Raw genomic sequence first — 106565 nt, 5'->3', positions numbered from 1 at the left:
TGACCGAGCCCCCATCCCTGTTCCCGGAGCTCCTCTAACCAGATACCATTTTGTAGATTTTATGCGTGTTCTATTTCCTGTCTCCTCTGTGTCATGGCAACATCCCTTCCTGTCAGCTGCTTGACAGGTCAACTTGGGACTGGTCCATTTCCTGTCCTCTGTATATAGATGTGTTCTCTGTACCTGGAAGCCCATTGGACGACATTCATGGGACGTTTTATTGCTGTCTGTGATTGGGTGATTGTGTTTGATCTATGACGGGTCAGTGTGTGTATCGTGTCCACCTGGAGGGAGGGGGGGTCAGTGTGTGTATTGTGTCCACCTGGAGGGGGGTCAGCATCTCTTCTACCGAGAGTGTCTTCACCAGACAGTGGACGCTCGCTCCACGATCTTAGCAGGAACATTTTTGCACCAAAGTCAACGATGCGCAGCTTCCTCCTTCGTCGCTTGGCCAGGAGGACTTTTGAGTTCAGTGACGACGTCTCTTTTGCATGATTAAATGTTGTCTTTTGATTGGCCTGTGTGCCCGGTACAGCATGACCATACTGTGAACTCCTACCGGCGTGTTTGGAAACGTGTAGGAATGTTCTCCCTGGGGAGAGGATCCTCTTTGACATGAACAAGCATGGACGTTCATCCCTGTGTTTTACCTGGACAGAGTGCTGATGAGGGGGTCTGGATGATCCGCCGACCGGCAGCCTATCGGTGGTCAGGCTGGTTCCCATGGCACCCCCTGGAGGTCAGGGTGGTTACTGTGCCACCCCCTCCACAACAGGGTGGTTACCATGACACCCCCTCCAGGTCAGGGTGGTGATTGGTTACCATGACACCCTCTTTGAAACAAGATAGACCCAATGCTAGCTATAACCCAGCTAGATAGACTTCTCAGTCGTGTAACTTATTGTGATGCTGTTGTCTTCAGTATGTGTTGAATGCTCTTTCTTTGAATGCTCTGCTACTGTTCATCCGTGTCTGAGTTTAGACTCGGTTCTAACAGATTTATTAATGTTCACTGTGAATAACTCCTCACTCCTGACTCTTTCTCACCCCTCCTGACTGCCTACTCACCCCTCTTGACTCCACCCTCCAGTCTTCCCCCACTCACCCCTCCCAATCCCCCCTCCTGACCCCTCTCACACCTCAGACTCTCCCTCAACTCCCCCCTCCTGACACCCCCCTCCCCCCTTCTGACCCGCTTCTCCCGACTCCCCACTTCTGACTCTCCACTCAACCCTGCTGGCTACTGCGAGGTGTCAACCTTGGTATTACCATGGTAGCCCTGGTGTCATGGTAACCCTGGAGTCATGGTAACCCCTTGTCATGGTAACCCTGTGTCATGGTAACCCTGGAGTCATGGTAACCCTGGTGTCATGGTAACCCGGGAGTTATGGTAACCCTGGTGTCATGGTAACCCTGGAATCTTGGTAACCATGGTGACAGCAGCAGGCCCGGTGCTGCTCACCTGGACCCAGCGCAGTCCAGCAGGCCCCTTCTGACATTTTGTACATTAAACAGGAAGATGCATTATACTGTGTCAACAATGGGTTTGCTTTGTTATCAAAGATAGATTTTTTATTTGAAATGCAGAAGTTGATGTTTTTGGAAGAAAACGAAATAAAATGTCATCTGTTGCTCAGGTTCTGTTGTTCTCTGGGGGCCATATTTATTGTAGCCTAAGGTTAAACTTTGGTGTCCCTATTTATTAAGGTAATCCTTAGTTACTGGAACAGCTTCCCGTTTGAGGGTGCAGAGAAGCCATCAGGATTTAATTGTATCACAGTCCAATTTATTTCAGCAGTTTCACACCATTAATGATACAAACTTACCATAATATCACCTAAGGACCATACTGTAAGGCAGTATTTACTCTTAACTAATATATATCAACCATCACATAATAATCAACCCATAGCAACCACACAAGCCGAGTTATGCAGAGGTATGCATCAGTGCCCAGCCAATCACACAAGCTGGGTAAGGTCAGCTGTCTGATCCCCACCAATCTACTTGACTTTCCTAGCTGGCATCTCATTGGATAGCACAGGCTCCACCAGGCAGGTAGTCCTGGACATAGGTGGCTACAGCCTTGGAGAGGTAAGTCATGCTCCCAAAGCGGCCACTGGGGGCGCTGTCGTACAACAGTCTGCAGATGCCGTTGGACTGGTCCCTCTCCAAGAGAGACTCCTCTGCTCCTAGGTCCTTCTTCTCAGTGTGTGTTTGTATTGGAGGGTGATGGGGAATGGGGGGGGGGGGGTAATCATTGCTTCAATAAGAGGTTTCCAGTTGATCAAATCATTAAATGTGATATGTTCACACTTCCTACCTGTTCCTGGTAGAACATGTCACTTGCCATGTAGACAATCTTCTCCACGTGGATGATGCTGCCGATGGTCTCCACCTCCAGCTCTGCCAGCAGGGTCAGAACCAAGATGGCCTCCACCAAGAGCTGCCGGTACTCCGGCTGAGGGACCCGGTTCAGAACCGTCTCCACGTGGACCGCAAACTTGATCTCCCCCGGGGTCATCTACGGGTCAACAAGGAAGAGGGAGAAAGAAGGAGAAGATGAAGAGGGGAACAGGGAGGGGAGGAGATGAGGAGGGTGTTGAGGCAGTAGGAGAAGACAAGGAGAAGAGTGGGTCAAGATTTTTTTTAAAGTTTGTAGAGACACAACCCTGAGCTCCAAGTTCAAGTTTACTGTCAAATGCACATAACCGTTATTTGCAATGAAATGCTTTTTAGGCTTCCGCAACCATAGAAACACATGTAGTAGAACACAATGTTGATCATGGGTGAAGGAGATGTTGTGGCCTACCTCACTTGTGGTGGAGGAGGACAGAACCCATCCTTCAATGGACAGACCATGACACTAAAGAAGAAAACCACTATCACTGGAGCTATGGACAACAGTTTTTAAGAACCTATAATAACGCTGAAAGATCAATGAATACATACAAAATATGGTATGAGGTATAGTCATCGAAGGGTTTATAAAATGATTAGACCAACTACATCTATATTCCTATATAACCCCTATACCCCTATATCTGTATCTAGACCATCTGTACCTACATCTAGAAGACCTATATCTATGTCTATACCACCTATATCTAGACCACCTCATCTAGGCCACTTCATCATAACCACTTACATGTACTGCATATCTGGACCCCCTATATCTAGACCAACTATATCTAGGCTACCTATATTTGGAGCTTGTACCTTCTGCAGAATCTTCCAGACCTTCTGGTAGAAGCCCACAGGAACCCTGTTGATGGCCCCGTCAAGGCGCCTCCTCCTCAGCCACTGGCCTTGCCGGCCGTCCTTTGACGGTTTAACAGACGGGCCCTGGAACGACTCGATGGAGGGCTGTCTGTAGCGCTGAGGAGCACATACACACATACACTCACAAACACACTAAACACTTACCCTAAAAGACAAACAAACAAAACCTGCATTGTCTGATATGGGACGGGGGACTCACCCCTGACTCAATGTGTTCTATGTCCAGAGAGTGCACGGATAAGGACTGGAAGAGGAGAACAGGTGAGTGTTAGGGTGAGAGTTGAGTGGATCCAGGGCTAAGGAGAGTAGATTCAGAATTATGGTGAGAGTGAGGGTGGATTCCGGGTTAGGGTGAGTGGACCAGGGTTATGGTGGAATCAGGGTAAGAGTAGATTCAGGGTTAGGGGGAGGGTGGATTCAGAGTAAAGGTGAGTGGATTCAACCAGGACTAGCCTAATGTCCAAACCAACTACCATCTGTCAGCAGTGTGTCCTACCAGGCGTATGTCACTGCTGTGCTTGATAGTGCTTGTCCTGTCGGCTGGTCTCTCTGTCTTGGAGGCCTCAGACTCTTGAATGGCCACTGAGTTGGCACCAGTAGAACGTACTAGAAAACACAGAGCCAATCAACCACAGAGAGGCACATGGTGGTGTCTGTAGTGGTGATCATGGTGTCTGTTGTGGTGATCATGGTGTGTGTAATAGTGATCATGGTGTGTATATTGGTGATCATTGAGTGTGTATTGTTGATCATGGAGGGTGTATTGGTGATCATGGAGTGTGTATTGGTGATCATGGAGTGTGTATTGGTGATCATGGAGGGTGTATTGGTGATCATGGAGTGTGTATTGGTGATCATGGAGGGTGTATTGGTGATCATGGAGTGTGTATTGGTGATCATGGAGGGTGTATTGGTGATCATGGAGGGTGTACCGCTCTTCTGGACTCCAAACTCCTTCCCAGAGAGGATGAGCTGCAGCAGGTTCTTCAGCTCTGAGGGACTCATGTTCATCAGGCTCTCTGTTGCCTCCTCACCTGCGGCACAGACACACAAACATGTACACACACACACACGCACACACACACACACAGTTACACGTAAGTAAGAAACAAATATGTGCAAATGTAGCCTGGACCAAAATCCTGGTTAACAAATAAATATTGTATATCGTTTAAAATGTATAGAAATGTGTAGTTGTGTTACTTATAACTAAGCTAGATAAATGCAAAAGAATACAAGGTCATGGCCAGTTGGCCAATGAGAATAAAATAGGAAGTCCCGCCTCTGCTGACTCAATAGAAGCAGGAAAAACAGCAGAGAAGATACAAGTGCAAATCGCGGAGAAGAGCAGTGCAATTCAATGAACGTGCGAATACAAAAAAAAGAAACAGGGCTCTCAAGTCTCACACATTCGCCATTTGTCACGCTCTCATGCAACACCTTGTATTTCTCACGCATTTCAACCATTTCTCCCACTGAAAAGTAAGGGCTAACTTTTCCCGCTATATACAATGAATGGACAAGGCGCAGGCATACTGAGAGGATAGTTATACAGAGTTAAATGCCAATCAGAAAACAGCACCAGCCCCTGGACTGACCCATCCCCAGGTACTGACCTGGGCAGCTCAGTAGTTGGGTCAATACTTGAGCATGTGAACAGGTGGGTACCTGAGCAGTTGAGAGACTGGGCCAGCTCGGTAGCCATGACCTGGATGATGAGTCCTATCCGGAGCCGGAACATCTCAGAGAACAGGCCTGGCTGGGTCCGGATGATCATGGCCAGGAACACCATGATCTCCTGCAAACGCACACAGGTGTGGAGGGTGAGGGTGTGGAGGATGTGGAGAGTGAGGGTTTGGTGTCTACCTTGGGGAGCAAGGTGAGGAAGGTGAGGGTGTGAAGGGTGCGTCGTCTACCTGGGTGAGAACAGCGATGGTGAGGTTGTTCTCGCTGGCCGTGTCAATCAGCTTGGCCAGCTGGTCCGGAGGTATGGGGCTGAAACCAACACAGGAGGATATTGAGTGTGTTCTGGTCTGTTCCGGGCGGAGTGTGTGTGTGTGAGTCTGGGTGTGTTGGTATGTGTGTGTGTGTGAGTATATATGTGTGTTTGTGTGTGTGTCAGAGCTGGTAGAACTCACGCAGAGATGGTTTTCTCTCGTGGTTCTGGAGGTAGACCCACGGTCAGGTGCTTCTGGTGAGCCAGCAGGTCAGAACAGGCCTGGCATGACAACAACAATAAATAAATGAATATATTTTTTATAAACAAAATACATTTACATCTAAAGATGGTCAATGCACACTAATAAAGTGTGTGTGTGTGAGCGAGTGAGTGTCTGTGAGTGTGTGCGTGTGACTGTGTGTGTGTGCGCATTTGTGTGTGTGTGTGTACCTCGTCCAGCTCCTCCACCTTCATGCGCAGCATCCCAGACACCATGCGGATGAGGCCCCAGTGCTTCAGTGCTCCCGCCTGGCTGTATAGCTGACTCAGCAAATGCCTCACTGTGGAGCCCTTACCATGCAGCCTGGTGTCCCAGTCCATACCCCTGATACACACACACACACCACGCACACAGACACCATACACAAACACACACACACCATACACACACACCATGCACACGCCATACACACACACCATACATACCAACTAGGTGAGTTGTGCGCCATCTGGATTGGTCCATGTATGTGTGTGTGTGGTGTGTGTGTATGTGTGTGTAGGCATGTGTGGTGTGTGTGTGTGTGTAAATACTTGTCCTTGTAGAAGATGTAGAGTATGTCGGCCTGGTCCTGCAGGTTCTGGCAGGTTCTCAACATCTGGACCAGAGCCTGGTGGTCCACACCCCCGGACACGTCCCTGGGCAGGGAGATGGAGGCCTGGACGCTGGAGCGCTTGAGCACACATGCAACTTTATTAACACAACGCTGGGGCACACACAGACAGATGTGTGTACAGACAGGCGAACAAACATATGAACAGACAGACAGCAATGCAGACTGACAGGTGTACGATACCTGAGAGTCCAGCAGGTGCAGGCTGGGCTGGGGGCCACGAAAGAGCTTGGTGGGCAGGTACATCTGCACATCTTGGGGTCAGAGGTCACACAGAGAGACAGCTCAGCTGCAGATGGAGCTAGTCTTACAGAGCTTCAGATATGGGTGCACAGACAGTTACTGATAGAGTTACAGAGCTACAGACAGAGAAAAAGAGTTACAGATGCAGTTACACACGGTTACAGAGCTAAAGAAAGAGCTGCATATATAGTTACAGAAAGAACCACAGACATAGCAGCACATTGTTAAAGACAAAGCTACAGACAGAGTTACAGACAGAGCAGGACAGTCATAGACAGAGCTACAAAACAGAGTATTATAGGGTTACAAAGTCACGTATATAGTTACAGACATAGTTACAGGCAGCTACATACATAGTTCCAGAGCTAGAGACAGAGCTACAGACGGCGCAGTACAGGTCCAGAGCTACAGACAGATCAGTACAGTTGCAGAGCTCGAGCAGCACAGGCAGACATCCAGACAGGAGGGGCCCCTACTGTGGATGTCGAGCTGGCGGGCCTTGTGCACCAGGGACACCATCTCCAGGGTCTTGTTGGCGGCGGCGCGGAAGCGGTTCAGGCCTCCCTCGTACTTGCTGATCTTCTGGGTTTCCTCTGGTACGGCCAGCAGCTGGTCCAGGTACTGGGCCAGGTCATCCACCTCTGGGACAAAGAGGCATTGTGACACACACACACGCACAGACCCACGCACACACTCATGCTACATACATGACACACGTGCTCACACACATACTCTTACACACAAATGCAGTCAGACCCACACACACACACACACTCACACACAGGTGCTCACCACAGTCCATGAACGTGAGGTGGGCACAGCTGGATGTACACAGGACCTGTGACATCTTGCCTGTCTGGACCCTGCAGGACAGCAACAACACAAACACAGTAAAGACACCTATACAGTATATGTCTACCTGGCTCTCTCTACACACCGACACATACAGTGCCCTCCAAAAGTATTGGAACAGTGAGGCCAATTCCTTTATTTTTGCTGTAGACTGAAAACATTTGGGCTTGACATCAAACGATGAATGTGAAACCAGAGATCAACGTTTCAGCTTTTATTTCCAGGTATTTACATCAGGATCTGATGCACAAATTAGAAAATATCACCTTTTTGTTCGAACCCACCCATTTGTCACGTGAGCAAAAGTATTGGAACATATGACTGACAGGTGTGTTTTGTTGCCCAGGTGTGTCCTATTACATACATTATTCAATCAATAAATACCACTGAATGTCTACACTCAGGTTCAGATTGGGTAAGATAGGTTTTGTCTATGCAGACTGTATTCAGAGGTGAAAACAACATGAAAACCGGAGCGCTGTCTTTGGGTGAAAAACAAGCAATTGTGAGTCTTAGAGAAGATGGAAAATCAATCAGAGCCATTGCAGAAACATTGGCCATAGCCAGTACAACCATTTGGAATGTCCTGAAGAAGAAGAAAACTACTGGTGTACTAAGTAACAGACGTCGAACAGGTAGACCAAGGAAAACATCAGCAGTTGATGACAGAAACATTGTGAGAGCTGTAAAGAAAGACCCTAAAACAACTGTTAGTGAGATCAGCAACAACCTCCAGATGGCAGGAGTGAAGGTATCACTATCTACTGTTCGCAGAAGACTTCATGAACAAAAGTACAAGGGCTACACCAGAAGATGCAAACCACTCATTAGCAAGAAGAATAGGAAGGCCAGGCTGGAATTTGCCAAAAAGTACAGAGATGAACCTCAAAAATTCTGGGACAAAGTTTTATGGACTGATGAGACAAAGATTAACTTTTACCAAAGTGATGGAAAGGCTAAAGTTTGGAGAAAGAAAGGAACTGCTCATGATCCCAAACACACAAGCTCATCTGTGAAACACGGTGGAGGTAATGTCATGGCTTGGGCTTGCATGGCTTCTTCTAGGACGGGCTCATTAATCTTCATTGAGGATGTAACACATGATGGCAGCAGCAAAATGAACTCGGAAGTCTACAGAAACATTTTGTCTGCCAATCTAAGGAAAGATGCAACCAAACTGATTGGCAGAGCCTTCATCATGCAGCAAGATAACGACCCAAAACACACTGCCAAAACAACAAAGGAGTTCATCAGGGGCAAGAAATGGAAGGTATTAGACTGGCCAAGTCAATCTCCAGACTTAAACCCTATAGAGCATGCATTTTACCTGCTTAAGAGGAGACTGAAGGGAGGAACCCCACAAAACAAACAACAACTGAAAGAGGCTGCAGTGAAAGCCTGGGAAAGCATCAAAAAGGAAGAATGCAAAAGTTTGGTGACGTCAATGGGTCACAGACTTGCTGCAGTTATTGAAAGCAAAGGATTTGCAACTAAATATTAAGTCTTATTCACTTAAATATGTTTTAAGTATATCTGTTCCAATACTTTTGCTCACATGACAAATGGGTGGATTCAAACAAAATGTGATATTTTCTTAGTTGTGCATCAGATCCTGATGTAAATACCTGGAAATAAAAGCTGAAACGTTGATCTCTGGTCTCACGTTCATTATTTGATGTCAAGCCCAAATGTTTTCAGTCTACAGCAAAAATAAAGGAATTCGCCTCACTGTTCCAATACTTTTGGAGGGCACTGTACATTATAAGTGGTTCTTCTCTATGTAGTGGTTATACACATTCTGTGTACATATTTATGAGTACCTGGCTCCTCCATAGTATCCGTCCTGCAGCTTCTTTAGGGTGGCCAGGACAGCAGGGTCCACTTCTTTCTCGTCGTCAGCTGAAGGAGCATTCCATAGTGATTACTAGGCTCTTACTGAGCATGCTCTGTGAGAGGAGGGACTGAGCATGCTCTGTGAGAGGAGGGACTGAGCATGCTCTGTGAGAAGGGGGAAGGGTCTTACTGAGCATGCTCCATAGGAGGAGCAAAAGTCTCACTGAGCATGCTCTGTGAGAAGGGGGAAGGACCTTACTGAGCATGCTCTGTAAGAAGGGGGAAGGACCTTACTGAGCATGCTCTGTGAGAAGGGGGAAGGACCTTACTGAGCATGCTCTGTGAGAAGGGGGAAGGACCTTACTGAGCATGCTCTGTGAGAAGGACCTTACTGAGCATGCTCTGTGAGACAGGGAAAAGACTCACTGAGCATGCTCTGTAAAACGGGGAAGGACACGGTGGGCCTGCCGGTCATCCTCCAGCGGGAGCAGAGGTAGGACAGGTCCGTGCGCAACATCTCCACGATCATGTTGTTGTCCATTGCCAGGTAGAACTTCTGGTGGTCAAAGAACTACGCACACACAAACACATTCAGGGGTCTGTAGTGTGTGTAGTATGCGTGTAGTGTATAGGGTGTATAGTGTGTCTCTAGTGTGTGTTCACTGGGATTCAGCACATACCTGTGGTGTGAAGGAGAACACTGTGTCTCTGATGAGGTAGAACTTGGAGGTTCCTAGCACCCCGATACGACGATATGGTCTCCCGGTCAACCCCAACCGCTGGTTGCGACCTGCAGCATCATAACACATAGCTTCTATGGCAACTACCGGCCTGACCTTGCCCACACAGCTAATATGGCAACCTGCTTGGCTGTGCTTGATGTACAGGCTCTGGATGTCGCCCACATGTTACACACCTAGCCGGGCATAGATGTGACTCAGCACTCTGGAGGGCTGAACTCTGATTGGGTGGATGTCCTCCAGCGTCTCAGAATCAATGCCGTGGTGTTGAAGCAGCTGCTTGATCTCCTCTGTCTCTGCTAGGATTATCACTACACACATACACACACACACACACGTGAACGCACACACACGCACACACACACATTCACACACATACCAACACATAAACACACGCACCACACACACCAGCCAGGTTACTGAGTCACCACACCAGGTGAACTGTTGTCCTCCCCTGTTGGTCAGCCGTGGTGCTGCCTACCTTGCACCACGACATCAGGCTTGGGGATGGTGGAGAAGCGGCGATTAAGCGGGTCGATTTCCCCCGGAGCCAGGAAGCCCTGGTGGAGAAGAATAGGACCGCTTATCATCACCATAACAATAATGATTATATTTTCAATGAGTTGATGTTTTTATTCAAGGTGATGTACAGACAGTCCGTGCAGTACCCACCTCGTCCAACAGGGAGCCCAGCACGTAGAGAGACTGAGCCCACTTCAGAGGACACTGGCCCTGGGCAACTCGCTCCACAGAGTGTGGCTTCACATACTCCTCATCCACCTGCAGGGAACAGGGTCAGGGTTGGGGTCAGGGGTCAGGATCAGAATCAGGGTCAGGGTGTGTGACCTTGTCAGGGGTCAGGGTCAGAGTTGGGTTCGGGGTTAGGGTTGGGGTCAGGGTCAAGGTGTGTGATCTTGTCAGGGGTCAGGGTCAGAGTTGGGTTCGGGGTTAGGGTTGGGTTCAGGGTGTGTGACCTTGTCAGGGGGTCAAGGGTCAGAGTTGGGTTCAGGGTTAGGGTTGGGGTCAGGGTCAAGGTGTGTGACCATGTCAAGGGTCAGAGTTGGGTTCGGGGTTAGGGTTGGGGTCAGGGTCAAGGTGTGTGACCATGTCAGGGGTCAAGGGTCAAGGGTCAGTGAGTGTGACCTTGTCAGGAGGGACGCTGTAGAGCTCCGGCACTAGACGGATCCCGTCCTTCTGTTTAATCATGATAGCCTCTAACGCCTCTCGGTACTCCTGCACCTGGAGAGACACGGGAGAAGTCACACACACACATACACACACAAACATACACACACACATTGATTCACACGTACACACTGACACCCACACACCCACATGCACACGCCCACAGGCACACACACACCTACCTGCTCAGGGCACTTGGTGAAGATGCCGTCAAGGATGAGGTAGGTCCAGAACAGAGGCCATTCACACTCTATGTTCTCAAACAGCTTCAGCTCTGATGACTCATAGTAGAGACGGGTGGAGTCCTGTGGAGGCGGGGGGGGGGGGGGGGGGGGGGGGGGGGGGGGGGGGTAGGTTGTTTTGTATAACATACAGTAATAGGGGTGGGGGGTACGTATGTATATGTAGGTTTTTCTATATATTTGCCAATCAACCAGAACTATGCTCCTTGGTCTGATGGACAAGCAGTAAACTGGACAGGGGTTACTATTTGCTTCTGGTCCTGCCTATTGACAATGAGCTGTACCGCCATCAGAGTTGCTGGAAAGTCTCTTCATTCTGGTGCCTTGAGAGGCTTTACTGTGTGTTAGGCCACCTCAAAGCACCTGGTCAAAGAGCAAGAGCAGCCTGAGCCCGTCTTGGATAATCGTCATGGCTTAGTTGGTCAAAGTGCCTGTTTAGTAAACAGATGATCCTGAGTTCAAATCTCAGCATTGCCTTTGTTTTGGGCAAGTGTCGTCTTAATTTTGCATTCCGTGTGCTAAAAAAAGAGAGCTCTAACTGCTTCCTCGACATGAGACACACCATGAACTCATTTCGCCCGAACAGGGACTTGAACCCTGGACCCTCAGATTAAAAGTCTGATGCTCTACCGACTGAGCTATCCGGGCTCATGCTACAAAGACTTTCTCAAAGAAATCTGTGGAAGGTAGACAAAGGTTGTGTACCACAAGTCAAGCCGACTAATTTGAACACACATAGCTCACACAGGGACTTGAACCCTGGACTTTCGGATCAAAAACTTGGTTTGTTTTCTCAAAGTAAGGCATGCAACAGAAACAAAATTGGCGTATGTCATCCTAATATGCTGGAATTGTGGTGATTTTACTCTATGGGATCAATCAGAGATTAATTACAGTTCAATAAGAATGTTCAAAGATGACACATATAAAAATTGTATAACTTTGCATTAAGTTACGTAAATTAATTACAAAGCAAACACTACAAAACGATGGTACCTAGAGAGAGAGAGAGCGAGAGAGAGAGAGAGAGCAGTTAGCGACGAGGTTTGAAAAGCCCAAACAAGGATTTGAACCTTGGATCCCCAGATTAAAAGTCTGATGATGTCAGGGTTGAAGACGTAAACGTCACACTGATAAAGCATTGGGGGCTTTGTGGGCGCAATGGATAGTGCATTGGACTTCTAGGCAGGAAGAAAAAAATAAACATTCAAAGGTTGTGGGTTTGGGTTCCATCAGAGTCACCAGGGAAGAAGAGAACAATATTTGCTTCTGGTGTGGATCCTGGCTGTGTGACAATGAGCTGAACCACAATCAGAGTTGAAGAAGCTGGAAAAGCTCTTCATTCTGGCACCTTGAGAGGCTTTGTCGCATGTTGGGCATAACTTTCTAAGGTGTCTTTCAAAGACCCACCTCAAAGCACCTACTCAAAGAGATAAGAAGAGTGTGAGCCCACCTTCTAACATCATATAAGGTGCCGTGGCTTAGTTGGTTAAAGCGCCTGTCTAGTAAACAGGAGATCCTGAGTTCAAATCTCTGCGGTGCCTTTTATTGGGGCGCAGGTGACGGCTTAATTTTGAGTTGTGTGTCAGTTTAAAGCTCACAACTATTGCGCAAGTCCACGTTAAAGGATTACGTTAGGTTGCATTGTTCGTGCCCCTCCATTAGGAAAAACATGTCTTTTTTTCAGAGAACACTGATTGTGTTGTGGATGCGTTAACTGTTTTACCGAACTCACAAAATCAAGCTTTATTGCTTCCTCAAAGTGAGGAATGCATTCAGCTCACTTCGCCCGAACAGTGACTTGAACCCTGGACCCTCAGATTAAAAGTCTGATGCTCTACCGACTGAGCTATCCGGGCTACTGCATCCAATGTATTTTCAAAGAGATTTGTACAAGGTAGACAAAGGTTGGGTATCACAAATCACACTGAGTGCTTTGAACACACATAGCTCACACAGGGGCTTGAATGCTTGACCCTCAGATTAAAAACTCTGTTTTCTAAAAGTAAGGCATGCCACAGAGACAAAGTTGGCCTATGTCATCCCACGCTGCAATATATATAGTATTACCAAAATATCCTGGAATTGTGGTGATTTTACTCTATGGGATCAATCAGAGTTTAATTACAGTTGAATAAGAATGTTTAAAGATAACAAATGGGTCAGACTGTGTGGGTCAGACCATGTGACTCACCTCTTTGGGCGTTTTGTGTCCGTCTCGCAGAAAACGGCAACATCCATACCTCCCCTGACAGACAGACAGACAGACAGACAGGAGGTGAATGGAGACAGATATCTCCAGAGTTGTAACAGCGTGGCTCTTCCACCCCCCCAGCCCAGTGACAGAGCAGGCCCACCTGCAACTTGGAGATGATCTCCTCCTTGGTGAGGGTGACAATGCCGAGGTCTTCCACAGCGAAGGCAGGGTAGGAGATGATGGACAGCACGCCGGCGTCGACCTCCTTGGATGTGGAGGCGCGGGGCAACATGGAGCTGAGGATGGACTGGAGGGAGGGGTCTGTGTGAGCGGGTGTGCCCTTGTGTGTGTGTCTGTGTGTCTGTGTGTGTGTGTCTGTGTGTCTGTGTGTGTGTGTACCTGGCAGTGCTGTATGTCGTCCGCTAGGGCGTGGACCACTGACTCCGGACCCCCTTTCGCTCCAAACAGGTTCAGACCATCCAGGGCCTCCAGTGCGGCCTGAACACACAAACACACATACACACACAACCATATTTAAAGACTGTATATACCGTCACACATACACATGTGTATGTCGCACACTCATGTATAAAACTTTAAACAGCTGTTGGCTGGCCTAACTTGGCTCTGCTTTTGGCTAGTTTACCTTGGCCATGCCGATGGAGCTGACGTTGATCTCAGGAATGCCCTGGTTGGTTTTGTCGCCTCGCTCCCACATGCCAAAGTCCTGTGAAAATAACATTAACAAAACTAAAACAACGACTGTGACCAAAACAATAGCAAGTTTTCTTTGAGGGTTTATGGGATCCATGCTACAGTATCACTTTATGTATGACGTGAGTTACTCACTGCTACTTTATAAGCTGCCTCGATGTAAAACATGAGGTTCTGGATGATGTCCACCTCATCACGAGTATACACAATATGGAGTCCTGCAAACACAAGTACAAAACACACACTGAGGAGGAGAGGCGTGGAGAAGACTAGAAAAAATGAGAGAAGAGCAGTGAACAAAAGAGAGGGGAGAGGGGAGGAACAGAGAAGAGCAAAGAGCATAGGAGAGAGGAGAAGAGAGGAAAAGGGAGGAGAAGGGAGGAGAAGAAAACGGAGGAGAAGAGAAGAGAGGAAAAGGGAGGAGAAGGGGGAAGAAAAGAAGGGAGGAGAGGAGAAGAGAGGAGAAGGGAGGAGAAGGGAGGAGAAGAGAACGGAGGAGAAGAGAAGAGAGGAAAAGCGAGGAAAAGGGAGGAGAAGGGAGGAGAAGAGGACGGAGGAGAAGAGAAGGGAGGAAAAGGGAGGAGAAGGGAGGAGAGGAGAAGGGAGGAGAATTGAAGGGAGGAGATGGGAGGAGAGAGAGGGTTGTACCTGAGGCGGTCATCTGAGCCAGGAAGAGCAGGAAGATGGAGGTGGCGTCGACCTGCAGGTGTCCCCAGTCGTCGTCCCCCACCACTGAAGCGCAGGTCTGGGAGCTGAACTTGGCGTGCAGGCAGTCCCCCACGCTCTTACTGTACTTGAACTTCTCCACCTTCTCAATCTGAACAGGATGAACCTCTCGTCAGCCCAGTGCTGTCTATATGTCTATGTATCTATGTACCTATATGTATCTATCATTTTATCTATCTGGCTGTTGGTAAGGTAAGGTTCCTCTATGGTCATGCAAAAATGATTAACAATGCGTTCCTCCAAGGCCATATTTGACTTGCAATCCCTCCCTGCGACACAAGAATGACAGGAAGTGATGTCATACCTGTCTCATCATACACTGCAGCAGACTTCTCATCAGCTTGACCACATTCTGGAGAGAGGAGGAGGGAGAGAGGGAGGGGAGAGGATAACTAACTTATACAGATGCACTATAGAGCATACTGACTGGTTGCATCACAGTGTGGTATGGGAGCTGCACAGACAGGGACCGCAAGGCCCTACGTAGTGTGGTCAGGTCTTCTGAGTTCATCATCGGCAGGAAGCTCCCAGCCCTACAGGACACCTACCACACACACACACAATGCCTCAGGAAAGCTGGCAGGAACCTAAGAGACTGTTACCACCCATCCTTCAGTCTTTTTAGCCCGTTGTCTTCTGGCAGGCGATACTGCATCATTCGGTCTCGCACACGCTGACTGGACAACAGTTTCTTTCCAAGGGCCATCAGGCTTCTGAATGGACATTGATATGGACAGTGATAGACTTCTCAGTAGTCACTTTACACGCTGTCACTTTCAGCTACTGGTTGCACTAACAGCAATATTGCACTGTACTTCACTTGTCTTAGGTTAGTGTAGGTTATTAAGGTTAGTATAGGTTATTTTTGTGAATTAGAGGTTTAATATACTGTATTTAATATTGTATGTTATGTGTATATTAGGAGGTTTACTATATTTGAGCTTATTATAGATGTAATCTATGTTCTGTGTACTTATATGTTATATTATGCCAGGTTTCTTTGCGTCGTCTTGTCCTAAGAAAGTCAGTGCCCAGTCTGACCCTGTGTTGTTCTGTGCATCTGACAATAAAAGACTTGAACTTGAACTAGGATGGATTGAGAGAGGGAGGGATATATAGAAAGGAAAGGGGTACAGAGAGAGAGAGAGCAACAGAAGAAAAAGAGGTAATGAATATGAATGGATGGGGCATAGTACACAGACAGCAGGTATGACCCATAACCTTCTCTCTTCCATATGTCATTTGGATCAGTGAAACCTGATCTACGTTACCCCATGGCATTTATACCCACATACACACACACATACACACAGATACACCCACACATATTAACTAGTTAGCTCGTTAACTAAACATGACACTCATCAACAGATGTCAGATGTAAAAAATGGCAACAGAAACACCCCTTACCTGCTCCAGCCCCAAACATTTACCTGCTCCAGCCCCCAGGGTTAGGGGACCTGCTCTAACCCCCCAGCCCCCAGGGTTAGGGTACCTGCTCCAGCCCCCCAGCCCCCAGGGTTAGGGGACCCGCTCTAACCCCCCAGCCCCCAGGGTTAGGGTACCTGCTCCAGCCCCCCAGCCCCCAGGGTTAGGGGACCCGCTCTAACCCCCCAGCCCACAGGGTTAGGGTACCTGCTCTAACCCCCCAGCCCCCAGGGTTAGGGTACCTGCTCCAGCCCCCCAGCCCCCAGGGTTAGGGTACCTGCTCTAACCCCCCAGCCCCCAGGGTTAGGGTACCTGCTCCAGCCCCCCAGCCCCCAGGGTTAGGTACCTGCTCTAACCCCCCAGGGTTAGGGTACCTGCTCCAGCCCCCCAGCCCCCAGGGTTAGGGTCCCTGCTCTAACCCCCCAGGGTTAGGGTACCTGCTCTAACCCCCCAGCCCCCAGGGTTAGGGTACCTGCTCCAGCCCCCAGGGTTAGGGTACCTGCTCCAGCCCCCCAGGGTTAGGGGACCCGCTCTAACCCCCCAGCCCCCAGGGTTAGGGTACCTGCTCCAGCCCCCAGGGTTAGAGTACCTGCTCCAGCCCCCAGGGTTAGGGTACCTGCTCTAACCCCCCAGCCCCCAGGGTTAGGGTACCTGCTCCAGCCGCCAGGGTTAGAGTACCTGCTCCAGCTCGTAGGCCTTTGCCTTGTCCTCGTCCCGGTCAGCAGTCTTCCTGTAGGCCAGGCTGAGCCCCCAGACAGACAGGATGCTGTAGACGTTGTCCCTCACCCACGCATGGGGTGAATCCGCTGTCTTCGGCAACAGCCCCGTCACTGGGTCCTGCCCAATAGCAACAACAATACTTAGCAGGCCTCTGCAGGTTATCTTTGAGGTCCACGCACCACTGCACTCACGATATCCTTTGGTGTTGCACTTATGATGCAACATTGTTTTTGCTGGATTGTACAGTTTAATGATGTAGTTGAGATGTTAATGTGGGACTGAAGTTGTGGCATTGTGTTTGGTAGCTGAGATGTGGTTACTTTGCAATGTGGCAAGTAAATACAGATTGTTCCTTGACTCTGACCTATGAAATAATGTTAAAACAATATTAAGATTATTAGATTATAATAAGAATAACTTGCGGTACTTTTTGCAGTACTTTTTATATGCACTAACTGTATGTTGCTTTGCATAAAAGTGCATGGCAAATGAATGAAACGTAAAGTAAAGTAAAATGTAACAGCAAAAACAACATCAGAAACATGTTGGCAGGTAGGCTGAAAGGGTTAGGACATCTCTCTGATTTTCCCTCTTCCTGTCTCTTCCTTCCTCTCATTTCTCTCTCAGTTTCTCTCTCTTTTATCTCTCTTCCTACCTCATCTCTCTTTTTCTGTCTTAATACCTCATCTCTGTCTCTCTCTCACCCTTTTCAATCTCTTCCTCATTTCTTTCTTCCTGTCCCCACTCCTTTACTCTCTCATATTTCTCTTTTTCAACCTATCTCTCATCTCTCTTTCTCACCTCTCTGTCTCTCTCTCTCACCTGGTGACACAGGATAGTCTTCTGTACCATGCGGGCATAGTTGTCCAACTTCACCCCAGAGTTGCTGCGACTCCTCATGTCTGCTAGTTGTCTTTAACGGTCTTCAGACTGACTGACTGCTACTCCAATCGTCTTCAGACTGCCTCTGCTCCAGTCTTGGACTCTGCTCAGACGGCTTGTGCTGCAGCCAGAACATGAGACCCGGCAAATGTCAGGGTGGAGGAAGGAACATCCCCAGGGTATCTGTTTACAGGGTTAGAGAGCCGGGGGGCTCGGGGGATGGGGGGGCAACAGGCTTCTACTTCCCCCTAAAAAACTGCAGGGTTCTGCTGGCATTGGAGATACAGAGTGCTACGCTTTTCCATCCCTGAGTCTTTGCCAGAAAGCTGCAAGTTCAGGTAAAAAGTAACTATTCAGCCCCTGCTTTGGATTGTATCTGACTGACGATAAATTGCATTTATAAATCCTAGTGTTTCAATATTTTTATTAAACAACATCTATCAACTGAGATGACTGGCCAGACCACCAGTCACAACGTGCACAACGTGGTTAGAATAACAGAGCTCCGATTGTCAGATGGTGCGACGCTCTGAGATTGACTTATACTGTCTGCATGCAGTTATGGGACAACAACTGCGAGGATTTTGACAAGCAAAACCATCAATAACGGCAACATAAGCATTTTGGGATGCCATTCGCGTTATCTTTGCTTAACGCTAGCTACTCGTCTTAGTCATCAAGTTAGATAACGGTAAGCTTAGATTTGATGACGTTACTGTAAAAATACAAAATACTGTCACTACTGACTCAGGCACGCAGCGATAGCTCATATTAATTCAGCCGGTTATAGCGACTGGACAGTAGTCTAAACCTTTCAGAATAATAATCCGTTATGTTTGACAACGCTTGCCCATTCTTTCCCCATACCGAGCATCTGACTATTATTAGCCAGTGTGACGGAGAGTCTCATACAGCGATTGAGATGCATCATGTCAATATCATATAATGTCAAATTAGGCCTTACAGCTTTAAATTAGTCATATCTTGACCTCGGAGGTACACGATGATAGCAGACATTATTTTGCGTACGCCAGTAGAGTATAGAGACCGCTCTTATCTCTAGCGAAGCTGTTAACTGCAGTCTTTGGACCCTGCGTTAATTTCCGTGTGGCTGCAGGTTGTCTGAATGGACAACTCGAGCTACTGCACCGAGAGCTTGAACAGTGCGTTGAGCGGCACGAAGAGCGGCAGCAGCGACGACGATATGGTGGAGATAACCGGAGCCACGCTGGACTTTTCCGTCACCGAAGACGTTCAGTCTCTCGACAGGGACGGTAGGGACGCCGACCACGGAACTGGGTCTTGAGTAGTGGGTGGGCAAGGGCTGGACTGGAGAACTGGGGTTAGAGAACTGGGGCTGGAGGCTGGAGAGTTGGGTCTGGAGAACAGGAGTGAGGTTGGGGATAGAGGAGGTGGTATGTCAGCTGGTAACCAAGTCTGTGAAGGACTATTGTTTTTGTTGGCTCTACCAGGATACAGCGTTTCCATCAATGTTTTACTGAGCTTATGGGCGTTCCTGCTTTTTCCTGTCTGAATGAGGCCAGCATGATTAGACACCATGAGTTTATAACAACAATACGATATGAACTTACCTGATGTCTGTGTCATATCTGCACTTCCTCCTCCATCCCACTCTTCCTTCCCCTGACCTCCTCTCTATCTATCTCTCTCTCTGCCTGCCCGTCCCTCTCTCTCCCTTTTCCCTGCCCATGCCTCTCCCTATGTCTCTCCCCCTGCCCATCCCTCTCTCTCTCTTTGCCTCTCTCTCTCTCCCTCCCTCTGCCCATCCCTCTCTCTCTCTCTTTGCCTCTCTTTCTCTCTCCCCCTGCACATGCCTCTCTCTCTTTTCCTCCACCCATGCCCCCCCCCCCCCCCCCCCCCCCCAGGAGATGGTGTAGAGGGGGTCCCTAGGCTGCTGGAGCTGCTGGAAGAGCCTGTCCCAGGCCTGGGGACGTACGAGGACTTCAACACCATCGACTGGGTCAGAGAGAAGACCAAGGATCGGGACCGACACCGAGAGGTGACCCCTGACCTCTAACCCCTCACCCCTAACCTTGAGCCCAACTTCAGCTCTATTGCTGAGTAATAACATCATCCAGTAACTGTGTGTGTGTGTGTGTATGCGCAGATTGCCAGTAAGAGTAAGGAGTCTACATGGGCGCTGGTGAAGAGTGTGTGTGATGCTTTCTCTGGATGGCTGCTTATGCTGCTCATAGGACTCATGTCAGGTAGGATACACACACATTAACAAACACACACGCTCAAACGCACACACTAACACGCTTAGACACACTTGGCACATCTGAAGAGAGAGCTGCTGATTGGCTGAGGGGCGTGTCTGTCTGCAGGGGCGCTGGCGGGAGGGATCGACATCTCGGCTCATTGGATGACAGACCTGAAGGAGGGCGTGTGTTTGAGTGGGTTCTGGTTCAACAGAGAGCACTGCTGCTGGGGCTCCAACCACACCACCTTCCAGGACCGGGAACAGTGCCCCCAGTGGACCTCCTGGGCACAGCTGCTCACAGGCTCCTCGGAGGTGGGTTCACACACACATGCATACACACATGCATACACACACGCATACACTCGCTAGCGCACGCACACATATACACACTTTGACAACCCCAGAGATTCAAACCGGGGAGACACATATAGTACAGGAGACATCTGAATAAAAAAAAAAACTATTCTCCTCAGGGTGTCTTGCTCCAGCCGGGTCGGCCGCTCAGGCCTGGATCGTTATCGTCCTTAAGTATTCGCGCCCATGATCAGCTCTGGGTAGTGAACGACATGGTGTGTGTGGGATTGTGTGTGTGTGTGTTTGTGTTCCAGGGTGCAGCAGCCTACATAGTGAACTACCTGCTGTATGTAAGCTGGGCTCTGCTCTTCTCCTTCCTGGCCGTCACCCTGGTCCGAGCCTTCGCCCCCTACGCCTGCGGATCTGGCATACCTGAGGTACACACACGTATGGACACTCGCACACATGTATATACACACAAGCACACACATACATGCACACTGAAACACACATACACACATGCGCGCACACACACACATGCTAAAGGTCCAGCTGTGTGTGTGTGTGTGCAGATCAAGACCATTCTTAGCGGCTTCATTATCCGGGGCTACCTGGGGAAGTGGACCCTGGTGGTGAAGACGGTGACCCTGGTGCTGGCCGTGTCCTCTGGGCTGAGCCTGGGCAAGGAGGGGCCCCTGGTCCACGTGGCCTGCTGCTGCGGGAACATCCTCTGCCACCTGTTCACCAAGTACCGCAAGAACGAGGCCAAGAGACGAGAGGTGAGGAGGGGGGAGGGAGGGGAGGGAGGGAGGGCGGGGAGGGTGGAGGAGAGGGGGCTGAGGATGAGGGAGGGAAGACAAGAAGTAAAAAGAAAAAAAAGGCTGATGGGTAACTATTCCCTGTCTGTGTGTGTGTGTGTAGGTGCTGTCTGCGGCAGCTGCTGTGGGAGTGTCTGTAGCGTTTGGAGCACCAATAGGAGGAGTTCTCTTCAGCCTGGAGGAGGTGAGACGTCGGAAGTGAGATTACAGCTAGTTACTAGTGGTCAACTAGTCACAACAGCTGTGAGCTGATCTCTGTCCACTTCCTGTCAGGTGAGTTACTACTTCCCCCTGAAGACTCTGTGGCGGTCGTTCTTCGCCGCGCTGGTGGCGGCGTTCACGCTGCGCAGCATCAACCCGTTCGGGGACAGCCGCCTGGTGCTGTTCTACGTGGAGTTCCACACCCCCTGGCACCTGCTGGAGCTCATCCCCTTCGTGCTGCTGGGGGTGTTCGGGGGCATCTGGGGGGCACTGTTCATCCGGGCCAACATCGCCTGGTGCCGGCGCCGCAAGACCACCTGGCTAGGCCGCTATCCTGTCCTGGAGGTGAATGCCTCATTGCCTGGCTTACTGACAGGTTGACTGCTTTACTGACTGGTTTGACTGGCTGGTTTACTGACTGCCTCACTGGCTGTCTTGTTTACTGGCTAGTTTACATTTAGCAGGCGCTCTTATCCAGAGCGACTTACAGTAAATGCAGGGACATTCCCCAAGGCAAGTTGGGTGAAGTGCCTTGCCCAAGGACACAACGTCATTTTGCACAGCCAGGAATCGAACCAGCAACCTTCTGATTGGTAGCCCGATTCCCTAACCGCTCAGCCATCTTACTTGCTGCTTTACTGCCCGGGTCATGCTCTGACCAGGAGGTGACTGATTGACTGGCTGGCTAGTTTACTGACTGACTGGTTGACTGACTAAGTGATTGACTGTTGTATAAACCAAGTGAGAGAGGATGACTCGTTGACTGTCTGGTTTCTTCTGGAGTTCTTCTGTTTAACTTTCTGTTTCAAGTTCCCGGATGATGATTTTATAAATTCCTGTTCCTGGTTTATAGAGGAAGACTGCTTAACTTCCTATTCAACGTTTCTAGAGAATGACTGTTTGACCTCCTGTTGCAGGTGCTGGTGGTGACGGCAGTGACAGGGCTGGTAGCGTTCCCTAACCCCTACACGCGTGGCTCCACCAGCGAGCTGATCTCCGAGCTCTTCAATGACTGCGGCCTGCTCGACTCCTCCCAGCTCTGTAACTACGACAACGTCAACGTGACGCGTGTCAGCAACAGGCTTCCTGATAGGCCGGCCGGGAGGGGGGTGTACACTGCCATGTGGCAGCTGGCTCTGGCACTGGTCTTTAAGATGCTCATCACCGTGGTTACCTTCGGCATGAAGGTATGCCCACGCGCACTTACATGCTACCATCAGGTGTGTATGGTGATTAACGGTGTGGTATGTGTATATGTGTGTGTGGTGTGTGTGTATGTATATGTGTGTTTGTATGGTATGTGTGTACGGTCTGTGTGTGTTCCAGGTGCCTTCGGGTCTATTCATCCCCAGCATGGCAGTGGGCGCCATCGCGGGGCGGTTGCTAGGCATTGGCATGGAGCAGCTGGCGTTGTACCACCATGATTGGCTGGTGTTCCAAGGCTGGTGCTCCCCCGGAGCCGACTGTATCACACCAGGCCTGTACGCTATGGTGGGGGCCGCTTCTTGTTTGGGTGAGTCTAGACGGGGGGCTGTGTGTGTGTTTGTGTACTTGGGTGTAACTTCTTGTCTGGTATAACTTCCTGTCTGGAGTGACTTCCTGTCTGGAGGGACTTCCTGTCTGGTGTGACTTCCTGTCTGGAATAACTTCCTGTCTGGTGTAACTTCCTGTCTGGAGTGACTTCCTGTCTGGTGTGACTTCCTGTCTGGTGAGACTTCCTGTCTGGTGTGACTTCCTGTCCTGTCTGGTGTGACTCCCTGCGCCCCAGGCGGCGTGACCAGGATGACCGTGTCTCTGGTGGTCATCATGTTCGAGCTGACGGGCGGCCTGGAGTACATCGTGCCCCTCATGGCCGCCGCCATGACCAGCAAGTGGGTGGCGGACGCCCTGGGCAAGGAGGGCATCTACGAGGCGCATATCCGCCTCAACGGCTACCCCTTCCTGGAGCCCAAGGAGGAGTTCAGCCACAAGACCCTGGCCATGGACGTGATGCGGCCGCGCCAAGGCGACCCGCCGCTGTCCGTGCTCACGCAGGACGGCATGAGCGTGCAGGAGGCGGAGGAGCTGGTGGCCAGCACGGCCTACAGCGGCTTCCCCGTGGTCGTGTCCCGCGAGTCCCAGCGGCTGGTTGGCTTCGTGCTGCGCAGGGACCTGGTCATTTCTATAGGTGTGGGCCGGGGGGGGGGGGGGGGGCGTGCATACTCTCGTAGACATAACTAGTTATACACCACACACAGTCATACACAGTTAAACGCACACACCTACACACACTGTTCTACACATGCACACACAACACTTACACTGTTATACACACAAACACATACACACACACAGCCAGGTAACCGTAGGGCCTCTCCCTCTCTCCCCCCGCCCAGATAGCGCCCGGCAGCGTCAGGAGGGCGTGGTCAGCTCGTCGCGCATCTTCTTCACGGAGCACCCGCCCCCCCAGCCCCCCGGGAGCCCCCCCCCGCTGAAGCTGCGCAGCATCCTGGACCTGGGCCCCCTCACTCTCACCGACCACACCGCCATGGACATCGTGGTGGACATCTTCAGGAAGCTGGGCTTGAGACAGTGCCTCATCACTCACAACGGGTACGCACGTGTGTGTTGTGTAAAGTGTGTGTGCGTAAAGTGTGTGTGTTTGTAAAGTGTGTATGTTGTGTAAAGTCTGTGGTTGTTTTGCAGGCGTCTGCTGGGCATCATCACGAAGAAGGACATCCTAAAACACCTGGCATCCATGGCCAACAGAGACCCAGACTCCATTCTCTTCAACTGACCCTCCAGACAGCACTGTGGAGCACAGGACTCCATCCTCTTCGACTGACCCTCCAGACAGCACTGTGGAGCACAGAGACCCAGAACTGCCTAGATATGCTTTCTGGCTCTGCCTGTATTAAACAGTATTCTGGTTGGTTGGCTGGCTCTGTAAACAGTATTCTGTTTGGCTGGCTTGCTCTGTTAACTCTGGTTGGTTGGCTGTGCTGATTTAGCATGCAGGTCAGAACCAGCAAAGATGGGAGAAGAAGGATCATCATAATTATCTTCATCATCGATATCATCTATGTCTTATATCGTCTCCACCTTCTAAATCACCTTAGCCTGAGAGATCTGTTCAGAGATGAATAATGCTTCTCAGTCAATAAAAACCAGACACTCCATCCTGTGTTCACGAAGCACGCTGCTGTCCTCCAGAGGGGTGGTGCTTAAGGGCAACAGGCAGCTCTCCTGCTAGGCTCCACCCCTCCAGGGGGAGTCACCTCTGGGGTGGGCTTGTTTTGGACTAGGCTGGTTGACAGCTACAGCAGGCACTCCCCAGGAACTACCACTCCCTAACCTGGGAACCCATCTGTGTTTTATGTGTTCATTAACTGCAATTAACACTAATCTAAGATTATAAACTATGTAATATATAACTAATGCATTCCTGTCATTTGAACTTTGCTAGGAATAAATCAGACAGAGAGCAAGATGGCACAGTAGGTGACACATGAGGAAATCAAGAAATTGGTTCAAACAAACAAGTCCAAACATGAATGAGCAGCACTGCAACTGAACGCACTGTTGCATTTCTGTGAAGAGCTAACGTCTCGTACCAATATATTTTATTCAGTCCAACCATACGTCATACGTCCAGCTCAGACGCTGTGGCAAGCCATCAAATGAATAACCAATCAATCACCTTTGTGAATAATTCAGTTAAAACCCTGCTGATACAAAACATACAAAACTGAACTACAAGTCCCAGATACAAAACATACAAAAATTAACTACAAGTCCCAGATACAAGACATACAAAACTGAACTACAAGTGCCAGATACAAAAACTACAAAATGTAACTAAAAGTCCCAGATAAAAGCATGTTTGTTGGCTAAGTGAGGAATTGCCTCCATGATTGACGTTCTTTATCAGTGGGGCACAGTAACAAAGCTCCTCTATGGGGTCAGGGGTCATAGCGGGATGCCCCGAAGTAGCTGGCAGCGTCTTCAGGGTGGTGCAGCACGGCGGGGGACGACACGGAGACGAGCAGCTGGTCTCCGGCGCGCAGGGAGAACAGCGCCCCCTGGTGGAGGGAGTGGACGGCAGGCTCAGGATCGGGGGCCCAGCGGCGCGTGGCCACGCCCTTCAGCAGGAGGATGGGCTTCGCGTACCACGTCTTCCTACTCACGCACAGCACCAGCTGGTGGCTGGGCTCCGGCGCCCCCTGGTGGCCCAGGGAGGCGTAGTGCAGGGTCAGCTGGGCATAGACGTGGTAACGACCCGAGCGCGCCACACGGAGACGGCCCCCGGACACGCTCATGTTGTACAGGTGAGACACCATGCTGTGATTGGACCAGGACAGGACCGGGTAGCGGCAGGACTGGTGGAGGTCTCTGTGGGGGGAGGACGAGACGGGCCCTGGGGAGAGATGGGACGGGGAAGGGGTGAACAGGACACGGGGGTGTGGGGGGAGGTAACTGGGACCTGGGGTAAATGGGGAGGTAACTAGGGCCTAAAGAAGAGGAGAGGTAAGTAGGACCTGGGGGAGAGGGGGGAGGTAAGCAAGACCTGGGGGAGAGGGGGAGGTAAGCAGGACCTGGGGGAGACGGGGGAGGCAAAGCAGGACCTGGGGTAGAGGGGGAGGTAAGCAGGACCTGGGGTAGAGGGGGAGGGTAAGCAGGACCTGGGGGAGAGGGGGAGGTAAGTAGGACCTGGGGTAGAGGGGGAGGTAAGCAGGACCTGGGGGAGAGGGGGAGGTAAGCAGGACCTGGGGGAGAGGGGGAGGTAAGCAGGACCTGGGGGAGAGGGGGAGGTAAGCAGGACCTGGGGTAGAGGGGGAGGTAAGCAGGACCTGGGGGAGAGGGAGGAGGTAAGCAGGACCTGGGGTAGAGGGGGAGGTAAGCAGGACCTGGGGTAGAGGGGGAGGTAAGCAGGACCTGGGGGAGAGGGGGAGGTAAGCAGGACCTGGGGGAGAGATACCTACCCTGTAGCCCGCTGTCTCGGAGAGTGAGGTGGGCGGAGGGCTGCAGGCTGCGTGTGGTCCCTCTGGTGGGGAGAGACTCTGAAGAGAGACCAGAGAGTGTTAGAGGGAGGGATGAAGGGGATGGATTGGAGGGGTAGAGGTATAGAGAGGTGGAAGGAGGGATGGATCGAAAGAGAGATGGATGAAGGGATGAATAGAGGGATGGATGGAGAGGAACTGGATGGAGAGTTACAGAGTTAATGGATGGATAGTGGAATAGATGATGAAAGAGGGATGGATGGATGTACATATGGAAGGATGGATGGAGGGATGAAGAGATGCATGGAAGGATGGATGGTCCAGGTGTGAATGTTACCTGAAAGCATGTGCTCAGAGACGATTTTTTCCGTCACCTGGAAAATAAACGGCATCTTATGGAGGTGATGCTATAATTATATACTGTTTATTACAATATACATGAAGTTGGACATTACTTAAGTTGGCAGACGAGAAGATCACAACTCCCATCTGCCATTGTGTCTACGTAACTTATCACCATAACAATGACATACCTGATACTCATCAGCTAATCCAACATATAACTCAGTCTAGGCAGTAGCCTCCTATGAATACAAACTTGCTATTTCCAGCCACTTATGTGTCTCTACTACTGCATCCTCCTCCTCCCCCATCTCCTCTTCTATTCTCGACCTCCCATCCTGCTATCCAGGGCACCTCGAGGGGGGATCGTCCGAGCCAGGTCGACACCCAAGGACTCCACGTCCAGCATTTCCTGCCTGGATCCCTCTCACTTAATCGTTTAATTGAATCATCCTTGTTTGTCCTTTAAGTCCTTTGACCAGAGTCTGCAGCCTCAGGACCAGATAATAGAATGACTTGGGAGGACGCTTAGTCACAATGCTTTTATAACTCTTACTGTTTATCCTATCTCCCCTCCCCTCCATGTCCCCCACCCCCTCACCCCCTTCACGTGTGTTCCCCTCCACGTAATACCATCCTCCCCTCCGCCCCTCATCCTCCCATGCCCTCTTACCCTGCAGCACTCCTCTCACTCCCTCCTTCTCCCCTCCACCCTTCATCCGCTCACTCCTTCATCCCCCTTCCCCTCCACCCCTCATCCTGTCACTCCTTCATCCCCCCTTCCCCTTCCCCTCCACCCCTCATCCTGTCACTCCTTAATCCCCCCTTCCCCTCCACCCCTCATCCTCTCACTCCTTAATCCCCCCTTCCCCTCCACCCCTCATCCTCTCACTCCTACGTCCCCTCCACCCCTCATCCTCTCACTCCTACGTCCCCTCCACCCCTCATCCTGTCACTCCTTCATCCCTTCTTCCCCTCCACCCCTCATCCTCTCACCCCTACGTCCCCTCCCCCCCTCATCCTCTCACTCCATCCTCCCCTTAAAGATCAGCTGACCAGAGCGTGACTCAGTCTTTCCTGGCAGGACACCTCGATCAGCTTTACACGCTTAATCTGGATGTTAGACAGAGAGAATATGTATGTGTGTGTGTGTCTACACGTGTGTGTCTGTGTGTGTGTGTGTGCATGTGTGTGTGTGACAGAAAGGAGCATGGGAAGGAGTGAGGAGGGTAGGAGAGAGTCCATGGAGAGGAAGTGGTGTATTGCTGGGGAAGCTAGTTTGTGTGTTTAGGGCTTGGTGTTTAGGATTCCTAAAGTTATTAGACATGAGTCAAACCAGACTTCCTGGAGGAATTGAGTGGCTGGCTCTGATTGGCTTCATCAGGATTATACGATTAAAATATCTCAGAGACATAAATCAAGTTCAGGCATGGCTTGTGGACTACTCTGAAGGCATAGATCATATTAAGGCAGAGCAAGTGAAGTACCTTATCTTGTGATGCAGATTGTTCAGGCAGACCTAGTGGAGTACTACTACCTTGGAGATTACATGAGGCAGGGCTAATGTAGTACCTACTGTAGAGACATAGATCCTATTCAGGAACGACTACCTTGGAGATGTAGGTTCTTAGGCTATGGGCCAGGCTGAAGCAGGACACTCCCTGCTGGGTCAGCACCTCAGGCTGCTCCTTGGCCTTGTGCAGGTGCTGGTTCTGGGTCTGGTTCTGGGTCTGGTCATGGGCACGGTGCTGGCTCTGGTACTGGTACTGGGCATGGTGCTGGTTCTGCAGTGCTCCCAAGAGCCTCAGACACTCAACCTCCTCTAGAGCCTGGCACTGCAGCTGCAAAGAGAGAGAGAGAAAGAGTGAGAGAGAGAGAGAGAGAGAGAGAGAGAGAGAGAGAGAGAGAGAGAGAGAGAGAGAGAGAGAGACAGACAGACAGACAGACAGACAGAGAAAGAGATATGAAGAGAGATGTGAGGAGAGATGTACAAGTAAAACATACAGGACCGAGAGATACAGGACAGAGATAAAGGTGAGAGAGACAGGAGAGAGATGCAAGAGACATACAGGAGGATGTTGGTGCATTATCAGAATAGCAGGCTCTGTAGCAATACTGAGACAATAAACCACACTGTTTTATGGGGGTGGGGGGAGTTAGAGAGAGGGGTGACAGGGAGAAATAAAGGGGGTGAGAAACAGACAAAGCTGGAAAGAGTAATTGTGTGTAAGAAAGAGAGAGGATTGAGAGATCAACAGTGTGATGTAATTGCTACACTAATTAACTGCTCTCGATTTTACCGTCTTGAAATCTTCCATCACCATAACAATACTCAATAAATGCACGTGGACACATTGACAAATGTTAGGCACGCATATGAGTCATGGAGACGATTCTAGACATGCAAGACAACTAGGCTAAAGGTTAAGAATTGTACTCGTCTAACTCATCTGGTGCACGGTTAATGGCGAACACATCTCGGTGCGTCTTAGCACGCATATGTAAATGACGTTTCGGATAGCCTACATCGATTAAAATGCAAGTTCTACTGCTGGTTGTTGGGGTGATAATTAGGCTACTTTCACCTGCGCGTCATGTTACCTCAAACAAGCATTCCGATGGTGGTTACCTGTAACACAAGCAAAACGGAAACGGTCAGGGCCACTCGCATCTTGTCAGTCGCGTCCAGCGGATTAGACGAGGCCGTCAAGGAAGACGTGTGTTTATCGGTAATGGGGATGTTTCCTTCTGAGCTAGAGCAGTTCTGGGTGTAGCCTCGATCATGCTGGAACAGATATTCCCCAGTGGCGCGGGAGGCTGGCCCACTGTAGTCTATAGCTGTATCATAATAGGTTAATTAACTGGTAGGTTACAGTACTATGAGAAACGTATAGTTAGTTAGTTAGATGGTTAGTTAAATCCGTCCAAACGACTCTCCACAACTTTACCATAGTGCAAAAGACACACAGATGAAATGCCATGTATTTGTGTTGGTGTTGTTATTGTGGATCTTTAAGGGACGGATCTATAGACATTTTCACCTGGGCTGGCAAAGGGGTGGCATGGAGGCGGGGAGGAACGGTGTGTCTCGATGCCACTATAAATTATTATAAGATTGAAGTTTAAATAATGCCAATAATAATGATATTTTGAATGAAATATACGATGATGTAAAAGTATATATTTTAGCATGGGTAGATTGGGGTGGTAAGTATTTTTGTTGCTCACCCCTTGGATCCGTCAGTGCTTGGAACAGGTGCGCATGGCTTGACAGATGTGACCAGATGGTGAGGTGATTCGTCCCAGTTGATCCCATTCGCATGGTGCAACACTGCGAAAGTTGGCATGCCATGGATACGCCACAAATATACCCACATTCCTTAAGACACCACGAGAATCCACAGAGGATATAGCTGCAGACCACGGCGCCTCCCAACGGTTATCTAGCGCCATGGCAGGAAACATTGATTTATTTGATCAAATTCAAGGTTACTCATCTTTGTATGGAATACCCCCCAGGTGTCATTGTTACGTGACGTCATCCTCATCTCCCTCGAAACCATGCGGGAGATCTTCACAGAACTTTCTCACGTACACCCAGACACACCTCACACGCATACACACACCCTATATACACACACAATACACACTCACCATATACAGGCACACAAACACACCATTTCCATACACGCACACACACACCATATACACACATACTACATTTACATTTAAATGTATTCATTTAGCAGACGCTTTTATCCAAAGCAACTTCCAAGAGAGAGCTTCACAAAGTGCATAGGTCACTGATAATAACAACAAGATAGCCCCACAGCATTGCGGGTAGTCAAAAACAAGAAGTACATATTGTGAACAACCAAAAAATAGTGCTAAAGGGAAGAAACCATAAGAGCATGTAGTTAAACAAGTTAAAAATTACACAACATTAATCTCTAAGTCAGGGGTGTCAAACATACGGCCCGCGGGCCGGAACCGGCCCCCAAGGAGGTTCGATCAGGCCCGCAGGATAATTTGAAAGTGGAAAAAATGCATAAAAGACATGGAATTAATATTTTTAAATCGCTGTAATTCATGGATTATCCGCTAAGGGGCGCACTCTTTCCATCAGAGTAGAAGACAAGCCGCATCACTGAGACAGACTGAAAACAGCAGACGGTATCAATTAATACCTTGGTCTCTACTAGGGATGGGCGAACGATGCCTTGTGAAGCTTTGGTGGTTTCTTCCGGATTGTGCCGGCCCAAAGAGCCGAACTATCGGCGCTTTGAAAATGAACAGCGTCATCTAGCAGCCGTTTAAACTGGCTGAATGAGGCGTAGTGGTTGTCTCCGACGGTAGACTACCCTACGTTATTCAATATTTAATTAAGGCTACATGTGTTCATTTTGATCTGATATTAGTGCTCACACATTAAAATGTTGTGATACATCCGTAGGCCTTTAGAATTATGTCATTTTCTCACAGTAAAAGTTAAAGAATATCGTACGAGATTCACTGGACTGGGGCGCGAACTTGGGATCCCAGATTCGCATTAACAATATGTAACCGTACAACGCTTTAACCAACTACACCACCGAAGAGATCATTACTTGTTAAAGCGGTTGGACGGACTTTATACGATATGGTCTTTATATCAATTAAACTAGATAACACAGAAGAAAGACATGATATTTTGGTTATTTATAGCAGAGTATGGTATAATTTTAATGGTCCGGCCCACTTGACATCTCCCTAGGCCGTATGTGGCCCACGATGCGAAATGAGTTTGACACCCCTGCTCTAAGTGCAGGTGTACCTGTAGGAAAGCAATAAAAATAGGATTAACTAGAAAAAGAATACAACAGTTTAAATCAGCTACCACTAACCAACAAGAGCAACAGTCTAAGCAAGAGTCATTGTGAACCTTGAGGAAACTAGCGTTGGGTTCATCAAACCATTCCTAAGTACCATTGTACTCCCGGAACAAGTGTGTCTTGAGCCTTCTCTTGAAGGTGGAGAGACAGTCCGTGTCTCTGATGGAGGTGGGGAGTTGATTCCACCACTGGGGTGCCAGGCAGGAGAAGAGCTTGTGCTGGGACCGGGCGGTCTTGAGAGGTGGGACCACCAGGCGGTTGTCTGAAGAAGACCGTAGGTGGCGGGTGGGGGTGTAAGGCTGCAGGAGAGACTTGATGTAGTCGGGCGCAGTCCCGTTCACTGCTCGGAAGGTCAGTACCAGGGTCTTGAATCTGATGCGGGCCGTTATGGGTAGCCAGTGGAGGGAGATGAGGAGCGGGGTAACGTGGGAGCGTCTGGGTAGATTGTAGACTACACACATACACATACTACACACATACACATACTACACACATACACCCACACACTCTGGCAGACAATGACAGAGGCTTTTATTCGGCCACTCGTTCCCACAGATTTCTTTACACAGTACTCTCCTCCCTCCCTCCCTCCCTCCCTCCCTCCCTCCCTCCCTCCCTCCCTCCCTCCCTCCCTCCCTCCCTCCCTCCCTCCCTCCCTCCCTCCCTCACCCCTCACCACTTCCTCACCCCTACTTCTCTCATCCCTCTCTCCCTCACCACTCCCTCACTCCTCCCCCTTCACCCCTCTCACTCTCTAATCCCTCTCCTCTCCCCCTCCCTAATCCCTCCCTCTTCTCCCCCTCACACCCTCACACCCTCCCTCACTCCTCCCTTCCTAACCCCTAACCAATTCCTCACCCCTACTTCTCTCACTCCTCTCTCCCTCACCACTCCCTCCCTCCCTAACCCCTCACCCCCACCTCATCCTGTAAACCAAACCAACCTCAGAAGGTTACAGGTCAGTTCCACTCTTGCACGCATGACAGATAAATCACGCACATAATGTGTGTCCTTGTGTGGGTGCGCGTGAGCGTGCGTGTCACGGAAACGAAGGGTGGTGATGGTTGTGCCTGCGTGCGCCCTCCATACGCATGCGCCGTAGTGTCATCGCTGCAGAGCGCTCGCGTAGGCTGCCAGTGATACACACATGCAGAGAGTCCTCGGAGAAGCGGCGGCACCGTCCTCCATTCCCTCCGCCGCGAGCATGCAGCGATACTCATAGCAGCACGCCGACGCGTTCCGACTTGCTCCGCCGCTGATGGGTGATTAGCTGGACTAGCCACGCAGAGGACCGTCCCTACTCGCGGGAGGACTAAGCAGAGGTGAGGCTTCCATCCTTATTGTCACACGCTGGTCGCTGGTCATTTAATTATAAAAACTATAAAACGATGCGTTTGGGAGTAATGCTTGTGGTGCGTTTATGTAATTCCGAAGGCTTGATGAGAAACAGAGAGGCAGAGAGACAGACACATAGAGGGAGAGAGAGAGAGCCTATCAACGTTATCAGGGCATGTCATTATCAGTAGCCTAGATGATCAATATGGGTATCAGGAAACAACACGTCCAAGCCCGCGGGTCAAACGGTGTTCTCTTTTAGCAATTAAATCATGACTTGACCTCGTTGTTTCTGTATTTGACTAGGCAAATTGACACACACGCGCGCACACCTGTTCGCTCTGATTTTACAAATAACGTGCACGTCTTCGGTGGGGACTTGCCTCTAGAATCAATGACGTAATCCGTTATTCCACTATCTCCGGTCCGAATGAACGCATCCCGTGGCGTCATCCTTCTATACCCACATCCCCGTCATGCGGTGCATGCACCTGGATGCACACGTGTGTGATTGTGTGCATGCATAGTGTGTGTGTGCGTGCAAAGTGAGAGGACACAAATCGTGATCAAAGACTTCACAGTGGAGCCGTTACCATGGTTTCCACTCTTTAATCAGCTGTACAGCATTACTGTGGAGAAAGACTGCTGAAGAAAGGAGAGAAGAGGAGGAGACTAGGACAGGAAGAAAGGAAAGGAGAAGACTGGAAGAAGAATAAGAGAGGAGAGAAGAGGTAGAGGAGAGTAAATGAAAGGAGGAGAGATGAGAGGAAAGCTGGAGGAGCAGAGAAGAGAGGAGGGGAAGAGAGGAGGGGAAGAGAAGAGGAGAAGAGAGGAGAAGAAGACAGTGGGAGAAGAGAGGAGGAGAAGATAGGAGGGGAAGAGAGGAGGAGAAGAGAGGACGGGAAGAGAAGAGGGGAAGAGAGGCAGGGAAGAGAGGAGGAGAAGAGAGGAGGAGAAGAGAGGAGGAGGAGATAGGAGGGGAAGAGAGGAGGAAAAGAGAGGATGAGCAGAGAGGAGAAGAGAGGAGGAGAAGAGAGGAGGGGAAGATAGGAGGGGAAGAGAGGAGGAGAAGAGAGGACGGGAGAGAAGAGGAGGGGAAGAGAAGAGGATAGGAGAGAAGGCTGAAGAGGAGAGGGGATGAGGAAAACCATCCATGGCAGCATGTAGCCTGGAGGGAGAAAAGGAGCGAGATAGAGAGACAGTTAGAAGAGAGCGTATGAGCATTCATCTTACAGAGAGTAAAAGAGAGTATGAGGAGTGTGTGTGTGTGAGTGTGTGTGTGTGTGTGTGAGTGAGTGAGCGTTCATCCCCAGACAGAGGGATCTCTGAGAGACTATGAGACTGCAGCAGAGATGGGGGGGCAGCCATCTTGGTTGCTCCTCGGATCACAACAGACTTCATAGCCGAGCAGAGTAGAGTACGCACCAGCGTGTATGTGTGTGTTTGGTGTGTGAGTGTGTCTGTGTGTTTGTGCATGTGTGTGTGTGTGCCGTGTGTGTGTGTGTGTGTGCTGTGTGTGTGTGTGTCCGTGGATGGAGTCCCCGGGGGGGTGTTGACTGCTGTTGTCATGATGCTACGGTGTGCCAGTTAGCTGGCAATCTGACAGCTGTGCCCGGCCACACACCCTGCCCCCGGACACACACACACACGTACACACACACACACACACACACACTCACACACACGCCCCCGGATATGGCCTGGCCCACTTCCCCCTCCACCCTCCTCCAGAGTAAACTAGCCCTAACCCTTGTAGTCTAGCTGTCTCTCCTCGACTCTCCTTCACTCCACTGAGCTGGTCGTTGTAGAAAGCAGACATACTATATCCTGCTAAGCTCCACAACTTTCATCAATCTCCTTTCACCCACTGCATGTACACATTGTTTGATTATTTTTAGTTGTTAGGGTGAATTGTTCAAAATTATAATTTTTCCATATATTGGCAATAAGTGTAGGTTTAGATTCATTACAATAGGTTTAAATTCATTACAATAGGTTTAGATTCATTACAATAGGTTTAGATTCATTACAATAGGTTTAGATTCATTACAATAGGTTTAGATTCATTACAATAGGTTTAGATAGGCCGCTAGGGATTGTCAAGAGAAGCAGGACCAAATCATTTCAGTGTGCCTGTACTTGTTACACATGGGTTATGTACTTGAAACTCTGTTTCCATTCCTCTCCTCCACTCTTCCTCCTCTTCTCCACCTTTCCTCGTCTCCTCCCCTCTCTCCTCCTCCCCTCCATGGTTCCCCCTCTTCTTCACCTCACCTCTCCTCCTCTCTTCCTCCTCTCCTCATCTCCCCCACCTTTCCTCTTCCTCCTCTCGTTGTACTGGGCAGCAGAGCATGATGTAAAGCCTCGAAAGGTTGTCATGGTGATGCCCTCCGACTAGAGCACTGATATAGTATAGCTACTCGCTAGACGTACACACACTCGCCTACGCACGAACACACACACACACAGAAGCTGTCATGCATGCACACACACGTCTCAAATGTAGGAGCAGTGTGATCTGACTCAGCTGTTTGATCCTGCGGAGTCTGAAATAGTAAAGAGGAGGGGAGAAGGGACGAGAGGAGGAGAGGGTAGAGGAGAGAGACAGGAGAAAGAGACCGGAGAGAGAGGAGATAGAGAGCAGAGAGGAGAAGAAAGAGAGAGCAGAGAGGTGAGAAAGATGAGAGGACGGAGAGAACAGTGAGGGGAGGAGAGAGAGAGGAGATAGAGAGAGCAGAGGAGGGAGCATAAAGGAGAGAGAGAGGCCAGCAGAGCAGTATTCATGGTTGCTAGGAGACAGTAGAGGCTCGTGGAGTTTCGCAAAGACCAGGGTGGTGGGGGGGGGGGGGGGTTTCCATGGTCACTACATGTACTGTGACACAGGCCCACACGGCATGCATACACACACACATGTATTTGCACACACCTGCATGTGCACACACCACACACTCACACATGAATGCACACACACACACACACACACACACCCAAACACGTGCCGAGGCACATGCGCCGCACACACACACTTGCACCTCCCCCCTCCCGGACACCTATATACACTCACATCTCGAACCCCTAACCCTAACACACACACAATACACACTACACTCTCTAACCTTCCCCTGCTCCCCCCCCCCCCCCCCCCCAGGCACCATGCCCCTTGTCCAGCGCAGCATCGAGCCCAGGCACCTGTGCCGCGGCGCCCTGCCCGATGGCGTCACCAGTGAACTGGAGTGTGTGACCAATAGCACGCTGGCAGCCATCATCAAACAGCTGGGCGGGCTCAGTAAGTCATCTTCTGATTGGTCGCTGTAATAATTCGGCCTCAATAAGTCAGCTACCGATTGTCAAGCTCCCAATTATCTTGGTGTGTGTTTAACTATAGCGCGTTTTTGTGTGTGTGTGTGTGTGTGTGCGTGCAGGCAGGCATGCGGAGGACATCTTTGGAGAGCTGTTCACAGAGGCTAATAGCTTCTACCTCAGGATGAGCGGCCTGCAGGAGAGAGTGGACCTGCTGGCTGTGAAGGTCACCCAGCTGGACTCCACCGTGGAGGAGGGTGAGGAGAGGGGGGGGGGGATTGAACGACGGGAGGGGGGGAGGGGGGAGACGGGGAGAGAGGTGGGGTAGGCTGGGAGGAGGAGGTTGAAGGAGGGGTAGAGGGTTTGAGGGGAAGGAGGGGGAGGCCGGGGGGAGGGGGTTGGAGGACAGGAAGCGGGGAGGGCGAGGAGGAGGAAGGAGGGAGGAGGGCAAGCCTGGGGGCGTGCTGGGAGAGGAAGGGTGCGAGCGAGACAAGGTGTGTTTGATGAGAGCGTATGTGTGTGCCTACCCCAGTGTCTCTCCAGGACATCAACATGAGGAAGGCGTTTAGGAGCAGTACCATCCAAGACCAGCAGGTGGTGTCACGCTCCTCCATCCTCAACCCCGTCATGGACATGTACCAACGCTGTGACAAGCCCCCACCCCTCAACATCCTCAGTCCCTATAGGTCAGTACGCAACATGCTCGGCCCCTATAGGTCAGTCATCACACTCTTACTCTTCTGCTTAGGATTGAATCATTTATTAAGAATGAATAGAATAAAAAGAATGAATAAAGGAGAATGAATCAATCTCCTTTCCTCCACAGGGATGATAAGAAGGATGGTCTGAAGTTCTACACAGACCCGTCCTACTTCTTCAACCTGTGGAAGGAGAAGATGCTGCAGGCCACCGAGAACAAGAGGAAGGAGAAGAGGAGGCAGAAGGTTTGTCTGTCGGTATGTCTGCCTATCTGTAGGTCTGCTTGTCTGTTTGACTGTTTGCCTGTCTGTCTGTCTTGTCTGTCTGCCAGCCTCCCTTACTCCATCTCCCCATCCTCCCTCCCTCCCCCTCCCTCCATCACTTCCTTCCATCTTTTCCCCTCTTGCACAGATGGTTCTCTGGCCATGTTACCATGGTGACATCACAGCCCCCCCATTGGACTGTACATGGAGCAATTCAGATTTACACTCTGCTCTGTGTGTGTGTGTGTGCATACACGTGTTTGTGATATGTATGTATGTGTGTGTGGTTTGTGTTTGGCGTACACGTGTGTGTGTGGTGTGTGCGTGTGTGGTATGTGTGTGGTGTGTGTGTGCGTGTGTGGTGTGTGGTGTGCGTGTGTGTGTGCGCGTGTGGTATATGTGTGGTGTGTGGTGTGCGTGTGTGGTGTGTTGTGTGTGGTGTGTGTGTGCGTGTTTGTGTGCGTGTGTGGTATGTGTGTGGTGTGTGTGTGCGTGTGTGGTATGTGTGTGGTGTGTGTGTGCGTGTGTGCGTGTTTGTGTGCGTGTGTGGTATGTGTGTGGTGTGTGTGTGCGTGTGTGGTATGTGTGTGGTGTGTGTGTGCGTGTGTGGTATGTGTGTGGTGTGTGTGTGCGTGTGTGGTATGTGTGTGTGGTATGTGTGTGCGTGTGTGGTACGTGTGTGGGATGTGTGTGGTGTGTGTGTGTGTGTCAGGAGCAAAAGCAGGTGGAGGACCCCAGCAGGGAGGTGAAGAAAGTCCGTAAGGCTCGTAACCGCCGACAAGAGTGGAACATGATGGCGTACGACAAGGAGTTCCGCCCGGACACACGCCTCACACCCTCACCCTACCACGGCATGTCCTCAGAAGGATCACTGTCCCCAGACAGGTACACACACACACACAGCAGACACTTCATTAGACATACAAAAACACATACCATATACATACACTACATACACACCATACACATAGATCACACACCTCACAACCCCCACACACACACACACACAAAGGAATACGTCAACCTGCTGTCAGCTGCTGCAGATCTCTAGATTAGACTACTTATTAGAAACTCAATATGGATTTATTATCGTTATTATTTATTATTATGTTATGGCAGGACTGGGTACTGGTTAGATCACCGGTATAGATACGGTCTAATGTGATGCGTTACGGTTTGTGAAAAGAGAAAGGAATTTCAAATGACCACCACAACCCTAACTCTACTGACGATGTTTACTAGTGTATGACCCCACCCCCTTCCCTCCCATCCAATCTCATCCCAGGTCGGGGCTTTCAGACGAGATGTCCTACCCCACTTCCCCCAGCCTCCCCAACCAGGAAGCAGCTGCCCCTGATGGGATGGATCATCTGACCAATGCCAACCAGACCCAATCTCTGGACCGCGCCTACCGCCCCCCTGCCTCTGCCGTCGCCGCGGCCACCGCTCGTCAGCACTCCCTGGGGCGCACCCAGCCGCACCCGCATCACGGAGCCCCGCCCGCCGACTCCGCCCTGAACGGACCACGCCCTTCAACAACTAAGGACGCCAGGTGTGAACACACACGCAGGCACGCGCTTAGTCCGACATACGCGTTCGGTCTTATTAGGTTGGTAGGTAGTGAGGTAGATAGGATGATGTAACTGTCTCTTCTACTTCTCTTCCCAGCGGCCACCAGACTGAGCACTTCATCCCACCCGCCCCCCCTCCGCCCCCCCCTCTCATCCCCTCCGCCCAGACAGCCTTCGACAGCACCTCCGCCCCCTCCTCCTTGCCCCCCTCCCTTGCTCCCTCCCTCGCTGCCCTCTCCCGCCCCTACAGCCCCTCCCCACCTCCCCCCCTGCCAGCCAACTACGTCCCCTCCCCGTCCCACCCGGCCGGCGGCCCCCCTGCCGCCCCACCCCCGCCTCCCCCGGGGCCCCCCAGCCACGTCCTGTCCCCTGCACGGGGCCTACACCTCCCGTCTGGGGAGCCCAGGAAGGGGGCGGTGCCCGCCACGCCCATGACGGATGCACGCAGCGACCTGCTGTCTGCCATACGGAGAGGTACGCTATTCGATGCCGTGCGATGCTATGCTACCTACGCTACACAACATGACTCTATGCCGTGCCTCTTTACACGCTGCCAAACTATGCTATCCTACATTACACACTGCTATGCTGTGCTACACACCATTACACACTGCTATGATACGCTATGCTAACCCATGCTACAGAACTTTGCACCTTACTATGCTATGCTACCCTATGCCACACAATGTTACAAACTGCTACGCACCACATTGCTCCACAATCCATCCCACTCTATCCCCTCATGAATCCCTCATGAATGTGTGTGTTTGTGTGCACTGTGTGTGTACTCTGTGTGTGTGTGTGTGTGTGTGTGTGAGCAGGCATCCAGCTGAGGAAGGTGCAGGAGCAGAGGGAGCAGGAGGCTAAGAAGGAGCCAGTAGGAAACGACGTGGCCACCATCCTATCACGTCGCATCGCTGTGGAGTACAGCGAATCGGACGAGGACTCGGAGCCTGAGGAGAACGAGTGGTCCGACTGAGGAATTTAGGGTGGGGGAGCCGGGGGAGCAGGGGTGGGTGCTGCTATTCCAATACCTGGACACACACACACACATTAACACACACTCACCAAACATACTTTCACTACATACATGCATGCACATACAGGCAAACAAGCACACACGTACACAATCATCACAGGCATTTGTCTCAGTTTCTAGGGAGATACATAGGTTAATGAATACAGTCCAGATATATCCTAGACCCCGAGGGAGAGAGGGAGAGAGGGAGGGAGTGTGAGAGGGAAGGAGGGAGGGATGGAAGGAGTGTGATGGAGATACATGGGGGGACAACCTCCAAACGTAAGCAATCTTGTAAGTGCACATCACATGTGACTACATACATCTGTTCAGTGATTGCTTTATATATAAATATATGATAGTCTATTATATAACTAACGGTCTTGTGTCTATAATATTGTGGTTTTAGTTCAGTGAGTGATTTAGTCATCGTTGGGGGACTGGCCACACCCAGATGGGCTAGGCCTAAGGGGAGGGGCTTCATACAAGGGGAGGGGCTAACCCCAAGGGGGAGGGGGCAACATTTGAGACGCTGTTGACACCAAGAGAAATGGACCCTTTATAGCTCTACAGATTTACAGATCCACACCTCGACAGATGTACAGCTCTACACCTCTCCAGCTCTACTGCTGTGTCCCTGGGCTGTTACTCACTGAGAAGGACTGACAGCAGGATCTGTTTCATCCTTCTCATCACCACCACTTTCACACTTTCAAGTGTTGTGTTTGAAAAACCCTTCTCAAGAAAAAAGTAATATTACTGTATTATTTGTAAAAAAAACAAAAAAACGAAAGAAAAACAGAAACATACGTGGTCGTGAAAGAAAGAGTTGTTGACCTTTTTAGCTTCTATTCTCATACTGTGCGTGGGTGTGTGTATGGGCGTGTGTGTCAGAGTTGTGTAAGAGTTCACAAGAGAATTTAAATGCCTCGCTATATTTTTCATTAAATCAGGATAGGGGCTGGCGGGGGGTAGAATGGCAGGAAGAGGGGTCGGTGGGAAGGATGTGGAGTAGGAAGACGGGAGGAGAGGTAGGTGGGGAGGAGTGGTGTAGGAGGGGAGGAGGCAAGGGTAGAAGGGCAGGAGGGGTTAGGAGGGTAGGACGGGGGGGGGGGGGGGCAGGGAGAGGGAAGGAAAAGGACAGGGAATGATGGGGCAGGAGAGCAGAGTGACGGATCTCTACATCACAGTGTCAGCGCAGATGTCTTTGGGTTTAGAACAACTCCTGTGTTTAATATCCATTGTTGTGTAGATTTGGGTAACACTGCTTGTACAACGAGTTTGTTTATCTTGTTCTCCAGTCCTGTTGATGATGCATGTAACTAATAAACCCCAGAAGCTGTCTAATGAGGTTTCATCCTGCTGTCTCTAAACTTGTGTGTAGGGGACAGAGAAAGGTCGGAGTAGAGCGAGTATGCTCGTGTGTGTGTGTTTGATGTGTGCATGAGTGTGTGTGTGTTGACCAGGAGAGAGGCGGGAGGGGAGCGTGTGTGTATTTGTGTGTCTGCCAGGAGAAAGGTGGGAGGGGAGCTGAGTTATAACAGATGGAGGAATAGAAATATATGGTATAAGGGAATGTTTTTCCATTAACTCACACATGCACACACACACATGTCACACTTGAGCTTGTTTCTTTTGCACACATTTCTCCCACTGTTCTTTCCTACCACCTCCATCTGTTCCATAACATATGTGCCAGGACCTCACAGGGGTGGGGCAGCGGCCAATGGCAGAGCCCCTCTGTAGGACACTGACCAATGGCAGAGTTCCACACACTAACCCCTCACACATTGTCTGAATCCAAACACCATTGACAGTAAAATAGTCCTGGATTCATTTTTACATTTATTAGTGAATTGTTTTAATAGCCTAAATTCTAATAGTGTGTATTTGTTTACTGAGACACTCAGCTTGTGTTCCTGCAGAATCACTTTGACCAGAAGCAGATGTGATTTACCTGGAGACCCTAAGTCTAACCCTGGAACATTCTGAAACCTCTAAATGTGGTAGAATGGGTCTCTTAGTTACTAAGCACTAGGTTAGAGCAGCTGTGATCCCCGAGGCACATTCACTGTCAGTAGAAAAGTACACAGACGCCACACTTGTTTTGTGTCATTTATGAAAACATCATTCTTCGAATACATTTCTAAACCAGCTGAACAAGACCTTAAGACAACATTTGTGATCGTTATGCTTTAAACAGGAACAGAAATAAAACAGTACATGTGTAGAATCCATCAGTTGAGTGATTTTCTATATCTATATATAAAAATATATCTCTGTATCAACCTGCTGAGAGTTGTGAGAACCCTGTGACGACTCTTCCTCAGTCATGCAGAGGAGGAGCTGTGAGGACCGGCCGCTCACGCTCCATAGCTGTGGCTTTGGCGGTGAGGGCTGTGTGTGTGTGTGTGTGTGTGGTGTGTGTGGATTGCGTGTGTATGAGTGTGCGTGTGTATGCTTCCAGAGCACGGGTCCCCTCTCACCTGGACTCGGACGGTATCATCGTTCAAGATTATCCAGATTATTCAGATTAAGTAGATAATCCAGATGATCCCAGACACGATTGTTGATACCACAGACCCTAACCCGGCTGAAGCTACATGTTAGTTTGGGGTTCAGAACATTCAGCAGGCCATGCCTGGAGATGATATCAGACGTGGTTATTGCCAGAGTGCAGATACAAGGCAGACATTCTGGAGAGCAAGGGAAGATCCTGGAGACAGGAACACATATATTTGCATATTATAATCACGTGTTACTATGTACAACCATAAGGATACAACCCTGAGGGTTACATAGATATGAACCCCAGGATCACATAGAAGAGAGGGAAGCTGCTCAGTAGAATAACAATGTGTTCATTTAGCTTTCATCCAAAGAGGCGAACGTGGGGGGGATTCGAACCTGTGCCCTCCTGTCACATACTCCAACTACTTAGCTGGACCAACCCAGGTCGAGTGTGACGTTTGGAGTTAGATGTGGACTTATTGTATGTTATGTCTTATCATGATGCCTGCTAATCTGTCCTTCCTTTTCATGTTGTACTTGAGATCCCGTACCTCTGTCTGGCAAGAGACTGCACCCACAAAACTGTTTGATGTTGCAATTAGGATAGGACATGGCTTTTGCTGCACTGTACTATGTATTGTAGTTCAGGTGTTAATGTTGGCACTCTGACGTAGAAATATTATTCAATACTTGTTGTATTATTATGTGTGATTTTCTACTGTACTTTCCTATTACTATAGGAATGCGTTGTATGCGTTGATCAAAGCATCTGCTGAGTGAATGAAGTCATTCAAAAAATGAATTAATTAATTTGAATGTAAATGAGGAAATTGTAACTTTTTTTAAGCATGTGTGTGACGGATTGTATGATAAATGAATGAAAGGTAATGTAAGGTAGCATAATATAGCATTGTGTGGCTTTTCATTGAGATGCTGTGACGCCTCTGCCAGTGTGTGTCTTGTCGCTAACGAGCCTCCTCCATGCAAAATGCATCACTCTGTCACTCAGGGAGCAGCTGGGCGTGTTGAGCTGGAGCTGGGCTTGTTTCTGTCTAGGAATGATCTAACACAAACACTGTTACATTATGTATGGCACACGGCCGGCACTTGTCCCATTACTGGTGCTTCATCTATTTCAGCACCTCGGACAGCGACATCTACCAGCACCTGCTCTGCGCCTCTGTCCCCTGCTGAAACGTCATAAAGAATAATGAGAATGTGTTTATTTCGCTTTTATCCAAGGCAATGTACAGGGGGGATTCGAACCTGCAACTCCTTGATCTACAGTCATTTGCTCTATAACTTTGCTACACCCTGCACCCCCACCCTATAGGTGACGCTCCGTAAGCACGTAAGACAGGGAACCCTGACGGGTGACGACACACAGGCCTCATCTAGCACTGCCACCTGGCTGGAGCACTGAGGCTTATTCAACCGTTGATAACTTGACTTGCCTACCTATCTACCTACCTACCTACCTACTTCTCATCCTGCCCTAACATACCCGCCTAACCCACCCTCCTGCCTTACCCTTTCCTCCTACCCACCCTCCCGACCTTATAAACTCTTCTTCTCTGTCCTCCTACCAGCGGCGTAACAAGGACTTGGCGGGCCCGAGTGCAGATCTCACCAACGGGCCCCTTACCGACCTATCGTCAGGCGAAATTATTGAGTTTTCAGTTTAGCGATGCGCAAGGAAATTTAGGCTACTCATGATGTACAATTAAGGGTAACGACTGCTCCTTCTATGTGAAGATAGATTACGGTTTTTTAAAAGTGAACGGCTCTGACTCGCGAGTCTTTGGCTCTAGATTATGCTTGCTACAACACGGAATGAGCATAATGGAACAGTCAGTCATGAGCCGACGTATCTGCGACGTTTGAAATAGAGCACAGAGATGAGAAGAAAATCTGATCATTTACCGAGGCTTATCCGACGTTATGAATGACGTTTCGATCTGTCATGTGTGCTATCTGGGTACTAGTAAAAAAAAACAGTCACTTCGATGGTGAATATTTAATTTTATGTTAGTTAGATATGCTAGTTTACATTTAGTCTATCTAGCTTTAGCTATTTTCCGACTACATCCTGCACAGTTTACTATATCTAACCTGGCCGCTGCCTGGTAGCCTAGGCCTATATATGCATTTTTATGACTTTTAATAGCCATGTCAACTGCATATACCAGACAGTAAACGTTATGTAATTATTAGCCTACCCTGGTGGCTGAGTTTCACACTCATTGCTGTTGCCGGGCTGGGGGTCAGACGTAGCGTCCTCTTCAACACGCTTCGCCACAATCCAAATGAGGATAGTTTTGACAGCTTTGCCATCCTTACATCTTGCTCTTTTCGTTCCTGCCGCTTTCTGGAGCCACTTTTATGTTAAAGGGCATGGCATGGGGTAGCCTAATTCGCTTCAAAACGCTAATGCAACACAACTGTAGTATCCCAACAACAACTGTCTGTGGTATTCCAACAACTGGATGGGAACAATCCTGTGTGGGTGGGCGGGAATCTTTGACAACAATATTACCCAGACACCTTGCTATTTTTCGAGGGCAATATTACTTAATAAAAACGACATTTGTTTTATTCAGCAAAAGGCAAATGAGGAAAAATTAATTATTTGCTGTTGTTAACACTGACTGTTTTTAAAATGTTTATTGGGCAGGTGATAGCTCATAATTCTGAATAACTGACACCATAATTGAGAAATGTTTGCGAATTGATAAGACTAGATCATATGTGATCTTCAATTGGCGGTATTACAGCGGTGAAAGGGGCCAGGTCAGATTGCCTTAAGAGGCCCGGTCAGGTTGTCTCACTTTTACGGTGAGATCGAGGACGGGCCCCCTTTCGCCACGGGCCCTAGGGCAGCTGCACTCCTTGCACTCCCTATAGTTACGCCACTGCCTCCTACTCGCCCTCCTGCCCAACTATCCTCACCCATCACGCTCCTACCCCACCCTACCCTCATACCCACCCTTCTGCCTTACCACGTGTGTGGGGCGAGTTGTTGAGGTGGTGGGGATAGCGCTCCTTTATGGCCTGAATAGAGAACTCTATCCTCCTACAGCTCTACAGGCTTCGAAATAAAGAAAAATGCAACATCATTGGCGACATCATCTGACTCATCCACAGACAATGTCATCATTGCAGGTCCCACAGTCACTAATCCCTCCATTCAGCTATGTCCCACAGTGGAGCCCCATGTGGACTAGACACAGGAAGACAGGCTGGGCCACAGAGAGAAGCTGGAGGAGGAGCAAAGTCTTGTCTGGGGATCCCGCTGGTCCTGGTGGTCTAGACATGTGTGGAATCCACATATGTGGAATCCTGGTGGTCTAGACATGTGTGGAATCCTGGTGGTCTAGACGTGTGTGGAATCCTGGTGGTCTAGACATGTGTGGGGTCCTGGTGGTCTAGACATTTCTGGAGTCCTGGTGGTCTTGGTAGTCTACACATGTCTGGCGGTCCTGGTGGTCTAGACGTGTGGAATCCTGGTGGACTAGACATGTGTGGGGTCCTGGTGGTCTCAACATGGCTGGGGTCCTGGTGGTCCTGGCGGTCTAGACGTCGCTGGGCGTGCGGGGCCGCATGGAGAAGCGGGAAGAGGAGCACCCGCAGCATGCCAGCCTCAGACCCTTCTGGATGTCCGGGTTGCGGAAGGCGTAGACGACGGGGTTGATGATGGAGTGGCAGATGGCGGGCAGAGCCGCCAGGTAGGTGTAGACAGGCGGGTAGCGCGTGTCGGCCACCAGGGAGTACAACGCTAGCGGCACCCAGCATGCCGCAAACACGCCCAGGATCGCCGACAGAGTGGACACGCCCTTGGTGGTGGACGAGGCGTGCGCCGCGCTCATGAACTGCTGCTGCACGGCGATCTGCTGCGCGTGGCGGAAGGCGATCCTGCAGATCTGGAGGTACAGCTGCAGGATCAGAGCCAGGACCAGCAGGAACGCCACCGCCAGCGCTGCCGCGTGGTTCTTATCCACCGGCCTGAACACGCTGCAGGCGCTGGCGTCCTCCAGGCAGTTCCAACCCAGGACCGGGAGCGAGCCCAGCGTCAGGCTCGTCAGCCAGATGAGCACCAGCACAGCGTAGGTGAAGATGACCGTGCGCTCGGTGTGGTAGGTCAACGCGTTGTACAGAGACAGGTACCGGTCCACGGTGATGGCCAGGATGCTGAGCACCGAGGCGGAGAAGGCAGTGATGAGCAGGCCGGCCGCCAGCAGCGTGACCAGGTCCGAGTCCAGCATGTAGGTGATGGTGAAGTTGAGGATGAGGCCCAGGCCGGCCAACGTGTCAGCCAGAGCCAGGCTCAGGATCAGCAGGAACATGGGGGCGCGCAGGCTGGGCGTGGACACCACCAGGGCCAACACCAGGGCGTTTTCACAGGACATCAGGGTGCCGGTCACGCACAGGACCACGTCCCAGGGGTTGACGGTTAACGGCACTGGGAGCAGCTCGGTGGACGGGGAGGAGTTGCGCCCCTCTGGTCCGTCCCAGCTGGAGATGGAGGTGTTGGAGAGCTGGTTACTCATAGCTGCAGCAGCGCCTGAATCATCCCTAGGGGGGGGGGGAGGGAGGGAGGGGGAGGAGGAGGGAGTAAGGGAGTAAGGGAGGAAGGGAGGAAGGGAGGAAGGGGGGAGAATGGGAAGGGGGAGGCAGAGGGGGGCAACGAAGGTGGGGGGCAGAGCGAGGGGGTGGGGGGGGAGATGAGGAAGGCAGAGAAATGGGGTTGGGAGATGGGACAGAGGGGGGGGGAGGCAGAAAGGGGGCAGAAAGGGGGGTTGGGGTGGGACAGCATGAGAGGTGTCTGTGGGTGGAGGATACAATAATATAGACACAGATGAATGCAATAATACAGTCCCCCAAACAATCTATATTTCATCACACCTGTCTAGCTCATGCTGCACGAGAAACATGACGACAATAAGCTCACAAGAACGGACACTTTACAGGGTGGGATAGTAACGTCCTCCGACCCTTTCAGGAGAGGGTTAAATTCAAATGCAAGCCCCTCCACGGGGACTACATGACATCACAGAGCTGGCAGAAAAGGAATTTATAGAAGGAGTAAAAATGGCCATGAATGGCACGTCTTTGAGCTAAATTTAGATATCAGTTATTTCAAGTCATGTGATGCATAAACACAATACATGAGCAGCCACACCACGAATACCCCCATCCTTCTTCTATTAGAATATTCCCCGCTGTTTCCCCTAGGTTAGAAAGGACTTCTAAGGTCAAAAACCAAATGATGCCATATTAGCTAAGAATAAAGGTGAACCAATGTCTCTTCATCTCGAGCGTTAATCTCTGTTCTACGCACACGGACACACGGATAGAAACACGGATAGAAAAACTGATAGCCAACCTGAGAAGCGGTGCATGCCTCCATCTCGAGCCTCCTTCTCACCGGCTCTGTGCGGCTCCGGTAAGGTTCCGGCGCGCGCATTCCTTGACAGCTGCTCGGAAAGAAGATGGAGACGCAGGGCGCAAGGGTGGGGGCGCGACTAGAAACACCCCCCAATGTGTAGGTGATCTCTCCTTCAGTTATTTTTTGTCGTTAATAGAACGGCTCTTCGCTTCGGCGGGTGTCCGGGAGGAGACGCGGAGACTTGGCTGACAAAGCGCGGAAGATGTTGGCGGTGGACTGCGCGAGGCTCCCGGCTGTTACACCCCCATTGGCCGTGTGGGATGATTCTCCGGCTGACGTCAAGAGTTCGCCCCCTGTTCTTCCCGCGGTGAATCAGAGTGGAGAACGTGACACAGCAGACGAAACGCTACGCGCCACATTCCGGTCCGGTTAGACCGGGACCGGTTCTAATAGAGATTCACCGGGGAGTGCAGCCGTGTCTCGAGATGATAGTACCGTTTCTTTCCGATTGCTTCAGCACCATTTTTAAAACAGGGCTCACTTTGTCAAAACTCAACACACGATTCACACAACACAAGTAGAAGACCACCTCCAATCTTTTGCAAAATTAAACACTTTAAAAAAACGATATAATCATGTATAAAAAACAATTTCTGTAAACGTATGCCACACTCATGGTTCATAAAGTGGACTCCGTTTGAACTAGTTAAACAATGTTATGCAAAATTTAAAACACTTTGATACAAACTATTCTTTTTTAATGATATAACATGCTTGATTTAGTCAGAGATATTGTTACAGTTGAGTACCTAAAAGTACATGAATATGTTGACCAAACACAACAGACAAGACCAGTACTGAACACTGCTGAAAATATTTACTGTATTTCTCCACGTTGTCTACATAAAGGTTGTATTTTGTGCAGAAAATCTGAACATATTTCAAATTGAATACTGTATAGTAGGCTACATATTATAAACACAGCAAATACATTTGTGAAGACAAATGAAAGTATTCAGCAAATGAAATACAGTACATTGTTTCAATGATGGACTGCCGTGACTGTGTACAAAAAAGTACTGATGTAATGCAAATGGTAGGCTACATGTTACTGAACTGTTCTGTAGACAGTAGAGAATAGTAGTTTTCACCTATGCTCTTGTTGAAATGTCCAAATGACTGTTGCAACAGTATATCTGGTGAGGTTGGGCTGAACTCTCGGTCCAGCGTCTCTCAATGTTTCCCCAGGGTTCACAACATGGGTCAACCAATGTTCAATGTTGTTAGAAATTCATTAGATACTGTAAATTCGGCCCTATTCTTCCACGGCCTCCAGGTCTACCTCTCCCTCTCCCTACCTCTCTTCCTCCATGGGCTCCCCCTCTCATCCTCACTCTCCCTCTTCCTCTTCCTGCAACATTGCCTTCCATTATGGATGAGGACAGGTACACTGATCTGTTGGCTTTTTATAGTGCTTAACTGATTGTTATGTTTACAATTATGCACTTTAGTATGGGGCGCCGTTTGTAAAAGATCCATTAATCCTGCTCAGTTTTTGCACATTTAGCACAAATAAATGCAGCAGAATTTTCAACTGTCACTTTTTTAAACATGAAGAGGGAAATCCATCTAAATAAATGAGAACTTATCCAGAGCAATTTTCTGCAGTACGCAAAATAATTTATTTATTTTATAAAACTTTTAAATGTTAAATGTTAATTGTTAAATGTTAAATCTAAATCTAAATGTTAAATCTAAATCTGAAATGTTGAATCCAAATGTTAAATCAGTCGCCGAATGTAAAGCTAAATATTTAGAAAAGAGCCAATAGCTGAGCTTCTGGCAGTATCAGTACACACAGCCCCGCCCATACCTGGATCAGTGGGTGCAACATGGGTGACAGGACTCAAACATGGCCAGTTCTTTCCAGTTTGGAGAGATGGAACACCCCGTTATGGCAGGTGTGAGGGCAGCACTCCAAGTCAATTGACACCATACATGCCAGAAACTAAAGGCTGTGTTGCATCCCCTTATTTGTATGTCCCCAAAACGTTGTCACACTGGTTTCAAGACCTGGAGGCATGCCAATATAATTGTACAGTGGTATTATGTATTTCACCATAATAAACTAATGTTTTGGCTCTATATGACATCATGTTAGAAAATCAATGTCTCAGAATTATATTTATTTATCATGTAACCAAGAGTCTTCTGAATCCAAAACTATGAGGCACTGCACTGTAGGCCAAAGTACGACCCTTTCAGAGGCCATGATATTAACATAGGACCAGACAGACTTCACCCCTGTAGACCTTGAAGGGGTCTTTATCGCCATAACCGTCATTCAAAATGTGGGCTCTTGTTTGAGGTCTCCACACCAGTGCCTACAGGCACTTCCAGCTCTGCCACCACTGTCACATCACTGAGATCAGTAAGTAAAGTTGTGTTAAGTAGCTAGAAAATGTGTGTTACTCTGAGTGAAATGAGCCAACACAGTATTCTACACAGGTAATCCCGTTTGTACATTTTTTTTAAATTATGTATGCTATACAAAAAAATTCTTTATGGTTAAAAGAACATGACATTGTCAAACCCCCCCCCCCATTTAATTTGTTCTTGAGCCGAGTCTGGATTAGGTAATGGTAACTTCCTCCAAAGTGCCTTAAGAAGTTAAAATTAAAACAATTTACTGTAAGAGATTTAATGGCAAAGAGTCATCTTGCAAAGGAGTGTCAGGTTTAGCATTTTGTGTGTGAGGTTTTCAGTTTTGTGTATGCAGTTTTGAAGAAAGCCGTTATTGTTTAGAGAAACGGGTTTTAACAATTGTGAAAAACTGTAAATAGCCTAATTTGAGTCGATTTACAGTGGTGGGTATAATTTGAACCTTTACTGTAGAAATGATAACAGGTATGTAACAATCTGCTGTAATGTACACATGTTCTAATGTACACATAATAGCTGCTTCAGCAGAATACCAGTAAACTATACAAATACATATATTTTAGCACCCATGCATCCATTGACTGCAGTGCATTGCATGATTGGTCCCAGTCTAGTGGATTGCTGTATCATACTGTGCAACAGTACAGTGACTGTAAGAGAAAAAATTCGGACTATACTGTACAAAATAGTGTATATTACTGTATGGTACAGTTCATGGCACACACACACTGAAATTAAAAACTGAGTCAAAGGCCAAAAATGTGCGTATGATTTTGCAGATTTGATGTCTAGTTTCGGTGTATGAGTGTTAGGTTTCAGGTATGGTGTGACAAGGATTTTGTTTTTAAGCAGTTGAAAAAAACTGTAACCTGTGCTCAAATTCAAACACTGCTTTCAGATCATAAGCACAACCAATCAATATATAAACACTATGGAGCAATCATTAGACACAACAAAAAAAATTGAGAACACAGCATCCAGGGCACATAGTTACATGTAAAGAATAATGTGTTTATGAATACACAGTAAATTCATTTACTGTAGCAATAAAATAAAATTGATTTTGGAGTGTGAAACACTGGATTTTGGTGATTCAACACCCATTGACACTTCCCTGTTGTATGACTATGTTTAGCCTGTGTTCTGCACCTCTCTTTCGCCAACCGTCACTGGAGGAGAGGATCCCTCTCTGAATTGCTCCTCCAAAGGTTGATTAAATCTTTTTCTCCTCTAGTGAGTTTTTCTGAAGAAGTGAATGAGAATGTGTTTAGAGTTTTGCCAAAAGAGTGTCTGATTTGACAAATGGGTTCAGGCCACTGAACATTTGATTCAGAGAATGGGGTTTAGTGTTTTAGCAATTGTGAAAAACTAAAGATAGGCTACATATTAATTCTAACCCTCTACCTGTATCCCCTATCTATCAAACACATGCAGACAGATAAAGACAGGCAGGCAGACAGAAAAACAGACAGTTCGAGTGGAGTAGATCAAAGGGAAATGTAAGACAATACCATAATACTCAATCTTTCTAACACCAGTGTTGAATATGTGAGTGTTGTATGTGTATGTTTGTGTGTGTTTGTGTGGGGGTGTTCTCAGTGACTTATCTACCCCTCCCCATACCACACACACAAACACTCTCTCTCTCTCTCTCTCTCTCTCTCTCTCTCTCTCTCTCTCTTTCTCTCTTTCTCTGTATCCATCCCACACATATATACTTCCTTCATCTCATACAAACACTCCATCCCACACACACAGAAGGATGCCTGGGATAGGCTGGGAAGGAGACTAGGGGAGAGGCTGGGGGTAGGCTGAGGACAAAGATAGAGAGAGAGGCTAGGGGAGAAAGAGGCTGAGGGAAGATGTAGGAGAATGGCTGCACCTACAGTGCATTCAGATGCTGCCGTTCCACAGTCAGCCACCAGAGGGCAGTGTGGGCTAGTAGGACTGGGGACACACTGCTGCTCTCCTCTCTTCTGGAGAACACACCCCTGGTTCCAGCTGAAGGGGAGGGTACTTGTGGAGGACGAGGAAGCAAGGGGGAAGGAGGATGAAGGGATAAAGAGGATGGAGGAGAAGAAGGAGGTGGGTGAAGGAGGAGGTGCAGGAATGCTTCGCTCCACACACGTCAACCTGTACCCCCCATCACATACACACTGTTCACACACATTCTCTAGCACACAACACATTTAGTCATATTAATAATCACATGACACATTCTTCTCTACACCACAAGTTTGTAAAATTAATAACATTATTACACATTGTTCACCACTGTGGTTTTCTGATACCTCATAGAAAAACTTGCCACGTAAAATATATAGTTAGGTTTATTGTTTTTGGAGACTGTAGTTTTCAAGTACAAGTACTGTATGGAAGACTTTAAATGCTTGACCTCGTGTTAGTAACTGTCTCTCATATTCCTTGGTGAAAAAGAGTAAGATAAAAAAAACTGTGCAAATGCAGGATATTACGGAAGTTAGTGAAACCCGATACATCACGTTAGCTTACCCTTATGTGCTGGGTTAACGGCTAATCATACTGCATCAGAAGGGCCATTAATATCACGAGTGTCTGAGTAGTTGTGGTTACGTGATGTGAAGCTGTTTTTTGCCCTCACACTGACCTTCCGACAAAGGATGAGGATTAACTATCAGGCTGCGTCTCAATTCTTCACTCCCGGGGCTCAAGATGGGAACGATCTCAATCCAAACTGCGGAACGAGACTCTATCTTAACTGAGTCATGTTTATCAGTCACGTCATTCACTCAGAGACGCTTTGAAGAACTGTACAATCACCACACAGCCTGTCTTCTCCAGGGACTGATTTTATTACAATCTGTTTGAACACTGGGAGGAAATACAGAAATACAGACCTCAAACTGGAACTCAGACAGAATTAGCAGTCTTGTGAAAGTGTGAAAAGAGGACTATGATCATGATCTAAGTACACCAGTGTATTCACCAGAAAAGCTATCAGAAAGCAGTTTGCCTACAATTAGAAGTACTGGAATGTTTTAACTGCCCAGCTCAAGCATGCATTTACATGGAAATACATGCTTGTATCAAACATGTGTTTACCCACATACAAGTAGATTAGTATTTCTATTTGTTTTACTGATTGTATCTCTTAAGCATTCTGTTGAGCTCTATGTACACCTTTGATGTTAAGGATTGGGGTTAGAACAAACAATAACAATACATTCATTTAGCATAAACTTGTTCAACGTGACTTCCAAGGGGGGAAAGGGTGAACCTGTGACCTCTTGATCTTCAGTCAAATGCTCTGCACTGAGCTCTACCGACCCCAAACCTAAATATGTATTGGGGCTGGGGTGATGAATGAGAGGAGGGTGAGGAGAGAGAGGAAGGAGAGGAGGGAGAGGAGGGTGATGAAGGTGAGGAGGGGAGGAAGGAGAGGAGGGAGAAGAGGGAAAGGAGGGAAAGGAAGGAGAGGAAGGAGAGGGGGGAGAGGAGAGTGAGAAGGGAAAGGAGGGAGAGGAAGGAGAGGAGGGTGAGGAAGTAAAGCTCACTGATTAAGTGGTATAGACTGGGACTCATTAATCCTCAGAGTCTATGTTTAGACCAGCAGAATGTCCTTAGAGGAGATCTTTCTAATCATAACGGTGAGATTAAACCCCTGCTGTGCCCACTGTGATATGCTGAACCACCTATCTCTCAAGAACTTCAAGGAAGATTGGCTGGGGGGGAGAGGAGGAGGGTGGAGGATCACCGAGGATGTGTTAAGTGAGGTGTTCAAGTGTTCCAATGCCCTTGTGTTCCAGTGTTCCTGGGGAGGTGTTCCAGTGTTGCACTGTTCCAGTGTTCTTAGTGAAGTTCCATGTTTCCTGGTGAGGTGTCCCAGTGTTCCTCATGAGATATTCCAGTGTTGCAGTGTTCCAATGTTCCTAGTGAGGTGTTCCAGGGTTCCAGTGTTTCTAGTGAGGTGTTTCAGGGTTCCAGTGTTCCTAGTGAGGTGTTCCAGTGTTTCCAGACAGGTGTTTCAGAGTTCCAGTGTTCCCAGTGAGGTATTCCAGGGTTTCAGTATATTTCAGATGTGTTCCAAGGTTCAAGTGTTCTAATGTTCCAATGTCAATGGTGGTGTATCATGATGTTGTCCTCCTCGCCTCCAGTAGGCAGCTCAGTAACATGGCGCACAGTGGAGAGCCTCCTCACGGCCTTCCGAAGGAGCTGCTTAAAGTCCCGCGGCATCCTGAAACACAGCAAGAAGGATGACGGGAGTCAGTCAGGAAGTTGCAGTCCTCTCGCCCTGCTAGTACTCCCCCCATCTCTGCTGTCACCTTCACCAGCATTTCAACCAGACACATCGACACATGAACAGACACAGAAGCACAGAGGGGCAGCAGACAGACCATTTAGGCTTTATGGAGTGGATAAACAGGTCTCATCCCCAAGAAGTGAGACAAGTGTTGTCACCAGGAAGTGAGACAGGTGTTGTCACCAGGAAGTGAGACACACGTGGTCGCCAGGAAGTAAGACAGATATTTTCACCAGGAAGTGGACAGGTGTTAAGACAAGTGTTGAGACTGGTATTGTCACCAGGAAGTGAGACTTGTGTGGTCAGGAAGTGAGATGTGTTGTCACCAGGGATGAGACAGGTGTTGTCACCATGAAGGGAGACAGGTGTTGTTTTCAGGTAGTGAGATGTGTTGTCACCAGGGGTGAGACAGGTGCTGTCACCATGAAGGGAGACAGGTGTTGTTTTCAGGTAGTGAGACAGGTTTTGTATTCAGGAAGTGAGACAGGTAGAACAATCCTGGGCTTCATCTGATCTCGCTGGTGAGGGCAAGTGTGGTAAAGATATGTTAGGGCACATCAGGTAAGAGATGTGTTAGGGCAGGGCTGGTAACAGATGTGGTAGGGCAGGGCAGATAACAAGTGTGGTAGAGTAGGGCAGGGCAGGTACCAGGCGTGGTAGAGTAGGACAGGGCAGGTAACAGGTGCGGTAGAGTAGGACAGGGCAGGTAACAGGCGTGGTAGGTCAAGGCAGGTAACAGGTGTGGTAGAGCAGGGCATGTAACAGGTGTGGTAGGGCAGGGTAGGTAACAGGTGTAGTCAAGCAGGGCAGGTAACAGGTGTGGTAGGGCAGGGCAAGTAACAGGTCGTTCAGGGCAGGTAACAGGTGTGGTAGGGCAGGGCATGTAACAGGTGTGGTAGGGCAGGGCATGTAACAGGTGTGGTAGGGCAGGGCATGTAACAGGTGTGGTAGGGCAGGGCAAGTAACAGGTGTGGTAGGGCAGGGCATGTAACAGGTGTGGTAGGGCAGGGCATGTAACAGGTGTGGTAGGGCAGGGCAGGTAACAGGTGTGGTAGGGCAGGGCATGTAACAGGTGTGGTAGGGCAGGGCATGTAACAGGTGTGGTAGGGCAGGGCATGTAACAGGTGTGGTAGGGCAGGGCATGTAACAGGTGTGGTAGGGCAGGGCAGGTAACAAGTGTGGTAGGGCAGGGCAGGTAACAGGTGTGGTAGGGCAGGGCATGTAACAGGTGTGGTAGGGCAGGGCAGGTAACAGGTGTGGTAGGGCAGGGCAGGTAACAAGTGCAGCCTGCAGAGATTCATCTGCTCCCCCTGGCCAGCTGCTCGGCTTTCTTCTTCTTGTGACGCATTATCTCCTCCATCTGCAGCCCATGAGCTTGTGCTCTGTAGAGACACGAGAAACACCAGGAGACACTAGGGGCGATACCAGCAGTGATACTCCAGGGGAGATTACAGTAGAGATACAGGTGGAGATGACAGGAGGAGATAACAGGATAGCTACCAGGGGAAATACCGTATTTTTAGGAAAACCAGAATGGGAGCTTTGTGTTTGTAAATGTGAGTATAAACCGCACTGGAATATATGCCGTACTTGATATGGGAATGCACGAGTATAGGCGATCTTACAGCATGCCTTTGCAACACACTTCGAAAATAAAAGTAAGTGCGTAATGTATGTTTTCTGTTGCCCAGGAATCAGGGTGGCTGCTGGTTTTTCAAAGAGGGGAATCTTATTTTCGGCCTACATCATAAATGTTTTGCATTCATTTGGCTAGTTCACTGGCTAGTTCACCCCTACGACACTAGCCTAGCCTACTGTATGAATGATTGAATGAACAAACAATTTAACTATATTAAACTTGGAGGAGGAAATGTCGGAATTAGGTTAAACTGAAACAAGGAATGTGGTGTATAATTGTATTAAATGTATGATGAAAATTGGCTAGCAATTTCATCAAGCAATTCCTAGAAATAGGTTGCAGCAGTTTGTCTTTTGAGTACACTGGCAAAATCCGCGAAACGACTGAGCTTGAAGAACTTCGGCAACTTTTTATAGTACACAATCGCTGTCAATCAAAAGGAGATGCAGTCTTTCGACAGACCCTCCAATCATCACGCGGAAGCCCAGAGTCCAGGCCAGCCCACTCCTCCATTCACCCCCAGAGACACCGAGCGTCCGTGGGCGGGACATAATCGCAGCATTTACCTAATGACCGTATGGTTTCGAAGCACTGAAAAAAAACTGTTCAAAGCAGCCCCATTGAAGTCCATGTACGCCAGGCTTCAATAGGGAAAGGCACTGTGACGCCACGGGAATGTATGAGAAGGAAATCGAGTCAGTCAACCTGCTATAGGTTGCTGATTCTATACGAATTTGTCTTTGAGATGAACATGTTTCTAACGCATTTAAAATGTTAACAAAACAGTAAATATTCGACGATTAGTTTTTTTACATTTTAGGGCAGAGGTGGCCGGGTGGGAAACCCTGGTCCTCGAGAGGCACTGTCCTGCATGTTTTAGATGTTTACCTGCTCCAGCACACAAATAAATGGTAATTACCAGGCTTCCACAGAGCTGATAACAACCCATGCATTCCCCTGTTTTAGGGGAAGCCGAGTTTCCCTTGCAGTCTTAAAGAAATCGCCACTGCCGGAAATGAACTAATATTTACCTTTAAATGCGTGAGTTCAAAATATATCCGATGCTCCCCAAAGCATAAATAATTTTTCCGAAACAGTAGCTAGCTAGCTTTAGTTAGCTTCCGGGCTAGGTTAGCTAGCATAATACCCGTAGCCATTGGCGATTTTACACTCTTTTTAGGGGTGCTCAAGCACACCTAAATTCCATCTCAGCACCCCTAAAAATAATTTAAAAAAAATTGTAATCTTTTTTTACTATTATGAATTATTATTACCGTATTTCTTCAATTAAACGCTGCAGCGTTCATTACACAATTAATTATCTTAAATAAGTTTTAGTGCTCTAACGTGTTAAAACAATGTTTTTTTTTTTTTGACACATCATCATCGTTGAATTTAATGCTGGTATAGTTCATTAAGAATTACTTTGCATAATAATAGATACATGTATTAATTGTTATCCAGTAAAATTCCAGGTTAAACATTTTTGCAAGGCACTGTATCCATGTCACATTCTTATTGGGGGCTGATCCCCCCCTAAAGGTCTGATCCTAGAATCGCCTCTGCTCGTAGCAATGCTACTACCATGCTAGTGTTACATGTTAGCCTTCTCATTAGTAAATTTTGAAGCGTGTTTTGTCATAAAAACGTTCAATAAGCCGCTTCATATAAGCCTCACCACTCAAGAAAAATGTAAAATCGGGGTGTAGACCGCGGATTTATTTCAGAAAAATACGGTACACAAGTACACCAGGGGATATACCAGTAGCAGGCATTGCTCTTACCCAGACTTGACCTCTGGAGGGATGGGCAGAGGCTTGGTGAAGCTGTCCTTGCCAATCAGCCAGTAGGTGTCTCCCAGTTCCTTGACCTGAAACACACAGTGGAGAACATGCTACACACACCTCGCTAAACACAGTGGAGAACATGCTACACACATAGGTGACCAGAAGCATGACCCTGAAAAGCAGGGGGGGGGCGTTGAAATTAAGAGTCTTAATTACTTTAGTAAGTCAACATTTGTCATTTGAATACAAATTCAAGACTTCAATGCAAGTGCACTGATTTTCTGTTGTCTGTGGTGAGACAAGTTTAGTCAAAAGAGAAATAAGAAAATAAGACCGTACCATTCCCCAAATTATTTCAATTGTAATATACATAAAAATATATAATTTGGTCAGCTCAGCAGCGGTTGTTTTATCATCCGCTGTGGTGTTCGGAGAAAAAAACGATGTAAGGAAGAGTGCCCGGCAGAACTTGCCCGGCAGAACTTGAGCCGTTGCGTAGCGCAGGCATGCCGCTCTAAAGCCCCTTTCCCCTTACTAATCACGTCTACATCAATGTGACAGAGCTTACAGAAGGCATGATATTGATCTTTGCTGCTCTTAGTGGCAAAGGGGAGTTCTGAACTCCACGTAGATTTGAAGGAGGTTTCAAATCTTTTTGGCATTTGAAAGCCTACGCGAGTGGTAAATTGCGACGGTGGGCAGGAAGGTTTAAAAAGGAGGACAAAAGGACGAAAAGGAGGACACGCAACAGCGGTCCGGACAAAGGGCTGGAAAACTGGACTGTCCGGACAAAATCTGGATGTCTGGTCACCCTATACACACAACTCCCTAAACACAGGGAGAGGCAAAGGAAGGTAGAGAGGGAGAGAGTCCGAAAGAGGGGGAGGGAGATTTGGGTCTGTTCAGACCTTCAGTTCGGGGCTTCCTCTCGGCTGGACCTTGTAGCCCTCCTTCAGCTGCAGCAGGATCTTCACTGTGCTGTGGCTGACATGGATACGATACGCTGGGGACAGACACCCACCCACCCACCCTCACACACACACACACACACACATACAAACACACACATTCAAACACACACAATCACATGGACCACACAAGCACACACACATAGACACAGTCTCATTCTCACCACACACACACGCACATACAATGAATGTCAACATGAGCCAAGAGCAGAGAGAGCAGACCGGTAATGACTGAGCAGGTGATGACTCACGCATTCCAGTGGACTCCATCTTGGAGGCGGTGGTGACGGTGTCTCCAAATAGACAATAGCGGGGCATGGTGAGACCCACCACTCCTGCAACACATGGACCTGCACACACATAGTAGGGTCAAGGCCAAGGTCAGGGGTCAGGGCTAGGGTCAAGGCAAGGGTTAGGGTCAGGTCCAGGTCCAGGGGTCAGGGGTCAGAATTCCGGGGTCAAGGAACAGGGTTGTACCTGAGTGTAAGCCTATGCGCATGCGCACGGGGACGTCGGGCATATGCCTCATCTTGAAGGACCCCACAGAGCTCAGAATGTCCAGTGCCATGTTGGAAATCTCAGCCGCGTGACGGTCGCCATTAGCAACTGGAAGCCCTGACGCCACCATGTAGGCATCACCTATGGTCTCCACCTGGGGACATGACATATATAACACAGACAACGACATGAAACACATTCATGACACATGTATAACACATACAACAAACACAACACATGCATGACACGTTCACCAGACATAGAAATACTGTACAGATACATACACATACATGACACATCCACCAAACATTTATGTTTGACTTATATGACATACACATGACGTATACATGACACATACACAACAAGTACTGGACACATTCACAACAAATACATGATACATACACTCTCGGTGTTACCTTGTAGACATCATGGTCTCCTATAACAGCATCAAACAATGTGTAGAGGTCATTGAGCAGGTCCACCACCTCGATGGGCTCGCTATTGGCCGAGATGGTGGTGAAGCCCACGATGTCACTGAAGTACAGCGTGACTCTGTCAAAGTGCTCCGGCTGCACCACACTGCCTGTCTTCAGGGCCTCAGCCACCGAGCTGAACACACGCAAAACACACACAAAAACTAAATTAAGGAAAACACACATTATAGAAGTTGCACTATGTGTTTGTATATGTGTCCGTCTGTCATTGTGTTGTGCGTGCATGCGTGTGCCTGCCTGTGTGTGTCACACGGGCTCTGATGTGCAACTGTTGTGCTGCAAAGGGTGTTGTGCCACGCAGGGTGGCGACATTCGGACATGGACTCTGATGTGCAAACGCCGCGCCGCAAAGTGCGCTGAGAGTACCAACTATGGCGTGAACGCCATCAGGATTGACGTTCCAATGGACGTCGCCAAGCTTCTCCTGGGATTCAACAAGATTAGTGCCTGTGCAACACTACCTGAACGATGCCACAGAAGAAGTCCCATCAAAGCGCAATTCTAAATGCAACCCGACCCAGATCACGCAGACTCAGCCTCGTGACCCCCGCAGCTGTGTTCACGGAAACCAATCTCATAACAAGTTCAAAATGTAGCTTGTTCATAAGATCCATGTTGACCTTACTCCAACCAAGTCATACGATCCGTATTGACCTTACTCCAACTAATTCATTGTCAAAGATATTTTGACGGGTGCGTGTTCACTAATGTTGACGATTGGCTCCACACTTGGACCCAATGCATTCCTTTTGTTCCTAATATCAAATATCAAACGTACGTTTCCTTGATGCCCGAAAAAAGCCAATATCAGGGTGGTGCCCCGCCTACTAAAAACTGGATTATAAAGGAAGTATTGCTATTGTTCAACGAGCAAACCCCGCCACACTTGCCAGGGATTCGCCATACAATCCTTAAGGGTTTGTGTGGGCGAGGAGGTTTACATGCGGAAGTTCCACCAAATGCTCTGTGTTTTCTGCGCTGCCAGAGCCCGGATAGCTCAGTCGGCAGAGCATCAGACTTTTAATCTGAGGGTCCAGGGTTCAAGTCCCTGTTCGGGCGGCGTGTGTTCACACCTTGTCCGGTGGGTCCACCTCTGTCTCTCTTAAATACCTCACTTTGAGGAAGCAATGAAAGCTTTTAATCTGAGGGTCCGGCGTTCAAGCCCCTGCGTGAGCTTTGTGTGTAAAACTACACAGAGTGACTTGTGGCACGCAGCAATCCTTGTCTCCGTTGCGCGCCTTACTTTGAGACAAAGGACGCAAAAAGCCAGCCGTTACCAAGCTTTTGACTGAACCTAAAGTTCCCTGACCGGGAATCGAACCCGGGCCGCGGCGGTGAAAGCGCCGAATCCTAGCCACTAGACCCCCAGGGAGAGGCTTCAAAGCCCACTGCTTCAGCAAAGCCCACTGCTTCAGCAAAGCCCACTGCTTCAGCAAAGCCCACTGCTTCAGCAAAGCCTTTCTTCTTTCGGATCTGAACTGGAGAGAGAATGGGGGATGGCACGCCTTCCTGGCCAAAAAAACCCTCTATCTCGTTCACCCTTCGATAGCTCAGTTGGTAGAGCGGAGGACTGTAGGTCAAACACGGTTGGAAATCCTTAGGTCGCTGGTTCAAATCTGGCTCGAAGGAGGGATGTTTTGGGGTCAAATATTGCCTATCTGACGGCCAGGCCACCGTACCAGCTGGTAGACCCCCCCCCCCACCCCCCCCCCCCCCCCATTTTAAAAGAGGTCAAAAACAGGTTTCCCTGACCGGGAATCGAACCCGGGCCGCGGCGGTGAGAGCGCCGAATCCTAGCCACTAGACCACCAGGGAGAGCTCTGCTTCCACTGCTCACTCTGCTGACTTTCAAAGATGAGGGCCAAGTTGCAAGGCGAAGCTTACAAATGAACCTTCCACCAGGGAGAGCTTGGCTTCCTCTTGCGCCAAAAAAAGGCACCGCTGAGATTTGAACTCAGGATCTCCTGTTTACTAGACAGGCGCTTTGACCAACTAAGCCACGGCGCCTTGCTTGGCGCCGCGTGACGGGCTCAGGCTGCCTTTTTTTCTCTTGGGGTAGGTGCTTCAAGGTTATGCCCAGCATGCAGCAAAGCCTCTCAAGGCACCAGCGTGAAGAGATTTTCCCGCTCCTTCGACTCTGATGGCTCATTGTCACACAGGCGGGACCCACGACAGAGGCAAACAAGAAAACAGTCGTCCCTGGGTGGGCTCGAACCACCATCCTTTCGGTTAACAGCCGAACGCGCTAACCAATTGCGCCAAAGCTGGGGAACAATCGCCTGTTTGAGGGGGGAAGAAGGGGGAGAAGGGAGGGGGAAGAAAAAAGGAGGAAAAAGGGAGAAAAAAGGAGGAAAAAGGGAGAAGAAGAGGAAAAAGAGAGAAAAGGGGAAAGTTGAAAGTCCCCATTCATAGTTTAAACATGTTTAACCCGTTACGTTTTAAGACAATTCGAAAAAACACCCGAAATTATGAATTTTACAGTGTTTGGGGAAGACGTAGAATGGAACCGAAGGTCCGCGGTTCGCGTCCCACCTACGGCACCTTTGACTATTTCTAATAAACACACACACTTGAGTCTCCAAGTGTGTATGTTATCAAAATGTAACAATATAAGATAGATGGAGATACGTTGCTAATTTAGTGTAATTTCAAAACCATTTGTATCCACTAGTGCATTATTTATATTTTACAGGGTTATCTATTGTACACTATTTGCCTTTATTTGTATTCACTCCACACAGGAGTACTGTTTTTGGTTAGTTTTAATTAGATCTATCTCTCTATCCATCCATCTATCTATCTCTCAAACTGTGTGGCTTCTGAGCTTTGTGTGCTCTTATCTGAAGCTCTGTCTTTTTGGTTTCTGCACTTACCATATCAACACTTGCATGATCCATATATTAAATATTTTAAAACAATGTGCGCAAGCAAGCGTAAAGTTAGTCACTTTTTGCTGCTCTTACTTCTTGCAGACTTGCCGTATTTGGTTAGAAAGAGTAGTGATTGGGAAATAACGACGGACTGACCAACAAATAGTTGATAAATAGAAACATTTATCCACAATTGTAAAAATATAAATATGAACAACAACAACTAATTTAAACTATATATATATATATATATATATATACAGGCAAATGATATGCTAAATTACAATATTTACACAATGAAAACTATATACACAATGGAAATCTAAGCATAAACTATATCTAAACAATGAAAACGATATACACACGGGAAATCTAAGCATTAACTATATCTAAACAATGAAAACTATATACAAAGGCCCAAAGAATTATTTATTTTTTTGCTCCTCTAGCCACTGCTCTCTGGACAGAGTCTCTGCAGAGGGGCAGTAAACAGTCCCCTTATACTGGCTGTGGCCAGTCTCTGCCGTTCTGTTCTGGCCACACCTCCAGCATTTGTTGGCCTCCACTCTCCTCTGGTGGGCACGGGGAGCTGGACCAGGAGCAGGACGAAGCTGGGGAAGGTGGGTGGTGCAGGAAGAGGGTGGGACAAAACGCAGGGCTTGGGGGACCATCAATGGAGAGGGGGCAGAGGGTGCCCTCATACCAGGGGCTCGGGAGACAAACACCACAGTGGGGACGGCAGCAGGGCGAGGGGCAATGATGGTAGGGCGGGGCATGATAGGGATGGGAGTGGGGGCTCCAAGGGCGGCTGAAGGGCCAGGGAAGAGCTGCCTCTGGGCTGCCAGCCTGGGTCGGACCGCTGGAGGTGGTGCTGTGGCTGCATATGTTGCCCGCCTCTTGGTCTTTGCCTGCCCTGCTGTGCTCTGCGGCAGGTGGTAGGTGTGGGATGCTCCCTGGGGTTGAGGTGGAGCAACAGCAGGGCGGACGTTGGCAGGCGGGAGAGGCTCGGTAGCCACAGACAGAGGACCTGGCAAGTTTATGCCCTGCTGCAGCACAGCCAGATCCTGCCTCTTCACCCTCCGGTTGTACCACTGGGAGAGGGTCGACTGGTTCACCTCCACCAGCTGCAGGGTGGTGCCCTGCATGATGGCCCCATTGCCCAGGATGAGCTGCCGGACCTTGCGGTAGTCCTGCAGGATCAGAGTCCACCTGGACATGCTGCTCTTCCCCTGCTTCCTGGGACTCTTATGGATGTCCGAGAGCCGGACAAAGATGGCCTCCACAAGGCGGCAGCAGTCTGGCCACTGAGCAGGCGAACCAGTGGACCCCAGGACACACCTCTCCACACTCTCCACACCTGGCGTGAACTCCACCTTTTTTTTGTGGCGGAACCTTCCCTTTATCAGCCTGTCCAGATGCCGCGCAGCAAACACGACCCTCTGCTTGTCGTAATCCAGCAGGTCTTGCCACAGCCCCACAATGTTGCTGACCTAAGAAGGAAAGAAAACATATATTTTATATGTTTATATATTATAAATATATAAACAAATATCTGTTGTACAATGAATGTCTTGCTGACCTGCTGGTTATCGAGGGTCATGTTGGTCTGATGCCTCAGCTCCACTAAGCACTCTGCCAGTCTATCCACCCGATCCATGCCTGGCATGCCATGCTCGTCCACAGCCTGAAACATTGAACAATTTCACATTAGCGCTGAACACCTCATGGCAAAGGTATGTTATATTGACTGCTGCTGCTGTGTGTTTTATTTGTTTGCTGTCAATTACTGTGTGTTGTTCCTAATAATGAATTGCGCTTGTATTCAGACACTTTCCTAACTACTGAACTTGTTAGTTTCTATGAATGACAGTTAATTACTAGTAGAAAGTTAACATACCAGCTGTTCTTCAGGCACCTGTGAGGAGGCACCTGGGACACAAGGCTGGGTTATGGGGGGAGGCAGGGTGGTAGCTACAGGCATGGGGGTGACAGGCAGAGTGGTGGTGGTGACAGGTAGGATGGAGGTGGTTAGAGACAAGGTGGTGGAAGGCAGGGTGGAGGAGGTGAGTGGCAGGGTGTTAGAAGGCAGGGTGGAGGAGGTGAGGGGCACGGTGGGGACCACAGGCAGGGTGGTGGAAGGCAGGGTGGAGGAGGTGAGGGGCAGGGTGGGGACCACAGGCAGGGTGGTGGAAGGCAGGGCGGAAGACGGGAGGTCTTCCGAAACACTACCAATAGTGAGGTCCTGTTCGTCATCCTCAAACCCTTCATCCGCCTGTTCCTCCTCTGTGGCGTGGTCCTCCAGCAGTTGGTCTGTCTCCTCAGAGTCGGGGTCCATGTCCTGCAAGGGCTGCCCTGTCTGCCTAAGCAGGTAGTTCACCCCAAGCAACTCTCCTGAACATGAACAACAATGCAATGCTAATGAGTATTAAAAAACAGATATGGAACTTACCATGATGCATAAATACTGAGCTCTCAACAACATCATTATTTCTATTCATATTTGCCCTGAGACTTACCGGTGTACTTTCTCGGCGGGATGAAGGAGGGGACATACTTCCTTCCAAACACCTTCAGGCTGTTGCTGTTGACGGACTCCAGCACGTCCCCCGCGTACGTCAACAGCGCCATGCGCTTGGTGGTGATGGAGGCCGCTGCCCGGTTCTGGTTCCACCTGTTCAGGCCTTCCAGGAGGTACAGCTGGAAGTTGAGCAGGTTTGCACTCGTTCCTAAAAAAAAAGAGAGAACGTGAACAATGATTAATAAGGCTATTTGAATATAATTTCATTATTAAGAATAATGTTTAGATGAAGATCTACACCAACCTGGAATAAACCTGTTCAGGTGGCAGTGGAAGGACTCCAAGGAGGTGGAGCCTCTTGCACACCTGTATGTGGTCAGCTGGATCCCCTCCCTGGTGGAACTGCCTGTCTCAGTGTACAGGAGTACACCTGGCACATCCTGGATGCACTTCACGTGCCTCTTCTGGGTGCGCCAGATGTGCTCCATCTTAGGCTGGTCCAGCAGCGGAACCCCGAGCAGGTCTCTCCCCTTCTCCCCCATCAGCTCCTGCAGCAGCTGCTCAATGCGGAGGACCGTGGCGTCCACTCCACGTGTCCTCCGCCTGCAGAACTGGGACAGCTCAGCCTTGGTGATGGCCTTGTCCACCATGTCACTGGTGATGAGGGGCACACCCTCCCTTTTGAGCTGCTCCCTCTTCACCCTTCGCAGTAGGGCTACGTCTGCTGCGTCCCACTCGAACAGGCACACAGACAGGCGGCTCATGAAGAGGGGGTACAGGGCATGGGCATCGGTGGTGCATCCCACGGCCAGCCGTCGCATAAAATGCCAGATGTCCAGCCTTATTTTCAGGTCAGGCCACCCACCAAACCTGGCCTGAAGCTTGGTCTCCCCCTCCTCTGAGCAGCAGCCACAGTCCACATAGAGCAGGACCGGGGGAGCTGCACCTGCCTGGGTGTACCTCTCAATGAGGCCAGAGACCATCGGGTCCAGCCCCGGTCCCTCCTGGGCAGTCAGGACACTGATGAGGACCTGGCCGATCTCATTCCCCACCGAGGTCACCCAGAATGCAGTGCCCTTTGCTGCACCAGCCAGCTTCTTTGTCATCTGAAATGACAAAATTCACACAAAAAACTTCATGAGAGGTTTCAAAAGAAAGTCTGTTAAATAAACACAGAAGTGTATTTATTTATTCATGTATTACTGCAGTCTAATCAAAGGCATGGATGTGTGTGTGTATGTGTGCTTGTAAGAATACAAATCATTGAGGTTTCATGTTTTCATTGTGTTGTACATAATTTACACTATGGATTTTCTTCATCCTATTACCTTTTTGGTGGAGTCCATCTTCAAAATGTTACCAAAGGTTGACGTGATGGACGCCTTTATATGGTCCATCCGGCTGATGATGTCCCTGCCGTACACCGACAGCACCCACCGGCTGGTTGGGACATCGAGGGGCTGTGGAGGTTCCTGGCAGGTCACTGGGAAGAGGCTGGGCTGGTCAACGAAGGCCGCACACTCCCCCAAGTAGTCGGCCAGGCGGTCCAACCACTCCTCCCCATGGTTCTCCCGCAGCTGCTTCACCAGGCACGCCGGGCTATTGCCGAGGGTCCGTTCCCGCAACATGCGGATGACCCGTATGTCACAAGCATACCTTGAAGAAAAGACAGATAAGTTTCAAGAACTTGTTCAATTATGTAAGGACCTGCAGCAGGCATTATCAGAAAATGATTGTAGATTTTTAACTCACAAGCGTGTCAGGATCATCCTGAACTTCCTCCTGTGAGGCAGGTCCAGCTGGTCCAGGACAGCCTGACTGGTTGCCAGATGGGTCAGGCGACACACAGTGCACCTGAGTGTCTCCGTCACCATCAGGTAGTAGCGGTCCACGTCCAGGACCTTACGCACCCTCTTGTGCACACCATACCCCGTCAGCTGCTTCCCACAGGTTTGGCAGACTACCCTCACTTTCCACAAGTGATAGGGCATCCATACCAAGAGCCTGTGGGCAAAAAAGCGGTCCGGTGTTGGAGCCTGGTGGTATATCAGGGCAGAGGCTGGTGGCTCATACCAGAGCTTCAAGTTCAAACGCAGCTTGCCAGACTGAAAAAGGGTGGACGCAATCCACCGTTGGTCCTGAACTGGGATCGTCTCCTTCATTCTGACAGGAAGCCAGAAGTCAGGAGTTGGACCAGGAGCAGGGCCAGGAGCAGCAAGCTCATCCTCATCATGCACATCCTGTTACAAAACAAGAGAAATAAATATATTTATAAAAACAGAATAGCCCAATCATATGAGAACAACCTCATCTTATAAAACTAAAACAGTTCCAAGAACACAACACTTACAGCAGCCATTGCAGGGCTGGTGCTGGTCTCTGAGACAACAGTGCTGAGGCTGGAAGCTGTGCTGGGCCTCACAGAGGTCATCGCAGGGCTGGAGCGAGAAGTTGTCCTCATGGAGGCTTTGTAGGGGGTGGATGGGGGCTTTGAGAGCGGTGATTCCGTCCTCACAAAAGCCACGGCAGGGCTTGATGGTGTTCTGGGCCTCACAGAGGCCATAGGGGAACCGAAGCCAGGTGGGGGGGTCCTCACAGAGGCCGTAGGGGAACCAAAGCCAGGTGGGGTGGTCCTCACAGAGGCTGTAGGGGAACCAAAGCCAGGTGGGGTGGTCCTCACAGAGGCCATGGGTGAGCTGGCAGTGGCCTGGGTGTCTCCTGTCATGGTGGGTGGACTGGACAGAGGCTGGGAGAAGGATGGGGGGAAGCATTTGTAAAAAGTAGAAATCAATGGACTCAAATCAAGCTCTTAAGATGTAGGTTTGCTCATATTAACCTATAAATATGTATTATATTATATTTACATATAATCATATTTACCTTTGCTTTCCTAACCACATTCACATTTGGCTTTGCAGCAGCGCCATGTGAGCCTCCAAATCGTGGTTTAGAAAACTGTGGTGACAATTAGAGCATTTATCAAAGGAATACATTGTAAACCTGAAATGCTCTTCCATTTTGCCATCATCATATGTAATCAGTGGTTGTCCATATTTGAAAGCTTGTATGACAATAATATTGAAATACTCACCATGGACAAATTCAGTGTGGGCCGTGCTGGGACATGGGCTGAGGCAGAGGCTGAGGCCATTCCCAGTGGAGGAGGGGCAGAGGCAGAGGCTGAGGTAGAGGCTGTTCCCAGTGGGGGAGGGGCAGCACAGGTAGAGGTCTCTGCCACAGTTTGCCCAGTGGTTGGCTGTATTAAGGACAGAGAGATCCATGTCAGACATCACATTACTGAGCACATCACATAGTGATTCTTTTAGTGTTTTGGTGTCAAGAAGTCTCATTCACATTACCTTTGGGTTGTGAAAGCCACAAGCACACTGCTGTGTCCCACCAAACAGCATTCTTTGACCCCCTGACTGTAACGGGCACTTCTCAATCTGTTCCAAATAAAACAAACACTTTTTTAACGAAAACAACCCAATAGAAATGGAGCGTTTTGACATATCTTCTATTGGTGACTAAACATGACATTGACACTGAAGTTGCTGTTCATTATGTTTATCAAGGTCCCATACTGTGACTGGTATTTCTGGCAATTCAGTCATCTTTTATAGGCCATCAGAATTTTTTTTCTGTGATCTTTTGCTCATTTTATATACCTTTTGAAAGAGGTCATACCACCTCTTCTGTCTTGGGGCTGGCCTGTTGCCTGCATCAGCAGGCCAAACCCCAGAGCTGGCAAACCTCCTCAAACGGGACATCCATTCCCCATCCCCCATTCCTTTGTGGCTCTTTGAACTCGACATCTAATAGGTAAAAGGAGCGATTTTTACACTAGTACAATAACATGTATTTATTGTTATAATTAGCTTTTTAACATTTCAAATATTTAGCTGGCTACTATTTCCAGAAGAATATGTTTGTACTTGTTCTGGGTCACTTTATTACCACAAGTGAAAAAGTTATATTTATTTCGTTTTGTCCCCAGTGACATATATTATATATAACAGGTTAAATATTGCTTTTGCTAGTCGGAATAACATCTGTCGCTACAGTAACCTATTAGTAATCCCTTATAAAAGTAGCTAGCTAAATGACAGCAATACTACCTGAGGAAATCTACTAACTAGCCTACATGACAAACTCTGAAATGACAAACTCTAATATTCGTGATATTACTTGTCATTGACCCGATGAATGCTAACATGTATTGAAATGTCAAACGGAAAATTATTTTGATTAGCTATGTATGTATTTACCTTTGCGGTGCGCGGTACTACAGACAACTTGAAAGAGCGTATCCTTCAATGAATGAACTGACGCGACTACTGTCACTCATCTCACAACTTCGGCGGGGGTCAACCTCGGCGGGGGTCTCTGGGGTCGTGGACGCCGTTGCTACGGCTCAGCTCGGCGTGACGTAATTGGAGATGTACGTGTTCCGATTGGCGCAATCGGACTGACGCAATTGGACAGTGAGAATCCGATTGGCCCTCGAACCTTGAACCGAGGTAGCTAATTGGTCGCGATAGCCAGTCGAATGTGCTCCGGGTGCCGCTACAGAGACCCTGTCTCCACGGCACCAGGACTGAAAAATGGAAGGAGGAAGCGCTGGGGAGACGTGTGCCTTTGAACGGCTTTTCTTTGCCCTGCCTTGCCTGGAAGTGGTGGCATGACTGCCTTTGAGGAAGCAATCAGAGCTTGATTTTGCCAGCTCTGTAAAAGAGTGGGCTCTCCCTGCGTCCGCAAGAACAGACAGTCTTTCCCCAATGGAGGGCCACACATAATGTCCGCTGACCCCGACGTGATTTGAACACGCAACCTTCTGATCTGGAGTCAGACGCGCTACCGTTGCGCCACGAGGCCTATGTGCATGCAGGGTGGCAACATTCGGACGTGGACTCTGATGTGCAAACGCCGCGCCGCAAAGTGCGCTGAGAGTACCAACTATGGCGTGAACGCCATCAGGATTGACGTTCCAATGGACGTCGCCAAGCTTCTCCTGGGATTCAACAAGATTAGTGCCTGTGCAACACTACCTGAACGATGCCACAGAAGAAGTCCCATCAAAGCGCAATTCTAAATGCAACCCGACCCAGATCACGCAGACTCAGCCTCGTGACCCCCGCAGCTGTGTTCACGGAAACCAATCTCATAACAAGTTCAAAATGTAGCTTGTTCATAAGATCCATGTTGACCTTACTCCAACCAAGTCATACGATCCGTATTGACCTTACTCCAACTAATTCATTGTCAAAGATTTTTTGACGGGTGCGTGTTCACTAATGTTGACGATTGGCTCCACACTTGGACCCAATGCATTCCTTTTGTTCCTAATATCAAATATCAAACGTACGTTTCCTTGATGCCCGAAAAAAGCCAATATCAGGGTGGTGCCCCGCCTACTAAAAACTGGATTATAAAGGAAGTATTGCTATTGTTCAACGAGCAAACCCCGCCACACTTGCCAGGGATTCGCCATACAATCCTTAAGGGTTTGTGTGGGCGAGGAGGTTTACATGCGGAAGTTCCACCAAATGCTCTGTGTTTTCTGCGCTGCCAGAGCCCGGATAGCTCAGTCGGCAGAGCATCAGACTTTTAATCTGAGGGTCCAGGGTTCAAGTCCCTGTTCGGGCGGCGTGTGTTCACACCTTGTCCGGTGGGTCCACCTCTGTCTCTCTTAAATACCTCACTTTGAGGAAGCAATGAAAGCTTTTAATCTGAGGGTCCGGCGTTCAAGCCCCTGCGTGAGCTTTGTGTGTAAAACTACACAGAGTGACTTGTGGCACGCAGCAATCCTTGTCTCCGTTGCGCGCCTTACTTTGAGACAAAGGACGCAAAAAGCCAGCCGTTACCAAGCTTTTGACTGAACCTAAAGTTCCCTGACCGGGAATCGAACCCGGGCCGCGGCGGTGAAAGCGCCGAATCCTAGCCACTAGACCCCCAGGGAGAGGCTTCAAAGCCCACTGCTTCAGCAAAGCCCACTGCTTCAGCAAAGCCCACTGCTTCAGCAAAGCCCACTGCTTCAGCAAAGCCTTTCTTCTTTCGGATCTGAACTGGAGAGAGAATGGGGGATGGCACGCCTTCCTGGCCAAAAAAACCCTCTATCTCGTTCACCCTTCGATAGCTCAGTTGGTAGAGCGGAGGACTGTAGGTCAAACACGGTTGGAAATCCTTAGGTCGCTGGTTCAAATCCGGCTCGAAGGAGGGATGTTTTGGGGTCAAATATTGCCTATCTGACGGCCAGGCCACCGTACCAGCTGGTAGACCCCCCCCACCCCCCCCCCCCCCCCCATTTTAAAAGAGGTCAAAAACAGGTTTCCCTGACCGGGAATCGAACCCGGGCCGCGGCGGTGAGAGCGCCGAATCCTAGCCACTAGACCACCAGGGAGAGCTCTGCTTCCACTGCTCACTCTGCTGACTTTCAAAGATGAGGGCCAAGTTGCAAGGCGAAGCTTACAAATGAACCTTCCACCAGGGAGAGCTTGGCTTCCTCTTGCGCCAAAAAAAGGCACCGCTGAGATTTGAACTCAGGATCTCCTGTTTACTAGACAGGCGCTTTGACCAACTAAGCCACGGCGCCTTGCTTGGCGCCGCGTGACGGGCTCAGGCTGCCTTTTTTTCTCTTGGGGTAGGTGCTTCAAGGTTATGCCCAGCATGCAGCAAAGCCTCTCAAGGCACCAGCGTGAAGAGATTTTCCCGCTCCTTCGACTCTGATGGCTCATTGTCACACAGGCGGGACCCACGACAGAGGCAAACAAGAAAACAGTCGTCCCTGGGTGGGCTCGAACCACCATCCTTTCGGTTAACAGCCGAACGCGCTAACCAATTGCGCCACAGAGACCCTGTCTCCACGGCACCAGGACTGAAAAATGGAAGGAGGAAGCGCTGGGGAGACGTGTGCCTTTGAACGGCTTTTCTTTGCCCTGCCTTGCCTGGAAGTGGTGGCATGACTGCCTTTGAGGAAGCAATCAGAGCTTGATTTTGCCAGCTCTGTAAAAGAGTGGGCTCTCCCTGCGTCCGCAAGAACAGACAGTCTTTCCCCAATGGAGGGCCACACATAATGTCCGCTGACCCCGACGTGATTTGAACACGCAACCTTCTGATCTGGAGTCAGACGCGCTACCGTTGCGCCACGAGGCCTATGTGCATGCAGGGTGGCAACATTCGGACGTGGACTCTGATGTGCAAACGCCGCGCCGCAAAGTGCGCTGAGAGTACCAACTATGGCGTGAACGCCATCAGGATTGACGTTCCAATGGACGTCGCCAAGCTTCTCCTGGGATTCAACAAGATTAGTGCCTGTGCAACACTACCTGAACGATGCCACAGAAGAAGTCCCATCAAAGCGCAATTCTAAAGTCAACCCGACCCAGATCACGCAGACTCAGCCTCGTGACCCCCGCAGCTGTGTTCACGGAAACCAATCTCATAACAAGTTCAAAATGTAGCTTGTTCATAAGATCCATGTTGACCTTACTCCAACCAAGTCATACGATCCGTATTGACCTTACTCCAACTAATTCATTGTCAAAGATTTTTTGACGGGTGCGTGTTCACTAATGTTGACGATTGGCTCCACACTTGGACCCAATGCATTCCTTTTGTTCCTAATATCAAATATCAAACGTACGTTTCCTTGATGCCCGAAAAAAGCCAATATCAGGGTGGTGCCCCGCCTACTAAAAACTGGATTATAAAGGAAGTATTGCTATTGTTCAACGAGCAAACCCCGCCACACTTGCCAGGGATTCGCCATACAATCCTTAAGGGTTTGTGTGGGCGAGGAGGTTTACATGCGGAAGTTCCACCAAATGCTCTGTGTTTTCTGTGCTGCCAGAGCCCGGATAGCTCAGTCGGCAGAGCATCAGACTTTTAATCTGAGGATCTTTGGTTCAAGTCCCTGTTCGGGCGGCTTGTGTTCAGTCCTTGTCCGGTGGATCCACCTCTGTCTCTCTTAAATACCTCACTTTGAGGAAGCAATGAAAGCTTTTAATCTGAGGGTCCGGCGTCCAAGTCCCTGCGTGAGCTTTGTGTGTAAAACTACACAGAGTGACTTGTGGCACGCAGCAATCCTTGTCTCCGTTGCGCCCCTTACTTTGAGTCAAAGGACGCAAAAAGATTCAACAAGATTAGTGCCTGTTTAACACTACCTGAAGGATTCCACAGAAGAAGTCCCCAAAACGCAATTCTAATTGCAACCTAACTGAGATCACGCAGACCCAGTCTCGTGACCCCTGCAGCGCAGCCGCACTTTGACTTCAGATTCTTCAAATGGGCCTCAGACGTGAACCGCCCTCAACCTCCTTGATCAATCCTGATCAAACGCTACTATGGCTAATGCTCTTTTCACCCTGACAGGGCATTGGCGTGAGCCATGTTTATGATTTGTAAGGATGTCATCATTGACTGTACACTTTCTGTCTCTCTTTAAGTTTCACCATTCCATTCTGTTCTTTGAAACCATATTCATCATTCCATCACATTCATATGAAATTGATCTGAAACCTGTGCCAAAAAAATTCTCACAGTGATCCATGTCTTACTTTGAGACACAAGTCCAATGTGTTATCCATTGCACCACAGAGACCTGGTCTTTACCAAAATAGGACAGAAAAATTGAAGGAATTGCCGCGAGATGGAATCTAACACAATGCTTTTTGTGTTTGTGTTTGTTTGAGACTCACGGAGGCAGCATCTGTGTGAGGAGCTTCTCTGTCTTCTGCTTCTCTATCTCCAGCTCCTCAGTCCGCTCCCTTATCAGCTCCTCCAGGTTGGATGAGTACTGCTCCAGCATGCGTAGCATGGAGTCTATGATGTTGGTCTTCCTTCCCTTGTTGATGTTCTTAAACTGGGGAAGGGCAGTTTGCAGAGGAGGACGGGGAGGAGGGGAGGAAGATGAGGAGGAGGAGGAGGAGGGGGAGGGGGAGGAAGTGAGCAGGAGGAAGATCAAAGGTTAACAGTACTTTTATCCGTCAGCATGCAAACAGGTACCTGCGTACCTGGTTATAGATGAGGTACTTGTCTACCTGGTTATAGACATGGTAACTATACCTGGTTATAGACATGGTAACTGTCTACCTGGTTATAGATTAAGTAGTTGTCTACCTGGTTATAGACATGGTACCTGTCTACTTGGTTATAGATGAAGTAGTTCTCTACCCTGGTTATCAATGAGGTAGCTGTCTCCCTGGTCTCTCTACCTTGTTATGGATGAGATAGAAGTCTACCTGGTCTGGTTTGTCTACCTGGTTTAAGATGAGGTAGCAGTCTACCTGGTCTTGTCTGTCTACCTGGTCAAAGATGAGGTTGAAGTCGGGGCGTCTGTCTGGTTGCTCACTCCAGCACAGCTTCATCAGCTGGATGCACTCAAGGGGGGCGTGGTCTGGAGACACCAGTGGCCGGCACAGAGGAGGAGGCTTCTTGATCCTCTGGATGATGTCTGGAGCCCAAACACACACACACACATGTACGCACACACACACACACACACACACACAGGGTGAAGAGAATGCAGAAGTGCTAGAGGGTTTAGGTAATCTACCTGTGCAATGACTGGATAACAGTGTGTGTGGGTGCATACATGTGTGTGTGTGGGTGTGTTTGTGTGTGTGTGTACCCTCAACAGTCATGTCCATCATGCAGTAGGGAGGTCCTCTGAGCACAATCTCCTGCACGACGATCGAGAAGCTGTAGATGTCTCCCGGGAGAGACCCCAGCTGGCCTGACCCACGCAGCAGCTCTGGAGCTGTCCATAGCAGCTCTGCTCACACACACACCATACACACACATATATGCACACACCCAACATACACACAGACCATACACACATACACCATACATACATATGCACACACACACACCATACACATGCGCACACACGCACACACCATACACACACGCCATGCTCACACACCATACACACAGGCACACATTGACACAAAGGTTGACACAAACACAAAGATAGCAATTCGTATTCATACCCTTTGCAGAGGGCTGGGTTTGTGTGTGTGTGTATGCACGCATCCATGTGTGTGTGTGAGGTCTACCTTCAGCAGAGGGAGGGGTGCGTGGGAGTCTCTGGGCCTCCAGAACTTCATTGTATCCGTAGTCAGTGATCTTCAGCACAAAGCGACCATCCACAACACAGTTGCCGGACTTCAACCTGCCATGGCAGATCCCTCGATGGTGCAGGTACCTCATACCCTGTTACACACACACACGCACAGGCACAGACCCATTGTGGAAGATTTTGTGATTTCCTGTGTGCTTACATTATTCACTAACCAATAGAACTAGTCATTGGATACTAGTTAGTATGTTCTCATGTAAGCTTGCTATTAATAAGAGTAGATTGTGTCTATGTGTCAGGGTTAATAGATGTTCGGGAACAGGAGAAACTACTGGCTAAATGTTCCTTGTCATGACTACAAGGAGAGCTCCAACTATGAACTCTCTAGTCTGAGTGGTCATGTGTTGGAAGCTGTGAATCTCTTTCTCTGAGACTGTTGTAACGTCATTACTGCGTGACTGTCACTATCTATGTATACATTCTTGTGCCCTATAAAACATGGTCCTCCGGCCTTCAGAGCCGAGAGAGACATGATTGAGACCTAAGCCTGGTGTTGTGTTGTCATTTTATTGTCAGAGGTCTGGTTTTCTCTCTCCCAATCTGCAGATTGATAAATACTTATTAAAATCCAGATCTCAACTGAACTTAGTCACTCTGTTTATGAAGAGACGGACAAAACACTTTCTTCATCACCATGCATGCATTCAAACCCACAAAAGTACGCGCACACGCACACGCACACGCACACGCATGCTCCCCCACCATACACACACACGCATGGATGCATACACACACAGTGTAAGTGAGTGTGCATGTGTACGGGCATCTGTGTGTATATGTGCGGACGTGCGTGTGTGTCCGACCTTGATGAGGTCAAGTATGAGGGAGGACTTGAACATCCAGTCCAGTTTGACGTTGTCGTTACGTAGCAGGTCCTGGATGCTACCACGTAAACAGAATTCTGTCATGATTCCAAACACTCCGCAGTCCAGGAAGAACCCCATGAACAGGTTCACGTTCTCATGACGAATATCTTTCATCTAGAGGAAGAAGATGGGAAATATAGACATTAATATAATAATATACAATTTACAATAACATTCAACCTATATTCTAGTACATAGCTATAACACCAGTTACAGTACTCTATGTTAGTATCCGATCGGGCCATATCTCTATACACTCCCCCCGCTAAGCACGCTCTCCCTTTTCCTCTACTCCAATGCTGGGCTGTCATTGGAGTTCAATTGGCTGCTCACTTCTATCCAATTAGCACAGTGAGGAGCCTCCTCCGCTAGTCTGCCGTGCCTTTCAATATGTTTTTCTCCCTGTTTAGTTTGTCAATGTTACAAATGTGCGCGGCCCTCCACCTCCCCATCCGGTGGCTTCGTCTCCAGCTTCCTTGGCTCGTCTGTCTGGGTCGTCAGTGTCTGGACTCGGTGGGGGGATTTATCTCGGTGGCTAGGCTGACGCCCATTCATCATTGATTTCCCCATGGGTTCTAAGCCCAAACACCTGATGTCTAATTCCATCATCTTTGTAAAATGAACATCACTTTACTCATTCCTGTAATCTCCAGATCGAACTAGCGTAGGTCACAAAACACCTTGTTTGTGTATTGGTAGAGTTGGGCTTGTGGTGGCCATTTTAATTTCCTTTCTTTTAAGGATTTTCACAAACCATTACTCACCACATAAAACTGTATTAATATCAATAATCTAATCTGTGCCTATGTCTCTAATCTAGACTGTATTTATGTTTGTATATTAATGATCTAGACATTATCTGTATTTATATATGTGATCTGGACTGTTTCTTTACCACTTTATGTGATCTAGACTGTTTCTATATAGGAAATCTTTACATGTGTTCTCGACTGTATGTATATCTATGATCTAGACTGTATCCATATGTATGATTAAGACTCATGTTTATTAAGGATCATGACCAGTACCAAGTGTGGAACAAGTATAACAGGTGCGCCAGGTGTAATTGTAACCCTTGGGTGTAACTCACCAGCTCAAACACATCACTGGTCTGGGGAGTGATGGATTTGAAGCTTCCAGATGGGAGTTTCTTCATCCAGACCCAGTCTCCCTGTGGAGGCAGTCTGTCAGGGCTAGGGGCGAGCTACAGTCCCTGTCAACCTGTTAGCAACAGACCCTGTTAGCTACAGGCCATATTATCTACACACCCTGCTACATACAGACATTAGGAACGGGGGGAAGCCACCTCCCTGAAATTAGTCTCTGCAGGTTGGGATGTCTGTGTCTCCCTGTTAGCTACAGACCCTGTTAGCTTCAGACCCTGTCTCCCTGTTAGCTACATACCTTGTTGGCTACCGACTCTGTCACTGTATTAGCTACAGATCCTGTTAGCTACAGACCCTGTCTCCCTGTTAGTTACAGACCCTGTTAGCTTCAGACCCTGTTTCCCTGTTTGCTTCAGACCCCATCTCCCTGTTAGCTTCAGACCCTGTTAGCTTCAGACCCTGTCTCTTTGGGCAGGAGCTAGGAGCTTGGGGCTAGGAGATAGTCCTGAGGACTAAGCCTTATCTGGAATCTCTTCCCCATACTTACCTCATACATGGCAATGTTGGAGTTCTCATAGGTTGCCGGGGAGATGGTGGAGGCCGATAAGGGTGAGGTGGGGCCACCCATGTCACTCACCTTGCTGTCCAGGCTGACCTTCTGACCAGGGAGATCACACAGAACACTATTTAGATCCATGCAGAACATCCACTATAACCATATAGAACATCTTAAAGAACCAACAAAAAGAACATTCTAGGGAACCACCAGAAACACGCTACAGAACCACATATTGAACATGCTAAAGAACCATGCCCAGAACATTCAATAGAACCACACAGAACATTCTATATAACCACACACAGAGCATTCCAGAGATCCCAGATAAAGTACCCTAACCTTGTTGCTCAGGGACAGGTTGATGAAGGTCACATCTGCCAGGGTCAGCAGGATCTTCCCCGGGCCTCGGAGCAGCCGGGCCTGCATCACACGACGGCGGACCCAGTAGCCCAACGCAGCAGACAGAACCAGAACCAGCACGAGAATCAGCAACACCAGCACCAGCCCAAACGGATCCACACCTTACAAACATTACAGTATATCTGGGTTAGGGTGTGTGTGTGTGTGTGCATGCATGCATACCTCCACTACACTGTGTGTGTGTGTGTGTGTGTGCAAACCTCCACTACAGATTGTGTGCGAGGAGAACCAACAGCTGGGGTCCGGGCTGGGCTGGGCCCCCCCCGCCCAGTGTATGGGCCGGCCCAGGGCCCTGACCATGCCAGCCTCCAGGTCCAGGCTGTGGGTGGGCACCAATGGCCAGGTCAGCCCGTCCGTGTCCAGAACCAGGTAGGACAGCAGACTGGCCCCAGTGGAGTTGGTGCGGACGCGCTGGCTAAAGCCGTTGAAGGCCATATTCCGGGAGTGCTGCACCAGGTTGGCGGCAGACGGCCAGGCCCCGGACTCACGCACGCTCTGCAGGGAGTTGGCGATGAAGAGGATGGAGCTGTAGATCGTCCCGAAGAGAGGAGACAGCTGAGGAGAGACATGAGACGATCAGCCAGCCTACCTGGTGTGCCGGGGCAGTAGACCCTACCTGGAATCTATGGGTGTGTCTGGGCAATAGACCCTACCTGGAATCTATGGGTGTGCCTGGGCAGTAGACCCTACCTGGAATCTATGGGTGTGTCTGGGCAATAGACCCTACCTGGAATCTATGGGTGTGTCTGGGCAATAGACCCTACCTGGAATCTATGGGTGTGTCTGGGCAATAGACCCTACCTGGAATCTATGGGTGTGTCTGGGCAGTAGACCCTACCTGGAATCTATGGGTGTGTCTGGGCAATAGACCCTACCTGGAATCTATGGGTGTGTCTGGGCAGTAGACCCTACCTGGAATCTATGGGTGTGTCTGGGCAGTAGACCCTACCTGGAATCTATGGGTGTGTCTGGGCAATAGACCCTACCTGGAATCTATGGGTGTGTCTGGACAGTAGACCCTACCTGGAATCTATGGGTGTGTCTGGGCAGTAGGCCTACCTGTAAAGGATGGGTGTGTCTGGGCAGTAGGCCTGTATCCACAGCCCGCTGGTAGGCTGTGTGAAAGGAGTTCTCCTCAGAGTCCATGGTGACAGTGAGGACGGCGTCGTAGGCTCTCCTTAGCTTGCTGTTGCTGAGCAGGGCGGGGTAGCGCGTGTCGCGGTACGGGAGGCTGTAGAGGAGGGTGTCATACGGGACGAACACCACAGACCCGTCCGTCAGGTGCATGTCCAATGCCGTTTCCAGTAGCAACCGCTGGGTCTCTCCACCAATCAAAACGGAGTGCATGCAGAGGATCACCACTGGTGGCACAAACACATATAATAAACGCGTGCACGTGCCAACATACACAGTCACAGATATGGAAACACACAGACAAACACAGACAGGCGCACACGTGAACAACCACATTAAAGTTAAACATACCAGTCATTTCCAGTGCTACAGTATGGTTGCTGTGTTTCTTAGCATTCTCAGTACAGTGTATTTGTATCAACTGCACTGTGCTTTTAAATGTAATTCCTATGTACCAGTGCGTTTCACTATTTCATTTCATATGTTTCAGCTTTTATCTCAAGTTCTACATAAGAGAAGAAGGTAGGCACAGGCTGGTTGGGTACGGGTTGGATTATTATTTCTGAAGCCCAACTCGCCAAGTAGTTCAGTATGTTGACCCGCAGAGGTTTAGCGGTATGGGCATGCTCAGATCCATCACCTAAGCATTCATCCATTCCTCTGCCTGGTAGAGTCAGACCCCCACTGAGGCACCAGGAAACACACGCGGCTGTCCGTATGTCACGTGAAGAAATATTGAGAGGTCCAGTTGAGATGAGTAGGGCAAGGTTAGAGTTAGGATGAGGGTTTTAGTTAGAGTTAAAGCCAGGGTTGGGGTGTGGGTGGGGGTTGGTGGTTGAGGTTAGAGTAGAGTGGTGTTGGGGTTAAAGTTGGGATTTAGGGTTAGGTTTAAAGTTGGGATGTTAGGGTTAGGTTAGGACTGGGGTGAGGGTTGGGGTTAGAGTTGTGATGTTAGGGTTAAGGTTGGGGTTCTTGTGGAACACTCACTGCGCAGGTGCTTTCTTCTCTTGATGGCCACCAAGGCCCGACGCACGGAGGCGACGTCCTTTTCTGCCGTTACCATGATGATGACAGGGATGCCGTGGCTGCGCAGCCCATTGGCCACCTGATTGGCCGTATCCACCCACACGTCCTCGGCTGATGAGACCACGCCCACGTGGGCCCAGCGGAAGTGTCGTGCTAGGCTGTTGACGTGTGCACATGCAGACTGTTTACATGTGTACGTGTTGATCAAGCTGGTTGTTTACATGTGTACAAGTGGATTGTTTACATGTTAACATGTTCATAAGCTGAATGTATACATGTGTACCTGTTCATCAAGCCTATTGTTTATACGTTCACACGTTAATAAGCTGAATGTTTGCATATGTACATGTTTATCAAGCGGACTGTTACGTTACTGTTACTGTACATGTTTGCGTGTTTAGCACAGTGACAGAGACACACCTGAGCAGCACCCAGACAGGTGAGGGCACAGTGCGTGTGAAGGTGGAGTGTCGCTGGTGCTCGTCCAGCTCGTAGTTCACACACGCCCAGGAGAACAGCGCCTTGTTCCAGTTCTTAGCCAACAGGGACGCAGCATCACAGTAGCCTGGGTTGACAGGCCCCAGGTAGGCGTTGGCCCGTGGATGGTTGCGCAGGAAACCCCCTAGCGCCCGAGATGTCTGGCAGTCCTCCTCCAGGACCTCGTACTGGAACACCACGCCCAACGACAGGCTGGGGTCGTGGTTGATACGCTCCACCGCCAACATGGCCGCCAACTGGGGCCGGGCTTTGGCGAACAGGGGGTCACATGACCAGGGTCCCAGGACCCCGACTCGGAACACACCGGCCTGGGGGAGGAAGGGGAGGGAGGAGAGGAGGAGGAGGCCCAGAGCCCAGAGGCAAAAACAGGGGGGAGAGGGGAGGCATGGCATTATAGGAGGTGAGGGTGGTGGGGAGGCTACATGATATTGGACGGAGAAGGTTTGGAAGGCTAACAGTTGGGAATTCTGGGTGGAAGGAGTAAAGATCCTACAACTGGGGTAACCTAGCAAAGCCCAGCCTATTTTAGTCTAGCCAGACACGCAGACAAACAGACAAACAGACAAACAGACAGGAAGTTAAAACATTTTGGAAGAGAAAGGTTCCCTATCTCAGGTGTTTTGAGCCCCTTCTCATGAAAGTAAACTGTCACATCAAGTCTTAACCCTAACCCAACACTGAACATTGAAAATAGTTTTACCCAGAGATTCTTCTTGGTTGCAACCTCAGAGATCCCCTTCCTGGTTACGACCTAAGATCCTTTCTTGTTATGATCTCAGGGGGGAGAAGTGTTGGAGAGCAGGAGGAGTGGAGCGAAAGAGTGTTGGAGAGGAGGAAGTACAGAGGAGTGTTGGGGAAGAAAGAGTGTAGAACAGAGGAGTGTTGGAGAGGAAAGAGGGATTAGACGAATGGGGAAGACAGGAGTGGACCAGCCAGTCTGACACATCCGTTACAGAAGGATAATGATTTGAGGATTATGCAGATCATAATCCCTATCTGTCTGTCCACCAATATCTCTACACACGTACCTAACAGTGTGTGTCTATGTGTGTGTGTCCATACCTACCAGTACTGTGTGTGTATGTGAACAGACCTACCAGTGCTGTATGTGTGTGTATGTCTATACAAGTGTTTTATTTAATCCACTTTTCGGAGGGGTTTGGTTTGCTCCTTTCAAGTCGCTGCCTTAGGCTACCGAGGTTATGAACTGTTTTTTCCCTGCCAATGGCTATTATGGATTCATGTTTTAGGCTACTGTCCCTATTGGACCCTGTCATTGACTTCACCACCATAATGGTTGGGTCCGGGCTCCCCCGCGTCCATGGTTGGACCTAATTAAAAGAGAAAGAGGACTTGTTTTGGGCATTAAGGTAAAACACTTCCCTGCTGAAAGGTGAAGTGTTTTCTGTTGTGTAGTTACTGTTGGCCTTGTTTTGTGTCTCTTGTGCCTCTGTTCTGTGTTTGGTCTGTATGCCTTGTCTGTGTGCCTAGAATATGTGATTGTTTTCTGTATGGCCAGTGTATGTACTTAGCTTCAGCCTGAGTCACGGTGCATGTTCAGGGGCCTGGCTTGGGTCGAACAGGTGTCTGTGATTGGGCCTCAGTAGGACAAGCAGGTGCCCAGGGTGCAGGTGACTTTGAGTGCCTCTGATTACGGCCTGTACGTTTCATTTATATGTTTTATTTTATGGGCACATGTGTTGGCGTTTATAGTCCCCCTTTGGTAATAGAGATATATTTTTGTATAAAAAAGCCAACATCTCCTGTGCAGTGTTTTTCCCCACATCTTCACCCAGTCCAGTCGTCACCTCCCAAAAATAACGTAGGGTGACCGTCCGGTCCCTCACAGGCGTTATATAAATGAAATCTATTTGAATTTAAGTGTTTCTTGAGGATACTTAGAAGTGATGAACACGATTGCAAATCAGTGATATCTGCAATAATATCTGAATCATGGAATCACAACGTTAAAATAAACCAAAAACACCTATATTTGAGCTCATCTTCAAACACCACTGACCGGAGTGTCCAGAGATGTCTGGTGGAAACACTTCCGATGTTGTTTGATGTGACAGCAGGATATTTCTGTAATGTGTTGTCTGAATTTGCAGGGTGTTTCTGTAATGTTTTGTATTGTCTGAATTTGGCAGCATGTTTTCTTAAATGCTACCAAATTAAATTAAATTGCTGTCAAATTAAATTAAGTTAATTTGCTTGTGTTGTGTCCAATTTAATGTTGTTGTTTTTTTAAGTTGCAGTGCGTTGAGCTGTCAGGGCTGCCGTAGTACCCCTGCTGACAGATGGTTGAGTTGGGGGAAAAAATCTTATTTTACATAATAATAACATAATTAAAAAGCCTATCCTAACTTATGTATGGTATGAACAGAGATGTTCTAACATATTTTGGGAAAAGCACATCTCCCCTGATCAAACAAACGGGTACACGTACCCAATATCAGGGTGGGTAACCTGCCAGGGTGCAACACATACCACTGGCCTCCAGAGGCACTGGTAGATTGGAAGCAGTAACTGGGTGGGATACAAACAACAGCCTTGGTTTGCTGGTATACAACCAGCATTTCACATGAGCTAAGCCCTAAATGTCATGCGGAATGCCAGCAGTTATATTGTTACACTGGGAGTCTCCAACAGGTCTTCCTGTTACCTTCAGAATTGACATTAAGGTCCTTTTCCTCACATACAAAGCTCTACACGGACAAGGACCTAGCTACATTGCTAACTACCTTATAAACTACACACCAGCTAGAACAAGGCGATCATCAAATTCAGACCTATTAGAGGTCACCAGAAGCAGTCATAAGAAGATTAGTGATTCGGCCTAAAAACGCCCCAAAACTATGGAACAAATTATCCATAAATATTAGGGAAGCAAACACGCTAGACAAATTTAAAAAGACAGGTTAAAACCTACCTTTTTACCTAAGCATTTAAGTAATTTCATCTCAGAAGGCTTTTACTACTTTTATTAGTTATATTATTGTTTTTATAGATTTGCTATTTTAATTATTTATTTCATAACTTGTATTATTGTTTTTATTGATTTTATGTAAAGCACCTTGAGCTAAAATTCTTGTATGAAACGTGCTATGTAAATAAAGTCTTACTTACTTACTTACTTCAGCATGTCCTCATGTCTGGCTGAGATTGTCCTGCACGTCCCTGATGTCCCCCTGGGTGTTCTTGCAGTGTCCACGCCCTCTTTAGTGGTCCTCGCCAGAGTATGTAAACTATAGAAGTGCCTTAATAATTGGGGATCTGCTTTTACACCAACGCAGATACTTTTACTACCTGGACACAGATTTTGAACATTGACTGATTTATATTTTAATAGTAGACTGTGTGTTGTCTGCCTGTGTGTGCCAGAATATCAGTGGGTCATTGCTGTCACAGATGTTATTATCTGTTCATCCAACACAGAGAATCCAACCTTTCTTTTGTAAGCTGAAGCCTCGGCACATTTGCAACTGCAGAGGAGATGTTACTCAATGGTGGCCTGCTGTTGCGGCACAACTACATTGGCATTTTCTTGCAGAAGTGCATCTCTAGTAAATTCTCGTATCCTACACATGTGCCTAGTGTGGTGTTTCTATGCAATCGGTATTTGAGGGGTGAATTTGCTAAGTATTTTTGCAAAGTAAGTATTGCACAGTATTTTTTTCACATAATTCTCAGATACAGAAAATAGTTTCTAGAACAGTAGTTTTGATTTAATAAAAGGCAAACACGTGTCAACTACTATTGCGTTGCTTAATTATTGTAAAAGTCTGACCAAATGTCAAAATTTCCTTTTGATGAAAATAGAGGACATACACCAAATTAATCATTCAAAACATTTAATGAAATTGCTTATGGGTAAATACAGTTAATAAAGTAAATGTGAACTTGTTAATAATTTCTTTACTACAATACTCTCTCTTCATAAACATCATTGTGCATAATGAGATGTGCTTGTATCATGATCATCTTCATAACATTCTCTTGTTTTTCATGTTCTAGATTATCAACAAATTCTGAAAGCTTTATTCTTTGCAAATATTTCACTTTAGCATTGTAGCAATGATTACATCATATATGTTAGCAAATGTAAACTAGAAATGATTCATGAATGCTACATGTTTAAAATTAATTTCACACAATGACATACATAAATTGAAGTAAGCATTTGCTGACATTCATCACATGGCATAATGTTGTTGAATTTAAGTTTTGCCATTCTCTAATTTTACTGACACGTCTTTCCTGTTTCTCTCATATCATGCACAATTTCTGTTTCTCTCAGATCATGCACAGTTCTTGTTTCTCTCATATAATGCACAGTTCATGTCGAAGTAGCAATTCCATCCAAAATTCCAGACTCCTGTTTCGTTTTTCATTAGTACAACTACTTTGTCTTCAAAACCAGACTTTTGGGTCATCCCCTTCAGTGCGACTCAGTGTGCCAGTACTGAGTCTACCATACTCGAGACTATCACTGTATTTCCATCTCCACTGCAGTCTGTGCATACAGTTTGAGACCTGTTTGATGGGTTTCAGCAGCAAACATTCACTCAAATCAAGCTTATACTGAAGCTGCTCTAGCTCTTCTGTAATGTATTTTACTTGTACTGAGGAGGTTGTGCTTCAGCTCTTTAACAGTCCTCCTCTTCCCCTTTGTCTCATGGATCCATAAGGCATCCATTTGTTGTGTTCATCACAGCACATGAGAGGATATCTTTGGCCTCAGGAAGGTAACATTCAGAGTGACAAGGGAAAAACAAAATTTTGCTGTTTGTGACAAGGTTACTGATTTGACTCAAATCATGGCACATCCAGTCGTGTTTCATTTTCCTTCAAGGTCTTTCCCTCATTTTCCTGGCGTTCGATACTTTTAAAGAGCCCAGCTGTGGTCAGTCTGGTAATGGCATTGTCTGGCCGCTCATGCTTTTCAAGAACATTCTCGGTCAGAGTCAAGTCTTTGCTCCGTGTTTTGGGCTGTGAAAGATTTGCTCAATTACTTAAAAGTGTTGGTCCATGCAAATTAGTTCAAATTGTCATAATTGTCACCATCATCATTAACTTCAATGAAATTGTCTCTTGCGGCAAGGTACATCTGCTGCCTTTATTGCTTTAACATCTGGAGTAGGATACCCATCATCAAATGTATAAGTGGCACGCCAGCTATGTATTGTTAGCTGGTTTCACTGATGATTTATTTTTAGCTGAATGTTTGCCAGTTAGCATCAAGGGTTAACATTGCCTATAGTCAAAGCATGGAAGACAAAAAAAGGATATTTGTTCACATAATCAAAAGAATTAATAATTGAAAGCTAAATCCCTGTTTTATGTTACTGTTTTGTTTGGGAGGCTCTAGGCTTATATGAGTGGCTAGATCTATGAGGGTAGATCCAAGAGACCATTAAGATTCTTCATTTCCTTTTTGCCAATTCTTTAGAACTGCTTTCATTTTTTTAACCTTTTCTGCAGTCTTCTTCATTCTGTGCAGTTTGTGTTTAACCATGCGGCGCTCTTGTGGCAGTACATCTTCTCCTCTTGCAATCTTATGTAGAATTTCCGCTTCCTGTTTCATTTTCTTCAACCCAATGATTCGATCCTCAAACCCAGGCTTTTTCTCCTCCTCCTCTGTTCGGATAAGTATTTCAATGTAATCGAAGGTTGACATAGAACTTGGCTTCAGTGCAATCTCATTGAGTCTCTTCATGCAGTTAGAGGATAGCTTGATCAAATACATCAGTTTATCCTCAATCACATGAAATTCATTCTCCAATTCCTCAAGCATCTGCTTGGTGTCCATGAATTTTCCTTGTGCTTTCATGAAGTTCTCCTTCAGCTCTTGTATGGTCTTTTTCTCCATCTTTGTCTCATATGTCCACAAGGCTTGCTCTCTGAGATGCTCAAAGGAAGAGCAGTTATTTGGGCATAACACACAGTTCCCATCGTCATCCATCACAGCACATGTGAGGAGATTATCCCCTTTAGGAAGGAAACAACCAGAATGACATGTAAACAGACAACTGTTACAGTTCATTGCAAAGAAGTTCACGTTGTTCCGTTTGGCTGTCAGTACCTCTACTTCCGTCTCAAAGTCCTTATTTTGAGCCATCATTTCATTCTCATTCTCCAGGCATTGTTTAAAGTTTTTGATCTCACTGAGCTTGGCAAGCCCAGCTGTGATCTGAGGAGTCAGTCTTGCAGTGGCATTCTCAAGACGTTCACGTTCTTCAAGAACTTTCCTTGTCATTTTGAGATCTTTGCCCTCTGTGCTACCAAGGGCCTTGAAGAACAACTTCATCTGTTTGAAGGTTGTTGACCAGATAATGCTCTTCATTTTCTCCTCCTCCTCTTCATCATCATCTTCATCTGAACTGTCTTCCTCAGTGCCTCCGTCCATTTCCTTTTTCTGCACATATAAGGTGGAGTTGTTAAACTTAAAGTGGGTGGGTTGGCCCTTCTTGTTCTTCTGACATGGCAACTCTGCAGCCTTAATTGCCTCTAAAACTGGAATGTTGTCACTGTCAACAAATGTTACAAGAACCATGATGTTTTCGCCAATATCCTTTCCAAAAATAGACAGAATCGAGTCAAAGATGTATTTCTGGTTGGCACTGAGGCGGGCGAGAGATGCCTGAACGACAAAGCATACAGCATCTATGTGATCAACCCCTAAAGGGTTACACAGGAAATGTTTCACTTGTTCTGTAATCAGTTTGTCTTGCGCCATTCCTCTGGTGTCTCCAAACCCAGGTGTGTCAACAATTGTAAGTGAGTATGGGATCTGAAAACCTGGTTGGTTATAGAGCTCATAGGATGTGACCAGCGATGTCTGGCTTTCTGCTTGTGTCCGGTTAGTCACTTCATGGATCAGTTTGAAGCGGTACTGGTCTTCCCATTTAACCCCCAGAATGTAATTCATCATCACGTTGACAAGAGTTGTTTTTCCTGCGCCACTAGATCCCAGAAGAAGTATGACCTTGTTTTGCACATCTTCCACCTTCCTACCAAACATGTATTGCAAGAAATCAACATTCTCTCCATATTTCCTTTCTAACTCTAGCTGATATACAGATGGGTTGCCCTTTTCCAGACGATTCGATGGTTGCATAAAATTTTCACTCTTGCCCTGTGCCGATTTCTTTTTTGGGAGCTTGGTGTCAGGTGCTAATGTAGAAATATTACTTTCAGGGCTTGGCAGACTCTTTCCTGGTTTCCCTGTATTCGCCAAAACACGGATGCTGTAGGTGGTACTCGTCTTCAGTCCTTCCAAAGTGCACTCCCTCGTTGTGGCTTTTACACACTCCCATGGTTTGCTCTTAGTGTCATCTTCCATGTGTTGTCTGTATTCAACATCATAGCTGATGACTGTTACATCTTCTCCAACTGCTGTTGGGATATCCCATGTAATAGTAATGCTCTCAGACCCTGAACGTTTCTCCTCTGGTGGACCAGGAGGGCTGCACGAACGTGTTTGGATGAAGTCTGTTGCATCGCTAGCAAGGCTCACTCCAGGTCGACACACTGCCTTACAGCTAAATCGGTACTCTGTATGAGGCTGTAGGCGACTAACAGTAAAATCTCTTACTTTTGCATCAGTGCCTATCTCCTTCCAGTCAGACTCAGACGTCTGGTACAGGATTCGATAAGAATCCACAAAAGGTTCTCCTGTGGCCGGGGGGTGGATTTGCAAGTGGACACGATCATGTTCCTGTCTCAAAAGGGTCGGGCTAGGAGGTGTGGAGGGCAGCAAAAACTGAGAATCAAGAAGTGTCCCTTTCTCATACACATGAATTGAGGAGGCTGTGATGGACTTGTTTGGAACTGATCCTATGCAAAACTCAATGTTTTCTCTGTCTTGGTTGGACTGCTTGAAATCAAGGAACAGGCGAATGCTTTGCCTGGTAAGAGCAGTCACCTCCCCAGAGTGAAACCATTGTTCCTTTTTGTTAGCACTTTGGACCTCATAAGATGTGTCAGACCTAATGGCCTTTGCCTCGTCCTTCAGATAGTTTTCCAAATCATGTAGATATTCTGTATCCCCACTGAGGGATGAGAACACACAAGCCACTACAAAGTCATTACTTGGATTGAGGACAACCTTGTCCAGTTCACTACTGGATTTAATCACCCTGATTTCTTTCATAATGTCAAGGTAGGATCTGATAACATTTATCTCACGTTCTCTGTCACTCAGATATTCTGTGATTAATGCGCTCTGGAATGGGGATCTCTCTCTGCTGTTCAGGGTAGTCACCAACTCTTGCTCCTCTGTCCCCCCTCCGCGAATAGTAGGAAGTAATTTGCAAAGCTTCTTTTGAAATACCAGTTTGTATTCAGAAATCAGGCCTTTGAATTTCCTAAGCTTGGTTGTAATCTCAGAGAAGTGGATGGCTATCTCCTCTTTCATCAGGTCATGGCAATCAATGTCAGCCTCGTCTATGTCATCAAGGATGCGCTGAGAATGGCGAACAAGACCTACACTTATCTCCCTAACAAGCTGGGCCGCAGTCGAGTCCAGTTTTTTAAGGGGATACAGCCACACTTCCATGGGTACAGCATGTTGCCCGTTTTCTCCCAGCAGCTGTGGAAGCTGTGAGTACACCTTGATTGCATCTTGAAAGCTGACAGGATTATTCACCAATGCAAAATCACCATGGAATGTACAGTTGAATTTGTCTGCTTGTTGTTGTTCTGTTTCACTCATCTTCAAATCTGCCTCTGCCTTAATAGATATAAATGGGATTTTTTTTATTTCTACCTCAAGATGTCCTTGTATTTCCTGATGATTTTCATTCGAAGAGACTTCACGATCAAACACAAAGAAGGCATTAGCACCATACAATATTGCAGTCACCACATGTGTGGCAGATCCTTCCTTCAAGACATCGCAGTGTTTCAAATTTCCAGCCCCTAAGTGTTCCATTGTAAGCTGCTCATAACGTGTGGTGGTGTGATACTGAAGAGTGACTCTGGACTGTTGTTTCGATTTTTTCTTGTCATTCAGAAAGGCTGCAGATCCTTTTACGCTCACCAACCCAGTCATAAAGCTTGCCTCAAGTGATGCAGACACTTTCAGAGCCTCTGCCTTGCTCTCTGTGGAATCTGAGGCAATGATCTTGAACTCAGTGTTTGGATGTGGTTGGATATTAATGTTCTTCTGCAGCATGTCGCCATCCCAGAGTGTAATACCTGTGTTTCAGAGCAAAAGTGATAACAGTAAGCTGGTGTCACTCGGTGACATTCATAACTGAGTCAAACTGTTTTAAGGTGAGTTTTAATTTGGTTTCATTCTTATGAGAATATGAAAACAATAAATGTGTAGACTTGTTTTACTTGGACCAGAGCGCATTCTCACTGTTTTCAGCCTATATATTGTTTTCTTAGCATTTGCAAGTGGAATAGGTAATCTAATGAAATTTAGTTGGTGACATGATAAAGGCACATATTGTGCATAATATAAGTCGTTGACGTTGTAATTGTGACCGTGTAATTTATTACAATCTACCTGAGTTAGGTTTGAAATTGACAGAGACTGATCCAACTTTTTGGCGTGGGATGAATTTATTTGGATGCTAGCCTGACACCTGACCAAGGTTGATGACCTTGGGCATCTGTAAAAACTACAAATCTCTGTAAAACAGGGATGACACCAATAAGGTTACAGCCTATGTGGCATCCTTTCATAAATAACATTGGCAGCGACATTTATGATGAAACATTATGTACTGGATTGCTGCATCAACCACAAGAGAAACATAAAAATTGTTAATGATCTCAGAGTTGCCTCTGACTTAAACCAAGACTCAATCCTCATTCTTCTAGATTTGAGGGCAGCTTTTGACACCACGGACCATTGCACTCAGCGACAGACTCTTAACTAAGACCAAGAAGAGAGAGCACACCACCCCTGTCTTAGCTGAACTGCCCTGTTTCTTATAGAATTGACTTGTCAATTAGGACTTCCTAGACTACATGTATCCACTCAACATACATACCTTTCTACAAAGGGGGAGGGGGGATCCTACATCCAAGAATTGGAAAGAAAAAATTGTGGCTAGCAGGCTGTGAAGAGGCTAACGTGGTCTGTATGTCTATATACCACTATCACTTTTCATAGGTTTCACAGTGTGAATGTTACTGGCTTTTAAAACTGAGTTATTTTCTATGTGATGACTTATTTTTCTTTTGTAAGCTAATACTTCAGTCAATAAATATAGTTGGTTTTGACTTATATGTTGCCCCCTTCTTTATGTTGTTACTGGACATATCATGTGGCCTGTTAAACAGTTTTACATCATGCAACATTTGAGTAATGTGAGTAATGAATAAGTGGGATAGTTTATTGTGGAGCCACATCATTTTTGCATATGAAGGCTCCTGGATGCAACTTTCTTCCTTAGCTTTCCACCTGTAACTAGCTACTCTATGTAAATATTTATGTTGTGTGCTGCTATCTAGTGGAAAAAAAGGTATTGCTGTATGCATTAATCAGCTAACAACAAATTGATACAAAGGTCTTGCTTAATGTACCTACTGAATAGGTCGCCTCGCCTTAATCATTATCAAAATAATTGCCCCCTTTGAGAATTTTGTCAGGAGACGCCACTATATATATAGGACAGTAACCCAGGAATTGCTACAAATGACCTTGTGAAAGCTGGAAATTGTCATGTTCTTTCACTTGGTAATTAGGGTTCCTCCGGTAGGAGGGAACCTATTGTTTTTGTTAGTATTCGTATTATTTTTCTTCTCCGTTAAATGGCTCAATAGCTCAAAAAGTCCTGGACCCGATTTTTTCCAATTTGGCCCAATGATACAACAGGTCACTCATTACTCCCAGACGGCTAGTGTCCCATGTACGCCCATAGGTGGCGCTATAAAACTCCATTACTCCAAAATGCCTGAAAATTGGTATACATTCCTTCAGGGCCGTACGCAGGGCCCAAAAAATACTGAGGTCATGAGTCAGAACTTGTAGGCGGGTTCTGGGGCATGCTCCCCCAGAATTTTTTAAAATTACATTATTATTTATCTGTCCATTTTCAGAGTCTTAAGGAGCTTACTTGTAAACTTGATTTTACGTCATCTTTCTTTTGAAGCATCTATCTACAAGTGTTACAAAAGACATTTCCATATAATTGAAATTAGTTGCTTCATATTTCCTTCAGTATTTAAAGTCCACCCAAGCCCTATTACACTATTATGTGGATGATGATAGTGCCTAATCTGATTCAGAGTAGTACGCTGAGCTGCAATAAAGATATTTCCACATGAAAATGAATTTTCTTCTCACAGTCATCTGCCACTTAAACTTCTCTCAACCTACATGTTTAGTTTGATGCGCTCCTCTTCCAGTGACTGTGACTAACTGACTACGCTAGCGGTATGTCTATGGCGGTAACAACATTAGCGTCCGACTTGTGTGTGGTGGTTACCATAGCGACAGTGCGTGTTGTTGATGACGCGCAGCACGTATGTCCAAACTCTCGAGCTACTCTTGGCTCTTCAAGTATAAAATCACGTTACGTTTTGTGGGAGACCAAGATCATCATCCTGCAGTCAGTTTCACCTGTACTTTGTTTTGAGTTTATATACCACAGTCCCAGTTCCATGTCCCAGCATGCCAAGCTGCCGACTTTTAGTGTCTTAAGTAATGAAACCAGTTCAAGTGATAGACTTTTGACCTGAATCCAATGATTAGTCATTTGAATAAAAACCCCCGTTCAGCCTATTGTTGATGGCCAAACATTAAGTCGTTTTGCTCTCTTGTTGTCCAAGTCTCGATCTTCTCGATCTACAGTGTACATGTTTATAATATTTTGCCATTTTGCGGAGGAACCCGCATAGCTGCTTACAGCTATATTTTGTATTGTATGTGTTGTTGTATTTATCTCTCACTACCATTTGGTTTTTTCTACGTTTCTACCCAATTATTAACCTCTGCTGTTTTACTTATTCATATATATATTTATTTGTATTTAATGCCTGTGGAAGCTCTTCCATGGCCCTCTCTGTACTTGGGACCAAAGTCTAGTGCTACTTCAGATTTGTTCTACTTTCTCAGTTACTTTCAGTACTTTTTTTGCACTCACTTCTGTTCACATTTTTCCTCTATTCTTGTTTCTGTATTTATTCCTGGTTTTGTTGCACCTAATTCTGTTACCTTTTTTCATCTATTCTTGCTTTGAAAATGCTCCAAATGTAAAGCAATGCATTCTGAGTATGAAATGTGCTATACAAATACAGTTTATTATTATTATTATTGTTAACATTATTATTATGATCATCATCATTAATTATAACACAGCCAATCAAGAAAGAATATAAATTCTGGGGTATACTTTCTACCAGGGTGTAACCTCTTATAATTTGGCTCAAATAATCTACTGTAGGTACTCTATTATGATCTTGGGTACATCTCGATTCAGTCCTGACTGCAGTTCCTATGTTGTGCATCAGCAGATAGTGAATATGGGTTTGAGCACTGATAAGAGCGCTGACTTGGTAGACAATGGGTCACTGGTCAAGACTAACATATTTCACGTTACAACTGCGTTACTAGTGTGAGAATGACGCCAGCGTTCTTATACTGCTCAACTCAAGTAAACTTGATAGTCTATTATGCAATGAAAATTACACATTATGTCAACACGGGAGGGCATGAGTAGGCAGAGTGTTTACATGCAGGTAGTCAGGTGACAACTGTAGAGTTATACGCCAACACAAAGTCTTGAGGTGTTTTTTTGGAAACCGCTACATTGCATGGTTTTGTTTGTTTAGCATTCTTAATAAAAGCCACTGCTTAGTAAAATTATCTCAGATTACAACTCTATTTAAAGTTGTAAACAACAAAACAGTCCTTAACATAGATATGACATAGATAAATCCCTTTCTGATGCGTTATATGTTGTATAAATAATCAACTTCATCTGTACTATTTGTAAAAAACAAAAATAGGTGTACCTGGGATGAGGGCATCTTTCCTGCAGTCATACAGCATTCCCAGTTGGAATGGGCGGCTCAGCCCTGCACACTCGATGGTCCCTTCAAGCTCAGACATCTCTCTCTTTGATGCTAACTTGAAACAGATAACAACATGTTGCAGAACACATCACAAAATCATATACAGTAATTGCTGTGATAAGTGCAAATTATCTCATAAATGTGTTATATGTAATATGTTTTGCTAGAACTGTGCAGCGAACAGCATATCCAAAATGTGTTGAACTGTTTACTTTATAAGCCTGTAATTTCAAGTATGTATATGATACATACAGTTTTTGTTATGTATTCACTCTTATACTCTATACATTATGCCATACATTACATTACTCTTTTAAATGTGCCATTATTGAATTAACACATCAGCTAATAGTTAAACCAAGAGAAAAATTATTACCAATGATTAATCACTAATGAACCAATGAACAAATGATGATAAATTAATAATGGACAAAAAACTATAATAATAGCTGAAAATAATGTTAATGCATTGTACATTACCTATAAATAACTTAAAGTTTAAACATGAAATATCATAAAATAATGTAATGTATGGTAAGCATAAATCATACATTACCTACAAACTAAACTCCTTTATCCTCTGTAGACACCATGGGCAGCAGGCTGATTTCCTTCGTGTAAAACAGAGAGCTAAGAAGAAAGAAGAGGCATAACTATAGAGTCGTAACCAAAGTGTTCTCCCAATGACCGTTCAGTCACGAGTAGTAGTTGCCACCCACTGCGCCAATCAGTGCAGGAAGTTTTATTATGTTGTTTTGAAAGCGAAGGTTGCGACTGTAGATAATGTTTATTGGCACAATAAATATAAAACTTGAACTCAAGCACCACTGCACACTTAAAACACATGATGCAGCAAATAAATATTTAATGGATAACTGTACAGTCTGCACTATAACACTGTGTGCCAATGTGACCCCGTTGTTTCAGTAAGACTGACAGAAGATTAAACAATGTTTGATTTGATTATGTCTTTTGGCCCTAGTAAAAATATGGGCCTTTAAAGATGGGTAAATAGGTCCCAGGTTCAGAAGTCTTTCTTTAAATTGAAATATACTCCCACAGTCATGATTGCAGATCCACACCCAAGGGCATAGTTTCAAAATATACTTCAAAACACGAATCAGCGAGTAATCCAAACAGGTGATGGAACCACATATTGCACATTAATGTTTTCCTGTTCTGGTGATTCTTGTGTGAGTATAGAAATGATCATATGGGGGACTGATATAACAGAAAATATTGCTATTCTACTGTTGTAAGATACATGAACAAAATCTAGCATTATTTTTGTAACTCATACCATTGGATGTGTCAGGGAGTCAGATGGCTAGTAATCAGAAGGTTGCCGGATTGATTCCCCGTCGTGCCAAATGACATTGTGTCCTTGGGCAAGGCACTTCACCCTACTTGCCTCGGGGGGAATGTCTCTGTAATTACTGTAAGTCGCTCTGGATAAGAGCGTCTACTAAATGTAAATGTGTACTCTGTCTGTTTCACTGAGACCTGAACAATTAGCATCTTAATCCCTCCCCCCCAAGCCTCCTTCATGCTATCCCCCTTTGTCCCCTGTAATCACCCCCCCCATAGAGGAACCCCCTCCACCTCACTGTCTCCCCTTCCTGCCATCAACTATAGGGTGTGGTCTACCCTCCCATCTTGTATTCTACCTGACTGAATGGTATAAATGCCAACATAGTCTACAATGAGTTAGGCCATTCTCTGAGCACCAGCTGAGAGGGAGTCTCCACATTGAAATAAACTACAGGAATCCTAACTGTGTCCTCCAGTTCGTTCTTCAACTTGAGTTCAACGAGTTCATGGCCAGAGACTCTGCCAAACATGCTTTCTGTTTAAGCATTATAACGTATTATGCAACACTATGCAGTAATGTGCAATGTTTTGATTTTTTTTTGTTTTTTTATCTGTTATGAGCTTCAAATTCATTTAAATAGTAGGTATATGGTCATACGAAGGACAGATATCACACCTGTCGCTCCCACTAGATGTCCAGATCACACACATACACTTATATCAATAAAAGACACCAGACAAGCATACTTTTTATCAATTTATATTGCAAACTTCGATGAAGCCCTTTCATCCAGTCAGTCATTTTGGTATCTACATTTAATGTTCATATTTCATTCATTATTTGAAAATAATAATATAATAATTATCTCTATATTACATTTAATTTATTTTTCAATCACAATCATACGTAAACAATATTACAGTATACTGGTAAAATGTCAGTAATTCAAGCTGGTTCAGTACAGAACACAACCTATAGTTGGAGAATTGAATGCTCTCATCCTTTTGTGGGGAGACCTTACGTGTTTCCTTCCCTTCCACTCACTCTTCAGCTTTAGTTTCACCTACAGCTTCGTTGACAGTTTCTGCAGCTCCTTCCTGAGCTTCTTTCAGGCCTTGATGAATTCTTGTTCTCTCCTTCTTCTCCCTTTCCCTGTCCTCCTCTTCCAATTTCCTTCGCTCCTCTTCCCTCTGTTTCTCATTAGCCTCTCGGTTGGCTTTTTCCATCCTCATGTACTCCTTCTCTTGCCATATCGCATACTTCTCTGCTTCGAGTTTTTCCTTTGCTGCTTCTGCTTGTTGTCGCGCTTGGATTGCATTTTTTTCTTCCTGACTTTGTCCGCCGCCCATGGTCAAGGTTGCTCTGGGAATGATATACACATAAGATTCCAGTTATTTTAATAACTCAACAACTTTACCACGTTGTGGATGACATATACAAATGTTATAAGTCACTGTTAACGTATATGTTAATGATTGATATAAGGATTTTTGACCATGCAAACTCAAGCTCCGATGGCAGTATTTTGCTGGCAAAATTGATATTTCAAGTAAATGACAACTATATATTTGACAGCTATAAATTGCAATGCAGTGTTCAGTGTGATTTATTAGCCTGTGTAGTTTATGCTAAAAGTCATTACTGTGTGACTAACTCAGGCAACTTTTGTATTCCATTAATACAAGTGCTGTTATAAAACCATTTAAATATTAGATAGACAGGGTAACAGTATTATATATCAACAAGTGCAAAATACCACATACCTCAGCAGACACCTCTCCCTTATGATTGTGTCAAAGTTCTGGTTTCAGCACCACCATACAAAATGGGCAGGCCTATGTGCTGTAAAGAGTTATACTTATCTCTAGCTCACTCAATAGTAAAAGTTACTTAGTTACTTCCAACAACTTGATGGGGGTTGCTCCTATACAGTGCAAAAAAGGACAAGGGGTAATAAATCCAATCCAAAAAATATAGCTGCAAGCAGCAATGTGGTGGCCAAGCAGGTCAGATGACCCAGAAGAAACTTTCGACATCTAGTGACTGCGGTTTACCTGGCTTTCTTTGCAGTGGCTTATAGTCTCGCTAAACAGAGAATCAGAGACATGACAAGCTTGTCAGCTTTGGCTGGATTTGAACCTCTGACGTTGCCAGGACACCAATTTATCCTAGTGAGCTATTCTCAGTGCTGGAAATCAGATTTCAGTGACTGCGTAAAAATATAAAGATTTTTTCCTGTGGCAAGCGGTTGTCAGATTTGTCCCAAGTTTAAACAGCTGTAATTCAGTCCTATTTTGATATGTCAATGTGATTGTGGTCTGAAGATAATCTGTGTAAAAGTTGGTGAATATTTGATACATTTTGAGTAGGACAAAAACGTTTTATTAATTAATGAAAATGGCGGCATCAATTTGGCTGGTATCACAAGTTAACATGTGTCAGACATGGGATCGCCCCCCTAGAGGTTAGAGGACACATATCTGTAAAGCACAATAAATCTGACTCTTCTTGAGTATAGATCCCCTGAGATTGAAACATTATCATTACCATTATGATTATACTGTTAGACAGCTACTGTGGCATACCTGGCTTCACTAAACAGATAAACAAGTATCATGACATGCGTGATGACTTTGGTTGGATTCGAACCTATGACCTTACACTTCAAAGGAACCCGTCTTATCCCAGTGAGCTATTCTCAGTGCAAGCAATTACTATGTTCAGTTACTATGTAAAAAAAAGTAAGCCGTTTTTCCTGTGGGAAGCGTTGTCAGATTTGAACCAAGTATAAAAAGTTGTAATTATGCCAAATGACGTTGTGTCCTTGGGCAAGGCACTTCACCCTACTTGCCTCGGGGGGAATGTCTCTGTAATTACTGTAAGTCGCTCTGGATAAGAGCGTCTACTAAATGTAAATGTGTACTCTGTCTGTTTCACTGAGACCTGAACAATTAGCATCTTAATCCCTCCCCCCCAAGCCTCCTTCATGCTATCCCCCTTTGTCCCCTGTTATCACCCCCCCATAGGTGAACCCCCTCCACCTCACTGTCTCCCCTTCCTGCCATCACCTATAGGGTGTGGTCTACCCTCCCATCTTGTATTCTACCTGACTGAATGGTATAAATGCCAACATAGTCTACAATGAGTTAGGCCATCCTCTGAGCACCAGATGAGAGGGAGTCTCCACATTGAAATAAACTACAGGAATCCTAACTGTGTCCTCCAGTCCGTTCTTCAACTTGAATTCAACGAGTTCATGGCCAGAGACTCTGCCAAACATGCTTTCTGTTTAAGCATTATAACGTATTATGCAACACTATGCAGTAATGTGCAATGTTTTGATTTTTTTTGTTTTTTTATCTGTTATGAGCTTCAAATTCATTTAGATAGTAGGTATATGGTCATACGAAGAACAGATAACACACCTGTCGCTCCCACTAGATGTCCAGATCACACACACACACATTTATATCAATAAAAGACACCAGACAAGCATGCTTTGTTTGCAATTTATATTGCAAACTTCTATGAAGCCCTTTCATCCAGTCAGTCATGTTAGTATCTACATTTAATGTTCATATTTCATTCATTATTTGAAAATAATAATATAATAATTATCTCTATATTACTTTTAATTTATTTTTCAATCACAATCATACGTAAACAATATTACAGTATACTGGTAAAATGTCAGTAATTCAAGCTGGTTCAGTACAGAACACAACCTATAGTTGGAGAATTGAATGCTCTCATCCTCTTGTAGGGAGACCTCACGTGTTTCCTCCCCTTCCACTCACTCTTCAGCTTTAGTTTCACCTACAGCTTCGTCGACAGTTTCTGCAGCTCCTTCCTGAGCTTCTTTCAGGCCTTGGTGAATTCTTATTCTCTCCTTCTTCTCCCTTTCCCTGTCCTCTTCCAATTTCCTTCGCTCCTCTTCCCTCTGTTGCTCATAAGCCTCTCGGTTGGCTTTTTCCATCCTCATGTGCTCCTTCTCTTTCCATATCGCATACTTCTCTGCTTCGAGACTTTGTCCGCCGCCCATGGTCAAGGTTGCTCTGGGAATGATATACACATAAGATTCCAGTTATTTTAATAACTCAACAACTTTACCACGTTGTGGATGACATATACAAATGTTATAAGTCACTGTTAACGTATATGTTAATGATTGATATAAGGATTTTTGACCATGCAAACTCAAGCTCCGATGGCAGTATTTTGCTGGCAAAATTGATATTTCAAGTAAATGACAACTATATATTTGACAGCTATAAATTGCAATGCAGTGTTCAGTGTGATTTATTAGCCTGTGTAGTTTATGCTAAAAGTCATTACTGTGTGACTAACTCAGGCAACTTTTGTATTCCATTAATACAAGTGCTGTTATAAAACCATTTAAATATTAGATAGACAGGGTAACAGTATTATATATCAACAAGTGCAAAATACCACATACCTCAGCAGACACCTCTCCCTTATGATTGTGTCAAAGTTCTGGTTTCAGCACCACCATACAAAATGGGCAGGCCTATGTGCTGTAAAGAGTTATACTTATCTCTAGCTCACTCAATAGTAAAAGTTACTTAGTTACTTCCAACAACTTGATGGGGGTTGCTCCTATACAGTGCAAAAAAGGACAAGGGGTAATAAATCCAATCCAAAAAATATAGCTGCAAGCAGCAATGTGGTGGCCAAGCAGGTCAGATGACCCAGAAGAAACTTTCGACATCTAGTGACTGCGGTTTACCTGGCTTTCTTTGCAGTGGCTTATAGTCTCGCTAAACAGAGAATCAGAGACATGACAAGCTTGTCAGCTTTGGCTGGATTTGAACCTCTGACGTTGCCAGGACACCAATTTATCCTAGTGAGCTATTCTCAGTGCTGGAAATCAGATTTCAGTGACTGCGTAAAAATATAAAGATTTTTTCCTGTGGCAAGCGGTTGTCAGATTTGTCCCAAGTTTAAACAGCTGTAATTCAGTCCTATTTTGATATGTCAATGTGATTGTGGTCTGAAGATAATCTGTGTAAAAGTTGGTGAATATTTGATACATTTTGAGTAGGACAAAAACGTTTTATTAATTAATGAAAATGGCGGCATCAATTTGGCTGGTATCACAAGTTAACATGTGTCAGACATGGGATCGCCCCCCTAGAGGTTAGAGGACACATATCTGTAAAGCACAATAAATCTGACTCTTCTTGAGTATAGATCCCCTGAGATTGAAACATTATCATTACCATTATGATTATACTGTTAGACAGCTACTGTGGCATACCTGGCTTCACTAAACAGATAAACAAGTATCATGACATGCGTGATGACTTTGGTTGGATTCGAACCTATGACCTTACACTTCAAAGGAACCCGTCTTATCCCAGTGAGCTATTCTCAGTGCAAGCAATTACTATGTTCAGTTACTATGTAAAAAAAAGTAAGCCGTTTTTCCTGTGGGAAGCGTTGTCAGATTTGAACCAAGTATAAAAAGTTGTAATTATGCCAAATGACGTTGTGTCCTTGGGCAAGGCACTTCACCCTACTTGCCTCGGGGGGAATGTCTCTGTAATTACTGTAAGTCGCTCTGGATAAGAGCGTCTACTAAATGTAAATGTGTACTCTGTCTGTTTCACTGAGACCTGAACAATTAGCATCTTAATCCCTCCCCCCCAAGCCTCCTTCATGCTATCCCCCTTTGTCCCCTGTTATCACCCCCCCATAGGTGAACCCCCTCCACCTCACTGTCTCCCCTTCCTGCCATCACCTATAGGGTGTGGTCTACCCTCCCATCTTGTATTCTACCTGACTGAATGGTATAAATGCCAACATAGTCTACAATGAGTTAGGCCATTCTCTGAGCACCAGATGAGAGGGAGTCTCCACATTGAAATAAACTACAGGAATCCTAACTGTGTCCTCCAGTCCGTTCTTCAACTTGAATTCAACGAGTTCATGGCCAGAGACTCTGCCAAACATGCTTTCTGTTTAAGCATTATAACGTATTATGCAACACTATGCAGTAATGTGCAATGTTTTGATTTTTTTTGTTTTTTTATCTGTTATGAGCTTCAAATTCATTTAGATAGTAGGTATATGGTCATACGAAGAACAGATAACACACCTGTCGCTCCCACTAGATGTCCAGATCACACACACACACATTTATATCAATAAAAGACACCAGACAAGCATGCTTTGTTTGCAATTTATATTGCAAACTTCTATGAAGCCCTTTCATCCAGTCAGTCATGTTAGTATCTACATTTAATGTTCATATTTCATTCATTATTTGAAAATAATAATATAATAATTATCTCTATATTACTTTTAATTTATTTTTCAATCACAATCATACGTAAACAATATTACAGTATACTGGTAAAATGTCAGTAATTCAAGCTGGTTCAGTACAGAACACAACCTATAGTTGGAGAATTGAATGCTCTCATCCTCTTGTAGGGAGACCTCACGTGTTTCCTCCCCTTCCACTCACTCTTCAGCTTTAGTTTCACCTACAGCTTCGTCGACAGTTTCTGCAGCTCCTTCCTGAGCTTCTTTCAGGCCTTGGTGAATTCTTATTCTCTCCTTCTTCTCCCTTTCCCTGTCCTCTTCCAATTTCCTTCGCTCCTCTTCCCTCTGTTGCTCATAAGCCTCTCGGTTGGCTTTTTCCATCCTCATGTGCTCCTTCTCTTTCCATATCGCATACTTCTCTGCTTCGAGACTTTGTCCGCCGCCCATGGTCAAGGTTGCTCTGGGAATGATATACACATAAGATTCCAGTTATTTTAATAACTCAACAACTTTACCACGTTGTGGATGACATATACAAATGTTATAAGTCACTGTTAACGTATATGTTAATGATTGATATAAGGATTTTTGACCATGCAAACTCAAGCTCCGATGGCAGTATTTTGCTGGCAAAATTGATATTTCAAGTAAATGACAACTATATATTTGACAGCTATAAATTGCAATGCAGTGTTCAGTGTGATTTATTAGCCTGTGTAGTTTATGCTAAAAGTCATTACTGTGTGACTAACTCAGGCAACTTTTGTATTCCATTAATACAAGTGCTGTTATAAAACCATTTAAATATTAGATAGACAGGGTAACAGTATTATATATCAACAAGTGCAAAATACCACATACCTCAGCAGACACCTCTCCCTTATGATTGTGTCAAAGTTCTGGTTTCAGCACCACCATACAAAATGGGCAGGCCTATGTGCTGTAAAGAGTTATACTTATCTCTAGCTCACTCAATAGTAAAAGTTACTTAGTTACTTCCAACAACTTGATGGGGGTTGCTCCTATACAGTGCAAAAAAGGACAAGGGGTAATAAATCCAATCCAAAAAATATAGCTGCAAGCAGCAATGTGGTGGCCAAGCAGGTCAGATGACCCAGAAGAAACTTTCGACATCTAGTGACTGCGGTTTACCTGGCTTTCTTTGCAGTGGCTTATAGTCTCGCTAAACAGAGAATCAGAGACATGACAAGCTTGTCAGCTTTGGCTGGATTTGAACCTCTGACGTTGCCAGGACACCAATTTATCCTAGTGAGCTATTCTCAGTGCTGGAAATCAGATTTCAGTGACTGCGTAAAAATATAAAGATTTTTTCCTGTGGCAAGCGGTTGTCAGATTTGTCCCAAGTTTAAACAGCTGTAATTCAGTCCTATTTTGATATGTCAATGTGATTGTGGTCTGAAGATAATCTGTGTAAAAGTTGGTGAATATTTGATACATTTTGAGTAGGACAAAAACGTTTTATTAATTAATGAAAATGGCGGCATCAATTTGGCTGGTATCACAAGTTAACATGTGTCAGACATGGGATCGCCCCCCTAGAGGTTAGAGGACACATATCTGTAAAGCACAATAAATCTGACTCTTCTTGAGTATAGATCCCCTGAGATTGAAACATTATCATTACCATTATGATTATACTGTTAGACAGCTACTGTGGCATACCTGGCTTCACTAAACAGATAAACAAGTATCATGACATGCGTGATGACTTTGGTTGGATTCGAACCTATGACCTTACACTTCAGAGAAACCCGTCTTATCCCAGTGAGCTATTCTCAGTGCAAGCAATTACTATGTTCAGTTACTATGTAAAAAAAAGTAAGCCGTTTTTCCTGTGGGAAGCGTTGTCAGATTTGAACCAAGTATAAAAAGTTGTAATTCAGTCATATTTTGACAAATCGAGGTGATTGTAGTCTGAAAATGATTTGATTACATGTCCATGAAAATAGGAGCAACAGCAAACGAGGAGTTCAAAAAAGTATGTTTTTATGAAAATTCCAAATGGCCGACGCCCAAAATGGTGGACACGGGACAATGTGATATATTTCGACTTGGTATGCCACGTAGAATCAGAAGAGACCAATCTTGTGATTTATGACAAATCTGTTCAGAAGTTATGATGCAAGAAATCCGATGCACTGGCTAGATGTAGATTCACTATATCTACAAAGCACAATAAATCGGATTCTTCATGAGTATAAATCCCCTGAGAATGAAACATTATCGTGGCCATTATGATTATACTGCTCGACAGCTACTGTCACATACCTGGCTTCACTAAACAGATAAACCAATATCATGACATGCCTGAGACTTTGCCTGGATTCGAACCTACGACCTTGCACTTCAACAGAGCCAGTCTATCCCAGTGAGCCATTATCAGCACTGGGAATTGCTGTGTACAGTTACTGAATACAAAAAGGAAGCCGTTTCTCCTGTGGCACGCATGGTCAGATTTGGCCCGAGTTTAAACAGCTGTAATTCAGTCATATTTTTACATGGCAAGGTGATTGTGGTCTGAAGATAATCTGTGCCAAATCTGGTGAATATTGGATACATTGTGTAGGAGTAAGGAAAAAAGTTTTATTCATTCATTCAAAATGGCGGCCTCATCAATTCGTCTGGTATCACGCGTTAACATGCATCAGGCGCGGGATCTCCTAAGATATCACGAGACATAGGAATTGCTTAAATACGCCAAACAAATCAACAGTTATTGGTCAAAACACAATCCTACCTATTGTAATGCCCCCTAGAGGTCAAATGACACTACCTGTCTCAAACCTCTTAATAAGAGGGCCTTGAGTCCATACACCAAGTTTGGAGTCAATGCATCAAAGCTTGGCTAAGATATTACCTCACTTCCTTTTTCCGGATCAGTTGCTCAATTTGATTGGCTGTAACTAACAAACGGTTGCAGAAATCAAAACGCCATGTGATGTCTTTTGTGAGGCTTGGTCTGAAAATGTTTGCCTATTGCAGCGCCACCTAGAGGTGAAATGGCATGACCTATTTTGGACTTCTTTAGAACAGGGTCCCTCGTCCCTATACCAAATTTGTTGTCAATGCAGTAAAGAGGTGCTGAGATATGACCTCACTTCTTTTATGGTGGCTTGGTTGACGATTTTGATTGGCTGATGACTTTGATTGGCTGTTCCAGTCGAGTGTAGAAAGTCTAAAAAACATGTGATTTCTTTTGTGTGGCTTGGTCTGAAGATGATCTGTGCCAAATTTGGTGAAGATTGGACAAACCTTATAGGAGAGGTAGCGAAAAAACGTTATATTCAAAATGGCGGCCACATCAATTCAGCCACATAAATTTGATGTGGCTGTAACTAACAACGGCAACGGTTGCGAAAATTAAAGCTCCAGGGGATGATTTCTGTGAGGCTTGGTCTAAAGATCATATGTGGCAATTATGAAGAAGATTCGACAAGAATTGTAGGAGGAGTAGCGAAAAAACGCTTTTCCTTTACATTCAAAATGGCGGAGAATCTATAGAGCTGGGTATGATGTCATAGAGTGCGTTGAACTCGTCTTGATCCAGGGAATCCAACGATACCTCATTTTGGACAATGGGGCATATGGTTCAAAAGTAACATGTGTAAACACACCTTCAACTTTGACCCATTGGTGGCGCTAGATGGCTGGAATGGGAGACATGAAACTTGGTGAAATTGATGAGGGGACTGGTCCCAAATAGTGTGCCAAAATTCACAACTTCTGACCATTTGGTTCTAGGGGCTGCCATAGACTCCCATGGCAGAAGAAGATGTATAATAATAATAATAAGATTAGAACAGGGTCCTGAGTCCCTGTACCAAGTTTGATGTCAACGCAGCAAACATGAGATATTACCTCACTTTTATAGCAGCTTCGTTCACAAGTTTTTTTGGCTGTACCTGATAAATGCTTTTGAAAATCTAAAATGACTTTGATAATTTGTGTGAGGATTGCTTTGACTATATCCAGCAAGAATACATGTAGTTAGCGACTGCGTTGTACCTGGCTTCCTTTGCAGTGGCTTACTGTCTCGATAAACAGAAAACCAGTGAGATGGCAGGCTCGTTGGCTTTGGTTGGATTTAGTTTTTCAACTGCTTATATCAACTGTCAGATTTGGCCCAAGTTTAAACAACTGTGATTCAGTACTATTTTGACATGTCAAGGTGATTGTGGTGTGAAGATGATCTGTGCCAAATTTTGTGAATATTGGATACATTTTGTTGGAGGAATAGGGAAAAAACCTTTTATAAAAACATAAAATGGCGGCCGCATCAATCAGCTGGTATCACAATGTGTCAGACACGGGATCGCCCTCTAGCGGTTAGATGACACAAACTTCTGTGGACCTCTTTGGAACAGGGTCCCGAGCACCTGTACCAAGTTTGATGTCAATTCAGCAAAAATTTCCTGAGATATGATCTCAGTTCCTGTTTTGGCGGTTTCATCGCCGACTTTGATCAGCTTTACCGGAAAAACAGTTTTGAAAATCAAAAACCATCTGAAAACGTTTGTGAGGCTTGATCTGAAGATACTTTTTTGCTTATTGCAGTGCCACCTAGAGGTGAAATGGCATGACCTATTGGACCTCTTTAGAACAGGGTCCCTAGTCTTTTTACCAAATTTGGTGTCAATGGAGTAAGGAGGTGCTGAGATATGACTTCACTTCTTTTATGGTGGCTTGGTTGACGACTTTGATTGACTGTTCCAGTCAAAAGGTTTAGAAAATCAAAAAAACGTGATGTCTTTTGTGAGGCTTGGTCTGAAGATGATCTGTGCCAAATTTGGTGAAGATTGGACAACTATATAGGAGAGGTAGCGAAAAAACGTTACATTCATTCAAAATGGCGGCCACATCAATTCGGCTGGTATCACAAGTTAACATGTGTCAGAAACGGGATCTACTAAGATCTCATAAGACAAAGGAATCACTTAAATAAGACAAACAAATCAAAAGTTATTGGTCAACACACAATC

At 47.0% G+C, this 106565-nt stretch overlaps 8 protein-coding genes, 1 long non-coding RNA gene and 18 other non-coding genes across 28 annotated transcripts; 8 read left to right on the top strand and 19 right to left on the bottom strand.

The window, feature by feature from the left end:
- Positions 1-1436: 1436 nt before the first annotated feature.
- Positions 1437-17972, bottom strand: LOC124482824 (phosphorylase b kinase regulatory subunit alpha, skeletal muscle isoform-like). Its single transcript, XM_047043369.1, has 32 exons — positions 17814-17972; positions 16950-17108; positions 15148-15195; positions 14766-14934; positions 14253-14335; positions 14050-14130; positions 13803-13901; positions 13564-13710; positions 13401-13454; positions 11147-11269; positions 10923-11018; positions 10452-10559; positions 10261-10339; positions 9956-10090; positions 9720-9829; positions 9466-9610; positions 9027-9105; positions 7147-7217; positions 6831-6995; positions 6295-6365; positions 6032-6171; positions 5672-5825; positions 5421-5500; positions 5199-5277; positions 4951-5080; positions 4215-4316; positions 3779-3888; positions 3482-3526; positions 3220-3378; positions 2813-2866; positions 2324-2524; positions 1437-2202 (listed from the first exon to the last, which is right to left on the bottom strand). The coding sequence occupies exons 1-32, from the start codon at positions 17889-17891 to the stop codon at positions 2029-2031; spliced, it is 3528 nt and encodes a 1175-aa protein (XP_046899325.1). The 5' UTR covers positions 17892-17972; the 3' UTR covers positions 1437-2028.
- On the bottom strand, positions 11782-11854 carry trnak-uuu. The gene has a single exon. It is a non-coding gene; the product is annotated as a tRNA-Lys (tRNA).
- Positions 12677-12750, top strand: trnat-agu. The gene has a single exon. It is a non-coding gene; the product is annotated as a tRNA-Thr (tRNA).
- trnak-uuu lies at positions 12993-13065 on the bottom strand. The gene has a single exon. It is a non-coding gene; the product is annotated as a tRNA-Lys (tRNA).
- A 434-nt stretch (positions 17973-18406) lies between the features above and the next one.
- On the top strand, positions 18407-24308 carry clcn5a (chloride channel, voltage-sensitive 5a). Of its 2 annotated transcripts, none has more exons than XM_047043326.1 (14): positions 18407-18564; positions 18991-19147; positions 19760-19893; positions 20002-20101; positions 20222-20409; positions 20706-20828; positions 20964-21170; positions 21313-21393; positions 21483-21755; positions 22328-22597; positions 22737-22923; positions 23179-23577; positions 23786-24002; positions 24096-24308. In XM_047043326.1, the coding sequence occupies exons 2-14, from the start codon at positions 19000-19002 to the stop codon at positions 24184-24186; spliced, it is 2418 nt and encodes an 805-aa protein (XP_046899282.1). In that variant the 5' UTR covers positions 18407-18564; positions 18991-18999; the 3' UTR covers positions 24187-24308. The 2 variants fall into 2 exon arrangements, with proteins under 2 accessions (XP_046899282.1, XP_046899281.1); XM_047043325.1 differs by having other exon boundaries at positions 20571-20828.
- A 687-nt stretch (positions 24309-24995) lies between these two features.
- Positions 24996-30100, bottom strand: LOC124482801. The gene is made up of 7 exons (XM_047043327.1): positions 29960-30100; positions 29773-29828; positions 29361-29569; positions 28342-28572; positions 26727-26763; positions 26372-26449; positions 24996-25806 (listed from the first exon to the last, which is right to left on the bottom strand). The coding sequence occupies exons 1-7, from the start codon at positions 30076-30078 to the stop codon at positions 25352-25354; spliced, it is 1185 nt and encodes a 394-aa protein (XP_046899283.1). The 5' UTR covers positions 30079-30100; the 3' UTR covers positions 24996-25351.
- A 5990-nt stretch (positions 30101-36090) lies between these two features.
- Positions 36091-39834, top strand: si:ch73-362m14.4 (wiskott-Aldrich syndrome protein family member 3). The gene is made up of 8 exons (XM_047043256.1): positions 36091-36223; positions 36360-36494; positions 36770-36923; positions 37064-37181; positions 37912-38084; positions 38485-38751; positions 38868-39244; positions 39592-39834. The coding sequence occupies exons 1-8, from the start codon at positions 36091-36093 to the stop codon at positions 39747-39749; spliced, it is 1515 nt and encodes a 504-aa protein (XP_046899212.1). The 3' UTR covers positions 39750-39834.
- A 6037-nt stretch (positions 39835-45871) lies between these two features.
- On the bottom strand, positions 45872-46849 carry gpr185a (G protein-coupled receptor 185 a). The gene has a single exon (XM_047043321.1). The coding sequence runs from the start codon at positions 46844-46846 to the stop codon at positions 45872-45874; it is 975 nt and encodes a 324-aa protein (XP_046899277.1). The 5' UTR covers positions 46847-46849.
- Positions 46850-53584: 6735 nt separating this feature from the next.
- On the bottom strand, positions 53585-81322 carry gc2 (guanylyl cyclase 2). The gene is made up of 18 exons (XM_047042893.1): positions 80853-81322; positions 80394-80590; positions 79332-79633; positions 78473-78827; positions 78192-78373; positions 77841-77951; positions 77278-77358; positions 76125-76301; positions 75239-75395; positions 74809-74952; positions 74483-74631; positions 73877-74040; positions 59715-59907; positions 59278-59452; positions 59052-59150; positions 58741-58835; positions 57830-57915; positions 53585-54340 (listed from the first exon to the last, which is right to left on the bottom strand). Exons 1-18 carry the CDS (start codon positions 81320-81322, stop codon positions 54220-54222), a joined length of 3258 nt encoding a protein of 1085 aa, XP_046898849.1. The 3' UTR covers positions 53585-54219.
- Positions 60779-60851, top strand: trnak-uuu. Its single transcript has one exon. It is a non-coding gene; the product is annotated as a tRNA-Lys (tRNA).
- On the bottom strand, positions 61093-61164 carry trnae-uuc. Its single transcript has one exon. It is a non-coding gene; the product is annotated as a tRNA-Glu (tRNA).
- On the top strand, positions 61332-61421 carry trnay-gua. The gene is given in 2 exon segments: positions 61332-61368; positions 61386-61421. It is a non-coding gene; the product is annotated as a tRNA-Tyr (tRNA).
- On the bottom strand, positions 61536-61607 carry trnae-cuc. Its single transcript has one exon. It is a non-coding gene; the product is annotated as a tRNA-Glu (tRNA).
- trnat-agu lies at positions 61726-61799 on the bottom strand. Its single transcript has one exon. It is a non-coding gene; the product is annotated as a tRNA-Thr (tRNA).
- trnan-guu lies at positions 61987-62057 on the bottom strand. Its single transcript has one exon. It is a non-coding gene; the product is annotated as a tRNA-Asn (tRNA).
- LOC124482831 lies at positions 67888-69713 on the bottom strand. The gene is made up of 4 exons (XR_006957771.1): positions 68540-69713; positions 68272-68436; positions 68061-68135; positions 67888-67926 (listed from the first exon to the last, which is right to left on the bottom strand). It is a non-coding gene; the product is annotated as an uncharacterized LOC124482831 (long non-coding RNA).
- Positions 69984-70055, bottom strand: trnaw-cca. The gene has a single exon. It is a non-coding gene; the product is annotated as a tRNA-Trp (tRNA).
- On the top strand, positions 70754-70826 carry trnak-uuu. The gene has a single exon. It is a non-coding gene; the product is annotated as a tRNA-Lys (tRNA).
- Positions 71068-71139, bottom strand: trnae-uuc. The gene has a single exon. It is a non-coding gene; the product is annotated as a tRNA-Glu (tRNA).
- trnay-gua lies at positions 71307-71396 on the top strand. Its single transcript is given in 2 exon segments — positions 71307-71343; positions 71361-71396. It is a non-coding gene; the product is annotated as a tRNA-Tyr (tRNA).
- trnae-cuc lies at positions 71509-71580 on the bottom strand. Its single transcript has one exon. It is a non-coding gene; the product is annotated as a tRNA-Glu (tRNA).
- Positions 71699-71772, bottom strand: trnat-agu. The gene has a single exon. It is a non-coding gene; the product is annotated as a tRNA-Thr (tRNA).
- trnan-guu lies at positions 71960-72033 on the bottom strand. Its single transcript has one exon. It is a non-coding gene; the product is annotated as a tRNA-Asn (tRNA).
- On the bottom strand, positions 72261-72332 carry trnaw-cca. The gene has a single exon. It is a non-coding gene; the product is annotated as a tRNA-Trp (tRNA).
- trnak-uuu lies at positions 73031-73103 on the top strand. Its single transcript has one exon. It is a non-coding gene; the product is annotated as a tRNA-Lys (tRNA).
- Positions 81323-86334: 5012 nt separating the features above from the next.
- On the bottom strand, positions 86335-88312 carry LOC124482792. Its single transcript, XM_047043311.1, has one exon. The coding sequence runs from the start codon at positions 88273-88275 to the stop codon at positions 86347-86349; it is 1929 nt and encodes a 642-aa protein (XP_046899267.1). The 5' UTR covers positions 88276-88312; the 3' UTR covers positions 86335-86346.
- On the bottom strand, positions 88311-94016 carry LOC124482536 (stonustoxin subunit alpha-like). The gene is made up of 3 exons (XM_047042892.1): positions 93906-94016; positions 88528-90131; positions 88311-88328 (listed from the first exon to the last, which is right to left on the bottom strand). The coding sequence occupies exons 1-3, from the start codon at positions 94000-94002 to the stop codon at positions 88311-88313; spliced, it is 1719 nt and encodes a 572-aa protein (XP_046898848.1). The 5' UTR covers positions 94003-94016.
- Between the last annotated feature and the right edge of the window lie 12549 nt (positions 94017-106565).

Source organism: Hypomesus transpacificus, chromosome 20 (assembly GCF_021917145.1).
Source record: "Hypomesus transpacificus isolate Combined female chromosome 20, fHypTra1, whole genome shotgun sequence".
NCBI lineage: Eukaryota > Metazoa > Chordata > Actinopteri > Osmeriformes > Osmeridae > Hypomesus > Hypomesus transpacificus.
The sequence above is the reverse complement of the archived record's forward strand: the minus strand, read 5'-3'. Positions and strand labels throughout refer to the sequence as shown.

Coding starts and splice junctions, on each gene's coding strand:
- LOC124482824 (XM_047043369.1), bottom strand. CDS start 17,891: ATGAGGAGTCGCAGCAACTCTGGGGTGAAGTTGGACAACTATGCCCGC. Junction 15,196..16,949: donor AGGCCTACGAGCTGGAGCAG/GTACTCTAACCC, acceptor TCCTCTCTCCAG/AATGTGGTCAAGCTGATGAG. Junction 9,611..9,719: donor TGTTCTCCTTCACACCACAG/GTATGTGCTGAA, acceptor GTGTGTGCGTAG/TTCTTTGACCACCAGAAGTT.
- clcn5a (XM_047043325.1), top strand. CDS start 19,000: ATGGACAACTCGAGCTACTGCACCGAGAGCTTGAACAGTGCGTTGAGC. Junction 19,148..19,759: donor TCAGTCTCTCGACAGGGACG/GTAGGGACGCCG, acceptor CCCCCCCCCCAG/GAGATGGTGTAGAGGGGGTC. Junction 22,924..23,178: donor GGGGGCCGCTTCTTGTTTGG/GTGAGTCTAGAC, acceptor CCTGCGCCCCAG/GCGGCGTGACCAGGATGACC.
- LOC124482801 (XM_047043327.1), bottom strand. CDS start 30,078: ATGCCAACTTTCGCAGTGTTGCACCATGCGAATGGGATCAACTGGGAC. Junction 29,829..29,959: donor AGCACTGACGGATCCAAGGG/GTGAGCAACAAA, acceptor AATAATTTATAG/TGGCATCGAGACACACCGTT. Junction 26,450..26,726: donor CTCTGAGCACATGCTTTCAG/GTAACATTCACA, acceptor GTCTCTCTTCAG/AGTCTCTCCCCACCAGAGGG.
- si:ch73-362m14.4 (XM_047043256.1), top strand. CDS start 36,091: ATGCCCCTTGTCCAGCGCAGCATCGAGCCCAGGCACCTGTGCCGCGGC. Junction 36,224..36,359: donor CAAACAGCTGGGCGGGCTCA/GTAAGTCATCTT, acceptor GTGTGCGTGCAG/GCAGGCATGCGGAGGACATC. Junction 37,182..37,911: donor AGGAGAAGAGGAGGCAGAAG/GTTTGTCTGTCG, acceptor TGTGTGTGTCAG/GAGCAAAAGCAGGTGGAGGA.
- gpr185a (XM_047043321.1), bottom strand. CDS start 46,846: ATGAGTAACCAGCTCTCCAACACCTCCATCTCCAGCTGGGACGGACCA.
- gc2 (XM_047042893.1), bottom strand. CDS start 81,322: ATGCCATGCCTCCCCTCTCCCCCCTGTTTTTGCCTCTGGGCTCTGGGC. Junction 78,374..78,472: donor GCACACAATCTGTAGTGGAG/GTTTGCACACAC, acceptor AATGTTTGTAAG/GTGTGGATCCGTTTGGGCTG. Junction 74,041..74,482: donor TCAACCTCATCTTTGACCAG/GTAGACAGACAA, acceptor GCCCTTCCCCAG/TTTAAGAACATCAACAAGGG.
- LOC124482792 (XM_047043311.1), bottom strand. CDS start 88,275: ATGGAAGATGACACTAAGAGCAAACCATGGGAGTGTGTAAAAGCCACA.
- LOC124482536 (XM_047042892.1), bottom strand. CDS start 94,002: ATGTCTGAGCTTGAAGGGACCATCGAGTGTGCAGGGCTGAGCCGCCCA. Junction 90,132..93,905: donor GAAAGATGCCCTCATCCCAG/GTACACCTATTT, acceptor TCTGAAACACAG/GTATTACACTCTGGGATGGC.